Source organism: Mytilus galloprovincialis, chromosome 1, assembly GCF_965363235.1.
Source record: "Mytilus galloprovincialis chromosome 1, xbMytGall1.hap1.1, whole genome shotgun sequence".
Classification (NCBI taxonomy): Eukaryota; Metazoa; Mollusca; class Bivalvia; order Mytilida; family Mytilidae; genus Mytilus; species Mytilus galloprovincialis.
In genome coordinates this window covers 122,679,920-122,793,841 of record NC_134838.1, presented here as the reverse complement: position 1 = coordinate 122,793,841, position 113,922 = coordinate 122,679,920, and the positions used below count along the sequence as shown (strand labels likewise).

The 113,922-nt window shown below is 32.7% G+C and overlaps 1 protein-coding gene across 2 annotated transcripts; it reads right to left on the bottom strand.

Moving 5' to 3' along the window:
• Nucleotides 1–5,917: 5,917 nt before the first annotated feature.
• Nucleotides 5,918–108,596, bottom strand: LOC143056448 (uncharacterized). Of its 2 annotated transcripts, none has more exons than XM_076229537.1 (40): nt 108,535–108,596; nt 104,741–104,874; nt 103,844–103,978; nt 102,750–102,845; nt 101,755–101,779; nt 97,645–97,733; nt 96,373–96,461; nt 95,943–95,977; nt 95,233–95,375; nt 93,054–93,106; nt 92,579–92,624; nt 90,816–90,917; nt 73,917–73,986; nt 73,540–73,697; nt 71,342–71,404; nt 69,355–69,556; nt 68,803–69,000; nt 66,394–66,490; nt 64,833–64,890; nt 60,393–64,124; nt 59,157–59,203; nt 54,459–54,528; nt 53,903–53,961; nt 52,868–52,910; nt 52,283–52,427; nt 50,152–50,207; nt 45,046–45,080; nt 44,474–44,543; nt 44,105–44,183; nt 42,863–42,903; nt 41,629–41,704; nt 41,262–41,314; nt 38,536–38,617; nt 36,752–36,897; nt 36,024–36,118; nt 14,971–15,070; nt 12,044–12,102; nt 8,942–9,020; nt 8,250–8,315; nt 5,918–6,601 (listed from the first exon to the last, which is right to left on the bottom strand). In XM_076229537.1, the coding sequence occupies exons 2-40, from the start codon at nt 104,828–104,830 to the stop codon at nt 6,548–6,550; spliced, it is 6,936 nt and encodes a 2,311-aa protein (XP_076085652.1). In that variant the 5' UTR covers nt 104,831–104,874; nt 108,535–108,596; the 3' UTR covers nt 5,918–6,547. The 2 variants fall into 2 exon arrangements, with proteins under 2 accessions (XP_076085652.1, XP_076085646.1); XM_076229531.1 differs by lacking the exon at nt 108,535–108,596 and adding an exon at nt 108,078–108,192.
• Nucleotides 108,597–113,922: the final 5,326 nt, after the last annotated feature.

Below are 113,922 nucleotides of genomic sequence, written 5' to 3'. Positions count from 1 at the left end.
TTCCTGTTTACTGTCAAGTATTTGGGTGGGGTATCATCAGTGAGCAGTAGCTCACAGTTTCACTTGTTATCACAAACTCTATGTTTTGTAATGGAAAATCCAATGTGAAACAAATGAGTATAATGATGATACAAAGATTAAGGTTTCATATAAAAGTCACCAGGTAATAAGCTGTTTAGATAAGAAGTGTAGACCCAGAACAGCAGACCATTCATTAGGAGGCGCTACTGCAGTACTTTTACCTTTCTATTCTACTGATTAGTACCACCTGAATTGATTTATATTGAAAGATACCATTTACAAATGGAAAAGTAAGTCAAAATGTAATATAATGACATCCTTGTAACAGGTATCAACAGAAAAAGGGAGGAGTTTGTAATTGTTATAGCTAAACACATTTTATTTGCACCAGTTTGGTTGCCTTTGAATATTTTAATGAAACTTTAAAACTTTTTTGAAGAAAATAGATTACCAAATTGCAGTTGTATCTGCCATTTTAGAAATGGCTATAATTACATTGGTGCAGATGTCTTTCCCTTATCATGATCTATGTTAGCAAATTGTAAAAAGAAACAATGAAAGGTCAAGGTCATACTAGACACTTAACTTGCAGTCAGCAGAATTGTTAGGTTTGTGAACTTTTGAACCTCTAAGAAACCCTCCACCAGTATGTGTATCATATAACTCACTTTGTAGAAATCTGGCGATTGCAGTATATGAAAAAAAAAATGTTTTCATATTTATTTGTCATGCAAATATAAGTGGCAATTACAAGTTTTTATATGACCGCAAACAAATATTGGTATGACCTTGTCGTTGTCCGAAGACACATTGGTTTCGCACTATAACTTTAGTTTAAGTAAATAGAAATCTATGAAATTTAAACACAAGGTTTATGACCACAAAAGGAAGGTTGGGATTGATTTTGGGAGTTTTGGTCACAACAGTTTAGGAATTAGGGGCCAAAAAAGGGCCCAAATAAGCATTTTTCTTGGTTTTTGCACAATAACTTTAGTATAAGTAAATAGAAATCTATATAATTTAAACACAAGGTTTATGACCATAAAAGGAAGGTTGGAATTGATTTTGGGAGTTTTGGTCACAACAGTTTAGGAATTAGGGGCCAAAAAAGGGTCCAAATAAGCATTTTTCTTGGTTTTTACACAGTAACTTTAGTATAAGTAAATAGAAATCTATATAATTTAAACACAAGGTTTATGACCATAAAAGGAAGGTTGGAATTGATTTTGGGAGTTTTAGTCACAACAGTTTAGGAATTTGGGGCCAAAAAAGGGCCCAAATAAGCATTTTTCTTGGTTCTTGCACAATAACTTTAGTATAAGTAAATAGAAATCTATATAATTTAAACACAAGGTTTATGACCATAAAAGGAAGGTTGGAATTGATTTTGGGAGTTTTAGTCACAACAGTTTAGGAATTAGGGGCCAAAAAAGGGCCCAAATAAGCATTTTTCTTGGTTCTTGCACAATAACTTTAGTATAAGTAAATAGAAATCTATATAATTTAAACACAAAGTTTATGACCATAAAAGGAAGGTTGGAATTGATCACAACAGTTTAGGAATTATGGGCCAAAAAGGGCCCAAATAAGCATTATTCTTGGTTTTCGCACAATATCTTTAGTATAAGTAAATAGAAATCAAAGAAATTTAAACACAAGGTTTATGACCACAAAAGGAAGGTTGGAATTGATTTTGGGAGTTGAGGTCCCAACAGTTTAGGAATTAGGGGCCCAAATAAGCATTTTTCTTGGTTCTTGCACAATAACTTTAGTATAAGTAAATAGAAATCTATATAATTTAAACACAAAGTTTATGACCATAAAAGGAAGGTTGGAATTGATTTTGGGAGTTTTGGTCCCAACAGTTTAGGAATTAGGGGCCCGAAGGGTCCAAAATTAAACTTTGTTAGATTTCATCAAAAATTGAATAATTGGGGTTCTTTGATATGCCGTATCTAACTGTGTATGTAGATTCTTAATTTTTGGTCCCATTTTCAAATTGGTCTACATTAAGGTCCAAAGGGTCCAAAATTAAACTTAGTTTGATTTTAACAAAAAATGAATTCTTTGGGTTCTTTGATATGCTTGAATCTAAACATGTACTTAGATTTTTGATTATGGGCCCAGTTTTCAAGTTTTTAAAAATTAAACTTTGTTTGATTTCAACAAAAATTGAATTCTTGGTCCAAATTTAAACTTTGTTTGATTTCAACAAAAATTGAATCCTTGGGGTTCTTTGTTATGCTGAATCTAAACATGTATTAAGATTTTTGCTTACGGGGCCAGTTTTCAAGTTGGTCCAAATCGTGGTCCAAAATTAAACTTTGTTTGATATCAACAAAAATTGAATCCTTGGGGTTCTTTGATATGTTGAATCTAATTTCAACATAAGGTTTATGACCATAAAAGGAAAGTTGGGAGTGATTTTGGGGGTTTTGGTCGCAACAGTTTAGGAATTAGGGGCCAAAATTAAACTTTCTTTGATTTCATCTAAAAATGAATTATTGGGGTTCTTTGATATGCCGAATCTAACCGTGTATTAAGATTCTTAATTAAGGGTCCAAAATTAAACTTAGTTTGATTTTAACAAAAATTGAATTCTTTGGGTTCTTTGATATGCTGAATCTAAAGATGTACTTAGATTTTTGATTATGGGCCAAGTTTTCAAGTTGGTTCAACTTTATTTGATTTCATCAAAAATTGAATTCTTGGGGTTCTTTGATATGCTGAATCTAACCATGTATTTAGATTTTGAATATTGGTCATTCTGTGTCAGAAACCTATGTTGTGTCAACTATTTAAGCACAATCCAAATTCAGAGTTGTATCAAGCTTGAATGTTGTGTCCATACTTGCCCCAACTGTTCAGGGTTTGAACTCTGCGGTTGTATAAAGCTGCGCCCTGCGGAGCATCTGGTAGATTTATGATATGGAATTCCCTACTCATCTGACAAAATAGACATACAAAAATAAAATGACAAACTACACGATGGTTAGAAAGTCAGACTTGACACACACATAAAATGAGATGGAAAGGTATTTTTAGTTTTGTGTGTCCCTATGCTCAGCCTAGTCCCTTTTACTTTCTAAATCTATACAGATAGACCCCTTTTTCTGCAATAATTTCTATATACATGATTATGGTAGTTGATGTCTTGACTTCTAAAGCAGATTATTTCTTTCTATCAAGTCAATTTTTATGTCCATAGCACCTGAAAACGATATTTTACAGTTCCTTCAACCCTAAGGGGGAAGATTTTGATCTTGTCTGTCAGACAATCAATCATTTCTGTAAAGGATTCTGAACTCCAACACTATATCCAGTTGCAGGCATATTGCTGAACACCCTACACTGGTCTTTAATTGTTGACATCCACTTCATTTGAACTAGATGGTTGATAATTCTCATTCTAATGCAACGTTTGTAACGTTCATTTTGATTGGATAATGTCACTTTTTTTACATGGCATCAATTGACAATTGATGCTATGGGACTTACACGCAAGCGCAGACGGCATATGACAGATTTTAAATACATGTTTTAACGTTGTTTTCTGTCAGTTTCATTAGAATGGAGATAACAATATTGTATTTTAAGCTCCAACGGCATCAATTGGGGATTTGATGGTCGCAAAAACCCGTTTACTGTCTCCACTAACTCATCGCCAGTAAACTTAATTTGCGACCATCAATTCCCAATTGATGCCATCGGAGCTTCAAATACAATACAGTTATCTCCTAATTGGCAATCATACCACATCTCATTTTTATATACAAAGATATTTGGTCACATATATTGATTTTGAGTCCACTATGTCCAAGATCAAGGTCACAGTAACTAAAAGGTCTTTCTAAATTCTTTGGAAGTTGCACTTGTATCGCTTGATATTTTTTTTTAGATAAATGATTTTTGGTCAATCATATTTGTTTTTTACATAAATAAACCTCTTCATTTTCTTGTTTGAATTCTATAATTTATTTTTGCTCTTTGTTGAGGCCATTATGTTGACCTATAGTTGTCAACCTTCTACATCATTTGGTCTCTGGTGGAGAGTTGTCTCGTAGGCGCAACCACATCTTTTTATTCAATAACAATAGAATGAAATTTCTGGATGTTTATTTGAATACTAAAAATGAATTGCAACCTTACATGGATGTAGACCTGTCTAGAAACTCATTCTTAATGTCAAAAATTCAAATGAATTAAATCCTTTTTTGGGAAGTATAATGCTATAAATACTGGTTTGCTTCAGTGCAGAGCAATGGTGAGAAGTAAAATAGATAAAAAGTGTGTAACTTTTAATTTACAAACATTTCCAGCTTTACAATTGAGCATGATTAAGAGTATTTTGGAAAACAAAATACTAATTTAATTTTTATCAACAAAATATTATCTTTAAATCAACAGGGGACAACCTGACAATTGTTGACCGTTGAACTTCTCCAGGCTGTATTACTTTCCAAAAAGGATGATAACCACCAACAAATGATATTCTTAGAATACGGTGTAATCATCAGTGCTACAAAATCAGTACATACACAGCTAAATACACACACAAAGCAAAAGGGCCAGTGCTTTTATTACTGTTTCTTCATTAGAAAGTCACTGTAGCCTTCAACAGGGAGCAAAAAAAAAAAATCACCTCACTGCATGTTTAAGACAACTCCTAGCATCAGTTTGAGTGGAATTCTTTGCAAACTAAAATAATTTGGGTACACTTTGTAAGATGCAACACCAGAAAATCAGGGACAGGTAAAAAAAAAAAACATACTGGAAAGCAGTACATATTTAAAACAAAATAGTTCCCACACTTTAGCGTTCCTCATGACGGTAAATCAAGAAAAGGGCTTCGGACGCAAGAAACGTGTAGTTTTCAATTTTTTGAGTATTACTATCAAACTATGCAGAATATATTTTGGTTAATTAGAATTAATACATTCTCAAATTGAGGGCAAAATACCCGTTTCTCAAATTTGAAGAACTGGTTAGGTGTAACCAAAGTTCTGGAAACCAGTATGGTCTGTGTAAATTAAGCCATGCATCGTATTCAAATTCCAACACACATAATTGCCTAAAACTGTGAGAATGATGTGGCATGCACACATAAGAGAAATCATATCACAATTAACTACACCTCAACTTTAAAAATGAAGAAGAGCATACACCTCAAGCACGAGGAAACTTTCAGCAGCCTCCACACAGCAAGAGAGCACATGGTTACATATATAATGATAGGAATATTCAAATTGATTTTGAGAGCAATGAATCAAAGATCAAGATGAAAGTTACTTTAAATAGTTCAAAAAGAGGTTTCTGGGTGTTAAAATTAAATACTGCATATGGTATTGCAACTGTTCTTGGATATATGGTTAAATATAATGATAGTAAGATCCTTATTGATTTTTAAATCAGGACAATACTAGACAATGTATGTAAAGCGATGGCAATAAATCACATGGACCTTCAACCCAGGTGAGCTTATAAATCAGATATGAACAACAGACTTCAGAGATGATTTATAATGTTAAAAGACAATGGAAGATTTTCTCACTGGTCAATGTATAAAAAACACAACACAAAATACTGGTACTTAAACTGAATTCAACAATTTATTATTCAACATAGTTTCAGAAACATAACAAATATAGATAAAACTTGGTAAGTAAAACTCAACGGCAGTAAACCTTTCTTAGGTTCTAAAAATCTTTATCACATGTCATGAAAAAACAAAACAGACAATATACATCTTAACATTTTACACAATTCAAATTTTTCTTCTACAGATATTTCGTTTTGGTTTTCTCACTTCCAACAATGACAAGCAAAGTGATGTTTCCCTTCATTCTCTGAAAATTGCTTTTTTGCAAGCAAGATTTTCCATGTTACAAAATGGATTCAAGTCTTCAAAAATAAAAAGGTACATGTTATGGAAGAGTATATAGTCATGGTCATATACAATCTAAACAAAATCAATAGTTGCTTATTTTAATTAAAATTGTGTTGCTATCAACTGTTCCAGGACAGGGTGTCTGAATGTGGTAATTTACTGTTATTACTTATTTTGCTACTTGTATGACCAGAAAAAAGGTGTCATGTTAAAATAAGAACCAATGTGATTTTTATAAATACATATTATTCATCACATTGTGAATTCTTAAACTTTTAAAAATCCACATTTGATAAAAAAAAACAAACTTGCTCTTCTTTAGTGAACTTTCATTTCTTTGTAGATTGAAAACCTTTTCTTAAAAAACTTTTTTTTAAATCTTAGAAAGGTCCCAAATTAGGTCAAACTGATTTTTTTTACAGTCAGCTACATTACGTAGCACAGTTCCTAAGATATATATTTCATTATTCAAAAAGTATATACAAATGAATCTGACCAACATATTTAAAGCATAATCTGAAATACTATTACAACATAACTATGACCTTATCTTTAACTTCCTACAGACAGATATCCCTTTATTCATGGGAGAATATTCAACAAGTTAATTGTGAAAGTAAATATCCATGATAACTGTCATCAACAGAATATTGTCTGTAAATTTCTCTTCATATGATACAATTCTTCTTTTTGCTGAAATAAAGATTGGATATAATTAAGTTTAGCAATGACATAAATAAAATGTGCCTCTTTTTTAAAAATTTTTTTAAAACAAAAGAATTGAAAGAAATAAAAACAAGAGTGCACACGCTGAAATGTCTCGCCTTCTATACTAATCATTGATATTATGTTGATAGTCTTAAGTATAAAGATAAGCTTTATTACAACTATCACATAAACTTAACATTAACCAAGATAACTAAACAAAGACCAATGAACCTTGAAAATGAGGTCAAGGTAAGATGAACCATGCCAGGCAGACATGTACAGCTAAAAATGCTTCAATACAACATATATAGTTGACCCATTACTTATAGTTTAAGAAAAATAGACCAAAACACAAAAACTTAACACTGTGCAATGAACCGTGAAAATGAGGTCACGGTCAAATAAAACCTGCGCGACTGACATAAAGATCATAAAATATTTCCATACACCAAATATAGTTGACCTATGGCATATAGCATTAGAGAAAAAGACCGAAACTCAAAAACTTAACTCTGACCACTGAACCATGAAAATGAAGTCAAGGTCACATGACATCTGCTCGCTAGACATGTACACCTTACAATCATTCCATACAACAAATATAGTAGACCTATTGCATATAGTATGAGAAAAACAGACCAAAACACAAAAATTTAACTATAACCACTGAACCATGAAAATGAGGTTAAGGTCAGATGACACCTGCCAGTTGGACATGTACACCTTACAGTCCTTCCATACGCCGAATATACTAGCCCTATTGCTTATAGTATCTGTGATATGGACTTGACCACCAAAACTTAACCTTGTTCACTGATCCATGAAATGAGGTCGAGGTCAAGTGAAAACTGTCTGACAGACATAAAGACCTTGCAAGGTACGCACATATCAAATATAGTTATCCTATTACTTATAATAAGAGAGAATTCAACATTACAAAAAATTTGAATTTTTTTTTCAAGTGGTCACTGAACCATGAAAATGAGGTCAAGGACATTGGATATGTGACTGATGGAAACTTCGTAACATGAAGCATCTATATGCAAAGTATGAAGCATCCAGGTTTTCCACCTTTTAAAATATAAAGCTTTTAAGAAGTGAGCTAACACCGCCGCCGCCGGATCACTATCCCTATGTCGAGCTTTCTGCAACAAAAGTTGCAGGCTCGACAAAAAACTCACCCTTAAAAACAAGATGTATAATTTTTTTTTCTTGTTAATCAGAATCATGTTATAATCTCAGATCAGAATCTTTGGATCAGAATTAATTTCTTCTTGGATATCATCAGTTTGTGTTCTCCAAATTTGTAAAAGTTTCATTAGTATCTTTCTAGCCATTTAGGAGTTGTGCTCAAAAGGAACATGGTTTGAGCACATGGACAAACAGGATAATTCCTGTATAACTCTGAACTTTGTTGGGTGGAAATAAAACACAACTGATTACAGTCATTCAAAGTTTGTTTATCAATTGAAACAAATTTTGTTTCCTTTTTTTTTTTAAATATGTAATTTATATAACTTAAAATGTATACTTGAAACATCAACTACCACATATTCATAAGACACAACAATGTTATCTAAAAGTTTGTAGACTATTCTCATTCTATCAATTTTGTAAATTAAATATAACATACCGATTCTAATAAAAGCTTCTTCTGCAATGAAGACAGGTCTTCTCTTAATTTTGATTTTACCATCACCTAAAATACAAGAAATAATTTGACATGTGAATTTCATTTTTTTTTTTAATTCAAACATTTACAATGGGAAAAAAAACCAATGAACAGAAAGCACATGGCGTGTCCTTTCCCTGTTTGTAAAGATATAGTACGGCCAGTTTAGTAACTGGCAAACCAAACAACATTTAATATTTACCATATTAAAGAAGATCATTCCCATGTCTATTCTGATCCACATATTTATCTGATCAGAGGTAAAAACTGCAAAAAATTGTTCTTTTTCATTAATATCCTACAAGAATGTACACTCGAGATAACTAACATATTTTTTCCTGATAATTTGTATTTGTAACAGGCATATCTCCTATGTAAATAGTTGATCGACACAGATCTATGAATTTGGTTTTTCTATCGGCAGATTCTCCCAATACAAGATTTTGACCATAAGAGAATATTGCTTGATATAAGCTTTTTTATTTTAGTCTTGTTCATCGTATTGACATTAAATAACACAAGTTGACAGAAGAGATATCCACTTCTCACTCTACCAAACCTAAAATTATAAATAATTTGCAATATTTAGCAGTTTAATCTTTCAACATTGTACAAACAATACACATGAAACTGACTGTCAAGATACAACTTACATGTTGATGGGTTGACTGATTCTCTACTTCCTTCATTTCTTCTTCAAGATCTTGTTGTGCCTCACATAGATTAGACAACCTGTAGAAGACACAAGATTAAACAAGAGGCTCTAAAGAGCCTGAATCGCTCACATGGTATACAATGCCTTCGGCCATGTTATTTGACGAAATAGAAAATAAAACACAAACTTTATTTTATACACCCTACTGATCATTCAAATGAAGTTTGGTTGAATTTGGTTGAGTAGTTTTAGAGGAGAAGATTTTTTAAAGTTAGCAAATATGATGAACAAATTGTGAAAAATTGTCATTAAAGGACAATAACCCCTTAAGGGGTCAATTGACAATTTTGGTCATATTAACTTATTTGTAGATCTTACTTTGCTGATCATTTTTGCTGTTTACAGTTTATCTTTATCTATAATAATATTCAAGATAATGACCAAAATCTGCAAAATTTCCTTAACATTACCAATTAAGTGCAGCAACCGAACAATGGGTTGTTTGATTCATCTGAAAATTTCAGGGCTGATAGATCTTGACCTAATGAACATTTTTACCCCATGTCAGATTTGCTTTAAATGCTTTAGTTTTTGAGATATAAGCCAAAAACTGCACTTGACCCCTATGTTCTATTTTAAGTAACGGTGGCCATGTTTTTTGACGGATCAAAAATCGAAGCACAAACTTTGTGCAGGATAATCTAAGGAACAATCATGCTAAGTTTCATCCAAATCCATTCAGTAGTTTCAGAGGAGAAGATGTTTGAAAAATTATTAACGACGACAGACGACGACGGACGCCAAGTGATGAGAAAAGCTCACATTTCCTTTTAGGAAAGGTGAGCTAAAAACTGCAAAATTTCCTTAAAATTACCAATTCAGGGGCAGCAACCTAGCAACGTGTCGTCCGATCCATCTGAATATTTCAGGGCAGATAGATTTTGACCTGATAAACAATTCAACCACAGTCAGATTTGATCTTAATGCTTTGGTTTTTGACATTTTATCCCTATGTTCTACTTTTAGCCGTGGCAGCCATCTTGTTTGGATGGCCGGGTCACTGGACACATTTTTTATACTAGATACCCAAAAGGTAATTGTGGCCAAGTTTGGATTAATTTGGCCCAGCAGTTTCAGAGGAGAAGATTTTTGTAAAAGATTACTAAGATTTACGAAAAATGGTTAAAAATTGACTATAAAGGGCAATAACTCCTAAAGGGGTCAACTGACCATTTCGGTCATGTTGACTTATTTGTAAATCTAACTTTGCTGAACATTATTGCTGTTTACAGTTTATCTCTATCTATAATAATATTCAAGATAATAACCAAAACAGCAAAATTTCCTTAAAATTACAAATTCAGGGGCAGCAACCCAACAATGGGTTGTCCAATTCATCTGAAAATTTCAGGGCAGATAGATCTTGACCTGATAAACAATTTTACCCCATGTCAGATTTGCTCTAAATGCTTTGGTTTTTGAGTTATAAGCCAAAAAAACTGCATTTTACCCCTATGTTCTATATTTTGCCATGGCGGCCATTTTGGTTGGTTGGCCGGATCACCGGACACAATTTTCAAACTAGATACCCCAATGATGGTTGTGGCCAAGTTTAGTTCAATTTGGCCCAGTAGTTTCAGAGGAGAAGATTTTTGTAAAAGATAACTAAGATTTATGAAAAATGGTTAAAAATTGACTATAAAGGGCAATAACTCCTAAAGGGGTCAACTGACCATTTCAGTCATGTTGACTTATTTTTAGGTCTTACTTTGCTGAACATTTTTGCTGTTTACAGTTTATCTCTACTTATAATAATATTCATGATAATAACCCAAAACAGCAAAATTTCCTTAAAATTTCCAATGCAGGGGCAGCAACCCAACAACAGGTTGTCCGATTCATCTGAAAATTTCAGGGCAGATAGCTCTTGACCTGATAATCAATTTTACCCCATGTCAGATTTGCTCTAAATGCTTCGGTTTTTGAGTTATAAGCCAAAAACTGCATTTGACCCCTATGTTCTATTTTTAGCAATGGCGACCATGTTTGTTGATAGATCAAAACTTCGGATATAATTTATAAACTAGATACCCTAAGGAACATTCAGTTAAAGTTTGGAAGTATTTGGCCTAGTAGTTTCAGAGGAGAAGATTCTTGAAATAGTTTACAACGACAGACGACGACAGACGACGGACGCCAAGTGATGGCATAAGCTCACTTGGCCCTTCGGGCCATGTGAGCTAAAAATAGGTACAATACAGGTTAGTTAATCAATGAATGACAAAGTGTCTGGGTGATGGTTGAATGTTACAAAGTGTCTAGGTGATGGTTGAATGTTACAAAATAAGTCATCACTTAATTACCAGGGAACTTATTTTGATAATAATAAAACAAGTCCAAAGCCCCAACACAGGCTCTATTCCAAAGACAGCTTACATTATCACCATAAAACAATCAATTACAAGATATCCAAGATCATAACTCCAGAAATCTAATTGCTACACCAGCAAAAACTAAACTTGTGCATTCCATGGCAGCAGTAAGATTGGAAAGTTGTATGATCAAATCTGCAAACTGTAAGTCACCATCCAGTATCCATGATTGAAACATTTTGAGACTTTGTAAGGACTGAAGTACCATGTAGGGAACGGAAGTTGTAACAGTGGAAATCAAACTACAGCGGTGTTTTCAAGCATGTAGTATCAATGCATGGGCCTTCACAAGTGAAAATTATTTATCACCAATAAACTTTCTCAAAGGAATACAGAGAGTAACTATATCATATATGCTCCAACAAATATTTCATGATACATAAAAGTTGAATATTTCTGTTAAAGTTTCCGGTACTTAAAGATTATAACCGAACCAAAACAATTTGTGTATGTAAATAATTTCCTCAGAAGGTTAATATTCACATTTCTGTTAAAGTTTCCGGTACTTAAAGATTATAACCGAACAAAAACAATTTGTGTATGTAAATAATTTCCCCAGAAGGTTAATATTCACAGAATTTTTTTAACTTATACTATATCATTTTTTTAGCTGTAACATGTTTCAATGGTAAAAATATATAAAATTTGGTAATATAGTTATGAAATACCTTTTTTCTTGTTCTGTTCTAAACTGGTGAAGATGCTTCATTTGTTGTTTGAACAATGTCTGAAATGAGTAATTTAAAAAAAATCAAAGTTCTCCCACATGTAAAATTAAGATAAATAATTTACAAATTTATGAAAAAAATAATAACTAAAACAAGAGCTGCCCCCATGGAAAATCTAATACAGGCTTTAAAATTGCTGCTGTGAAATTTAGTACTGAGACAATGATAATTAATAAAATGATAGTTAAATCAAATAAATTCCAGAAAAAAGTAGGGTTAGAAAAAGACAATTATAGTCGCCGTCAGCTGAAATTCATAGCGGTTATCGGTAAAAATAATCTAAACTATCAATCACGTTCACTCGAGATATAGTTTTTCACATTCCATTTATAAATCGCAAAAAGAAAAACCACTACTGACCTACCTTTTAAGTGATTGCACTGTAATAATCCTGACCTTCACATTTTCCATTGTAATTCCGCCATCTTCGTTTCTATGAGGATCATTTGTTTACATAGGACATTCATCACTTACGTAGTTTCCTGAAATGTTCTTTTCATTGATGTGATAAGGTTTCCCGCGCTTTATGCAAATTTTATGAAATTGAACTCTACGGAAACACTTCCGGTATAAACAATGGCGGATTCCACTATTCAAAATCGTCTAGGAAAATGTGAAGGTCAGGATTATCACAGTGCAATCACTTAAAAGGTAGGTCAGTAGTGGTTTTTCTTTTTGCGATTTATGAATGGAATGTGAAAAACTATATCTCGAGTGAATGCGATTGATAGTTTTAATTATTTTTACCGATAACCGGTACGAATTTCAACTGACGGCGACTATAAATTTAAATATTTCAGGGTCACAACACTAATATATTCTATAAATATACTTTGAATTAAAATTTATTATTTCTAATGTTCCTTGCAAGTAATCTTATCCCTTTTTCATTAATATCCTCTGATTGCTTTAAAATTATTTTTCCCAATTGCAACTAGAGGCTCTAAAGAGCCTGTGTCGCTCACCTTGGTCTATGTGAATATTAAACAAAGGAAGCAGATGGATTCATGACAAAATTGTGTTTTGGTGATGGTGATGTGTTTGTACATCTTACTTTACTGAACATTCTTGCTACTTACAATTATCTCTATCTATAATGAACTTGGCCCAGTAGTTTCAGTGGAAAATGTTAGTTAAAATTTACAAATTTTATGAAAATTGTTAAAAATTGACTATAAAGGACAATAACTCCTTAGGGGTCAATTGACCATTTCCGTCATGTTGACTTATTTGTAAATCTTACTTTGCTTAACATTATTGATGTTTACAGTTTATCTCTATCTATAATAATATTCAAGATAATAACCAAAAACAGCAAAATTTTTAAGCCAAAATCTACATTTCACCCCTATGTTCTATTTTTAGCAATGGCGGCCATCTTGGTTGGTTAGCCAGGTCACGGGACACAATTTTTAAACTAGATACCCCAATGATGATTGAGGCTAAGTTTGGTTTAATTTGGCCCAGTAGTTTCAGAGAAGATTTTTGTAAAAGATAACTAAGATTTACGAAAAATGGTTAAAAATTGACTATAAAGGGCAATAACTCCTAAAGAAATCAACAGACCATTTTGGTCTTGTTGACTTGTTTGTAGATCTTACTTTGCTGAACATTTTTGCTGTTTACAGTTTATCTCTATCTATAATAATATTAAAGATAATAACCAAAAACAGCAAAATGTCCTTAAAATTACCAATTCAGGGGCAGCAACCTATCAACGGGTTGTCCAATTCATCTCAAAATTTCAGGGCAGATAGATCTTGACCTGATAAACAATTTTACCCGATGTCAGATTTGCTCTGAATGCTTTGGTTTTTGAGTGATAAGCCAAAAACTGCATTTTACCCCTATGTTCTATTTTTAGCCATGGCGGCCATCTTGGTTGGTTGACCAGGTCACCGGACACAATTTTTTAACTAGATACCCCAATGATGATTGTGGTCAAGTTTGGTTTAATTTGGCCAAGTAGTTTCAGAGGAGAAGATTTTTGTAAAAGATGACTAAGATTTACGTAAAATGGTTAAAAATTGACTATAAAGGGCAATAACTCCTAAAGGGGTCAACAGACCATTTTGGTCATGTTGACTTATTTGTAGATCTTACTTTACTGAACATTTTTGCTGTGTACAGTTTATCTCTATCTATGATAATATTCAAGATAATAACCAAAAACAGCAAAATTTCCTTAAAATTACCAATTCAGGGGCAGCAACCTATCAACGGGTTGTCCGATTCATCTCAAAATTTCAGGGCAGATAGATCTTGACCTGATTAACAATTTTACCCCATGTCAGATTTGCTCTAAATGCTTTGGTTTTTGAGTTATAAGCCAAAAACTGCATTTTACCCCTATGTTCTATTTTTAGCCATTGCGGCCATCTTGGTTGGTTGGCCGGGTCACCGGACACAATTTTTAAACTAGATACCCTAATAATGATTGTGGCCAAGTTTGGTAAAAATTGGCCCAGTAGTTTCAGAGGAGAAGATTTTTGTAAAAGTTAACGACGGACGACGACGACGACGGACGCCGGACGCCGGACGCCGGACGCCGGACGCCGGACGCCAAGTGTTGAGAAAAGCTCACTTGGCCCTTTGGGCCAGGTGAGCTAAAAATAGTTTATCAATTTTTTTTTTAGTAGTAATGCCCCATGGTAATTTGATTGTATGCTTCTCAAGCTGACATTTCTAGGTCAATGTTTGTCTCCCCTGTACCTTTGGTGGAATTGATTATTTCTGAGAGGGAGATAAATAATAATAAAGATTTTTCTTAATACAAACACTGATGAGGTTTCTGGCTTAGGACTGATTTACACTTTTGGTTAGATGCAAGGATGGGTAGAAACTAAAATGAACAGGTTTTTCCTTACCAAGGCATTGTCCTCTGCTTCCTTTAAGACTGCTACATCTTTTTCTAGTGCCATGAGCTCCTTCATCATGTTACCCTGATATTTATTCAAAATGGATGACCTATAAGATAGTTTATTCAATTAATTTTTCAATGTATTAAGTACAGCTCTTTGTAAGAACCAGGCAGAGTGCGATACATGATGGTTTCAGATTTTATCTATAATTGGCCTAGTAGAAGCAGTAAATGAATACTGCTCAAAAAATAATTTTGAGTGCCAAAATATGAGTGGTTGCCATGGTAACGGACACACTATTTTTTGGTAGTTAAGCATGGTAAAATCTTTCAAAAATCAGCTAAATCACCACAATTCAGAGCCTGATTATGATATAATCATACATTTTGCATTAATGTTCATATGTAACATTGATATAATGTGGTTTAAGGCGAAGTGTACGTAATTGCACGCCTCTAGCGGAATACGGGATTAAAAACGTTCGTCGTTAGTTACGCAAGTTATCTCCCTTACTCCAAGAAAGGACACACTAAAGAGAAACTACTTTCTGCAGTCTATAATGAATCCAACAAGCACGTCTGTGCTGTCTTAAACCTCATAGAAATTATCTCAATAACTCAAATTAGAAATCACAGCATTCTGTACGTTGTTCTGTGTGCAGCCTGACTTAAAAACACTGTTGTTTTTTTGTTTTTTTTGTTGTTTTAGACACGTAGGAGAAGGCATTTCGTGTTTATGAAATCAACAGAAAGAAAAAACGCCTCACAACAACATTATAAACAAATAAACAAATAAACATGTAACAATTTTTCTTCTAATGATATCAAATTAATTAAAATGAAACCTGAATTGACCCAACAATATCGTTTTAAAAAGGGTAGTCTTGAATGAAAAACACAGTACTCAACATAAAGTTTTATAATAGGTTACAAATAATTAATGAAAGACGTGTGAATTTAATTGTTTTATTAAAAAGACGTTGAAATGTTCGTATTTTGTGCAATTGAAAATTTAAGGACATGATTTATATTCATATAAGATATCAGACTATACCAAGAGAATAATTTGATCACTAGTGCAACACTTACAAGATCTTACAAGTCGGAAGAACAAAGACGGAAAACAAACAAAAAATAAACAAATTAGGCCCCAAAAATTACTCAGTAACTTAAAAGTTGTCTAATTCTAACATTTATCTAAAAATAAGTAAAAATTGTGTCATTCAACTCCCAGTTTTCAACTTTTTCTACATGTGCAGAAAATAGGTGTCTTCTATTCCGTCCGCAATTTATGGGAAAACTAAATCTAAATTTAGAACCATATTGAAATTGAAAGTACACATGTAAAATAAAATATAACATGTCATTTCTTCTTTCACAAATTCCAATTTCAAAGAGATATATAGCGAAATCTGTTTTCTTTTATTGTGGGCTGTGTGCATCATTCAAAATTAGAGAATGTAAGTATCAAGTCTCAATTCAAGATTATGAATGAAAAAAATATAGAATTACGGGGGGGATAGGACCTTTATCGGAACTCCGGGATCGGGTGATTTTAATCTCGGGATTTCGGGATTGACCCTTTCGGGATACAGGAATTCTATTTCCGAATTTCGGGTAGTCGGGATTTAATTTTTTTTTAATTCGGAACCTCGGGATTTCGGGATCTGGATCCCTCCTCCCCCCCCCCCCCCCCCCCCCAAATTGATTGGATAAAATGAATGGATTACCGCCCCTAATTCAAATTGAAGTCCTATAAACTGACTGGTATTCGAGTTTATTAAAAGAAATAATTGGTATCTCTGACTCATATTGATTCAATACCGTAATGCCGAAAAACAATCATTTGTTTCCTCGAATTTCGAACAGCTAGAAATATATTCCCCAGTTTCAATTTGAGTAACTTGAATAATTCAAGCCCTTTCCATGTCCGATTTTCTCCCACACGAGAAATGTAGCATTCGTACACCAGCTGAATAATACGACTGAATTATTCGGGTTACAATTTGTGTAAATCCCGAATGCACATAAAAGGAAAGGTCCAGCCTGACTTTCGGAAAAGGACTTTTGTAGATTTCAGATTGATTTCCAGAAATAAAAATCATACAAAAATGTTTCACGCAAATATTCGTCTTCAGACGTGTAAAGTTATACAACGGTTACTAGCCGGTCTGGATTGTAATAAAAAGAAGCGCATGCAATGCATAAAATATATAATGTCGTGGCTCAGGGATGTGTTGAATTATAGAGATGCGTATGCGGCACAGGATAACAAATCAATATTTAAGTAAATTTTGAGTTGTGTGGTAATTCTTAGTACATTTGGGTAAATTAATCTTATCTATGTGCCGCATACGCATCTCTATAATTCAATAAAGAAAGGCAACAGTAGTATACCGCTGTTCAAGAAAGGCAACAGTAGTATACCGTTTTTCTGTGTCTAATATGTTCTCCTATTTATTTGTATTGTAGTCCTGTAATATTATGTTGTCATTTCAATGTTATATTTAACTTTGCCATTAAAGTGCGAGGTTTGGCATGCCTTAAAACCAGGTTCAACCCACCACTTTTATTCCCCTTTAAAAGTGTCCTGTACCAAGTCAGGAAGATGGTCATTGTTATATATTGTTCGTTTCTCTTTGTGTTGCATTTTAACGTTGAGTCGTTTGTGTTTTCTCTTATTTTTGAGATATTGAGATAAGACGTGGCACGGTACTTGTCTATCCCAAATTCATGTATTTGGTTTTCATGTTACATTTGTTATTCTCGTGGTGTTTTGTCTGATGATTGGTCTGTTTCTGTGTGTGTTGCGTTTCGATGTTGTGTCGTTGTTCTCCTCTTATATTTAATGCGTTTCGCTCGGTTTTGGTTTGTTACCCCGATTTTGTTTTTTGTCCATGGATTTATGAGTTTTGAACAGCGGTATACTACTGTTGCCTTTCTTTATTGAATTATAGAGATGCGTATGCGGCACATAGATAAGATTAATTTACCCAAATGTACTAAGAATTACCACACAACTCAAAATTTACTTAAATATTGATTTGTTATCCTGTGCCAGACAGATGGCTGATATTCTGAGAAGAGACCTTGATGAAATGAAGATTTATGGGAACAGATATTTTGAAAACACGTCGCAGTGTTTAGATTTTAACAAAAATAAGGCAACAAGGTCGAAAATAGTTCTAGTTCATAATGAAGAAAATGTCAACCGTTTTCTAGCTTGGCGATCTCCGCACGCACCCGAATATTAGACAAACACAATACAATAGTACGCAAAACGTAAGAGAAAAAACTAAAGACCGAGCAACACGAACTCTCAACAAAACGGTATATATTTCATACAAGTATAGAACTATATGAAGCGTCGTAACTGTTGCGGCGACGTCAATAACGTTGTCGTTGTTTTTTTGTTTTTTTACACTCAAGATTCAACTTTAACAGAGTATAGCTTGAAAAGTAGCACGGTTGCTAAGGACTTTCTTTGCACCAATCGATTCCTCAGACATTTTAGAATCGTCTTATAATTTAAAAAAAAAAATCGATTGTCAAATATAATAGAAAATCTTGGAATTGTAACAATTCCTGCCGAATTTCACGATTTTCCCTATATATCCTTTGTAATTTTGGTGTATGATGCTGTTAACTTCAACAGCTCGTATCTCAAAAACGAAAACGGTTACCCCCTTTTTTTATTTTATTTTCCGATTTATTTTTACAAGCAGAATCTACATGTAAAATTTTTAAAATATCCATTGTGTAGTTTAATTACGTACACTTCGCCTTAAGCTTCAATTTAGTGAAGATTGCATGTCAACCTAATTTGTATATTTTTTGAAAAATTTAGCGAAAAAATGCATATTTTAAACTTTTCTGAAATTGGGATTTTTGCGAAATTATCAAATTTTCTCTGGTGTTTTTCAGAAAAGTGCAAATGTGTATAGAATAGTTAGCACTGTAATTATGAAGTTTGGATACTACTTTACCAAATTTGATAGAAAAATGCGTGGGATTTTTTTTTTGTTTTGTCACCATAGCAACCAATTTTTTCCTTGGAAACGGAGTTTTTATATGCAGAATATTGCAGTTTAAGAGCTTAAGGCGAAGTGTACGTAATTGCACGCCTCTAGCGGAAAACGGGATTAAAAACGTTCGTCGTTAGTTACGCAAGTTATCTCCCTTACTCCAAGAAAGGACACACGAAAGAGAAACTACTTTCTTCGGTCTATAATGAATCCAACAAGCACGCCTGTGCTGTCTTTAACCTCATAGAAATTATCTAAATAACTCCAATTAGAAATCACAGCATTCTGTACGTTGTTCTGTGTGCAGCCTGACTTAAAAACATTGTTTTAGACGCGTAGGAGAAGGCATTTCGTGTTTATGATATCAACAGAAAGAAAAAACGCCTCACAACAAAATTATAAACAAATAAACAAATAAACATGTAATAATTTTTCTTCTATTGATATCAAATTAATTAAAATGAAACCTGAATTGACCCAACAATATCGTTTTAAAAAGCCATAGTCTTGAACGAAAAACACAGTACTCAACATGCTCAACGTAAAGTTTTATAATAGGTTTATACACATAATTAATGAAAGACGTGTGAATTTAATTGTTTAATTAAAAAGACGTTGAAATGTTCGTATTTTGTGCAATTGAAAATTTAAGGACAGGATTTATATTCATATAAGAAATCAGACGATACCAAGAGAATAATTTGACCACTTGTGCAAAACTTACCAGTCGGAAGAACAAAGACGGAAAACAAACAAAAAATAAACAAATTATGCCCCAAAAATTACTCATTAACTTAAAAATTTTCTTACTCTAACATTTATCTTAAAATAAGTAAAATTTATGTCATTCAACTCCCAGTTTTCAACTTTTCTACATGTGCAGAAAATAAACAGGTGTCTTCTATTCCGTCCGCAATTTATGGGAAAACTAAATCTAAATTTAGAACCATATTGAAATTGAAAGTACACATGTAAGATAAAATATAACATGTCATTTCTTCTTTCACAAATTCCAATTTCGAAGAGATATATAGCGAAATCTGTTTTCTTTTATTGTGCCTGTGTGCATCATTCAAAATTAGAGAATGTAATTTTGAAGTATCAAGTCTCAATCCAAGATTATGAATGAATAAAATATAGAATTACGGTGGAAAGGGGGGGGGGGGCATGACCTTTATCGGAACTCCGGGATCGGGTGTTTTTAAGCTCTGGATTTCGGGATTGACCCTTTCGGGATCCGGGAATTCTACTTCCGAATTTCGGGTAGTTGGGATTTAAATTTTTTTTTAATTCGGGACCTCGCCGGATTTCGTGTTTTTAAGGCCGGGATTTCGGGATCTGGATCCTTCCTTCCCTCCTCCCTCTATTATGGTTAAAGAAAAAAGGTCAGGGAAGTTTTGTGATACTTGTAACTGCAATTTAATATTTAGTGGAATGAGAGGTGAAATGTGTTCAGACTATTACATTTCGATTTTTTTTTTTAAATTTAACCAAAGTTTACTGCAAGGGGTGTTTAACGACCTCGATGATTATCCATGAGGATCTCGCACTCGGTCAGCTCTAGGTTTTCACCTAGTTCATGATCATACAAGAATTGAGAAGCCTGTGGTTTACTAGTCTTATAATATGAGACGTTGGAGTTCATATAATTTACATTCAACGTTTTTATCGAATGTTTCAAGGCTTTTTTACTATCAATGTTGATCCCCTCTTCCAATTGATTGGATAAAAATGAATGGATTGCCGCCCCTATTTCAAACTGAAGACCTATAAACTGACTGGTATTCCAATTTGTTAAAAGAAATAATTGGTATCTCTATTGATTCAATACCGTAATGCCGAAAAACAATCATTTGTTTCCACGAATTCTGAACAGCTAGAAATATATTCCCCAGTTTCAATTTGAGTAACTCGAATAATTCAAGCCCTTTCCATGTCCGATTTTCTCCCACACGAGAAATGTAGCATTCGTACATCAGCTGAATAAAACGACTGAATTATTCGGGTTACAATTTGTGTAGATCCCGAATGCACATAAAAGTAAAGGTCCAGTCCGACTTTCGGAATGGACTGTTGTAGATTTCAGGTTGATTTCTAGAAATAAAAATCATACAAAAATGTTTCACGCAAATATTCGTCTTCAGACGTGTAAAGTTATACAACGGTTACTAGCCGGTTTGGATTGTGATAAAAAGAAGCGCATGCAATGCATAAAATATATAATGTCGTGGCTCAGGGATGTGTTGAATTATAGAAATGCTTGTGCGGCACAAAGATTAGATTAATTTACCCAAATGTACTAAGAATTACCACACAACTTAAATTTACTTAAATATTGATTTGTTGTCCTGTGCCAGACAGATGGCTGATATTCTGAGAAGAGACGTTGATGAAATGAAGTTTTATGGGAACAAAGATTTTGAAAACCCGTTGCAGTGTTTAGATTTTAACAAAAAATAAGGCACCAAAGTCGAAAATAGTTCTAGTTCATAATGAAGAAAATGTCAACCGTTTTCTAGCTTGGCGATCTCCGCACGCACCCGAATATAATAGACAAATACAATACAATAGTACACAAAACGTAGCATAAAGAACTAAAGACCGAGCAACACGAACTCCAACAAAACAGTATATATTTCATACAAGTATAGGACTATATATGAAGCGTCGTAACTGTTGCGGCGACGTCAATAACGCTGTCGTTGTTTTTTGTTTTTTTACACTCAAGATTCAACTTTAACAGGGTATAGCTTGAAAAGTAGTACGGTTGCTAAGGACTTTCTTTGCACCAATCGATTCCTCAGACATTTTAGAATCGTCTCATAAATTTAAAAAAAAATCGATTGTCTAATATAATAGAAAATCTTGGAAATGTAACAATTCCTGCCGAATTTCACGATTTTCCCTATATATCCTTTGTAATTTTGGTGTATGATGCTGGTAACTTCAACAGCTCGTATCTCAAAAACGAAAACGGTTACCCCCTTTTTTTATTTTATTTTCCGATTTATTTTTACAAGCAGAATCTACATGTTAAATTTAAAAAGAATCCATTGTGTAGTTTAATTACGTACACTTCGCCTTAAATGTCCTGAATTGTTTTATAACCAAAAAGAAAATACATAAAAGCTAACGCAAACTTTAAATTACTATCGTCAAGTGTTGTTGACTTCAATTGTTACCACGGAAACACATATTATCCATAGCAACATCCACTCAAAAACTGCAAAAATAGAAATTTATGTTAAAAATACATAAAAAGAAGGTGTTTATTTCAAATTGGAATATGACTTCATTTTTTGCTTCACTCACAATCTTTTCTATGTTCTTTTCTTCAGATTGTTCAATACATGTTATATATAATGTAACATTGGTGTTGGGGGGGGGGGGGGGGGGGGGGGGGTGGAAAAAAGGGGGAGGGGGTATGTTTATTTTTTAAAGATATCATACATGTAGATTATTGAAAAGATAACGTTTGGTCAGAGAGCCTGATTATAAATAGAATCAATTTTTTTTCTTCAGAAATTTAATATATAACATCGATTTAACTTAGTTTTAGTGTCAGAGCTAAGTAAAGGTACATTTTATTTCGCTTGTCAAGTTTTGGGACTTTTGTCAGATTTTGGGAAACCTCAGGTTGTATTCATTTGAATGCCTTAAAAAAAATTGGCATTGACCCCCATTAATCTTTTTATAAATCTTGTACATGTATAATGATAAGCCATCTGTAAAAGTCTTATAAAATTTCAATTATTCTTTGATAGTTTTTGAGAATGTAAACTTCTCAATGATAAAGCTAGGAAAAGTCAAGAGAGAATATTTTCCTGCCAAAATTTCAATGGCTAATTTCTCTAAAACAAGTACATTGACCTGTATATTTTTTTTACTCTTTGATTTCTTTTTTGATCCCCTATCGATACTAACTAGTTAGTTAGTTTGAAACTGAGAAACGTACTTCCTTCAGATTGCAGTTCAACCCGACCTTTAGATTTTTTGTTAAAATATAAAAAAAATATACACAAAAATTTTTCTGAATACTGGAGTTTTGTGAAATTATCAAATTTTTTCATGTATTTTTTTTATATTGAAAAATGTAAAAAAATAAAGCATAGCTAGTATTGTAGTAACAAAGTTTGAATACTACTTGACCAAAATAAATAGAATATTGTGTGGGGTTCTCTTGAATTTTATAACCTTATTAACGTATTTTCCCCTTGAAAACAGAGTTATTATTTGTTGAATTCTGCACTTATAGGGAATTCCATGTTCCCAATTCTTTCCAAACCTGTGTTGTGAAACTGAAATGGTATTTGGTTAAACCTCGATATTTAATAATGATTTCTCATGAAATCTCATCCCTTAAGTATTATTTCTGTTTGCCCAATTTGTGTAAAGGTATGACAGACCTGGTAAAGCACATTTTAGTCTTGTTTAATTTATTAATCAACGTTTTTTGTAGAGTTTACTGTGTTGACACATTTCCCGCCAAACCGTAGTTCCATGTTTAGTGCAAGAGTTGTCGTTCTTTTCACAACAAAGAAGTTATTTCTGAAATACGGGATTTAATTCCGGGTGTGCTTATTGAAATATTGTTATTATGGAATAAAACTATTTATTGTATATAATTAATGGCCATGCATATTTGTCAGTGTAACGATCGCGTATACGAGATCCGCGAAATGTAAGTAATTACGGGAAATAGTCCGTGATAATGACATCTTGGTTACAAACGTAAACAACTTGGTAAGTTGAAATTTAACTGTCCCAGAGATCGGATGTTTTTCGTTCTCCTAACCTATTTATTTCACGTTTGGCATTGTGAATTTATATAAGAAGTAAAGTTAAGCTATTTTAGCATTTATTTACACATCTTCAGGTATTAATTGTGTAAAGAGACGGTGAATTCCGTTACACATTGTATTTGACGGTGGCGTTTTTGCCGTGAAACTATTTTAGCCCAACCCTGGCCTAAGTTTGGAATTGTTCATTTTATTATTGAAACGTATATTTATTGCTATAGTTATTTTTGTCTAAACACTGACATTATGCAGGTTCTTTGACTTGGTTTAAATTGTGTGAATTATATATTAACTTTGAAGAATTGAAATTAATATTCCTGCATAATAAATTATTTTATTTAGAACTCTTTGTTAATTTGCAGCCTTGTCTACTATTCCGCTCGGTAGTTACATTTTTACAACACCTGTATGAAAATACATAGAAGCTTATATATACTCTAGATCTAAACTACAACGGTTAAGTATTATTACAACATTTGTCATAGTAACAAATATCACCCATAACAACATCCAATCTTAAGATATATAATATGATTTTGTGTTAAAAAATGCTGATAATTATGTTAATATTTTCATTTTTCTTATGAACTCTTACTGCATGCTTTAATCTGTTTAACTCTCAGTCCTGTCTTTGCTCCTTGAGAAGACTCTACAAATTTGAATATATACACTGGGGCATTTTTGGTGAGGAGTGGAGGTTGGGTATATTTTGTTTGAATATTTCATAAATCCTTATAATGAAAAATCAGAGGTTTAGCTATAAAACCAGGTTTAATATACCATATTCTACATAAGAAAATGCCTGTACCCAGTCAATAATATATGACATTTTTTATCCATTAGTTTGATGTGTTTTAGCTTTTGATTTTGTTATTTGCTTAGAGACTTATCCTCAGTGTTCCATATTTGTTATATTACTTTTCCTACAACATTTGGTTTCAATCTGGTAATCTATAATTATTCATGAAATGTTACTAACAGATGATGGACTTCATGGAGATTGCAATAGCACATTCTAGCTTTTGTCAAGGTCCGTATAATATTTGAAAATATTGCTCCGACAATATAATGTCCTTTACAAATTGGAAAAAATTATAATGTCTTGGTCTTTTAACAGAACACTTCACACATAACAAAGGTAAATCTCTTTGCTATTACTGTGCTACAATCAGGATAATGCAATGCTAAGGTGTACATTAACTACCACAGATATACTGCACAGTTCAAATGTACTACCTTTAGGGGCTGATCCTAGACTTTGAAAGTGGTGTAATTCCATAAAATAAAAATAAACAGCTGCACCATAAGCGCATGTTACGCCCGTCGCTTTTTCAAAGAATAAATTTCAATAACTTCTCTATGTCATATCACAAATTCATGAAATCTTATGAGGAAAGGGGGGGGGGGGGTATGTTAATAGATATAAACCCAACACCAAAGTTCGGCCGTTAGGTTTTCTTGTTTGAATTGTTTTCAATCGTCATTTTGGGACCTTTTACAGCTGACTATGCGGCATGGCTTTGCTCATTGTTGAAGGACGTATGATAACCTATAGCTGTTAATTTCTGTGTCTTGTGGTCTCTTGTAGAGATTTGTCTCATTAACAATTATACCACATCTTCTTTTTTAAATTAACAGAAAAGATAAAAAAAAAAAAAATCTACATGAAAGTCAAAAAATATAATATTGTATGTATGAACAACTAGAGGCTCTAAAGAGCCTGTGTCGCTCACCTTGGTCTATGTGCATATTAAACAAAGGACACAGATGGATTCATGACAAAATTGTGTTTTGCTGATAGTGATGTGTTTGTAGATCTTACTTTACTGAACATTCTTGGTACTTAGAATTTTCTCTATCTATAATAAACTTGGACCTTTAGATACAGTGAAAAATATTTTGTAAAAATTTACAAAAATTTACCAAATTAGTGAAAATTGTTAAAAATTGAATAAAATGGGCAACAACTCCTTAAGGGGTCAACTGACGATTTTGGTCATGTTGACTTATTTCTAGATCTTACTTAGCTGAACATTATTGCTGTTTGCAAGTTATCTCTATCTATAACAATATTCAAGATAATAACCAAAAACAGCAAAATTTCCTTAAAATTACTAATTCAGGGGCAGCAACCCAACAACAGGTTATCCGATTTATCTGAAAATTTCAAGGCAGATAGATCTTGACCTGTTACACAATTTTACCCCTGTCAGATTTGCTCTAAATGCTTTGGTTTTTGAGTTATAAGCCAAAAACTGCATTTTACCCCTATGTTCTATTTTTAGCCATGGCGGCCATCTTGGATGGTTGGCCGGGTCACCGGACACATTTTTTAAACAAGATACCCCAATGATGATTTTGGCCAAGTTTGGTGTAATTTGGCCAAGTAGTTTCAGAGGAGAAGATTTTTGTAAAAGATTACTAAGATTTACGAACTAGAGGCTCTAAAGAGCCTGTGTCGCTCACCTTGGTCTATGTGAATATTAAATAAAGGAAGCAGATTGAAAATTGACTACAAAGGTCAATAACTCCTACAGGGGTCAATTGACCATTTCGTTCATGTTTACTTATTTGTAGATCTTACTTTGCTGAAAATTATTGCTGTTTATAGTTTACCTATATCTATAATAATATTCGATATAATAACCAAAAACAGCAAAATGTCCTTAAAATTACCAATTCAGGGGCCGCAACCCAAAAACAGGTTGTCCAATTCATCTGAAAATTTCAGGGCAGATAGATCTTGACCTGATTGACAATTTTACTTCATGTCAGATTTTCTCTAAATTATTTGGTTTTTGAGTTATAAGCCAAAAACTGCATTTTACCCCTATGTTCTATTTTTAGCTGTGGCGGCCATCTTGGTTTGATGGCCAGGTCACCGGACACATTTTTTAAACAAGAAACCCTAAAGATGATTGTGGCCAAGTTTGGATCAATTTGGCACAGCAGTTTCAGAGAAGAAGATTTTAGTAAAAGATATATAAAATTTACGAAAAATGGTTAAAAATTGACTTTAAAGGGCAATAACTCCTAAAGAGGTCAACTGACCATTTTGGTCATGTTGACTTATTTGTAACTCTGACCTTGCTGAACATTATTGCTGTTTACAGTTTACCTATATCTATAATAATATTCAATATAATAACCAAAAACAGCAAAATTTCCTTAAAATTAACAATTTAGGGGCCGCAACCCAAAAACAGGTTGTCCAATTCATCTGAAAATTTCAGGGCAGATAGATCTTCACCTGATTAACAATTTTATCCATGTCAGATTTGCTCTAAATGCTTTGGTTTTTGAGTTATAAGCCAAAAACTGCATTTTACCCCTATGTTCTATTTATAGCCATGGCGGTCATCTTAGTTAGTTGGCGGGGTCACCAGACACAATTTTTAAACTAGATACCCCAATGATGATTGTGGCCAAGTTTCAAATAATTTGGTCCAGCAGTTTCAGAGGAGAAGATTTTTGTAAAAGATGACTAAGATTTACGAAAAATGGTTAAAAATTGACTATAAAGGGCAATAACTCCTAAAGTGGTCAACTGATCATTTTGGTCATGTTGACTTATTTGTAGATCTTACTTTGCTGAACATTATTGCTTTTTACAGTTTATCTCTATCTAAAATAATATTCAAGATAATAACCAAAAACATCAAAATTTCCTTAAAATTACCAATTCAGGGGCAGCAACCTAACAACGGAATGTCAGATTCATCTGAAAATTTCAGAGCAGATAGATCTTAACCTGATTAACAATATTACCCCATGTCAGATTTGCCCTAAATGCTTTGGTTTTTGAGTTATAAGCCAAAAACTGCATTTTACCCCTATGTTCTATTTATAGCCATGGCGGCCATCTTGGTTAGTTGGCAGGGTCACCGGACACAATTTTTAAACTAGATACCCCAATGATGATTGTGGCCAAGTTTGGTTAAATTTGGCCTAGTAGTTTCAGAGGAGAAGATTTTTGTAAAAGTTAACGCCGGACGCAGGACGACGACGGACGACGACGACGACGGACGGCGGACGCCAAGTGATGAGAAAAGCTCACTTGGCCCTTCGGGCCAGGTGAGCTAAAAATGGTTAAAAATTGACTATAAAGGGCAATAACTCCTAAAGGGGTCAACTGACCATTTCGGTCATGTTGACTTATTTGTAAATATTACTTTGCTGAACATTATTGCTGTTTACAGTTTATCTCTATCTATAATAATATTCAAGATAATAACCAAAAACAGCAAAATTTCCTTAAAATTACTAATTCAGGGGCAGCAACCCAACAACAGGTTATCCGATTTATCTGAAAATTTCAGGGCAGATAGATCTTGACCTGTTACACAAGTTTACCCCATGTCAGATTTGCTCTAAATGCTTTGGTTTTTGAGTTATAAGCCAAAAACTGCATTTTACCCCTATGTTCTATTTTTAGCCATGGCGGCCATCTTGGATGGTTGGCCGGGTCACCGGACACATTTTTTAAACAACATACCCCAATGATGATTTTGGCCAAGTTTGGTGTAATTTGGCCAAGTAGTTTCAGAGGAGAAGATTTTTGTAAAAGATTACTAAGATTTACGAAAAATGGTTAAAAATTGACTATAAAGGGCAATAACTCCTAAAGGGGTCAACTGACCATTTCGGTCATGTTGACTTATTTGTAAATATTACTTTGCTGAACATTATTGCTGTTTACAGTTTATCTCTATCTATAATAATATTCAAGATAATAACCAAAAACAGCAAAATTTCCTTAAAATTACTAATTCAGGGGCAGCAACCCAACAACAGATTATCCGATTTATCTGAAAATTTCAGGGCAGATAGATCTTGACCTGTTACACAAGTTTACCCCATGTCAGATTTGCTCTAAATGCTTTGGTTTTTGAGTTATAAGCCAAAAACTGCATTTTACCCCTATGTTCTATTTTTAGCCATGGCGGCCATCTTGGATGGTTGGCCGGGTCACCGGACACATTTTTTAAACAACATACCCCAATGATGATTTTGGCCAAGTTTGGTGTAATTTGGCCAAGTAGTTTCAGAGGAGAAGATTTTTGTAAAAGATTACTAAGATTTACGAAAAATGGTTAAAAATTGACTATAAAGGGCAATAACTCCTAAAGGGGTCAACTGACCATTTCGGTCATGTTGACTTATTTGTAAATATTACTTTGCTGAACATTATTGCTGTTTACAGTTTATCTCTATCTATAATAATATTCAAGATAATAACCAAAAACAGCAAAATTTCCTTAAAATTACTAATTCAGGGGCAGCAACCCAACAACAGATTATCCGATTTATCTGAAAATTTCAGGGCAGATAGATCTTGACCTGTTACACAAGTTTACCCCATGTCAGATTTGCTCTAAATGCTTTGGTTTTTGAGTTATAAGCCAAAAACTGCATTTTACCCCTATGTTCTATTTTTAGCCATGGCGGCCATCTTGGATGATTGGCCGGGTCACCGGACACATTTTTTAAACTAGATACCCCAATGATGATTTTGGCCAAGTTTGGTGTAATTTGGCCCAGTAGTTTCAGAGGAGAAGATTTTTGTAAAAGTTAACGACGCCGGACGACGGACGACGGACGACAGACGACGGACGACGGACGACGGACGCCAAGTGATGGGAAAAGCTCACTTGGCCCTTTGGGCCAGGTGAGCTAAAAAAAGGGGCTCCATAAAGGTTCTCCTACATTTTTTGTCCTATGGTCAAATGGTCACTTTTAGAAATTTCTTTATAGTTAACCATCTTGAATCGATCAAATGTGTGCACAATGCGTGGGACATTGGAAATTTATTCTTGCATTTCACATGGGACACCAAAGTCTTGTATTCATGAATGATTACAACTTGTTGGGACTAGAAAGCATTGATAATTCAGAGTGGCTATTTGTCCTGCTAGCCGAAGGAATAGTGCTAGGGATATTTGTCTGGCCATTGCAATACGCATGTCATATAATGTGCGTTTGGAAGTGCGTTTAATATTATCTTCAGTAGCACCAAGGGGTCGCGTGTAATCCGATCACTGATTTCCAATTTTAAGATCATGGCTGAAAACGGCGATATCAATATTTGTGATAAATTTTGCAGTTTTCAGAATTTGACAATAGAACACGATAGTATGAACTTCAAGAATGATATAATCTTATAACAGGGGATAAAAAAACTAGAGGCTCTAAAGAGCCTGTGTCGCTCACCTTGGTGTATGTGAATATTAAACAAAGGACACATGACAAAATTGTGTTTTGGTGATGGTGATGTGTTTGTAATTCTTACTTTACTAAACATTCTTGCTGCTTACAATTATTTCTATCTTTAATGAACTTGGCTCAGTCGTTTCAGTGAAAATGCTAGTGAAAATTTACAAATTTTATGAAAATTGTTAAAAATTGACTATAAAGGGCAATAACTCCTTAGGGGGTCAATTGACCATTTTGGTCATTTTAACTTATTTTTAGGTCTTACTTTCCTGTACATTATTGCTGTTTACAGTTTATCTCTAACTATAATAATATTCAAAATAATAACAAAAAAACGGCAAAATTTCCTTAAAATTACCAATTCAGGGGCAGCAACCTAACAATCAATTATCCGATTCATCTTAAAATTTTAGGGAAGACAGATCTTCACCTAATAAACAATTTCATATCCTGTCAAATTTGCCCTAAATGCTTTGGTTTTTGAGTTATAAGCCAAAAACTGCATTTTACCCCTATGTTCTATTTTTAGCCATGGCAGCCATCTTGGTTGGTTGGCCGAGTCAAGCCACACATTTTAATACTAGATACCCCAATGATGAGTGTGGCCAAGTTTGGTTTAATTTGGCCCAGTAGTTTCAGAGGAGAAGATTTTTCTAAAAGATAACTAAGCTTTACGAAAAATGGTTAAAAATTGACTATCAAGGGCAATAACTCCTAAAGGGGTCAACTGACCATTTTGGTCATGTTGACTTATTTGTAAATCTTTTTTTGCTGAACATTATTGCTATTTACAATTTATCTCTATCCATAATAATATTCAAGATAATAACTAAAAACAGCAAAATTTCCTTAAAATTACCAATTCAGGGGCAGCAACCTAACAATCAATTATTTGATTCATCTTAAAATTTTAGGGCAGACAGATCTTCACCTAATAAACAATTTCATATCCTGTCAAATTTGCTCTAAATGCTTTGGTTTTTGAGTTATAAGCCAAAAACTGCATTTTACCCCTATGTTCTATTTTTAGCCATGGCAGCCATCTTGGTTGGTTGGCCGAGTCAAGCCACACATTTTTAAACTAGATACCCCAATGATGATTGTGGCCAAGTTTGGTTTAATTTGGCCCAGTAGTTTCAGAGGAGAAGATTTTTCTAAAAGATATTAAGATTTACGAACTAGAGGCTCTAAAGAGCCTGTGTTGCTCACCTTGGTCTAAGTGAATATTAAAACAATGGACACAGATGGATTCATGAAAAAATTGTGTTTTGGTGATGGTGATGTGTTTGTAGATCTTACTTTAATAAACATTCTTGCTGCTTACAATTATCTCTATCTATAACAGTTCTTTCTGTGGAAAATGTTATTGAAAATTTTCAAATTTTAAGAAAATTGTTAAAAGTTGATTATGAAGGGCAATAACTCCTTAGGGGGTCAATTGACTATTTTGGTCGTACTGACTTATTTTTACTTCTTACTTTGTTGTACATTATTGCTGTTTACAGTTTATCTCTATCTATAATAATATTCAAGATAATAACAAAAAAACAGCAAAATTTCCTCACAATTACCAATTCAGGGGCAGCAACCTAACAACCGATTATTTGATTCATCTGAAAATTCCAGGGCAGATAGATCGTGACCTGATCAACAATTTTACTTCCTGTCAGATTTGCTCTTAATGCTTTGGTTTTTGAGTTATAAGCCAAAAACTGCAATTTACCCCCATGTTCTATTTTTAGCCATGGTGGCCATCTTGGTTTGTTGGCCGATTTACCTGACACATTTTTTTAACTAGATACCCCAATGATGATTATGGCTAAGTTTGGTTTAATTTGGCCCAGTAGTTTCAGAGGAGAAGATTCTTCTAAAAGATTACTAAGATTTACGAAAAATGGTTAAAAATTAACTATAAAGGGCAATAACTCCTAAAGTGGTCAACTGACCATTTTGGTCATGTTGACTTATTTGTAGATCTTACTTTGCTGAACATTATTGCTGTTTACAGTTTATCTCTATCTATAATAATATTCAAGATAATAACCAAAAACAGCAAAATTTCCTTAAAATTACCATTTCAGGGGCAGCAACCCAACAACAAATTGTCCGATTCATCTGAAAATTTCAGGGCAGATGGAACTTGACCTGATGAACAATATTACCCCACGTCAGATTTGCTCTAAATGCTTTGGTTTTTGAGTTATAAGCCAAAAACTGCATTTTACCCCTATGTTCTATTTTTAGCCATGGCGGCCATCTTGGTTGGTTGGCCAGGTCACCGGACACATTTTTTAAACTAGATACCCCAATGATGATTATGGCCAAGTTTGGTTAAATTTGGCCCAGTAGTTTCAGAGGAGAAGATTTTTCTAAAAGATTACTAAGATTTACGAAAAATGGTTAAAAATTGACTATTAAGGGCAATAACACCTAAAGTGGTCAACTGACCATTTTGGTCATGTTGACTTATTTGTAGATCTTACTTTGCTGACCATTATTGCTGTTTACAGTTTATCTCTATCTATAATAATATTCAAGATAATAACCCAAAACAGCAAAATTTCCTTAAAATTACCATTTCAGGGGCAGCAACCCAACAACGGAATGTCCGATTCATCTGAAAATTTCAGGGCAGATAGATCTTGACCTGATGAACAATTTTACCCCCATGTCAGATTTGCTCTAAATGCTTTGTTTTTGAGTTATAAGCCAAAAACTGCATTTTACCCCTATGTTCTATTTTTAGCCATGGCGGCCATCTTGCTTGGTTGGCCGGGTCACCGGACACATTTTTTAAACTAGATACCCCAATGATGATTATGGCCAAGTTTGGTTAAATTTGGCCCAGTAGTTTCAGAGGAGAAGATTTTTGTAAAAGTTAACGCCGGACGACGGACGCAGGACGACGACGGACGACGGACGCCAAGTGATGAGAAAAGCTCACTTGGCCCTTCGGGCCAGGTGAGCTAAAAATGAAATCACACAGAATGGGAAAAAAAGATTTTTTTTTTTTCCACCCCCCACCCCAATGTTACATTATATTACGGATTACAAATGTATCGAGGTTTGTGATTGGATAACAACACAGAGATGTCAGTATATATTCAGGAAACTGCCGGGGTATATACGACGTTTTAATCCCCAATTGGAACCTCAAAAACGTCATCATAACACCGGTTACTATGAAGAATCTGAAGAGAAGAATATAGACAAGATTGTGAGTGAAGCAAAAATGAAGTCATATTGCAATTTGAAAATAAAATCTTCTATTTCTGTATTTTTTACATAAATTTCTATTTTTGCAGTTATTGAGTGGATGTTGCTATGGATAATATGTGTTTCCGTGGTAATAATTGAAGTCAACAACACTTGACGATAGTAATTTAAAGTTTGCGTTAGCTTTTATGTATTTTCTTATTGGTTATACAACAATTCAGGACATTTAAGCTCTTAAACTGCAATATTCTGCAAATAAAAACTCCGTTTCCAAGGAAAAAATCGGTTGCTATGGTGACAAAACTAAACTAGAGGCTCTAAAGAGCCTGTGTCGCTCACCTTGGTCTATGTGCATATTAAACAAAGGACACAAATGGATTCATGACAAAATTGTATTTTGGTGATGGTGATGTGTTTGAAGTTCTTACTTTACTGAACGATTTTGCTTCTTACAATTATATCTATCATGAACTTTGCCCATTAGTAACAGAGAACTATATTTGGTAAAAATTTACATAAATTTACCAAATTAATGAAAATTGTTAAAAATTGACTATAAAGGGCAATAACTCCTTAAGGGGTCAATTGACCATTTAGGTCATGTTGACTTATTTGTAGATCTTACTTTGCTGAACATTATTGCTGTTTACAGTTTATCTCTAACTATAATAATATTCAAGATAATAACCAAAAACAGCAAAATTTCTTCAAAATTACCAATTCAGGGGCAGCAACCCAACAACCGATTGACCGATTCATCTGAAAATTTCAGGGCAGATAGTTCTTGACCTGATAAACATTTTTATCCCCTGTCAGATTTCCTCAAAATGCTTTGGTTTTTGAGTTATAAGCCAAAAACTGCATTTTACCCCTATGTTCTATTTTTAGCGGTGGTGGCCATCTTGGTTGGTTGACCAGGTCACGCCACACATTTTTTAAACTAGATACCCCAAAGATGATTGTGGCCAAGTTTGGATTAATTTGGCCAAGTAGTTTCAGAGGAGAAGATTTTTGTAAAAGATTACTTTAATTTACGAAAAATGGTTAAAAATTGACTATAAAGGGCAATAACTCCTAAACGGGTCAACTGACCATTTTGGTCATGTTGACTTATTTGTAGATCTTACTTTGCTGAACATTATTGCTGTTTACAGTTTATCTCTATCTATAATAATATTCAAGATAACAACCAAAAACAGCAAAATTTCCTCAAAATTACCAATTCAGGGGCAGCAACCCAACAACCGATTGACCGATTCATCTGAAAATTTTAGGGCAGATAGATCTTGACCTGATAAACATTTTTATCCCATGTCAGATTTCCTCAAAATGCTTTGGTTTTTGAGTTATAAGCCAAAAACTGCATTTTACCCCTTTGTTCTATTTTTAGCCGTGGCGGCCATCTTGGTTGGTTGACCAGGTCACGCCACACATTTTTTAAACTAGATACCCCAAAGATGATTGTGGCCAAGTTTGGATTAATTTGGCCAAGTAGTTTCAGAGGAGAAGATTTTTGTAAAAGATTACTTTAATTAACGAAAAATGGTTAAAAATTGACTATAAAGGGCAATAACTCCTAAACGGGTCAACTGACCATTTTGGTCATGTTGACTTATTTGTAGATCTTACTTTGCTGAACATTATTGCTGTTTACAGTTTATCTCTAACTATAATAATATTCAAGATAATAACCAAAAACAGCAAAATTTCTTCAAAATTACCAATTCAGGGGCAGCAACCCAACAACCGATTGACCGATTCATCTGAAAATTTCAGGGCAGATAGATCTTGACCTGATAAACATTTTTACCCCATGTCAGATTTGCTCTAAATGCTTTGGTTTTTGAGTTATAAGCCAAAAACTGTATTTTACCCCTATGTTCTATTTTTAGCCGTGGCGGCCATCTTGGTTGGTTGACCGGGTCACGCCACACATTTTTTAAACTAGATACCCCAATGATGATTGTGGCCAAGTTTGGTTTGATTTGGCCCAGTAGTTTCAGAGGAGAAGATTTTTGTAAAAGTTAACGACGACGGACGACGACGACGGACGACGGACGACGGACGACGACGGACGACGGACGCCAAGTGATGAGAAAAGCTCACTTGGCCCTTCGGGCCAGGTGAGCTAAAAAGATCCCATTATTATTCGTTAAATACCAATTTTCGTGGATTTCGTGGGTAAAGGTGAACCACGAAATTAAGTGTTCAACGAATGACAAATTTCCTATAGGCCTGTATGCAATCTTCTGCAAAACCACGAAATTAAATATCCACGAACATGCGAGTTTTCCTTAATCCACGAAAATTGGTACCCACGAAAATAAGTGAACCCACAATAGCAGAGCAGAACAAAACTTAAACTTGATCTGTAACTCATTGTGGTTAACTCACATACCAAAAATCAGCCCAATATCTGAAAGACTTTAGAAAAAAAGTCCATATAACTGTGATTTTCATCAATTTATCAAAGTCCAAAGCCCGTAATTTCAGCAAAAATTAGCAGAGCAGAACGAAACTTAAACTTGATCTGTAACTCATCATGGTTAACTCACATACCAAAAATCAGCCCTATATCTGAAGGCGTTTAGAAAAACACTCTGTATAATGGTTTGTTGCAGAATGACAGACAAGTGTAAAACTATATGGCCCCAACAACTTCATTGATTGGCCATAAAAAGAATTCAGGATTAAAACAAATCCAGGCAAGTCAATTGGGGAGGTGGTGCCTTGCCAATAATGGGGGTTAAAATTTAGAAAAGAAGGGTAAGATATTAATATCTTATTAATCAGGAATTTGATTATACCTTTTCCTTTGCTGCATTGTCCAAACTGTATTCATTTGGTTTTGTGTTGACTTCAAAACAGATTTTGTAAGCGAATCCAATTGATGTCTTTTTTCCTGTCAAAGTAACAATACAGTTAAATAAAAATCCAATCTTTGTAGGATTAAAAAGAAGAGACGAGTCTATAGAACAGCAATACTACACAACCAAAAGACATAAAGAGGTTAAACTACAAAGTCCAGGATTAATGCAAATTTTATAAACAAAATGAAGCTCATCCTCAAAAATATTGAAGAGCATAAGTTAAGGAACAAAATAGTATAAAAATATTTTTTGGTAGGTTATAGAACTCCTTTTTCCGATATGATTTTGACTTTTACCTTATATTTAGCATTGGCATTGTTTGGGTCTCAAATATCAAGAATCTGCTTAAATTTTGGTAAATGTCATGAAACGAAAAGTGGGTAATATGTGGCAAACTATTTTACCCTGTTTTGAAAGGAAAACCCAAGGAGTCTGAACATCTGACAAAAAAGCTGACTTAAGTTAACTTTGAAAGGATAAGTTATGTCTATCTCTAATTATCACAAGATATGATTTAGACCAACAGATAGACAATAGTATACCATAATACTTCTAGTCTTTAATGAATGTGAGAACCCAGTTAAATTCAACTCTATGAGAGATGCTTTGGATGATACACATTGAAACAACTATGCAATAATTTGTTATGAAAATGAAATTCTTACACCAATATGTCTCTGAACATCTATGCCAAACGCTTTGAGTAAAGTGGAGACCTCTGTTGTAGGATCTACATCTGACAATATCTCACTACTTCTATCTGATACCATATCACTTGAATACATTTGTTCTTCCACCATATATTTCTGCTCTGGAATAATAGAAAGACCCACATGACTTTGACATTTATTAAAGCAAGCTTTGATATAACTGTGTTTGAAAAAGTTATATTAAATCAAGGTAGTCAAAAAGTAATGTTTTTTTCCCCAAAAAAAGCTAAGCCTTTCCTCGTCTTAATCCAATAAGACACAACTAGAGGCTCTAAAGAGCCTGTGTCGCTCACCTTGGTACATTTGTATATGTGAATATTCAACAAAGGACACAGATGGATTCGTGACAAAATTGTGTTTTGGTGATGGTGATATATTTGTAGATCTAACTTTACTGAACATTCTTGCTGCGTACATATATCCCCATCTATAATGATTGGCCCAGTAGTTTCAGTTGAAAGTGTTAGTAAAAATTTACAAATTTATGAAAATTGTTAAAAATTGACTATCGATTCGTCTGAAATTTTCAGGGCAGATAGATCTTGACCTGATAAACAATTTAACCCATGCCAGTTTTGCTCTTAATGCTTTCGTTTTTGAGTTATAAGCCAAAAACTGCATTTTATCCCATGTTCTATTTTTAGCCATGGCAGCCATCTTGGTAGGTTGACCAGGTCAACGGACACAATTTTTAAACTAGATACCCCAATGATGATTGTGGCCAAGTTTGGTTTAATATGGCGCAGTAGTTTCAGAGGAGAAGATTTTTGTAAAAGATAACTAAGATTTACGAAAAATGGTTATAAATTGACTATAAAGGGCAATAACTCCTAAAGGGGTCATTTGACCATTTCGGTCATGTTGACTTATTTGTAAATCTTATTTTGCTGAACATTATTGCTGTTTACAGTTTATCTCTATCTATAATATTTTTCAAGATAATAACCAAAAACAGCAAAATTTTCTTAAAATTACCAATTTAGGGGTAGCAACCCAACAACAGGTTGTTCGATTCATCTGAAATTTTCAGGGCAGATAGATCTTGACCTGATAAACAATTTTACCCCATGTCAGAATTGCTCTAAATGCTTTGGTTTTTGAGTTATAAGCCAAAAACTGCATTTTACCCCTATGTTCTATTTTTAGCCATGGCGGCCATCTTGGTTGGTTGACCGGGTCACCGGACACAATTTTTAAACTAGATACCCCAATGATGATTGTGGCCAAGTTTGGTTTAATTTGGCGTAGTAGTTTCAGAGGAGAAGATTTTTGTAAAAGTTAACGCCGGACGCAGGACGACGACGGACGACGACGACGGACGACGACAGACGCCGGACGCAAAGTGATGAGAAAAGCTCACTTGGCCCTTTGGGCCAGGTGAGCTAAAAAAGTTTAAAAACTGAAATAAAATTATTTGTCTGAATATAATGAATAGTAGTACACTATATTTAAGGAATGTGCCTGTATATTGCATGAAAGGTAAAATGACAGTAACAGGTCATTAACCAATTCATTTAAACTCATACATATTATGCAATGTACTTGTCCGACATATATTGGTTTTGTGTTACCTGACAAATTTTTTTTTATTATTCTAAAGAAGTTAAGACAATATTTGCCTTTCCAAAATGAAGTATTTGTTGTGTGTTCAAGTTTCAATGTTTTACTCTTTAGTTCACTAACCATTTGGACCCTCAATTTTCATAATCTTAACTTTATTACTAAAATAATTAACAAACCTCTGAATAACTTTCTTGGAATGTAGGCTTTATCTAGATCATCATCATCCTGAGAACTTTCTAGATCTGAGGTCATTATAGCCTGTTACTAGTTAAGGAAGTAATTCATAAAGCTCTTGAAACAAGATTACAGACCCTCATATGAGAGCATTCTTCATAAACACATCAGTCAAACCTATTTTTTCTTAAAATTTGGATAGTCAAATTACTATTTGTTCAATGCCTTCTTTTTAACCGGGATGAGTCAAACTCAGTTGATTATGAAAAAGGGATACAACACTTTTAATATGATACTTTATAAGTTCTCAACCATGAATAAAACAAGCAACAGACAGACAAGATGTTTCTAAATTTGAATATTTGAATATTTTAGATTGTCAATCATTGTTATCAGGTATAGTACAATCTCCATTTTAGAAGAAATTTCAGCCTTACTCATTTATTGATTTGTTCTGCATAGTGAGAACACAACATTAAGGACTGACAATTGGACTGCCACTTGGGAACCAGGGTCCGAAGGATGGAGGCAGGCATTAAACCTTGCAACAGGCCATCTTAACTAGAGGCTCTAAAGAGCCTGTGTCGCTCACCTTGGTCTATGTGCATATTACACAAAGGACACAGATGGATTCATGACAAAATTGTGTTTTGCTGATAGTGATGTGTTTGTAGATCTTACTTTACTGAACATTCTTGGTACTTACAATGTTCTCTATCTATAATAAACTTGGACCTTTAGATACAGTGAAAAATATTTTGTAAAAATTTACAAAAATTTACCAAATTAGTGAAAATTGTTAAAAATTGAATAAAATGGGCAACAACTCCTTAAGGGGTCAACTGACGATTTTGGTCATGTTGACTTATTTCTAGATCTTACTTAGCTGAACATTATTGCTGTTTACAGTTTATCTCTATCTATAACAATATTCAAGATAGTAACCAAAAACAGCAAAATTTCCTTAAAATTACTAATTCAGGTGCAGCAACCCAACAACAGGTTATCCGATTTATCTGAAAATTTCAGGGCAGATAGATCTTGACCTGTTACACAATTTTACCCCTTGTCAGATTTGCTCTAAATGCTTTGGTTTTTGAGTTATAAGCCGAAAACTGCATTTTACCCCTATGTTCTATTTTTAGCCATGGCGGCCATCTGGTTGGCAGGGTCACCGGACACATTTTTTAAACAAGATACCCCAATGATGATTTTGGCCAAGTTTGGTGTAATTTAGCCAAGTAGTTTCAGAGGAGAAGATGTAAAAGATTACTAAGATTTACGAAAAATGGTTAAAAATTGACTATTAAGGGCAATAACTCCTAAAGGGGTCAACTGACCATTTCGGTCATGTTGACTTATTTGTAAATCTTTTTTTGCTGAACATTATTGCTGTTTACAGTTTATCTCTATCTATAATAATATTCAAGATAATAACCAAAAACAGCAAAATTTCATTAAAATTACTTATTCTGGGGCAGCAACCCAAAACCGGGTTGTCCAATTCATCTGAAAATTTCAGGGCAGGTAGATCTTGACCTGATAAACAAATTTACCTCATGTCAGATTTACTCTAAATGCTTTGGTTTTTGAGTTATAAGCCAAAAACTGCATTTTACCCAAGGTTCTATTTTTAGCCATGGCGGCCATCTTGATTGGATGGCTGGGTCACTGGACACATTTTTCAAACTACATACCCCAAAGATGGTTGTGGCCAAGTTTGGATTGATTTGGTCAAGTAGTTTCAGAGGAGAAGATTTTTGTAAAAGATTACTAAGATTTACGAAAAATGGTTAAAAATTGACTATAAAGGGCAATAACTCCTAAAGGGGTCAACTGACCATTTCGGTCATGTTGACTTATTTGTAAATATTACTTTGCTGAACATTATTGCAATTTACAGTTTATCTCTATCTATAATAATATTCAAGATAATAACCAAAAACAGCAAAATTTCCTTAAAATTACTAATTCAGGGGCAGCAACCCAACAACAGGTTATCCGATTTATCTGAAAATTTCAGGGCAGATAGATCTTGACCTGATAAACATTTTTACCCCATGTCAGATTTGCTCTAAATGCTTTGGTTTTTGAGTTATAAGCCAAAAACTGCATTTTACCCCTATGTTCTATTTTTAGCCATGGCGGCCATCTTGGATGGTTGGCCGGGTCACCGGACACATTTTTTAAACTAGATACCCCAATGATGATTTTGGCCAAGTTTGGTGTAATTTGGCCCAGTAGTTTCAGAGGAGAAGATTTTTGTAAAAGTTAACGACGCCGGACGACGGACGACAGACGACGGACGACGGACGACGGACGCCAAGTGATGGGAAAAGCTCACTTGGCCCTTTGGGCCAGGTGAGCTAAAAATAGCAGTCCAAAAGAAGATTTTTTTCATATTTCAAGCAAACCAGAACTCTTAATCCTAAATTCAAGATGTTTTGTGCAGATTAAGCTAATACCAATGTTTGATACACTAGGCTAAAGATTAAGTCAATCCTGCACACACATTTGTAGAAATTAAATTGATAAATAATATGAAAACACAAGGACGTTTATAATGAGTCAGAAAGTATTTTCTCATGTTGTTACAATGATCTACAAAATCAAATCAATAGGATGTCCCTTCACAATAAAAAGTATAAAAAAGAAACAAAATTCAGAGATAAGGGACCTTCAATGTTTTTTTTCTTTTTCTTTTAACATAAAACGTGTAAAAGGATACGCTATATTTTCTTTTCAATGATGATTTTGACGGCCTGATAGTAGTGGATGGACCTGCAAACATAATATTGAATAACATATCTAATCTAACTATCATTTCAGCTTTCCTGATAATTGGCCGTGATGCATTTAATATCTTTTGGTCAAGTGTTGTCATAAATCAAAAATAGGTAAATATATAAATAGAAATAACTAGTTAAAAGCAGCCTTTTGTTATAACTATTACTGTTTTTCTCTTGTAATTATGGTGAATTGTACATTAAGAATAGTCTCCGGATAATTATTCTGAATTTGTTTTTTTATAAAAAATCAGACAACAGCCAGTCACATAAATATTTGCTTAAACCATGCTTACAAACAATACTAACCTGAAATTAATCCACCTGATTTTAGTATTTTCTTCTTGTTCCTGTTTATCTCCTCTGTCTGGAATTCCTGAGAATCCTGTAATATGTGTAATTACAAAAATACTGCATCATTGTAAATTAATTTATTGTGTACTTTACATCTAGTATTGGTGTGCAACATTTTCTACCGATCAATATATACATGTACAAACTGAAATGAACAACATAGATATAGGGTCACACTTACTCAATAAAATTATTACCAGTCATGTCCAGCTGATTTTTTTGCCCAGAATGAAAAATATTTATATATACATATATACACAATATATCTTTAAAAAAAGAATTCTGAATAAATCAATTTTATACCTTTAAACTTGCTTTTTTTTTTATCTGACAAGGATTTCATTTAAGCCTTTGAAAAAATCCTTATCACAACTGAGCTAAATCTTCAGAAGTATCAATTAAAACTAATATGGTTACTGTATACATGTTCCTGTTTCACAATTACATCAGAAAAGACAATAAAATTGAGGCCAAAGAACTGTTAGCAATAAGTTAGTTCTCATTTTTAGCTCACCTGGCCCAAAGGGCCAAGTGAGCTTTTCCCATCACTTTGCGTCCGTCGTCGTTAACTTTTACAAAAATCTTCTCCTCTGAAACTACTGGCCACAATCATCATTGGGGTATCTAAAAAAATGTGTCCGGTGACCCGGCCAACCAACCAAGATGGCCGCCATGGCTAAATATAGAACATAGGGGTAAAATGCAGTTTTTGGCTTATAACTCAAAAACCAAAGCATTTAGAGCAAATCTGACATTGGGTATAATTGTTTATCAGGTCAAAATCTATCTGCCCCGAAATTTTCAGATGAATCGGACAACCCGTTGTTGGGTTGCTGCCCCTAAATTGGTAATTTTAAGGAAATTTTACTGTTTTGGGTTATTCTCTTGAATATAATTATAGATAGAGATAAACTTTAAACAGCAATAATGTTCAGCAAAGTAAGATTTACAAATAAGTCAACATGACTGAAATGGTCAATTGACCCCCTAAGGAGTTATTGTCCTTTATAGTCAATTTCATTATAGATAGAGATAACTGTAAGCAGCAAGAATTTTCAGTAAAGTAAGACATACAAACACATCACCATCACCAAAACACAATTTTGTCATGAATCCATCTGCTTCCTTTGTTTAATATTCACATAGACCAAGGTGAGCTTAAAGATCACTTAAAATACAATAACTGTACCTCTAGAGACAATGTTGGATTTTCATCTGCTGTGTCTAATGCTGAAAAATTTATAACACAATTAGTTTCCTGTTATTGGATATTTTAAAAAGCCTTAAAGCAAAAGAAAATAGCTATTCATTCATAAAAAAAATATTCACCCTTTTCTCAAACAAAAATGCACCACATTCAAGTTACAAAAAACAAAATCTGTCAACAACAGAAAATACATAAATATAAACAATACTCCCCCCACTTACAGAACAAGATGGTACCTTTATGTAAATATAGGAAAACAGAGAGTCAATGAAGGACGGATTTGAAACACATCCCAAAGTATAACATGCTAACATGAAGCTTTAAGACCAAATTTCCAGTCCACTGATCCACAGGCAACCAGCTTGTTAAATTGCTTTCAGGCTTATAAAAAATTTGAAATCCATTAATTATCATTCATCAATCTAACTTAATTGTTTTACAATATTTATGTTTTGTTTTTCAAATAAATTATTTAAATGCTTGAAAAGGCAAATATGTCATTAAACACCCCCTTGTAGTATGGGCTATGTATTCAAAAATTATTGTGGAGACAGAATTTCAGAAAGCTGAAATATGCAGTTCTTGAGGAAAATGTAACAAAAAATTAATGCATGACCATAATATGTTTAAATATACAAGTATTTGGTAAACAGGATGTTTAGGAACAATGAATGTGAATGTATAGTATGGTATCATATTTTCACAAGAAGCTTAATGCCATATTTCAGAAAGCTGAGAACAGCTCCTAATAAAAAAGATTAAAATTCTCAAATGTAAAATTAAGGTGGTACCTAACACCTTAACTAAAATTAATTTGGCTCGTTTAATTTTCATAAAATTTTGACCCTTTGACAACAATATAAAAAATTCAAAAAATTTGAACCAACCGTTTAATCAAAAAAAATACACTGGTTATATAGCAGTTTGACAAACACTTATTTTGATCATTGAGAAGCTTAATATTCTCATGAGAACACAACGTCATTAAAACGTTCTGTTGATTTTTAAGAGTTATCTCCCTGTAGTGTTAGGTACCACCTTAAGCATGCAAATAAGGCTTACAAAAACATCATAAAAAATTTAAGAAAGCTCTGATTTTGAAGTTACTGAAAAAATGCAACAGAAAATATGAAGGACATAACAGGAATCACCTTACATGGGATTTCTTTTTAATTTGAGTTGTAAAAGCTATTCAACAGTAACCAATTCATTATAAAAACTCACCTTCCTTTTCATCCAAGTCAAAGGAGGACAGACTTCTGGATAATATTTTACTTATAGCTGAAGAAGGGCTATATGTTACCTAAAAAGAAGAAGTGATTGTCAAAATCTTTTACTTTTTATCCTAACATTTATGTTAACCATTTTCTCCCAATAGATCAATTTATTTGAATTTTGTTTGGAGTTCAACAGCTCTGTTATTGTTTGCAAGAATGTAGGCTTGTTTTGGCACAGCTACAATGACTTGATATACTACTCCAAATTTTGATAATGTAAAATGCAACAGTATTAATTTCACCAACTGGATATCTCCAATTAATCTGAGAATTTATTATATTTCTTGATTCTTACAAAGGCTAGCCTTTATTATACCTCATGCTTTTCAATTTCATTCCTCTTATCCTTTTTCTTTGTATGACCCTTTATGTTGACTTCCTTGTTTCTAAAAGACAAATGATAGTACAAAATGTATGTTGATTTTTCAGATATGTGAAAATTCTATCATAGAAAGAACAAATGGGGAATGTGTTCAGGGGACAAAGATGATGCCCCCGCTTGCATATTATATGAATCTATACAGGGACATAACTGAAGAATGGTAAATATGACGATACCCAAATTTGTACTTGATCAGAATTTTGTTCTAATGATTATTGTGTATAGGTTTTATAATATTTGGTTGAGGCAAACTAAAGTTAGAGAACAGAAACAAAAAAATTCAGCAATTTTTCCATTTGTAAAGGGGCATTACTCTAGAATAGTTGAAGTGATGCAACCAAAATTCAAACTTGATCTGTATTTTGTGTACTCGAGTATCCCATAACAAAATGATACTGAACTAGTTGGTTTCCTGTTAGAATGTTGCTGCCTTCTAAAAGAAATAACAGTTGATTAAAAGTGCCTCAAGGGAAAATAAATATTAATCAAAAAAATAAAAAACATACATTTTCAATTCTTCTTCCTTTTCATTGCCAGAATCCTAAAAAAAAAAAAGCAAATTTCTCATGTATAAATAGCTGATTTGATAAGGGTTATGTAGCTGTTTTTCCCATACATATCAAGAAAAAGTTACCTTAATCAATGTCAAATGGTATCTTTCAGAAATGGCATTAATCTCTTGACACATATGTGCTAAATTTAAATGGTAAACTTGTATACAGTAAGAATGCATTTACTCCTGCAAAAATCTGCAAATTAAAGATACATAATAACATGAACTTAACAAGATGGTCAAATGCCCATTAAAATGTGAGTTGCCTGACAAATGAAATTGTAAGGGGAGTTCTCAAGGTATCATACTCTGTAGCAAGCACTTGAAGAGTTTTAGGACCATAATTGTTGTGCTAAAAGGTCTTTAATTATTTTCATAGTATCAAAAAACATTACTCAGTAAATTTGTGTTAAGAATAATTTCTCTTTGATAGATTTATTACTTTTCTTATTTAATTTATGTTAAAAATATAAGTGAACCAACACCTGAAGTGGTGATTGTGTGGTAGGGTAAAAACGAGTGGATACCGCTAGGTATTCATAGTCATCTTGAAAAAAATGAATATGTCGACAATAAAGACAACAACACTCATGTTTTTACCGCATAGTATCTGTTTATTGGGTCTACATGTTTCGCCTAGTAGGTAGGCATCATCAGGACAATTGTACAAAGAAATATGACAGTGAAGTATCAATATTGTGGTTAGCGGTTTTAACCGGAAGTACAAGTTAAACAATGGTAGTTATGGTGACGTTGTGAAGTGAAAGTAAAAGTAATTTTAAAAATAGAATTGAATATATAAATAGAATAAAATGTTAGTGTAAGTATGAATAAAAATTAAAATAGAGGCTCTAAAGAGCCTGTGTCGCTCACCTTGGTCTATGTGACTATTAAACAAAGGAAGCAGATGGATTCATGACAAAATTGTATTTTGGTGATGGTGATGTGTTTGTACATCTTACTTTACTGAACATCCTTGCAGCTTACAATTATCTCTATCTATAATGAACTTGTCCCAGTAGTTTCAGTGGAAAATTTTAGTAAAAATTTACAAATTTTATAAAAATTGTTGAAAATTGACTATAAAGGACAATAACTCCTTAGAGGGTCAATTGACCATTTCGGTCATATTGACTTATTTGTTAATCTTACTTTGCTGAACATTATTGCTGTTTACAGTTTATCTCTATCTATAATAATATTCAAGACAATAACCAAAAACAGTAAAATTTCCTTAAAATTACCAATTCAGGGGCAGCAACCCAACAACGGGTTGTCCGATTCATCTGAAAATTTCGGGGCAGATAGATCTTGACCTGATAAACAATTTAACCCCATGTCAGATTTGCTCTAAACGCTTTGGTTTTTGAGTTATAAGCCAAAAACTGCATTTTACCCCTATGTTCTATTTTTAGCCATTGCGGCCATCTTGGTTGGATGGCCGGGTCATCAGACACATTTTTTAAACTAAATACCCCAAAGATGATTGTGGATAAGTTTGGATTAATTTGGCCCATCAGTTTCAGAGGAGAAGATTTTTGTAAAAGATTACTAAGATTTACGAAAAATGGTTAAAAATTGACTATAAAGGGCAATAACTCCTATATGGGTCAACTGACCATTTCGGTCATGTTGACTTATTTGTAAATCTTACTTTGCTGAACATTATTGCTGTTTACAGTTTATTTCTATCTATAATAATTTTCAAGATAATAACCAAAAACAGTTAAATTTCCTTAAAATTACCAATTCAGGGGCAGGAACCCAACAACGGGTTGTCCGATTTATCTGAAAATTTCAGGGCAGATAGATCTTGACCTGATAAACAATTTAACCCCCGTGTCAGATTTGCTCTAAAGGCTTTGGTTTTTGAGTTATAAGCCAAAACCTGCATTTTACCCCTATGTTCTATTTTTAGCCATGGCGGCCATCTTGGTTGGATGGCCGGGTCACCAGACACATTTTTTAAACTAGATACCCAAAAGATGATTGTGGATAAGTTTGGATTAATTTGGCCCAGTAGTTTCAGAGAAGATTTTTGTAAAAGATTACTAAGATTTACGAAAAATGGTTAAAAATTGACTATAAAGGACAATAACTCCTATATGGGTCAACTGACCATTTCGGTCATGTTGACTTATTTGTAACTCTTACTTTGCTGAACATTATTGCTGTTTACAGTTTATTTCTATCTATAATAATTTTCAAGATAATAACCAAAAACAGTAAAATTTCCTTAAAATTACCAATTCAGGGGCAGCAACCCAACAACAGGTTGTCAGATTCATCTGAAAATTTCAGGGTAAATAGACCTTGACCTGATAAACAATTTTACCAATTGTCAGATTTGCTCTAAATGCTTTGGTTTTTAAGTTATAAGCCAAAAACTGCATTTTACCCCTATGTTCTATTTTTAGCCGTGGCGGCCATCTTGGTTGGTTGGCCAGGTCACCGGACACATTTTTTAAACTAAATACCCCAAAGATAATTGTGGCCAAGTTTGGATAAATTTGGCCTAGTAGTTTCAGAGGAGAAGATTTTTGTAAAAGATTACTAAGATTTACGAAAAATGGTTAAAAATTGACTATAAAGGGCAATAACTCCTATATGGGTCAACTGACCATTTCGGTCATGTTGACTTATTTGTAAATCTTACTTTGCTGAACATTATTGCTGTTTACAGTTTATTTCTATCTATAATAATTTTCAAGATAATAACCAAAAACAGTTAAATTTCCTTAAAATTACCAATTCAGGGGCAGGAACCCAACAACGGGTTGTCCGATTTATCTGAAAATTTCAGGGCAGATAGATCTTGACCTGATAAACAATTTAACCCCCGTGTCAGATTTGCTCTAAAGGCTTTGGTTTTTGAGTTATAAGCCAAAACCTGCATTTTACCCCTATGTTCTATTTTTAGCCATGGCAGCCATCTTGGTTGGATGGCCGGGTCACCAGACACATTTTTTAAACTAGATACCCAAAAGATGATTGTGGATAAGTTTGGATTAATTTGGCCTAGTAGTTTCAGAGGAGAAGATTTTTGTAAAAGATTACTAAGATTTACGAAAAATGGTTAAAAATTGACTATAAAGGACAATAACTCCTATATGGGTCAACTGACCATTTCGGTCATGTTGACTTATTTGTAAATCTTACTTTGCTGAACATTATTGCTGTTTACAGTTTATTTCTATCTATAATAATTTTCAAGATAATAACCAAAAACAGTAAAATTTCCTTAAAATTACCAATTCAGGGGCAGTAACCCAACAACAGGTTGTCAGATTCATCTGAAAATTTCAGGGTAAATAGACCTTGACCTGATAAACAATTTTACCAATTGTCAGATTTGCTCTAAATGCTTTGGTTTTTAAGTTATAAGCCAAAAACTGCATTTTACCCCTATGTTCTATTTTTAGCCGTGGCGGCCATCTTGGTTGGTTGGCCGGGTCACCGGACACATTTTTTAAACTAGATACCCCAATGATGATTGTGGCCAAGTTTGGATAAATTTGGCCTAGTAGTTTCAGAGGAGAAGATTTTTGTAAAAGATTACTAAGATTTTACGAAAAATGGTTAAAAATTGACTATAAAGGGCAATAACTCCTATATGGGTCAACTGACCATTTCAGTCATGTTGACTTATTTGTAGATCTTACTTTGCTGAACATTATTGCTGTTTACAGTTTATCTATAATAATGTTCAAGATAATAACCATATAACGGCAAAATTTCCTTAAAATTGCCAATTCAGGGGCAGCAACCCAACAACCGGTTGTCCGATTCGTCTGAAAATTTCAGGGCAGATAGATCTTGACTTAATAAACAATTTAACCCCCATGTCAGATTTGCTCTAAATGCTTCGGTTTCAGAGTTATAAGCCAAAAACTGCATTTGACCCCTATGTTCTATTTTTAGCCATGGTGGCCATCTTGGTTGGTTGGCCGGGTAACCAAACACATTTTTTAGACTAGATACCCCAATGATGATTGTGGCCAAGTTTGGTTAAATTTGGCCCAGTTGTTTCAGAGGAGATGATTTTTGTAAAAGTTAACGACGACGGACGACGCCGGACGCCAAGTGATGAGAAAAGCTCACTTGGCCCTTCGGGCCAGGTGAGCTAAAAAGTTAGTAATTTAGTTCTTTCTTGTTCTGTAGCACTGGATGTTGAAATTAGTGTCTATTCCGTAGATTTCTGTATTTTGTAGATATATTCCTGGTGTATATCGGTATTCTTCTAGGCCTTGGTAGTGTGAATATTTATTGAGTTTCACTGCTGTGTCCCAATTTGTGGCGGTGTATATGTGATTGGTGGGTTCTTCTTCCATTTCTTCTTCATCACTGCTTATGTAGAGGTCGGCGGCTAGGTCAATTTCTTCATGTTTTATATCCGCTTGGGCGATTACGCGGAAGACTGGCGTTTTTTTCTAGTCGATTTTTCTGGTCGCTTCCATCGGGGGCTCCCATTCTTTAATTTTTTCTGCTAGTTCTCGTGGAGTTTTTTCTTCTATTATTATGCCATTTGAGTTGCTCATTTTGTGTTCCATTTGGATGTGTCTCTTTGCAGAGTCAAGCCTGATGAATCGTTTCTCACACCAAGTGCAAATGTTGTGACTGTAGGGCTGTGCATTGAGGCGAAATGCCTACGGAGGCTTCCTATATTGCTGTATTTTCTTGTACATTTAGTACAGTCCAGTGAGATATGGTTGCTCTGTTTCCGTGGTGTGGTTTTCATCTTTGCCATGTTAATTTCTTAAATTCATTCCCCACGGTGATTGTGTATTGAGTAGGTAAATGTACGCTTCCTCTGTTCGTAGTCGAATGTTTACGTTGGATACCGTTGTTCTTATGCCGGTGATTGTCACGTCACCGGCATTGTGGTTTTCGGCGGTGAAATGTTTTGATACCGGTTTATATTGATTATTATTTTTTATATCGATCATGTGTCCATAAAATCATTCGCATATGGTGTTTCCTGTCTGGCCTATGTACTGTTTTTTACATTTATTACAGGTGATTTATGTTAATAAAGTAGTTTTTTTTCTTTTATACTTACCATTAAAAATGACTTCTGAGAAGAAAATATTCCTGATAAATCTAGAGGGACTTGATCTGAAAAGTCAATAACTCCTTATCAATAGTAATGAAATTTTTAACAACTTAAAAACTAGAGGCTCTAAAGAGCCTGTGTCGCTCACCTTGGTCTTGTGCATATTAAACAATGGACACAGATAAATTCATGACATAATTGTGTTTTGGTGATAGTGATGTGTTTGTAGATCTTACTTTACTGAACATTCTTGTTGCTACAATTATCTCTATCTATAATGAACTTGCCAATTACAGTGGAAAATATTTTCAAAAAATTTACAAAAATTTATGAAAAATGTTAAAAATTAACTATAAAGGGCAATAACTCCTTAAGGGGTCAATTGACTATTTTGGTCATGTAAACTTATTTGTAGATCTTATTTTGCTGAACGTTATTGCTGTATACAGTTTATCTCTATCTATAATAATATTCAAGATAATAACAAAAAACGGCAAAATTTCCTTAAAATTACCAATTCAGGACAATAACCTACCAACGGGTTGTCCAATCCATGTGAAAACATCAGGGCAGATAGATCTTGACCTGATAAACAATTAAACCCTGTCAGATTTTCTCTTAATGCTTCAGTTTTTGAGTTATAAGCCAAAAACTGCATTTTACCCCTATGTTCTATTATTAGCCGTGGCAGCCATTTTGGTTGATTGGCCAGGTCACGCCACACATTTTTTAAACAAGTTACCCCAATGATGATTGTGGCCAAGTTTAGTTTAATTTGGCCCAGTAGTTTCAGAGAAGATTTTTGTAAAAGATTACTAAGATTTACGAAAAAATGGTTAAAAATTGACTATAAAGGGCAATAACTCCTTCAGGGGTCAACTGACCATTTTGGTCATGCTGACTTATTTGTAAATCTTACTTTGCTGAACATTATTGCTGTTTACAGTTTATCTCTATCTATAATAATATTCAAGATAATAACCAAAAACAGCAAAATTTCCTTAAAATTACCAATTCAGGGGCAGCAACCCAACAATAGGTTGTCCGATTCATCTGAAAATTTCAGGACATATAGATCTTGACCTGATAAACACTTTTACCGCATGTCAGATTTGCTCTAAATGCTTTGGTTTTTGAGTTATAAGCCAAAAACTGCATTTTACCCCTTTCTTCTATTTTAAGCCATGGCGGCCATCTTGGTTGGTTGGGCGGGTCACGCCACACATTTTTTAAACTAGATATCCCAAAGATGATTGTGGCCAAGTTTGGATTAATTTGGTCCAGTAGTTTCAGAGGAGAAGATTTTTGTAAAAGATTACTAAGATTTACGAAAAATGGTTAAAAAATGACTATAAAGGTCAATAACTCCTAAAGGGGTCAACTGACCATTTTGGTCATGTTGACTTATTTGTAAATCTTACTTTGCTGAACATTATTGCGGTTTACAGTTTATCTCTATCTATAATAATATTCAAGATAATATCCAAAAACAGCAAAAATTCCCTAAAATTACCAATTCAGGGGCAGCAACCCAATAACGGGTTGTCGGATTCATCTGAAAATTTGAGGGCAGATAGATCTTGACCTGATAAACAATTTTACCCCATGTCAGATTTGCTCTAAATGCTTTGGTTTTTGAGTTATAAGCCAAAAACTGCATTTTACCCCTATGTTCTATTTTTAGCCATGGCAGCCATCTTGGTTGGTTGGGCCGGTCACGCCACACATTTTTTAAACTAGATATCCCAAAGATGATTGTGGCCAAGTTTGGATTAATTTGGTCCAGTAGTTTCAGAGGAGAAGATTTTTGTAAAAGTTAACGACGACGGACGACGGACGACGACGGACGACGGACGCCAAGTGATGGGAAAAGCTCACTTGGCCCTTCGGGCCAGGTGAGCTAAAAATCTGTTAACATTAACAAATACAACTTTTATCAGTATCAACCACTTACTATAAAAAATGCATCTAAAAGAAGAATATACTGCAATGAGAAAGAAAACAGCAGTTGAATGCGCAGAATACAACCATGGCAAGCAATTAAAAATGTAAAAAAGACTTGTAAAATTGATTAAACATGAGACAAGTAGTTGCCATCAAGAAAATATCAGCATTCAGATATAGGTTAAATTAATACCCATGTCACTGCAGACAGAAGCAGGAGTCTTTGGAGTTTGTATAACTGAGATATCCAAAGATCTGTACAACTTTCTAATATTTCCAGGAGTGGTTGGTGTTTTCTGAGATTTTCTTGTCAAAACATATGGAGTTTCCCTCCCAATCTAAAAAAAAAATAATTATAACAGATGGTATTACAATTCATTAAATTAAAAAAAAAGAGAAAAAAAAGATTGAATATATCAATTTTTAATGGAAGGACCCCTCCCCCTTTTCCCACTAAAATTACAACAACAGTTACAGCCAGTATTTCAATATGAATACAAATATAGCTATAAATGACTTTTTTTAAACAGAATACAATGTTTGAAAGACATTAGATAAAAGACAAGGTGCTTCAAAGCTTACTATATTAAAACCAAAAGCCTTAACCAAGTTTAATTTGATTATAAGATAAACTCTTCTCTACTACAAATAAATCACATAAGAATGAAATTGGATGATTGTATACTCTCTAATTGACTTCACAAGTCTACATTCTCAGTCTTAACAGGCTTCATAAAATGGAAAATAAAAAGCTAGCAACTGACATTGTAAAAGATACCTTAGTAGCAAGATTACTCTTCTTTAGCACTTCATCTTCTTTACTGTAAATTCAAAAGGGATTTTAATCAATAAGCTATATAAATGATTGTCAGTACAAAGAAACTACATTGAAAGTTATTGAAAATTAATATCCTTTAATTGTCATCATTTGTTCATATTCATAGAATGCTCTTTTGTTCAAGACATATTAGGATCCTCAGGTTTTGACATGATATAACACACCATAAGAAATTTGTAGGCAGTATTTTAATCAGCTGATGTGATGTTTCAGAACAAACTAGAACCAGATCCTTGTAAGCATAGCATGGAATTTAGATCCGTGTTTTCATTAGATTGTGTCATTATCATCATCATAAGCAGTACAGTTACACACATGAAATATTGTATTTATCACAGTAAAAAACAAGAATGTGTCCATAGTACACTGATGTCCCACTCACACTAGTTTTCTATGTTCCGTGGACCATGAAATTGGGGCAAAATATCTAATGTGGCATTGACATTAAAAAGATCATATAATAGGGAACATGTGTACTAAGTTTCAAGTTGATTAAACTTCAACTTCATCAATATCTTTAACCTGAAGTGGGACAGACGGATGGATAGACCAGAAAAAATTATGCTCATAAAAGGGACATAAAATTTTGATTATAGTAACAAACAGAAACAAACAAGCTGATTGAGGACAGAGGAAGATTTAAAGCTGTTAAATATGTTATAGACATCTTTCTATTGTTTATTTTTTCTTATATGCCTCCCACTTCCTTTCTTTAACAGATTTTATTAATTCCCAATACCTATAATACAATCATATTACTTGACAATTCTATATTTCTTGCATAGACTATATAACACCTTTTAAAAAAGTAAAAGAAAGTGTTTATACAATACAGGAAAACAAATTAACATTTCAGAAGCAGCAATAATCATGATTTCAGATATGACAAAATATTTTCCTAATTTAGGAATAACTATATTTCATCAACACTAAGAGGAACCTAAGACTATATTAATTGCATAAAAAGATACATGCCTATTGTAACAGTTGTCTTCTTTTTCTTCCACTTGATCTTTGTTGCTCTCAACTATTTTCTGGAAAGATAGTGGAAAAATAAAATTAATCATTATCTAAATAGCAAGAAACTACATTTGTGAAGGTTTTTTTGCTCAAGGAAAATTCAAGAAGCCATATCTTCATAATCTAAAATGTGATGTACCAAAATGAAGTTATTTTGTATTAATATTTTCCCTACAACTACTATGGATTTATAATTATTCGTTGGATACCAATTTTTATAGTTTTCGTGGATACAGGTGAACCACAAAATTAAATATTCAACAAATTATAAATTTACTATCACTTTGTATGCAGAATATGGCAAAACCATGAAATCAAGTATCCACAAAAAGACAACTTTTCGGCAATCCACAAAAATTGGAACCCACAAAAATAATTGAATCCAGTATTTTGTTTTAAAATGTATAGTTGGCCAGATTGAGAAAAAAAATAATCTTTGGCCAATTTGACCCATCATGAACATACTACTTCATCAGCAATTATTAATAAATAATAATAATAGAATAATTACCTTACAAATACTGCTAAAATTCTCAAGAATAGAATTTGTTTCCTTTGTTGGTCCACTTGTCAAAACCGCACTGAAAAAAACGCAATATGATTCACACATAAAAAATGTAATGAAAAAAAACCTGATAGTTGTGTTGTTCAATTTTAGGTATTCACAAATTTGTTCATGAATATTCTGAGCAAGGAGAATTGTTCACCTTATAATCTTTAGTTCATAGTTTTCTGAGACTTTAATGCTCATCATTGACATCAGATAACATTTTTTTATCATTAAATCTCATATCCCATTTTGCTAATGATTCAAGGTCTCTTTGTAATAGATTTATTATTCAACCTTAGAGATTTAATATAACATTATTTGCTTCCATAAAAGAGGAATAAATTGTGCAAAATTTACCATGTTCAATGAGAGTTGCAAAATATGAAACTATCTGCAAACAGGAATTGGCTGCAGAAATTGCTTACCTGCTACCCATACAAAATTCAGAAAAAGACAAACTGATGGACAGCAACATTGCTTATATATTTTAAGTCACTGGACCCTGCTTTTATGGGCAGGGCCTAGAAATGTTCAACAATCTGAGATGTATTGATAGTAATCACTGTAATGCAACTTTACACAAAATATCATTGATCTGTCACAAGTAGTTCTTATCACAAACTTACTCAAACAGAAAACTTAACATTGATAATTGCTTATCAATCGAAAGTCAATGGACAATTTCAGAGAGATCCATACACTGTTCCACAAGTTATTGTCTGGAAACTAGAAACATGCTTATTTGGGTCCCTTTTTGGCCCCTGATTTATAAGGCAAGGGTTTTTTAATTTGTTGGGTTACGGATCCGCCGACCCTATTTTTCCAATTTTCAGAATAAAAATAAAATTGACATTTCATGATTTCTTTTTATTTCCGCCGACTTTAACACATATATTAACCTAGAAAAATAAATAAAACATTCTTTTTTATGAAATGAAATGCATTAAACACGAAAAGAATTGATAAAACTTTGTGTTGTGAAAAATGAAAAAAATAAACTTCGAAAATAATTCGTATTCTGTATGTTTACGTACCTAAAAATAGACAAATCAATCATAAACTGACCTTGAAATGTCGTTTGTGCAAATAATTTTGAGGAATGAAACTTGTGTTAAACCCCATTACACAACAAGTTCGTTTCCCGTATTTGTCATCATTCTGTAAGATGCATTGTCTCATAGCAAATGGAAAATGGACTTGGCCAAACGTGGAAGATGTCAAGTTAAAATACTAAATAAAAACAAATCATTTGGAATTTTCTTGTTTCATAGATAACAAGAAGTAATTGTAACAGGATGCTGTTACGAAGTCTCCCAAACAAAGCTCCCATAACTCGCCATTCATATGGTCCCATGTTCATTTGATTTGATTTTTTGTCCCATACAAGAATATATATGGCTTAGAGTAGGGATCTCCACCATTTACAAGTATTCAAACAGAGGGGGGGGGGGGGGGGGGGGGTGTGTGGTGGTGACTCAAGGGAAGTTACCTACATTTCATTTGATTTGTTTTATTGTCCCCTACAAGAATATATATGGTTTAAGGGTGGGGATCTGGACCGTTTACAAGATAATAGCACATTCTCAAATTGAACGGGGTGGGGCGACCCCCAGAAACATCCCTTTAATTTCATTAGATTAGCTTTATTGTCCCATACAAGAATATGTATGGTTTAGGGGTGGGGATGTTGACCGTTTACAAGTTTTCAAACAAGAGGGGGTGGGGTGACCTCCTAGGGACTTCCCTCTTATTTCATTTCATTTGTTTTTTTGTACCCTACAAGAATATATATGGTTTAGGGGTGGGGATGTTGACCGTTCACAAGTTTTCAAACAAGAGGGGGTGGGGTGACCCCCTCCAGACTTCCCTTTTATTTCATTTCATTTGTTTTATTGTCCCCTACAAGAATATATATGGTTTAGGGGTGGGGATGTTGACCATTTACAAGTTTTCAAACAAGAAGGGGTGGGGTGATCCCCTAGGGACTTCCCTCTTATTTCATTTTATTTGTTTTATTGTCCCCTACAAGAATATATATGGTTTAGGGTAGGGGATCTGGACCGCTTAAAAGATAATAGTACATTCTCAAATTGAACGGAGTGGGGGTGACCCCAAGGAACTTCCATTTAATTTCATGTGATTTGTTTTATTGTCCCATACAAGAATATGTATGGTTTAGGGGTGGGGATGTTGACCGTTTACAAGTTTTCAAACAAGAGGGGGTGGGGTGACTCCCTCCAGACTTCCCTTTTATTTCATTTCATTTGTTTTATTGTCCCATACAAGAATATGTATGGTTTAGGGGTGGGGATGTTGACCGTTTACAAGTTTTCAAACAAGAGGGGATGGGGTGACACCCTAGGGACTTCCCTCTTATTTCATTTCATTTGTTTTATTGTCCCCTACAAGAATATATATGGTTTAGGGGTTGGGATGTTGACCGTTCACAAGTTTTCAAACAAGAGGGGGTGGGGTGACTCCCTCCAGACTTCCCTTTTATTTCATTTCATTTGTTTTATTGTCCCCTACAAGAATATATATGGTTTAGGGGTGGGGATCTGGACCACTTAAAAGATAATAGTACATTCTCATATTGAACGGGGTGGGGGTGACCCCAAGGAACTTCCATTTAATTTCATGTGATTTGTTTTATTGTCCCATACAAGAATATATATGGTTTAGGGGTGGGGATGTTGATCGTTTACAAGTTTTCAAACAAGAGGGGGTGGGGTGACCCCCTCCAGACTTCCCTTTTATTTCATTTCATTTGTTTTATTGTCCCCTACAAGAACATATATGGTTTAGGGGTGGGGATCTGGACCGCTTAAAAGATAATAGTACATTCTCATATTGAATGGGGTGGGGGTGACCCCAAGGAACTTCCATTTAATTTCATGTGATTTGTTTTATTGTCCCATACAAGAATATATATGGTTTAGGGGTGGGGATGTTGACCAATACAAGTTTTCAAACAAGAGGGGGTGGGGTGACCCCCTAGGGACTTCCCTTTAATTTCATTTCATTTGTTTTATTGTCCCCTACAAGAATATATATGGTTTAGGGATGGGGATCTGGATCGTTTACAAGATAATAGCACATTTTCAAATTGAACGGGGTTGAGATGACCCTCGGGGACCTCCCTTTAATTTCATTTGATTTGTTTTATCGTCCCAATCAGGAATATATATGGTTTAGGGGTGGGGATCTTGATCGTTTACAAGATATAAGCATATTCTCAAATTGAAGGGGTGGGGATGAACTCCCAGGGACTCCCCCTATATTTCATGTGATTTCTTTTATTGTCCTATAATCATTTCTGAAGACTGCATGTATCTATCACTTACAGTTTTCAAGTTATATTCATTTGAAAATTTTAGAAAATAAAATCCCATAGGGTTCTATAGTAAACCCCTCCCTTCTTTCTACCCCCCAAAATACCCCTTAATAGACCCCAATGCACAAACGAAAGATTGATGGCTCACCTAGACATATTAGTCTACCATTTTATGAAATCCTAAGTCAATCTGACAAGCGGTTTTGGAGAACGCTGCGGACAAGTTCATTTTTTAAAATGTGGCAGAAGAGGAAGAAGAAGAATAATAAAAATAATAAGAACTGACCAAAAACAATAAGTCTCCAAACTTTGTTTGGGAGACTTAATTAATTAAAAAAAATCTTCCAATTGGATATAAAAACAAGAATGTGTCCATAGTACATGGATGCTCCATCCGCACTATCATTTTCTATGTTCAATGGGCCGTGAAAATGGTGGAAAATCTCTAATTTGGCATTAAAATTAGAAAGATCATCATCAGGAACATGTATACTAAGTTTCAACTTGATTGGACTTCAACTTCATCAAAAACTACCTAGACCAAAAACTTTAACCTGAAGTGGGACGGACGAATGAATGAACAAACAGACGGACACACAGACCAGAAAACATAAAACCCATAAATGGGACATAAAAACAGGAAATGCATGACAACTGAAGAACCTGATATCCTTGTTTTTCCAGTGGACAAGTCTATTACGTTTTTGACATGAATGTTGAAACTTATTTTCGTATGACGTTTCTTTATTAGTTTTCGTGCTTGAAGACCATTATTCACCAAGTTTACTGAAATTGAGAAAGAGCTACGTGGATCTTGTTTTTTTTCTTGTTTGTGAAATGACGATCTTATTTGGTCTTTGTCTGAGGACACAACCCCCCTTTTTGGAAATTACTAGACGATTTCATGCGATGTTTTAAATGACAGCTGAGCAATGATATTTCATCGAACTAAATTTTAAGAAATGATACCAAAATAGCATACCAAACATATTGTTTATAGAAAGGTTAAATATATTTTTATTAAGGATATTTTCTGTCTTGAAAGATTTTTTTTTCTTTTCTTTTTGCCCCAACCAACCTGACTTTTTCATGGTGAAAATCTGTAAACCAACAAATTAAAAAACCCTGGCCTAAACTGTTGGGACCATTACCCCCAAAATCAATCCAAACCTTCCTTTATAGTTTGAAACTGCATGTTTAAATTTGAAAGATTTCTATTAACTTATATTAAAGTTATTGTCAGGAAACCAAATGTCTTCAGATGACGTTGACGTGATACCAATATACAACTGCAATTTTTTTTGCGGTCATATAAAAACACTAACTTGTCAATTTCTTCATCAGAACAAACTTCTACTTTCTTTTTTCTACTCTGAAATAGAAAAAAACAAATGGGAAATGTGTCAATGGGACACAAATAATGCCCTCACTCGCATATCATATAAAGTTATAAAGGACATTAAAAGTGTTGCTACCACAATTTGTACTTGGTATTATTTTTGTGGTAATAAGTATTGTGTATAAGTTAGACTTTCATAATACTTGGTCGAGGCAAACTAGAGTAAGGGAACGAAAACAAAAAAATCAGCAATTTTTATGTTCATAAAAGGCATTACTCAAGAACAGTAAATGTGACCACCAAAATACAATCTTATTAATCTGTTTTTTGTGGTAATGCACATTAGTTTCAATGTTTCATAACATTTGTTGAGGCAAACTAAGGTTAAAAAGCAGAAACGAAAAATTCAGTAATTTTTATATTTAAAAAGGGGCATAACTCAAAAACAGTAAAAGTGTCAACCCAATTTTGAACTTGATTTGTAGTATTTGGTAATAAGCATTGTGTACAAATTTCTTTATATTTGGTTGAAGCAACCTAAAGTTAGAGACTAGAAACAAAAAATCAATAATTTTGTAAATGGGGCATTACTCTAGAACGGTTAAAGTGATGCCACCAAAATTCAACCTAGATCTGTGTTTTGTGGTGATAAGCATTTATATGTATAAGTTTCATAACATTTAGTTGTGGCACCAACAGACACCAACTTAGGGACATTTAGACAAACAGACGTACATGGGTAAAACTTTTTATTTAAATCAAATTGCATTACTATGTACTTTTTGTTACAACTTTTAATCTTAAATTTGTTTTAAATTTGTATTTGCAACCTTCAGCATCATGTAGTGATAAATGTTTTGTTAAAACCAATACTGAAATGTATGTATTCATATGTTTGGTCAACATAGATGTATATTACTTCTGCATCAAGTAATTGAATCAATGTAATTTAAGTAAGAACTAAACATTTTCTGTTTTTTCATCAGGAGGGTGGATAATAAAAAAAATAGTGTAGCAACATCTTAAGTGTCTCAGTTCCAAAACTATTATTCCTATCTTAAATTTATAATCACTTGAACAAAACATACTACTGAAAATTTAGTGAAATTCATTAGAGCATTTAAATCATTTGTTTAGAAAGGGTTTCTTTTCAAATAATAATGTGGTCATAAAGTTGGGTATTTTTTCAGAAGAGACTCATTCACATTTTACTTGGACTTACCTCCTTTTTTTTCTTTCTGCGGGAGTCTTTCAATTGGATATGCACAGGTGATTGTGAATCTAATGAGCCAGCTGGTTCTACACCTATGTCTATATCTATTGGCATACTTGTACAATTTGACTTCAGTTTTGATTGATTTAAAATATTTCCAATTCTGACTTCTTGTGAATCAGAGGAATTCTCATTATCTAATTCCTTGGTTGCTTTACTCTTGTCATCTGATGTCATGTTTGACAGACGTTTGGATATTTTTTTGAGACTGACTTCATCAAAAACTACAGACTGCAAATTTGTAGGGTCTAACTGATCAGAATCAATAGTCTCTTCAATATCTCCTGGATAAAATTCAACTTCTTTTTGCATCTTTCGTTGCTTCTTATCATCACATTCATCTTTGAATGAAACTGAGTTGTTGAGTTTACATATCTTTGAATCTTTTTTTTCTTTGTATAATTTTTGTTTATTATTATGACATTTTGATCTCTTTTTCGGTGCTTTTGTGGCTTTCATTTGGTATGTATCAATCTCATTATTAAATAATGGAAAATCGGGTGACAGCCCTTCCTCGTTATAAACAAGACTAGATTTGTTGTTGTCTCTTTCTTTTTTTGTTTTTTTGTTTATCATACTTGCATCATTAAATAAGGTCAAGGTTGTTAGTTCTTCATGCTCATACAAATTGGCAATTTTCTTTTTTGTCTTTTTACCAATATCATCCTTAACTTTTGTTTTTGACATTACTGGTTGTTGTTTTGATTTTGCACTCCCTTTTTTCTGCAAAACTTTGCTTGTTTTAAAACCTTTCTGTCTGTTGCATTCAGCTTCAAAGTCATAAGGATCAGAACCAGCATCTCCTTTTTCACAAGGTAACAAAGTATCTGATTGGGAGTAAGACATCAACAACAAACTTCTTTTGGAATTCTGGGACTTGTCAGTTCTATGGTCATCTCGGGGACTTTCAAATCCAAAACAAGAGGAAGAATCTATTTTCTGGACTGTAGTTGTAGTGTAGTGTCGACTGTTCTTTGTCTGTGACAATGAATTTGAATGGAAAAACTTTCGATTTTGTGTTATTGCACAATCACTTTTTCTTTTGTTTGGCCCATACTGCTTAGGTTTATCAGACAAACTGACAGTCTTATCTTTATTTTCCAGAATTTCAAAGGTTGTACTTTGGTCTTTATTGTTTGGAGTATAACTTGTTATATCATCAGGAGTATAACTTGTTATATTGTCAGGAGTTAACTGTAATTGTTCATTAACTCTATCAATATTTGAACTTTGTGTACTTAATATTTCATCTTCCGTATCCGAGACTTTGAATGCTTCCTTTAATTTCTCCTTGTTTCTTTTTCTAAGTGCATACTTTCCTATTTTACTCATTCTGTCAGTTCTTACCTTACCAGATATTGGCACTTTTCTATTGTTTACTGTATCTCGTACTTTTGTTACCTCATTAGTATTTTCTATCAAAATGTGACTAGGAACGGGGCTATCATCCTTTTCAACATCTTCATGTAATTTTTCAGCAACATAAAGCTTTGACACAGATGGTGTTATTTTGCTTTTGTGTCTTTCATCATCATCACTGATCTCTACATTTAATTCCTGCCTTTCACAGATGTTGAAATCACATTCCTCTATGTTGATTGGTTTTCCCTTTGCTCTTTTCTTTGCTTTACCTTTTTCACTGACACTTTTTGCTTCAACTTCATTATTTGATGGAAGACCTACTGTTAAACTGTCAGGAATGGTTACTTCTAGAGTTTCATCATCCACATTTATTCCACTATCTTCAAAAACAGTACATTTTGGAAGTTTTCTACAAGTGAATTTGTATGATGAATTAGCTTGCAGGTCATTATCAGACTCTTCATCTTCAACTATAATTTCAGGATCAATACTTTTTTTCCTATTCAGTTTTTCCTTCTGAATGCCTTTCTTTTTCTGTTTACTTTGTTCCCTTTTTATTGTATCCTTCGTACCAATATCAGAACTATCATGACTATCTTTACCACTTTTTTCCCTATTTTTGTTTCCCTTTGGTTCTTTCACAGTCTTATCTACACTTGTTAATTTTGGTTTATCTTGTTCTATTTTATTTACTAAACATGGAACTGCATCATCTTGATCACTGAACTCAAAGTCTGGACTTTCTACTTTCTCTATTTGTTTACATTTTTTATTGCTATTACATACTACTTTGTATTTTTCAGGCATTACAAATTCAACTTGTTTTGGGAACTTGTTGTCATCTTCAATCACAAGTTCATAGTCATCATATTCTTCAAATTTGTTTAATAAGGTATTATTTTTCACTACTGTAGTACTGTCATTTATTTCTATACGCACCATATTATCATCATCAAACTCTTCCATTTCTTGAAGGTTAAATGTTTCTTCTTTGTTATATTTTGCCTGCTTTTTAATGTCTGGGGCAGAAAAAGGAAGTTCCTCATTCCAAGAGGAATGAAGCTGTTCTGCAGTAAATGAATTATCTTTAGATGTAAAACATGTTAGGTTATCTCTAGATTCATTGTGTCTCAATTTTGATGAACTTGTTTCAAGATCTTTATTTAGATCTGGGTCTTTTTCAAGCAAACTTTTGATTCTTTTTTTATTGCTTGAAGCTTTCTCTCTAATTTTGCTCCCAATTCTTTCTTCAAAATGCTTATTATTTTTCTTTTCCAGACAATCTTCTAAATCAACACTTACAAAAGAGTTTGTTGCATGCTCGAAAGCTTCACTAAGTCCATCTTTTGATTCAACCTTTCTTGCCTTTTTATTTAGTTTAGAAGATGTTTTTGGTACTTTTCCGCCTTTTTTAGTGCCTTTGGTTTTAGAAGTTACATTTTCTATAACATTAACATCAATGTTCTCTTTTCCAGAATTTGAATAAAAGTCACAATCTGATTCATCTCTTTGTTCATGCTTATCTTTCAACAACTTATACTCATTACTCTTTTTTTGTTTTTTCTGGCATTTTCCATTATTTTTTGTAGATTTCTTATTTGGTTCTGGAAAAGATTCTTGGACTTGAATGTCATCATTAAAGTCAAAATTACGCTCTGCATCATCAATATCAATGTTTAAAATAACAGGATTTGGTGATACAAGATTATATCCATTTTCTTCAGTAACAGCATTTTTAGTGATTTTGGGTTTTCCGTTTTTTGTATCATAGTTATTATCAGTCATTTCTAATTTCGTTTGATTTTCAGCAGCTCTACATTTTCCATTGATTTTACTTTTTTTATCCTGTCCTATAGAAATATTTGTTTCTATATTGGACAACTTCTTTTCACTCTGTTCAAGTTTAAGTATTTTCTCTTTATCTTTATTTGTAATTATTTTTCGACTTTCTTCTTTTTGAAGAACAGAAATTTTTGTGTTACTTTTTGTGGATTTTTTCTGTGCTTCATGAAAAGATTCTAGAACTTGGAAATCATCTGTATCATTTATATGTAGTTCTTCATTATTCATAACTTGGTAAATGGTGTCATACTCTTGTGAAAGCAGATTACAATATTCTTCTTTTGAGTTGGATGTTTTCGGAGGTTTACTTTTTTCTGTCTTTTCTGGTTTAGATACAGAAAGATTAAAACCTTGTTTCAATTCCTTTTGTGTTTCTTTCTTGGTATTTTGTTTATTAATATGTTCATCAGAATTAAGACTTGTTTCTTCATCATGTGCAGTGTGTATTTCAACTACTTCATTTGAGGAGAGTGGATACTGAAAAGAGAATTACTTACATAAGATGAATAATGGCATAAAGTGACAAAATAATATTCTAACTTTTTTCTACACTGTCAATCAATAATATATAGAAAATAAAAAAAAATAAAATGTTTATTCAATTAGTATGCAAAAATGCTCAAATCAGGAGTAGTTCAGTGGTTGTTGGTTAATGTTTGTCTTATTCATTTTTTGGGAAATTGTTTCATTATCAATAAGCTGTTAAATTTATCAATTAATCAAATGTTTTTTTTTCTTTATGTCAGGCCTTTCATAGCCAACTATATAGTATGCACATTTTACATTGTTGAACGCTCTACGGTTGCCTATAATTGCTTACATCCATTTCATTTGAACTTTGGTGGATAGTTGTCTCATAGGCAATCATACCTCATCTCCTTATTTCTATATCAACTATCTTAAATGTAATATAGTACATTTTTCATTTATCTTCCAAATGAAATGGTTACATTCAATTTTCCACTTACTGGGTTTCATGTTTATAGGACCACAACATCATGGAGTAACTACCTTAACCAACACTTTTAATGCTAATGCTTTACAGACCAACAGTCAGACAGATGCTCAATTCAGAAAACAAAATGCTATCTAGTCATCGTAGTAAGCACAAAATTAAGTATTTATTCCATTTTATTGTGTTTTTTTTTTAATAAAAATATATTACACTAAAAAACTTTCAAATACCTTTTCTTTATCTTTTTCTTCTACTGATTGAACAGACATTCCTATCCTGGCATCAACACTACAGTAAATAAGTAATTATTAAAAAATTCTTTTCAAATCCATGAACAATAACAATAAATTAATTTTATTGTAAGTAAAAGGATTTTTGGCAGTAAATTTGAGTTCTCTTGTTAATCTTATCATCACAGTGGGTAACCCCTTATCAATATCGTAATATGAAACTGGGAACTTTCCATAGCCACTGTCTATGTATTATGCAATTCTTAATCAAATGAAGTCAAGGTCAACATGGTCATCTCATGATCATGCTATATATAAGTTGCAATTGGTCAATTATAATTAGAGTGACCAATCAGGAAACCGCACATGATAGCACCATTGCATGTGAGGGGACGCTTGGTCTTTTACGATTTTGTTTTGAAAGCTGCTAGACGCCATTTTGTGATTTCAAGAGAAAAAGCCAATTCTGTTAACCCACCCTCCCACACCTTTAAAATATTGTTTTAGCATATGTTTATGTTTTGGGTTTATTTGTTGTTGTTTTTTTTTTTTTTTTTTTTTTTTTTTTTTTTCTTATTGTGTAACATATTGTATTCTTTATACTGGCGGTTTTTATTCGCCACCTTTGCTAATTTTTTGTCATTTATTCAGATTTGGATTTATTGCATAAATTCCATATTTGATTATATAATAAAGAATATTATGATTTTATGGTATGTTTGAATAAATGACCTTTATCGCAAATAGTTATTTAATTCACTGCAAATGAACTCAAAATCCTTGGAAATTAAGGTATGGTTTATTAATAAGACTGGAACTTGGTATTATGCCTGTCTGTTATTTTCGGAGGTTGGATTTGCCCTCTTTTAGTTTACTTGACTCTTATTCCTTTCCCTATGTTTGGTATGAAAATTTAGGTGTCAAAAAAATAAATATGAACTATCTTGAAATAAGAAAAATTCTGCAAATATATATTGCATAGTTAGGATGAAATCTTCTAATTTAACTAGGTTTAAGGGGTACTGTGTATAATTGGGTCAATGCAACCAGCATTTGAAAGAATTTACAAACACAAAATTTTAAATTATAATAAATACAAGATCTTAACATTGTACCGGTCCACATAATAATTCACCCTTAAAAATCTTTTAAAATCATTCATACAAATACAGTTTAAACATAAGAGGTGTTTAGATATGGTAAATATGACAAGACCCTCAAATAAATTAAAAATAACCCAAAAATTAAGGCTTGTTTACCTACAACTGTATTCTATGTTGTTTAGATTATAAAAGGGTAGTGATGGAAATATCATTGAATCAAACACCGTCTTCAGTAGAGTCAAAGTAATTTTAAATATATTGTAACAGCTAGCTAGTATCAATTTTTTGATCCTATGTTTGAAAATTAATATGAGCAGATGACTCTAAAAAGACTTTTTCAGCATGGAAATATGGTGAGTATATTCAAATTTCAAATTAAAGATTTCTTATTAAAGGTACATTAAAATTCAGACACCAACAAACACACTAGTTTAACGCAAATATAATGTCTTACTTACTCCTGAGATGTCTCTAAGCTTACAGATTTCCCATCTTCCACAGGACAAGAATCTGGAATACTTTCAACATCAACATTGTAAGACTGGATAGGAAGTTCTGAAATTTGATCATAGATTGTTATACAGTTAAACATAATAATAATAATAGTAATAATTAAAAACCAATTGTTCAAAGAACAACTGAAAGTCTTTCCACATCAAAGAAATTTTGACAAGATAGTTTCTTCTTACTGATGCTATAAATAAAGGTGTAATTATAATTTTGAGTGAAATAAGGGAGATAATATGCTACTTCCGGTGAAATGAATGTCACTTCCGGTCTCATATGATAGCTTCTTTCACACTGTTTCAAAAATATATAGTTTCTATATACTTTTGCATGTAGAATGGGAGATAATTGGCCACTTCCGGTTTGTTGGAAGTCATTTTTAGTCTTCAGTAATCAGTTTATGTTTCTATATGACAAAATATATGGATTCTGAGTACCTTTATATGAAAAATTTCAGACATTTAAAGCAGACATTTTGCACTTGTTCTTTTATATGTATCTTTCAAAGTGTCTGAGAAAATGCAAAAACAAGCAAAAGTCACAATTGAGAACTTGACCTTGACCTTTGACCTTGACCTCATTTTCTAAGTTAGGACCTAGGGCCTAAAATAAAAATATCCCAGGCTTATGCCGTTAACGGTTGATGAGTTGAAAACACATACCGACAAATTTATTGTGTAGGGGTAGATAACTCCTATAAAATATCATCGAATCGCTTCGATCCAAAGTAGCCAAAAATTCCTGAGGATGTAACGAACAATTTGTAAAAGGAATTTTGTCGCTATCTTTTTTTGTTACGCAGGAGATGCACACACATGATAAACAGTGAATAGGGAGATAACTCTGACAAAGAAAATGGTTCGCCTTAGCAGGGTGAAATTTAAAAGCGCATAAACTATACGATACCATATGAGAAATATCTAAGCGACATATTGCAAAACAAACATTTATCGCAAGAACAAAATTTGGCGGAAGAAAAAAAAAATAATCAGAAGAAAAACAATAAGTTTTTCCACAGAAAAGTGGAAAGACTTAATAAATTCTTTATTTAAAGAGGGTAAACACAGTTAGTTACAATTACTAATCTTCCCTGAGGCCCTCATATACAATACAAGTACAAAAAATAATATATGAGAAAAAAAAGCTAACATACAACATATTAATACAATCGTATAGACATCATAGTTCAATGTATATGTACCATAATTAAAACATATAAAACAGTTACAGATTGCAACACCCCTTAAAGCATAAGGATTATTAACAGATAAAAGTTGAAACTTTTGAAGTAGGTACAGTGGTGCTTCTCTCCGCAAACATTTTATAGCAATAAATATTTGTGGTATTTGATTCTGTTTTCTACTGTCATCCATCCAAGTTCTTTAAATAAGGGGGCTGATGGGGATAATGGGTCTGCATCAAGAATTAATCTTGCTGCTCTTTTTTGAAGTTATAATATTCTTACTATCCCTTCATTTTTACATTCTCCCCAAACTATACAGCAGTAATCGATGAGAGGCAGAATATACCCATTATAATATGCTTTCCTGGCATTAATATCTAAAAATTTCTTTAATTTAGAAAGAAGATATATTCTTGATGAAATGCTAGCACAAATTTGATCAATTTGATTTTTCCAGCTAAGTGTGCTGTCAATTTTAACACCTAATAATTTCTCACATAATGAATTTTGTAGAGTTTCTGAATTTATTACTAAATTTGGTTGAAAAGATTGGGTTGATAACTTCTGACTTGTTCCAGTAACCAAACATTTTGTTTTTTTTGGGTATTGATGAACATATTATTCATTTTGCACCATTCTTCAACTTTGCATCAGATACAAAATAACACCTTCCATCAGGCACATCTTAATCCAAAATGTTTGGAAGTCAAGACAAAATTAAATTATTTGTGAACATCAAATATATGTATTTTGTATCATAAAAGTAGGTGTCCAACAAATCACTTATTCTATATTTAACAACTATAATTACCAATATGTGAGGTTTAATGATCTGGGTTGAAAATAACAGGTATTAATACAAAATTGGTACAGCCTTTTAAAAGTTTTAGGAGACAAAAATAATATTCCATATTCTCAGTTGCAAACTTATTTCACAAAATTGATACTCACATTCCATGCCCACCTAGCATCACCCTACTTAACTTTAACCAAGGTTTACACTTTGTACATACTTGCCATTGAGATTTAAATTTCATCTTAATTTCACCTCTAATTGGAGCTCATCTGATGTCATTAACATTTTTACATTTCAATAAGAGTTTTCCCTTATTTACAGTTTATCTACACTATGCATTTAAAACACACTCTTTGAATCTGTTTGTCATTCCTTATGTACCTGGAAGAGAAGCCTTTCTGTTATTTGATGCTTGAGTTTTGTCATCTTTCAATCCAACGTTCATTCTTTTTCCAACAACCTCTGCTGTTTGTACTGTTGATGTTTTCTTTTTAGACTTTGATGGGGGTGTAACAGTTACTACTGGTGTCTTAACTCTTTGCTTTGGTTTGTTAGCAGGAACTGTAGGAGTCTGGAATACTAGATTATATATAAATGTAGTAATAAAAGAAATATTAAAATGACCCATGATTCTAAAAAAAAAATCATGTTTTCCTTGAAAACAAGTTATATGAGTTCAACTCAGACAAGATTTAGTAAAAAGGTGAGACAAAATAACTTTCATCAGTATCAATCACTTACTGCATAAACAACAGGCATATATTGCAATGAGACAGAAAACAACAATTCAATGTGCAGAATACAACCATACCAAACAATTTAAAGTGTAATAAAATACTTTAATGTTTAAGGTTATATCCACATAACTCGGGGAAAAAAAATATTCATTACTTTGGCTTTGTTTTGAATTTGGTGCCTAAAATCTATATTTACCTTTCTCTGCTTTAGATTTACTGGTATATGCAGATGGAGTTTTAGAAAAGTTAATTCTTATGGCAGATACTGGTTCTGATATTTTAGAAGAAATGGAACCAGTAGGAGATAGCAAGATAGGCATAGAAACATCAGGAACAGATACTTTTCTTCTGTAGACTGAAGAAACTGGTGTACAAGGTATCTCTTCATCTTGTAACTCCTGTAAATAAAGATTATAATTAAATCGGATTAGCCCAAATATTGCCCAATTGTTTATTAGAAACTATAATGTCTCTTATGTTCATACTTATTGTATGAAAACAATAAAAACAAGCTAAACATTGAAATTTACATCATTTGCTCCAGTAAAATGACTTGAGATATGAAGACATGTGTGCAAACTTGTAATGACCAATCAAAAAAAGTAGCGGCTCTCAAGAGCCTGTATAGCTCACCTGACTCTACTTGCATTTTTGAAATCATATAAAAAAGATAAAATTTGGCTACAAAGTAACAACACTAGGCCAGACCCTCCCAAGGAAAGGAAATTCATGCTATGTTTGGTTTCATTCAATTCAGTGGTTCTCTAAAAGAAGTCATTTGTATGCATTTCCCATAAGGTCCTATGTTAAACTAAGTTCCCAGCTGGCAGCCATCTTGGATGATGGATCCACTACAAAGTAACAACACTTGGTCAGCACCTCATAAGGAACATTCATGCTATGTTTGGTTTCATTCAATTCAGTGGTTCTCTAAAAGAAGTAATTTGTATGCATTTCCCATTGGGTCCCTCTGCTGGCAGCCAATTTAGATGATGGATGGGCTACAAAGTAACAACACTTGGTCAGCCCCTCATAAGGAACATTCATGCTATGTTTGGTTTCATTCAATTCAGTGGTTCATTAAAAGAAGTCATTTGTATGCATTTCCCATAGGGTCCTATGTTAAACTAAGTCCCCGGTTGGTGGCCATCTTGGATGATGGATTGGCTACAAAGTAACAACACTTGGTCAGCACCTCATAAGGAACATTCATGCTATGTTAAGTTTCATTCAATTCAGTGGTTTTCTAAAAGAGGTCATTTGCATGCATTTCCCATAGGGTCCTATGTTAAACTAAGTCCCCCGCTGGCGGCCATCTTGGATGATGGATCCGATACAAAGTAACAACACTTGGTCAGCACCTCATAAGGAACATTCATGCTATGTTTGGTTACATTCAATTCAGTGGTTCTCTAAAAGAAGTAATTTGTATGCATTTCCCATTGGGTCCCTCTGCTGGCAGCCAATTTGGATGATGGATGGGCTACAAAGTAACAACACTTGGTCAGCCCCTCATAAGGAACATTCATGCTATGTTTGATTTCATTCCATTCAGTGGATCTCTAAAAGAAGTCATTTGTATGCATTTCCCATAAGGGTCCAATGTTAAACCAAGTCCCTCGCTGGCGGTAATCTTGGATGATGGATCGGCTACAAAGTAACAACACTTGGTCAGCCCCTCATAAGGAACATTCATGCTATGTTTGATTTCATTCCATTCAGTGGATCTCTAAAAGAAGTCATTTGTATGCATTTCCCATAGGGTCCAATGTTAAACCAAGTCCCTCGCTGGCGGCAATCTTGGATGATGGATCGACTACAAAGTAACAACACTTGGTCAGCACCTCATAAGGAACATTTATGCTATGTTTGGTTTCATTCCATTCAGTGGTTCTCTAGAAGAAGTTCAAAATCTTAAAAGTTAACGACGACAATGGATGCCAAGTGGTGAGCTAAAAAGCAGTAAACTAAATCCCTGGTGAAAAGATTTCAAGGGTTGCGTTCATATTTGAAAACATATTTTTGTATTGCATTGAGGTATGAATAAAACTACATACCAGATTTTCCCATTAGTTGAAGCTAACATAGATGAAATAATCTCTTAATATATATTTCATATGAATGAATAAGCCCCCCTCTCATCTTATCTATCATTTCTAAATATATCTCCAAAAATAATATACCTGACTACTTTCATCTTTGTTTATAACAAGTGGTGTAGAAGCAGACGAAACTTTCTGTGTAATCTGAAAATGAAAATAATTGATGGAATTTTTTTTTATACACAATAAGCATACAAGTTTATTAGTTCGAATGTTTAGAATAAACTCTCAATATGCATAGCCACCCTGATAAATGTGCATAAAACTATGACTCAAATTCATTTGCGGTTACCAAGTTTTTAATTAACAATAGTAAATTCTGCTAAAAACAATTTCACCAAATTATTCTTTTATATATACAGTCGACTCTCGTTATCTCGAAGTCAGCCGGACCAGAGAAATATTTCGAGATACACGTAGTTCGACTCAAACGAAAACCGGAAGTTTGACAGAACAAGGGACACAACTCTTGCTTAACTTGGTAAAGCTAAAATAAATCCGCGTGAATATGGGAAGGGGATCGATTATCTGGTATCAGATTGATGTACTTGTATGTCAAGGTCTTTCATTATTATAATAACATTATTTTTACTTATTCAATTGTTTCAGTTACAACCTTTTCCTATGGCTTTTATCAGAGAAAATAATTTCCAATCGATAGTTCCGTTATTCAGGTCGTTTATAGTTGACAAAATTGTTTATTCTCGGATACAAGAGACTTAAGAAAATTTAGATTCCTCTTCATTTTGTTTTATCTCACTCTTTCTTTTCAAAAGAAAATACAACAAGATTAAAGACGCCGATTGAGTAGTTTTTAGGTGATCATCAACGGAAGTCATAATCCTTACTTTATACACACCCAAGCTCATTAGTGTAAATTACTATTAATTGTTTTGTAAACATTTTAAATACTTTTTCATGAACATTAACAATGCATCACTAATTATTTATAAACAAGAATGTGTCCTCAGTACACGAATGCCCCACTCGCACTATCATTTTCCATGTTCAGTGGACCGTGAAATTGGGGTAAAAACTCTAATTTGGCATTAAAATTAGAAATATCATATCATAGGGAACATGTGTACTAAGTTTGAAGTGGATTGGACTTCAACTTCATCAAAAACTACCTTGACCAAAAACTTTAACCTGGAGCGGGACAGACGGACGAGCAGACAGACAGACAGACGGACGGACGAACGGACGCACAGACCAGAAAACATAATGCCCCTCTACTATCGTAGGTGGGGCATAAAAATCTTAGGTAAACACTCGTGGAAATAGCATGTCATAAATCAATACAGTGGTCAGTGACTGGAAATTTAATTACACGTGTATTGTCAGATTAACTCTTCAATCCAATTAAATGCCGGAGGTCATGTTTTGACATATGTCAAGGAAACCTCATACTCCCTAAACCAAAAACAGAATTGTTCAAAAAATCTTTTATGTATTCTGGACCATTCTTGTGGAATAATTTGCCAATACCGTTAAGAAATATTACAAATGTTAATTCTTTCAAATACAAAATAACAGATCATTTATTGAAATCAACCTAGCTATATCAATAATATTAAAAACTGATCATGTCATCATGTTTATTTTTTTTCATCACATTTTATCAAGTTGTATTAAACATTATTATCATACTTGACTTTTTATACTAATGTATGCAATGTATATGTTTGCATTTTGTTTGATTTCTCATGATGAGGGCCTCAGGGAAGATTAGTTATATAGCTAACTGTGTAACCCTCTTAAAATAAAGTATTGTTGTTGTTGTTGTTGTTGTTGTTATGTCTATTAGTTCGAGATAAATAATGAATTTTTAATGCTTTTGTTAACCTTGGGATCGTAAATTTCGACTCATCCAATTTCGAGTCATCAGGAGTCGAATTACATACATTTATATGGAACAAAGTTCGGGACCTAGTGCAAACTTCGACTCATCCGAAATTTCGAGTCAACCGAGTTCGAGACAACGAGAGTTAACTGTAGTTATAAATCTTGAAGTTAGTTCTATCAACAGATGGTAGCTGAATGCATGGAATAATCTAACAACTTTAAATAATTAACTCATTAAGAAATTTATTAACAAATTGTTTGTTTGAGAATCAAGACTTTTTTTGCAAAAGTACAATACAAATCTTTTATGACAAACTATGACTAACTGCAATTATGCAAAACCTTAACAGGTAGATGCAGCTGCATTACGAAGTTTAAAGAAGTTATATTGTGCTCAAGACTTAAAATACTTTGTCATCTTTGAATATAATTACCCCTTCTAACCCAAATGTTGATTCCAAGGCGTTTTCTACATGACAATCAGCATCAAACTGTAATCTAACACTCCGTCCACTCACATCCTGTTGACTAGGATATATATCAGATACCATCTTGGAGAACAAAATGTTCACAACTTTCACTTCCTTTATTTCTAAAAAAAAGTAATTTAGTATATTTAAATTTAAGGTTAATTTTGAAAATTAGAAAAAAGTTTTTATGTAACTCTGTGTCTCTCCTATCTCTTATGCTGTGAATATCAAAGTCTTATGGTGACTTCCAAATTAATAGACTATTATTTTGGTCCCCCAAACTTTTTGTGATATTGTATAAAGGAATCCTGATGTTCATGTTTTCAATTTAATTAACTTACTTTTTACATTGAATGAATGTACATCATCCTTCCAAACAGTTAAAGTCTCCCACATATCCTCACTTGACATCTGAAGTGAAATATATTAATAATAAATAAAAGATACATGTTTTGCCAGCACTAACTTCAATTACATATAAATATAAAAAAGAAGATGTGGTATGATTGTCAATGAGACAACTATCCACAAAAGACCAAAATGACACAGACATTAACAACTATAGGTCACCGTACAGCCTTCAACAATGAGCAAAGCCCATACCGCATAGTCAGCTATAAAAGGCCCTGATAAGACAATGTAAAACAATTCAAACGAGAAAACTAACGGTCTTATTTATGTAAAAAAATGAACGAAAAACAAATACGTAACACATAAACAAACGACAACCACTGAATTACAGGCTCCCGACTTGGGACAGGCACATACATAAATAATGTGGCGGGGTTAAACATGTTAGCGGGATCCCAACCCTCCCCCTAACCTAGGACAGTGGTATAACAGTACAACATAAGAACGAACTATAATCAAAGCACCAAAGGGTGCTATAGGCAGTTAAGTACCGGTCTTTGTAAGAATCATGCAGGTTCCTGTTGATAGGCGATTCATGACCCCTCTTCAAATGTCTTTATATTTTGTTTATGAAGAAGGTAAGGTATGAAAATAAGTTTTATGTATTATTTTTTTTCTTTTGAACCTTGGTTGCCATGGAAACCATCCTTGTAAAATTTTGCCTAAATACGTAAATAAGTAGCCTTTGAAAAATGAAATATAAGGGATTTTAAAGAACTATAGAAATAAAGTTAATCAATACAAACAATATGTATATTTACAGTATTGACAAACTAAACCCCAAACTATACAAAAACGTTAAAATTTTGAATTAACTAAATAGTTTGTTTCCATAGCAACCATTTAAAAATGTGTAAAAATTCGAAAATGAAAATTTTTAAAAACTCTTAAATTTTAAATCTGTTTATCTCCCAAGACCAACAATACTATGACATGTCATTGACAAATTTTGAAAGACCACATTCTATATATTGATAAAATAAAAAGAAAGTCGTGTGTTTTTTTTCTTTAAAAAAATAATTTTAGTCAAAAATTGTCAATTTTCACCAAAATTCAGATTACCAAACAGATGAATACCGAAACATTTTGAACTTAAAAAGCTAAATCATTCCATTTATACGTGCATTTCTGACACAGAATCATTTTTTTCAAAATCATTTTTTTCAAAATTAAAAAAAAATATTAAAAATTTAAAACATGAAATTTCTTCAAAGAGTGAGGGCAACAATAGAACCCCCTACACCATTTTTATATATTAAGATTTTTTTTTTGAAATTGGGAATGTGTCAAAGAGACAACAACCCAAACAAACAACAGAAAAAAGCTGAAAAGCTGATGACTGAATGAAGGATACTGTGTCCCTAAATACACTTGTTTTGTGCAAATTGAAATTGAAAACTTTTATATGCTATTTCATGGTTTTTAAAATTAGACCCTGTCCAAGTTTCATTTCAATCTATGTAAAAAAAAACTTAAGTCTCAGGCTGTCTTTAAATTTTTATTCTAAACAACAGGCTTTAAAGAGCCTGAATCGATCACCTGTAATTTTTTGGTTAAATCTTGTATCAATGATTATCTGTGCTTTTCAATATATATCAATGAGTGGCTTAAAAATTCCATTTAAATGTTCTTTGTATCTGTCGTTTTTTCTTCAAAAACAAAAAATGCATTTTACCCCAATGTTCCATTTTAGCCATAGTGGCCAAGTTTCTTAAAGTACAAGGAAATAAAATACAAAATTTATACAAGATACTCCCAAGTTGGGCTGACATTGATTTAGCATATTCAGATTAAGAAAATTTTTTTTAAAGTAAGCAAACTAGAACAAATTGTGAAAAACTTCTTTAAAGGGCAATAACTCCATATGGATTCAATTGACAATTTTGGTCATATAAACTTATACAAATAAGTATGCCAAGATATTACTTTGGCACATATTTGGCACAACTTTTTGGAATTTTGGATCCTCAATGCTCTTCAACTTTGTACTTGTTTGGCTTTATAAATATTTTGATATGAGCGTCACTGATGAGTCTTATGTAGACGAAACGCGCGTCTGGCGTACTAAATTATAATCCTGGTACCTTTGATAACTATTTACTTTGCTGAATAATAAAGGCAACAGTAGTATACCGCTGTTCAAAATTCATAAATTGATACAGAAAAAACAAATATATCAAATATAAGAGAACTACAATATAACAGAGACACAATACCGAAATGTAACACACACAGAAGAAACAAACTATAATAATGTAACAATGGCCATTATCCTGACTTGGTACAGGGCATTTTATGAAAAAATGGTGGGTTGAACCTGGTTTTGTGGCATGCCAAACCTCCCGCTTAAATGGCAGAGGATGAATTGTTTGCTGTTTACAGTTTATCTTTGTCATTAATAATATTCAAGATAATAACCAAAAACTGCTAAATATCTGTACACTTAACAATTTAGTGACAGCAACCCAACAATGGGTTGTTAGATTCATCTGAAAATTTGCTCTTAAGGCTTTAGTGTTTGAGATATAAGCCACACACTGCATTTTACCCCTATGTTCTATTTTTACCCATAGCGGCCATGTTTTTTTAACAAAATAGAAAATAAAACACACACTTTATTCTAGATATCCTAAGGATCATTCAGTTTAAGTTTCATTGGAATTGGTAAAGTAGTTTCAGAGGAAATGTTTCAAATATTTAACACCGTACAGACGATGGACGCCAAGTGATGGCAAAATTCACAGTTCCTTTGAAACGGTGATCTAAAAAAAAATGTCCGTTCTATCAGAAATAAACTGAAAATAAAAAATAAAAAACTTGTACCATTGAGAGCGCTAACGAGGCCACTTTCCATAAATTTAAATATTTTTAAGGATCATAACTCTTTTAAAAAAGTCCATTGTCCATCATTATAGAACTTATCCGCGATATTGTTGATGTTAAACTAGTTTATAAGTTTTATTAAAAATCTGGCAAGAATTGTACCTGTGGGAGCGCTAGGGGCTATTTTCCATAAATTTATTATTTTCAAGGGTTATAACTGCTTTTATAAAAGTCGATTGGCCACCAATGTATAACTTGTTTGAGATATTGCTTATACCTGAAGTATTAGTTTCGTAAAAATCTGACAGGATTTGTACATGTGCGAGCGCTGCAAGGACCAGACAGACAAACACACGGACAGCCCGGTGGACGCAAGGACAGATGGCAATCAAAATGTTAAGCAGACCATGTTTAAATTTAAAAAATTTTGTTCTAATTTAGAAATTTTTGATATAACAAAAATTAAAAAAAATCAAATATTTTTTTGGGGTCTTAAATAAGTGGTTTTGATAAGAAAATAACACTCTGTAAAGATTAGACCAATGGGACAGTTTAAGTTTAGTACAGTGTATCCAATTTCATTATCTATGGAAAATGCATTGCCTTGTATCATTTCTTTTGTTTACTAGTATACTTACTCTTTCGCAGAGTCAGATTATGTACCCATAATGGCTGTTACTATAATTTACCTCCCATGTAAATCAACATGTATCGAAACCTTTATGCAAACACTTATTTGTCACTATGTCGATTTAACTGTGTTAAAATAGAAATTGAAGAAGAACTACAAACCCTTTCTTTCTATTATAATATATAATAATCTTAACTTATGCAAAAGATTTGAAATTAATGCGGAATGTGTCCATTGGACACAGATGATGCTCCCCTTGCATATCATAAAAGTTATAAACGGACATAACTGAAGTACGGTAAAAGTGACACTCACCAATTGTGTACTAACGTTTATGGTGATCAGTATTGTATAAAAGTTTCATAACATTTGGTTGAGGCAAACTAAAGAAATAAATACAAAACAAGAAATTCAGCAACTTTTTCCCTCTATAAAGAGGCATGGCATAGAACAGTAAAAGTGACACCACCAAAATTCAAACTTGATCTGTATTTGGTGGTTTTAAGCATTGTGTATAATTTTAATAGCATTTGGTAAAGACAAACTAAAGTTAGAGAACAGAAACGGGAAATTCAGTAATATTTCTATTTGTCAAGGGGCATAACTCTTGGACGGTTTAAGTGACACCACCAAAATTCAACCTCAGTCTGTGTTTTATGGTAATAAGCAATGTGATCAAGTTTCATAACATTTGGTTGAGGCACGGTGACCTATAGTTGTTAATGTCTGTGTAAATTTGGTCTCTTGTGGACAGTTGTCTCATTTGCAATCATACCACATCTTCTTTTTTTATAAAGATAGAGAACAGAAACCAACTTTGAGACATACTGACGGACGGACAAGGATAAACCTTAATACCCCCTCCGCCACGACGGGGCATAAAAATGTGTAAATATAACAATTGATTAAATTAGGCAAAATTCAATGAATGGTCATTGCACATGGTTGTCATGAAGGTGTTAGAATCAAAACAGTATATAATAGTTAGGACCATAAAAGATGCGATTATTCTGCCGCATACCAATAATAATTCAGTTAGGTTATTAAAAAAAATAATAGACAAGCTGTCCTTTTCCACCATATACAATAGAAACATTGACAAATTCTTGCACAATTTAATGTAAATCGTTGGTGTATATTTCCTCAGATAGAACATATAGAATGTGTAATAATAATAATAATAATAATATTAATAAATTCTTTATTTAAAGAGCACGGTGGGTATGGTTGTCCTGCGAGAGAACGTTCTGTGCTGGTGATTTGGTCCTGTCAGGTGCTGGTGGGTCCTGATTCTGTGCTGGTGGGTTTGTTTACATTGTATCAGAACGGCAATAAAACGACTGTTTTGTTGCTTAATTTTTCTCTGATACGTCATAAGTACCATGCAAAGTATATTACAACAATATTATATTGCAGAAGTCGTGCAAGTTCGTTAAACGGATTTGTCCTGACGCTGTGCTGGTGATAAGAAAAACGGTCCTGGTTCTGTGCTCCTATGTCCTGGTTCTGTGCCTTTATATTTTAGTTAAATGTGGCATATATTCAAGATCATTGATGCTGTACTGTTATTGACTAATTAACTGTTGTCAGCTTTCTTGAAATTGACATTGTTGTGAATCTGTTTACTGTTATTATGAGAGAAAAAAATACCCCTATTTTTTATTTTTTTTTAAATTAACTGTCATCTTATTTATTGGCCTGTTAAAGGAACCCTTCTTGCCCCCTTTTAAGATAAGAAAATATGTTTACGATTTTCGGGATTACGATCATTTTGCAAGATCACCAAAATATGTTGTAATTTATACAAAACTTATATAAAGTAGATGATGTGGTATGTTTGTTGTCAATGGACAAATTTCCATAAGAAACCAAAGGAAGTATGTGTTAACAACCATACGTCATCGTACGACTTTCAACAATAACCCATAAAATAAAAATGTAAAAGGTTTTGCATAAAAATGGAGAGCAAATATATAGAACAAAGGACTTTCTGAGCGTTTGAATCATATGTCTTTAGCAGCTTAAAACACATTTGTTTGTGAACAATTAATTGCTGACTATAAAAATGACAATAGTATTGCGAGTTTGTTTGTTTGGTTTTTTTTTTTGGGGGGGGGGGGGGGGGGGATGGGGGATAAGTTAGAGCGAGGTTAAAGTGAAAGTTTTAAGCTTGGAATAGTTTCCCGTAAGATTTAAAAGTTGTATTTTAAAAGAAAAATTCGTAAGGGTTCCGCGGAACCCAGTGTCTCGCCTACTTTTGCTGTTAATCGCAGACTCAACAAAATGAGGAAAAACATCAATAAAAATTTCCCTCTCGATACTGTCTTTTGATTAAAAGAAGCTTCCAAGTTTGGTAAAAAATCCAGGATAGTTTATGAATCTAATAAATGTTGTATAAACTTTAACTGCAGACTGTATGTAATGTTAACTGGAAGAAAAACTAAGTCCATTGATAAGTAAAATACGGAAAAAGTGAATTTTTTTTTTACAAAATTTACTTCTGAATAATATCTTATGATCAGAAACAAGCTTCTGTCTAAGTTTGGTAGAAATCCAGGATAGTTTAAGAACATTATAAAAATTTTAAAAACTTAAACCACAGAGTGAATGTTTTGTTTCTGGCAAAAAAAACTAAGTCCATTTATAAGTAAAATACGGAAAAGTGGAAATTTATTTTTACAAAATTTTCTTCTTGATACTATCTTATGATTATAAACAAGCTTCTGTCCAAGTTTGGTACAAATCAAGGATAGTTTATGAAAGTTATTAAAATTTATAAAACTTTAACCACAGAGTGAATGTAATGTTTCCTCGCAGAAAAACAAAGTCCATTTATAAGTAAAATACGGAAAAAATGGAATTTTATTTTTACAAAATTTACTTCTAGATACTTTCTTATGATCATAAACAAGCTTCTGTCCAAGTTTGGTAGAAATTCAGTATAGTTTAAGAAAGTTATTAAAATTTCAAAAACTTTAACCACAGAGTGAATATTTGTGGACGCCGCCGACGACGCCGACGCCGACGGAATGTAGGATCGCTTAGTCTCGCTTTTTCGACTAAAGTCGAAGGCTCGACAAAAATGTATCTTATAGCTATTAAGAATCACTTGCTATATCTGTAAGATTTTTTCAACATAATTTTTTTGTCTGAACGGTTATCAGGTATTTTTTTCGTAGCTTCATACAACCAATTGAGTATAAAACAAGTATATAAGTTTAAAAAAGAAATTCTTAGATTAAAGACCTGCATTTAACTTTAAAAGGTCATAACAGTTTAAAACAATACAAATCTACACACACACAAAACTGGCCTAGTTTCAACTGGTTATAAATCCGAATCGCTATAAGATCATATATAAGCTCACCTGTGTCGAGGGGTCGTGTGAGGTTCATGTATTGTCTTGGCGTCCGCAATTACAAAAAGATCTTTTCTGAAATTACTTGACCAAATGTTACCAAAGTGAATCTAGGAAAAACAATATTCATCAACAAACATGACCACTGTCTGTTAAAATGTATTCGAGTTTTTAGTTACAGCCGATTCCATTGAGTATGTAGGCAAAGGTAATATTTTTGGTCAGCTTACTTGTTAGCTAAACCGTGAAGTCATTGTTAGGTAAGGTATACTACCCTCCTTTCGAAGTAGCCTGGTCCTACAGACAGAAAGATGTGTCATTTGTCGGACTAGTCTACTCTTAAAGTAGGGTAGTTTACATAATCTAACAATGACTTTTCTGTTCAGCAAGCAAGATAACCAAAGATATTCCCTTTGTCTACACACTCATTGAAATCGGCTTTAATATTGCAAAAGTTCAAGCAATTAGGGCAAAACTTACCGAGTAAAAAAAAATCAAAAGGCCAATTTCTATCTACCTTGCACATTTCAGAAAATTCAGATCAGATAACGAAACTTGGTCCAGCAACATTTATAAGCAATTTAAGATTTTGACACTCACAGTTTCCATTCACCACAAATATTCTCGTTACAACGAATCATTTTAAATACAAAAATACCAGTTGCAGCCTTTTGTTTATCTATTAATATATGTATACGGATAAAGTTATGAAAGGCAGCAGGATCACCAGGATGAGGAGTCCATGTCATCTGAAACAAATGCTAAGCATATATCTAGAAAGAGACAGATAATCATTACATTAAAAAAACTCTCTTCTTTTCGACTTTTTTCGAACAAATTGACACATAAAATGGATTATATAGTATTGTGGAATTTTTAATTTGTGTTCAATTCATTGGTTACACCTTTTACTAGGATAACAATCCTGTTATTTCAGAAAAGAAGATGGAAATGTGAAAGTTTCCGTGTGTCAGGTGCAACAGCATACGAACAGCTAACATGCCTCGTCAGGGTGGAAGCTAAAAAGTCAACGAAAATTTGATTTAAAACCTTTATTCGTTCCAACAAAGTTATTGAGATTTTGTTGAGGATTTAACCATCTACGACAACAAGAATTTTTTTTTAGAATTTACAGCTCTTCTATTAATATATGCAAAGCAAACCATTGATCAAATTGCTTGCTATGATTGTTTGGATGTTTGTAAACGACAGGTAAGTAGTCTGTTTACTATATACTAGAATTTGTTTGGACAATAAACATTAACTTCAATTCCTGTCAGTTTGTATTTGTCCAATCAAATCCCAGTATGTATTGAAACTCCGCCTACCTATTGTTTGAAAACATCCAAGCAAACATAGCAAGCAAGTCAATCAAAGTTTTTTTCTGCATGCTTTTATAGAAGAAGCGTTTAAGTCTTTCGCCAAAAAATACTATCAATTTCTTTTTGTCCTATGTAAACTTCCGTACCATTTCCTTCCATTCATGATCATTAAATTGAACTGTAAAATATTTCTTGGTACCTTCTTAATTCCTTTAGAAGTCTTATGTAAACATAATAATGACAATAACTGTTGTGAGCACAAGATTCACTGCACACTTTTAAAGTTCTGCTTCATCATACATTAAAATGTGAACTTAAGTTTTAAGACTTTTTTAATCGACACGATTAGGATTTTTGTATATGAGAACATGGTTTATCTATTAGTTGAAAATTCGGCTTTGAACTAACTTTCAGTATCTGCGAGCATTTGTTGTTCAATAATGTGTGTCTTTGTGTTATTATTTTATGTGATAAATTGTTGTGTTGGTACACCACTGTAACAATGAAGGAGGAAATGAGGAGGGTTGGTTGGGTGGAAGTGGGGAGGGGTATGCGGAGCGCTAACAAACATGTCTATGCGGCATGGGCTTTGATCATTGTTGAAGCATCAATGTAAGGGGCATTTAATATCTTAATAAAACTATTCTTATTTTAGATACTATATATTGTTATCTTATATTGGACGAAAGATGTTGCCCTTTTATGTAATTATGTAATACAAGTTACGATCATTTGAAAACACATATTAAACAGCCAAATGGATGCACAAGAGCTAAAATAGGAGTCATAGATCCTATTGACAACAATTATCTGCCCAATTTTATTGATTTTGTAACATTTGTTTCAAATATGACCAACTTCTTATCCAAAATCACCAGCACCGTATCAGGACCCACCAGCACAATGACAGGACCCACCAGCACAGTATCAGGACATGAATAAATTGAGAAAATGCTAAATTTTAATAAATTGCAATGTTTTTTCACAAAATAGTTTTGTCGTGTGGATTGCGGTGTAGAAAGCGGACTATATGAGCATTTTTGTTTTATTTTTTCAGTTCTAGATTTTCTGAAAATGAGCATTTTTGTGTTACGCTTACTGAAACAGTTTAGAGAGTCAACTTTTCAATGGTTTACATATGAACCCATAAGAAACAAAATTGAAAAATCTCAACTGTTTTCTTCCATTTTTTTATGAGTGAAAACGTCAAAAATCATCATTTTCGTCTTTGTTTACATTTTTTCATTGATCACCAGCACCCGTCAGGACCGAATCACCAGCACAGAACGTTCTCTCGCAGGACAACCATACCCACTGTGAAGAGGGTAAACTCAGTTAGTTACAATAAACTAATCTTCCCTGAGGCCCTCAGAACAGTATATGGTATGGTGTATGCCCCCACCGTTGTAAAGGGAGCATTACGTTGTACCTTTGTCCATAAGTACGTCCGTTCCAGAGTTATACCCTTATAAAAATGGAAAAAAATCCTGATTCTTTTGTTTCCATTCTCTAACTTAAGTTTGCCACAACCAAATGTTTTGAAACTTATACACAATGCTTATTTCCATAAAATGCAGAAGAGTAAGAATGTTATTGGTGTTATTTGTACTGTCAATAAGTTATGCCCCTTTAAAAATGGAAAAGGTGCTGAATTTTCCGTTTCCGTTCTCTCTTTTTCATCTGTCAATCTTACCCTGACCTCATTTTCTTAGAACATTGATAATGTCAAGTTATTATGATAATTGTATTATAACCCTTACCAAAAAGTGCTAACAAGTTGCACATAAGTTGCACATAAGATGCTCACATTAGAAACTAACATGATTGCACACGAGTTTTTTAACATGCAAATTAGGTGAGCATTTTGTGAGCAAAAAAATTGCACATATGAAACTAACCTAATTTGCATGTTAAAAACCTCACGTGCAACTGCTCATATGAGCTTTTGTTTCACATGTGCATTTTATTAGATTGCTCATATGAGCAGCTGCTCACATGTTGCACACATCAATCTTATCGTTGACCAAAACAAAATGGCTGCTTTAAAAAAAGGAATATTTTTTCAAATTTAAATGAAAATCTTAAATAATTCAGTTGAAAATGAAATAACTGATACATCATGTTAAAAGAGTTCTTCTTTAATTATTGTGAGTTAATTATGATTTTCATATCATTTTTTTTTTTTTTTATTTAAACAATAATCATGATCATGACTAAAATCATAACATTACATTATAAAACTAATAGTGGGACTTGCAAGTTTAGTACACAATAAATGTCTTTGATTAATAAGTACTGTATTTCAAAAAGTTTAAAAAGGAAAAATCTTTATACATGTAGTATTTATTTTGAAGCAACCTGTATATATATTCCCATAATGGACTTAAAATTGTAATATACATTTGTATTTCAAAATCTGACACAAAAATGAAAATAATGAAATAGAAATGATAACTTACAAATAATTAACCACAGCCACACTGGTTTTATCAGATTTCAACAATGCCTTTCTTCAAATAGCACAATATAGGACTTAACATTTTCCATATCCATCTACCTCCATTTATTGCATGCTTTTCATGAATTTGAATTTACAGGAAGTACATGACTGGGCATGTCATTTTGAAAAAGCTCATATGAGCAATGATGTAGGTTAGTTTTGAATGGTTAGAAGAATGGAAAAACTTTTCAAAGTACAAAACTAACATAAAACTAACATGGATGATAAAAGCTCACCTGAGGTTTGAATTGCACATGTGAGCATTATGGTAGATTTTTGTGGGCACATATGAACTACCAAACTGCACATATGAGCAACCTGATTTGCATACAATTCTTACTTGCATCTCATGTGCTTCACATGTGAAACTTATGTGCTTTTGTTAGCAATTTCTGTACAGGAATCTTTACATAACACTTACAGAGTTGTAAAAGTAATTCAATGATAAATAAAACCAACCAGACATTTCAGGGTGAGCCTTCTTGTTTAGCAGATCTTAGCCTAGGGTTAAAGTTTTTAAAGAATCAATCTGTTTCAAAAACCAACAATGAGTTGCATTAAATTGTTACTTTTACTTCTTTATAACCATTTTGAAAGAGAAAGTATCCTGAGCTATTTTTTTTTAAATGTTCATTAAGATTTGTTTTATAGATAATCATGCTATGCTCATTGTTGAAGGCTATACAGTGACCTGTGGTTGCTTATTTCTATGTCTTTGCTCTCTGGTGAAGAGTTAATTGTTTCATTGACAATTAAAACACATCCTCTTATTTTTATACATAGACTTACCAGTAATTAAGTTTTGGATTCTGACAACATTATTCTTTTTCACTGACAGCATCAGTCTAAGGCAAGATAACGGGTTTTGCGTATTACCATTTTTAAAAAATTTATGACAAATCTTACATATAAGATTGAAGGGAGGGGTACATATGCTGCCCTCAACTTTAGAAGTTGTGTTATGCTTAAATTCTTAAAATACTTAGTTCACAAGTAAATACTATGAGATACCACAATTTTTTCAACAAAATTTATAATTTTGAAAAAAAAAAAAAAAAAACGAAAAAAAGGGGGGGTGCACCATACCCAGAGTAATGATTTTTCATTTTGTACAAGTATGTCTTCATTTATCATATATTTTCGTTTAAAATTACCATATTTGTGTCAGAAATGCACGTATTAATGGAAAGTTTTAGCTTTTTAAGTTCAAAATGTTTCAGTATTCATCTGTTTTGTAATCTAAATTTTGGTGAAATTGACAATTTTTGACTAAAATTACTTTTTTAAAGAAAAAAAACACACGACTTTCTTTTTATTTTATTAATATATAGAATGTGGTCTTTCAAAATTTGTCAATGACATGTCATAATATTGTTGGTCTTGGGAGATAAACAGATTTAAAATTTAGGTGTTTTTGAAATTTTTCATTTTCGAATTTTAACACATTTTTAAATGGTTGCTATGGAAACAAACTATTTAGTAAATTCAAAATTTTAACGTTTTTTGTATAGTTTGGGGTTTAGTTTGTCAATACTGTAAATATTCATACTGTTTGAATTGATTAACTTTATTTCTATTGGACTTTAAATTCCCTTATTTTATATTTTCAAAAGGGTCTTTTTTCACATATTCAGGCAAAATGTTGATTTGATGGTTACCATGGCAACGGGCATAATACAGGGAAAATAAAGACAGAATTTTACTCATCTACCAAAGTCCTTATGATATAGGGCAAAAAAAATCATGCAGAAGGTGATTCATGACAGGTCACAGAAGTAATTATTACTTCTGTGACATGTCATGAATCACCTTCTGCATGATTTTTACAAAGACCGGTACTTAATCAAAAACCCAAAGGCAAACTTGGTCAAGTTCAGATGAATAGTGTAAAGAATTAGTCAAAATATTTATCTCAGGCATTGTTCTCAGCTATTTCTAAAGTATCAAATAACATGAATAATGCTTGTACAGTAATGTTTATGTTATGCAATCCTACCACTTTCAAAAGTTATTTCCAATTTATATTTATAAAGATTCAATGTTGAAATAGTCTACATTTTCGTTATTATGTAAAGGGGCCAGCAAAAGCAATCCTTTGGGTGTAGGAGTTTCTCCCTGCATTAAAGATCCATTGGTAACCTTCGACTGTTGTCTGCTCTTAGATCAGGTTATTGTCTATATGACACATTCCCCATTTTCATTCTCAATTTTATTAGACACTGGCTACGGTTACATGGAAATGTAACAACAATAAAAATATTATTGTTACACTGGAGACTAATTGCCGGAATGCAAAGTTGGGCGAGGAACTGATTTATTACGAATGTAACAATAATAACTGAGGCTATGGTTACATTACGCTGAGATTAATAGTAATCTCAGCATTACGTTATTGTCACAGGGGGGGGGGGGGGGGGGGTACATGAAAAACAGCAATGTACGCTAGATTTATTAAACTTAAATCTTCTATAGTTGTATTGCTTAATTCTTTCATACATTTTGTATATACTTGTATAATACTCACTGGCGGATCCAGGGGGGGTCGGGGTGGTTTGCCGATCAATGCATTTGAATGGGAGCATATAGTTGGATCCACCCCTGATACTGATAAAAAATAAATATTATTATTCAACAAATGCTGCATAACTTGAATAGTTTTACGTATTAATGGTTTTGTGTTCCTAAAGATACTACTCAAGATTAGGAGTGCCAAAGGCGAAAAATATAGTTCAATGGTTTCACTTTTTTAAAGTCTTAAACTGCACACCTTCTCTTATTACCGTCTTTATAACCAATTTGTTTAGATTGAGAAACGTTAAAACTTGGGATGCGTTTTAAAGGAAACTAATACAATATCAAGACATAAATTTCATACAGCTATACAATTTGACCCAAATTGATACATCAAAAGCAAAGTTTGCTAACTGTCACTTAAATACTAAGAACTTCTGTATGTACACGTATCAGTGGAGGACTTTATTTCGTTCATCAAAAATGTGTCGGACTTTAAAAAACACTTACTGGATTTGTAGAAATTGTCATTGTAAATAAAAAATTACAGTAAATAAATTGTATGTAATAAATGTATGTATTGTAAATATAAAATAAATGTCTTCAACTTTTATTATTAGTACATATTTCTAGTCACATCGTATATTACTGTTTTTCATGTAACAATAACGCAAATGTATAGCCTCCATAATTATTGTTATATTTGTAATTAAACAGGTCCTGACCCAACCATGCATTCCGGCATTTAGTATCCAATGTAACAATAATATTTTTATTATTGTTACATTTCCATGTAACCGTAGCCAGTTCCATACACCTTATCGCTATTAGTCCGCCATTACTGAAAATCACACAGGTTCCCGTAAAATTTTGACGTCATTAAACAAAATATCTGACGCCACAATGGAAAAGTGATTGTTGTATGCGTCAAAAGTTTAGGCGGCCGGGTCAGCCGGGATTAGTGATAAGGTGTATTTTATTAAAGTCTCAAGTTATAACTGAATTAAAATATCTTGATTACGGTTTAACTGTCTTCCATTACTAATATCATAATAAAAAAAAAAAAAAAAAAAACATTTATTTAAACTTTAAATAACTGTAATAGTAGGAATTAAGAAAAACTTGTTTGTAACTTCAACTTGTTGAAAACAAACGTTTCTCGAGCCTCGTTAGTCGTTACCTTTTTATCGTATCATGCGATTTCTTTTCACATTATTTTCATGGGGAAATCGTTAACCAGCATAAAGTTGCTGAAGGAACCGCATAGAATTGATTCAAGAACACTTAACGAGTGTTTAAATGTGAAAATTTTTAAAAAGAAACATTATAACAAAAAAGTCGTATTTTATTTTTCTGTACCGGAAATCGAAAAGTCTTTGTAAATCAAAAACAATTACGGTGTGATACGCGTCACAGATTCGGACTTAATATTTTACAGAATATGTGACTTTGGAAGTTGAATAATGCCGTCCTTTAGAAAACAGTTGTCAAAGTTTTAATCTCAATATTCATTGAAGCACATTGAGCTAAATCAAAGCAAGTGTAGCATTATGTTACATTGTAACACCAAAGCGAAACAATCTTAAAATGACCTTGACATCGACCAATCAGAAAACTACAATAACAACAACTTTATTTGACAAGCATGAAGGAAGTCATTTGCGAGATAACGGAATAATATTAACAAGAATACAAATGAGCATACATTTAAGATTACTGAATTTAGATGATTTAAATAATCTCAATCATTTCAGACAAAAAAATGAATAAAATGATTAATAATAAAGTACCTATGAATCATCAGAATCCTCCCAATTTAAAAGGTACGTAAATTTCGTTTTCTACAGTACACACAGAGAGGATGTAATCTCATACTCCCAACACTGATTCTGGTGTAACACAGTGTCACACTGTGAAACACTGATTTCCCCTCCCAAAAAACACCAAGTAATTACTCCCATCTGGGAGTGTTTTATGACCTGTTAATTGCAGGTAAAAGTAATAAAAATCAACAAAGCACGACTGCATGGTCTGACAGTGACATATAATTACATGTCAACTTCTTCCCATTTCAATCATTTCCTATTTAGTTTCTTTTTCTAAAAGCTATAAAAAAGGTTAATGAAATTATTTTAAAAATTATATACAAAAAGTATTTTTAGATTGGAAAATTATTTACATTCTTTCATAATCTCATAATTAAGAATGGCAACTTGACATTTACAATAAATTGTATTTATAGTCAGTTTAAACATATAGATATTAATATATACATGGTTTGAAAAATAATAGTAATGATACCAAAAAAAATGAATAAAATAAAATAATGTAGATAAATTTCATACATATTATATTTAAATAATCTTCATTTATTATTCAAATTTATATAAAAAAAAATATGAATAAATTCAATTAAAATATATGTCTTTATTTTCTATTAAGTATACTCCACTTACAGGTGATGTTTCGTTTGTTTTAATAATGTTTCTTAGGTATGAAAAACCAACACTGTCAGAACAAATGCTGAATATATTTTTAATAAATAAAGTTGTGCAGGATTCTTTAATAAAATCAGATTATAATATATCTCTGATCAAATTTAACAAATCTCACACTTTTCATCATTTTTGTGACTGTCATTTAATGGCAGGAAACACAGGAAATGTGTATTGTAGTCATCAACTACTGGCACACTTCAAAGGTAAACATAGCAATAAAAATCATGGTGTTGGGAGAAACCACACCAAGGTAATAAACAATTAAGGAGTTTTAGGGAGGAATTACTCCCAAGTTTCTCCCAATTTCCTCCCAAGATTTGGAGAGTGTTGCTGGAGTTTCCTGGTGTGACACCAAGTTTTTACACAGTGTAGGGAGTGTGAGATTACATCCTCTCTGTGTGTACTGTATGTAATTTGAAATTGCCGCCAACTTATATCAGCTGATTAATAGACTACTGACGTATGTAATACGTATCGATGACTTTTGCCATTTGGGAAATGTAAACGACTCATCTTTATAGATTTTCGGCGATCAAATATTTCATACAATTGTTCTTTGACATCTTAACCAACAGCACAGGGAATAATAAACTATAGAAGGATTTCTATCGAGCACTACTTCCTATGTGCAACTTCAAAACTTTTGGGAAAATCGACGTCCATTTAACATTTTTGTGGTAATATTTTTTTTATTCCAGAATAAAAAGTATGAAAAAAGTATCCAATTAGTTATAAATAACATGATAGCCAGCCAGATAATAAAAGTGGCACATATTTCAGCATTTATTGGGTTGAACATAAATCTAGGGTGCTCGCATAAAGCAGCTTAACTGCTTAAAAATCAGTTGAAAAAGGCTTAACTCATCAGATGAATAAAAACCCAGAATGTGATGTTATAAAAATACAATTCAGAAATGCACTAATTTTTAATCCAGATGTTTTGATGAATTTCAAGTATGGGATAGGATTATTTGCTGATTACAAAATGGGTTTCCACTATCAATTCATATAAAACTGTTCCTTTATAAAGAAATTTAGGTGTTAATCTTAATTACAGTGTCTGAGCAAACAACTAAACAAAGTTTTTGCAAAGACATTTAAGCTCTTGATTTGCATGCTATATTATTTCAACTTCTACAAATCTCTTTTTCAACATTATCATCACTTGTTTTACAATATTTCTTACCTCTGAACTATTGTAAGATCCACAGAAGACAGTCAGCCTCTCACTGCCAGCATTAAAGTCTACCCAGAATGTCTCATAATTTGGATCATCAGGCTTGTGCAACTACAACAACAATTTGCTCAAAAAATTAGGTCTCAGCAATGTTTTATACGAAGAATGACAACAGGTAATTGATAGACAGAGAAATAGTCCCTAATGTATATACATTATTTATCAACAGATTACCTCCACATCAGTAAAGTTTGAGAACGGAAATGACAGAGTTAGCATTTTTTTCTTTTATAAAGGGGCATAACTCCAGAACGGTAAAACTGATGTCAAAATTGTTCCAGATATTTGGGATATAAACCTTTAATATATATTTCATAAAAATCTTGCAAGAATTGTACACATGTGAATGCTTATTAGATCAAACAGACCTATCCTTGTTTATATGTTAAAAATATGTTATTCTTGATGCTACATATATACAGGTTCATGTTTAGAACTTAGTTGGATTGTTTCCCCTAAATAAAAAACTGATTAATTGTCTGAAAATAATCATTTGATTCATTTCTGAACTTTTTCCCTTCTTAATTGACCAAAACTTAATAATATGATTAACAAATTTTGTTCCTGCAGTCATTAACTTTATCAGAAACATCCTTAATTTTAGTGTTACAAAGGAGGTTTAAGAGCCTGAGTTGTTCAACTGGTATTTCATGCAAAAATACATGCAATGTAATATGAATAATTCTGTTCTTTTTCCATAGGGAATCACTGTATAAGTTTTGATTAACATTAAATGTAACAGGTAAGGCTAAGTATTTTCTATATCATCATCAAATGACCTTGACCAATAATCTCTGATATAATAACTAGAGGCTCTTAAAAGCCTGTGTCGCTCACCTTGGTCTATGTCCATATTAACCAAATTACACAAGTGGATTCATGACAAAATTGTGTTTTGGTGATGGTGATGTGTTTGTAGATCTTTATGTACTGAAATTCTTGCTCCTTACAATTTTCTCTATCTATAATAAACTTGGCCCTTTCATTACAGAGGAAAATATTTTATAAAAATTTACCAAATTAATGAAAATTGTTAAAAATTGACTATAAAGGGCAATAACTCCTTATTTGTAGATCTTACTTTGTTAAACATTATTGCTGTTTACAGTTTATCTCTATCTATAATAGTATTCAAGATAATAACCAAAAATGACAAAATTTCTTTAAAAATTATCAATTGGGGGACGGCAACCCAACAACCGGTTGTCAGATTCATCTGAAAATTTCAAGGCAGATAGATCTTTACCTGATAAACAATTTTACCCCCATGTCAGATTTGCTCTAAATGCTTTGGTGTCAGAGTTATAAGCCAAAATCTACATTTTACCCCTATGTTCTATTTTTAGCCATGGTGGCCATCTTGGTTGGTTGGCTGGGTCACGCCACACATTTTTTAAACTAGCTACCCCAATGATGATTGTGGCCAAGTTTGGTTTAATTTGGCTCAGTAGTTTCAGAGGAGAAGATTTTTGTAAAAGCTAATGACGGACGACAACGGACGCAAAGTGATGAGAAAAGCTCACTTGGCCCTCCTGGCCAGGTGAGCTAAAAAGATATCTTCTTCATGGTGTCAACTTTTGTGACAGTTTAATGTATGAAGTTACCTTCATCATTCATTCATAATGTTAAAGATATACAAACTAATATTTTAAAAGATACAGGTGCTTGTTTCTTTTCAATCTTTTGTCTATGCCTTTTATCTAAATACATACCTCTTTATCTCCTAGCCAAGCTTTGTTACATGGTACTGAAAACACTCTTAAAAAGAAATATACAATAGTTGATTATACACCTTATCACTATTTGTCCACCATTACTGAACAACACACAGGTTTCCGTAAAATTTTAACGTTATAAATAATAACATAAAATATCTGCAGGAATCTCCATGACCTGTTTAATGATGGCTCCCAGCCATCGTCAAATGGTTGCCATCGTTCTAATTTATGTCGCCTGACACCATTTTTTCCCAAGCAATTAAAATCAAATGCACGTTATTGCATAACCCTTTATAGGCTTTTTGTATTATAATCCAATAAAGTTCTAACGCCACAGACTATGCTGCATGAGTTTTAATTATTGTTGCAGGCCGTATGGCTTATAGTTTTTACTCCCTGTGTCACATGTTTCTTGTGGAGAGTTTTCTCATTGCCAATCATACCAAATCATCTTATTTTTATGTCATACCTATTGCTTTTCTTCAATGAAGCATTCAACTTGTTTAAAAATATTCTGCAATCCTACAAAATTGAAATAAGAAATTATCATTATCTGCAGTGCACTATTAATAATAATAATAATAATAATTCTTTATTTAAAGAGGGTTACACAGTTAGCTATAAAGCTAATCTTCCCTGAGGCCCTCATGAAATACAATGAAATATAACAAACAATTACAAAATATACATGAATAATGAAATAAAAAATTGTTATGAAATATACAATTTTCAAACAGGTAAAAGTTACAAATTCATATATGACATGTATAGTATTGGCATCAACAATATCATAAGTTTGAGTAAGTGTGTGAAAATTATTATGCAAATAAAAAACGCACAGCTTCTTAATGTTCCATTAAATAATTTTTTAAATCTTTTTTGAATGAGCTTGTACTTGAGGTTGATTTTTTCAGGGATATTGGTAAGTTATTCCATAAAATAGATCCTGAATATATAAAAGATTTCTTATAAAGCTCTGTTTTGGCTTTTGGAACTTGTAAATTTTTGCAAGAGGCATTTCTCAAACGATATTGGTTTATTTCTGGCATTTCTTTAAATTTTTCAGTGAGATATACAGGGGCTTCATTCTTAAGGCATTTATGCATCAAAACTGATTTGTGGTATGACATTCTGTTCTCTACTGTCATCTATCCAAGCTGTTTAAACAGTGGAGCTGATGATGAAAGTGGATCAGCATCTAAAATAAGTCTTGCAGCCCTTTTCTGCAATTTTATTATTCTAACTAGCTCATTTTTAGCACAACCACTCCAAATAATACAACAATAATCTATCAGTGGGAGAATATAACCATTATAAAATAATTTTCTTAGATCAATATTTAGAAATTTCTTGATTTTAGAGAGTAAAAAGTCTAGATGAAATTGATGAACATAAGTAATTAACATGGCCTGTCCAGGACAGATTAGAGTCAATTCTAACACCTAAAAGTTTTTCAATTGATGATTTTTGAAGAATATTATTCTCAATAGTTAGAACTGGTTCTGCTTGATTTAAACGCAGCCTTTGTCTTGTACCTATAACCATACATTTTGTCTATCCGAATTTATGAACATGCTATTTTCATGACACCATTTTTCGACACATTGGAGGATCATCTTGTACTTTTAATTGCATATCACCAATAGTCTTTCCTGATGTATGCATAGTTGTGTCATCAGCATACAAGTCTGTATGGCAGTTGTTGATGTGTAATGGAAGGTCATTTATGAACAAAACAAACAAAATGGGACCAAGTATTGAGCCCTGTGTAGTCAAGGATACTCAGAAGCATTATACTTAATATAAAGGAAATCAATAATTAATAACTTTAGAATAAAACTTAAAGATGACAAACAAAATAAATTATCCCAAAAAACATGATTGCTATAAAACTGACATAATAAAGTATTTCTTTTCTTCTTATGTTGTCTTATGACATAATTATTGTGATTTTTATAAAAAAAAAAACTCCTTGCATGTTTTCATGAAATAGTAGTTCCCTCCTTATATAAGTTCCAAGTGATACAATTATTGTGTAATATTTCCACTGGAACATATATAACAGTATTTGTTCCTTACAGAATTAAGATTATAAAATATTTGTTCTATTTATTTAAGTTGTTCCACCAGAAGCAGGTATTATAATATGGTTTATAACAAAGTTTTTAGTGGAACTTCTGTTAGGCAGAACAAATATACTTTTACAATGTTAATGTTTGTTTGGTATCTGAATTAATTCAATATATCCTACTCACAAGTATGTCAAAATATGCAGTAGCTTCTGGCCTTTGTTAGATCATGTATGATTTTCAATTTTAGTTCATTATTTTGTTTTGGAAATTTCACTGAACAAGTACACATTTTTGTTTAGGGGCCATTGGAAGCATACCTCCAGGAGTGGGATTTTTTTGCTGTGTTGAACACCCGTTGGTGGCCTTCTGCTGCATTCTGCTGTTTGGTCAGGTTGGTGTCTCTTTGACACACCCCTGATTTCCATTCTCAATTATAGTGTTGTCATTTTTAGTAGAAAACTCATTTATTCTTTCTTTGGACCACAAAATCTTGGTAAAGTTTCATATTTTTTGGTGTGTAGATTCAGATGGTTGACAATTTTAAAAATTTGTAACACAAAATGTATCAGAACTTACAGTTTCAAATTCATTGTCTCTAATGGCAAGAAAGTCTTTTCTTCTTGCTTGGTTCTTGAAAACAGTAGATATTGTCTGGTCTCGTACCTTTTTTGGTATAATTCTAAATAGGCACTCAGAAATACAAACTTGAAATTCATAATCTAAAATGAAAGAAAAAGCACAAGTCAATACAAAATTTGAATTCATGTCCGACATTTCAGTTATAAATTTAGGAGCAAAAATCAGGTCATTGGTTTTCTAATCTATTTTGGATTGTTTTACTTTTGTTAAGCTGGGACCTTTTATACCTTACTATACTTTTACAGTCTGACCACATCTCCTTTCAATCCAATTTGATTACAACATCATGCTGTGATAAATTACCTTCAACAAAATTTTAACCTGACCTGTGAATTGCTAAATCTGGGTTAAAAACAATTATTTTGAAGAAAAAAATTTAAGATTATTCATTGAAAATTTCAAGTTAATCACCCCTACTTCATGGCAAACTATATTAAACCAGAAAAGTAATTGACTTACTACAATTGTAAGTGGGACATAACAATCTTAACTTAAATACCATTCTAGGTCAATTTATGAAAACACATTTTTTCCTACATTTCTATTTCAATACTATAATTATCAAAATTATGTTTACAAAATTATGATTATAAATTTATACTGAAACCCTTTAAAACAGTTTCAATCAATTAACATATAACATGTACCTCCAATTTCATTCAGCAAGGTTGATAACTTCTTGCTGAAAGTCAAGAAAACAATAGCATAAATTTAAAGCATCACAAGAAGAAGTTGAAAATGTTGTGTTAAGCATACCTCTAATCATAGTTCAAAGTATAAAAAAAAACCTGGAAGTTAGTTCTGACAGAATCATTCATTAGATACATATAATCCTTGGAGATTAACATTACAGAACATACCTATTTTGTTTATTGTGATTTTTTATTGTTCTTTTCCAAATTTTGATGAAATAATTGCCTCTGTATAAATTTTAATTAGTAACCACAAATGAAAGAGTTCTACTATATTGATAGTGACATTTTTTATTTATCTATTTGTTTATTTGTTTGCCTTCCACTTTTTCTGAATCTCTAGTAGTAATAAGATATTTCTATTGAATAATCAAAACAAACTTACAGACTAGGTTTAATAAACTGACTAGACAGTAGAGCTTCTTTAATACTGCATGGTGCATCTTCCAATAAAACATTCATTGACCTGAGAATCTAGATGAAGTAGAAGAAATGACATGCTTTAATATAAAGGAAGAATTACACTTAAAATGTTTGTAGTACAAGCTGGAAACCAAGCAGAAAAACAATTATTTAATTTGTTCAAGTCACAATTTTTGTTGCTGTTGAAAAACCTGAATGAAAGATGAAGATGTGAATAAATGTACACAAAATACATTTTCATTCTATTTGATAAAGAACACTTAGTAAATATATTGATATGCTGGTTGTAATATTAACCATACTAGAATTGTACAACAGAACTAGAAACAAATGTTCATATAAACATTTCTCAATACTGACATAATGACAAAAGAAACTAAATATGTCAACATGAAAGGTCAAGACTTACAAAAAAGCTTGAAATCCATTTTGAGTAGTGAATTATTTTCGAAGTCATAAGCCCTTAACTCAATCTATAACTTATCATAGTAAACTTGCATATTAAAATTCAGCTCAATATGTGAAGACAGTTACACGTATGTACAACTGTTACTGTCAAAGTTCAAGGCCTGTAAATTTGACAAAAGCTGACCCAAACTTTAAAGCGATCTGTAATTCATCATAGAAGACTTACATACTAAATATCAGCTCAATACGGGAAGACATTTTAATGAATACAAGAATGTATCCATTGTACACGGATACCCAAATCGCATCATCATTTGCTATGTTCATTGGACCGGGAAATTAGGGTAAAAACTCTAAATTGGCATTAAAATTATAAAGATCATATTATAAGGAAAATGTGTACTAAATTTCAAGTTGATTGGACTTCAACTTCATCAAAAAATACCTTGACCAAAAACTCTAACCTTAGGCAGGACGGACGATCGGACAGACGGACCAGAAACCATTATGCCTATAAATGGGGCATAAAAAGTTTGTTAAACTGTTAGTTGCAGAATGACAGAATGGGGTTAATATAATTTCAAGATTTTTTTCTTGGTATTGAATAATTTTGTTTTTAAATCTTTCTTTTTTCATGACAAGTTACAACAAAACATATTTAGAAACACACAGTAAATCATTGATCACATTGAAATACTAAGGCTATTCTCTATTCATGCATTCCTTACACAATAAAATTGATTATTCTTTGAATTCTTAATTTTGTGGTTTGCTGTGACCCATAAATTGATCCACCATGAATATAAACGAAACATATTGTACTTACTTCTAATCTATGTCTAAAATCTGCTGCTTCATTTTGTAGAAGTGAATCTAAATAAAGTTGACAAAATTTCTGCACAAGTGAAGCTTTGGCTACAAATAAACATATAAAATAAACTGTAATAATTATTATAATTCCTACCCCTGTACTCTTTAAATATAACACTTTAAGGTAGTTTAATTGTATACCACTATTAAATATTTTGTATTGTAATATAGCAGCACACAACCAGTCTAGTTCTTAGCTTAAATCTGCAAACTTTAAGACAAAATGCCAATTCAAGAACAAGACAGTTTCTATAAAGACAAGAGTGCACACGCTGAAATGTCTTGCCTGTTTTACTGACATTTATTTATGTTGAAGGTCTAAAAGATGAAAGTTTTATTAAAAGCATTACAGAAACATAGCATTTTAAAGCTCTATGAAAATGATGTTTAAGTAAAATTATACCTGCCAGACAGAGATATACAACTCACAATTATTTATACACCAAATACTGTAAATTCAGAAATTAATGCAAGGTTTTTATTATTGCGAAAAATGCAACAGAGATGTAAACACAATAATTTAAACTCGCATTTAGAAATATTTTATATGAAGTAAATAGGATATTTCTCACAATCGTAAAAATTAAAATCGCATTCAAGTCTAAAATGGCAAAATTGCAATAATAAATGCACGCATTAATTTATGAATTTACAGTATAGTTATAGATAAATAGACTTATTGCTATTATTTATATTTGAATAAACAGACAAAAACACATTAACTTAACATTGACCAATGAACCATGAAAGTGATGTCAAGGTCAGATGATACCTACCTGCCCACCATACAATAATTTCATCCACCAAATATAGTTGACCTATTTCTAATAGGTACTTGAACTAGAGGCTCTAAAGAGCCTGTGTCGCTCACCTTGGTCTATGTGACTATTAAACAAAGGAAGCAGATGGATTCAAGACAAAATTGTATTTTGGTGATGGTGATGTGTTTGTACATCTTACTTATGAACTTGGCCCAGTAGTTTCAGTGGAAAATGTTAGTAAAAATTTACAAATTTTATAAAAATTGTTGAAAATTGACTATAAAGGACAATAACTCCTTAGGGGTCAATTGACCATTTCGGTCATGTTGACTTATTTGTAAATCTTACTTTGCTGAACATTATTGCTGTTTGCAGTTTATCTCTATCTATAATAATATTCAAGACAATAACCAAAAACAGCAAAATTTCCTTAAAATTACCAATTCAGGGGCAGCAACCCAACAACGGGTTGTCAGATTCATCTGAAAATTTCGTGGCAGATAGATCTTGACCTGATAAACAATTTAACCCCATGTAAGATTTGCTCTAAACGCTTTGGTTTTTGAGTTATAAGCCAAAAACTGCATTTTACTCCTATGTTCAATTTATAGCCATGGCGGCCATCTTGGTTGGTTGGCCGGGTCATCGGACACACTTTTTAAACTAGATACCCCAAAGATGATTGTGGATAAGTTTGGATTAATTTGGCCCAGTAGTTTCAGAGGAGAAGATTTTTGTAAAAGATTACTAAGATTTATGAGAAAATGGTTAAAGATTGACTATAAAGGGCAATAACTCCTAAAGGCGTCAACTGACCATTTTGGTCATGTTGACTTATTTGTAGATCTTACTTTGCTGAACATTATTGCTGTTTACAATTTATCTCTATCTATAATAATATTCAAGATAATAACCAAAAACAGCAAAATTTCCTAAAAATTACCAACTCAGGGGCAGCAACCCAACAACTGATTGACCGATTCATCTGAAAATTTCAGGGCAGATAGATCTTGACCTGATAAACATTTTTATCCCTGTCTTATTTCCTCAAAATGCTTTGGTTTTTGAGTTATAAGCCAAAAACTGCATTTTACCCCTATGTTCTATTTTTAGCGGTGGCGGCCATCTTGGTTGGTTGACCAGGTCACTCCACACATTTTTTAAACTAGATACCCCAAAGATGATTGTGGCCAAGTTTGGATTAATTTGGCCCAGTAGTTTCAGAGGAGAAGATTTTTGTAAAAGATTACTTTAATTAACGAAAAATGGTTAAAAATTGACTATAAAGGGCAATAACTCCTAAACGGGTCAACTGACCATTTTGGTCATGTTGACTTATTTGTAGATCTTACTTTGCTGAACATTATTGCCGTTTACAGTTTATCTCTATCTATAATAATATTCAAGATAATAACCAAAAACAGCAAAATTTCCTCAAAATTACCAATTCAGGGGCAGCAACCCAAAAACAGATTGACCGATTCATCTGAAAATTTCAGGGCAGATAGATCTTGACCTGATAAACATTTTTATCCCAGTCAGATTTCCTCAAAATGCTTTGGTTTTTGAGTTATAAGCCAAAAACTGCATTTTACCCCTTTGTTTTATTTTTAGCCGTGGCGGCCATCTTGGTTGGTTGACCAGGTCATGCCACACATTTATTAAACTAGATACCCCAAAGATGATTGTGGCCAAGTTTGGATTAATTTGGCCCAGTAGTTTCAGAGGAGAAGATTTTTGTAAAAGATTACTTTAATTAACGAAAAATGGTTAAAAATTGACTATAAAGGGCAATAACTCCTAAACAGGTCAACTGACCATTTTGGTCATGTTGACTTATTTGTAAATCTTACTTTGCTGAACATTATTGCTGTTTACAGTTTATCTCTATCTATAATAATATTCAAGATAATAACCAAAAACAGCAAAATTTCCTCAAAATTACCAACTCAGGGGCAGCAACCCAACAACCGATTCATCTGAAAATTTCAGGGCAGATAGATCTTGACCTGATAAACATTTTTACCCCATGTCAGATTTGCTCTAAATGCTTTGGTTTTTGAGTTATAAGCCAAAAACTGCATTTTACCCCTATGTTCTGTTTTTAGCCGTGGCGGCCATCTTGGTTGGTTGACCGGGTCATGCCACACATTTTTTAAACTAGATACCCCAATGATGATTGTGGCCAAGTTTGGTTTGATTTGGCCCAGTAGTTTCAGAGGAGAAGATTTTTGTAAAAGCTAACGCCGGACGACGCCGGACGCCGGACGCAAAGTGATGAGAAAAACTCACTTGGGCCTTTGGGCCAGGTGAGCTAAAAAATAATATATATAAACTGTTTTTGTTTAATTCAATTTACATAAATATGGGTTAAGTTGTCCCTTATCAGAACTTTCGATTTCAAATGCTTTCCAACTACATATTATGTCATTATTGATTTGGCCTTTAACTTTTTCCAACTGATTTTGTTTTTGATGTGTTAATCGTTCTAGCAATGTTCTTGTTAAGGTACACAAACACGCGTGCGTGTTCAGCTATCAATAAGAAGCCGAAAACATGCTTCTATTCAACATTTTTACCAAACATTTACTTTGGTTTTAATTCATTGTATGTTATGATAAATTCCGAGTAATTTGAAAAAATATGACAGCATGTCACACCCTTATTGGATAAACACCAAGAAGATCGAAATGTTTTCCTAAACACGTGTACCTTTTGAGCAACGGAAAATTCCAACAAGGACCCATTACATCTACTTGATGCTTTTAATATTTTAATTTTATTTTCGAATGTTTTTCCACCATATTATCTAACATTACAAATTAGGTCATACTTTCAAAAAGATGAAGGACCAACAAAATTTTGTGTTTGACAGAAAATTCAAAGTTTCAAAAACACTTAAATAAAATTCTTGTTAATCATGAAACTGGAGTTAATTCTAAATTAACAGTATTGTTCAGTAATATTCTTATTTTACCTCAACCTTTTATCTTAAGGTGGTACCTAACACTACAGGGAGATAACTCTGTAATATCAGCTAAACGTTTTAATTTCGTTGAGTTGTGAAGGCAATATAAAGCTTCTCAATGATGAAAATTAGTGTTTGTGAAACTACTATATAACCAGTGTAATTTTTCTGATGAAACGCTTGGTTCAAATTTTTTGAATTTTTAATATTTTTGTTAAAGGGTCAAAGTAAATACTTTGGTCAAAATTTTATGAAAATTAAACGAGACAAATAAATTTTAGTGAAAGTGTTGGGTACCACCTTAATCAGTTATTTGTTACACTTTGTATACAATTACCTTCAGCTGAAGATTCACTTAATATCTAAAATAATACAAAATGTAATTTTAAACAGCTAGTAAGAAAAAAAATCTAAATGTTTATATTTTCTAAAAAATTAGCAAAGTCAACTAAAAATTCTCAGACATGGGCAAAGTTCTTACAACTTAAAAATCATTGAAAGAATATGACAGTGCAAATTGGTTAGACTTAAAAGAGTAAAGTGTGTTATAATGTTGCTATTTTGTCTTTTGTGTCCTTTTTATTTTTATACTGACATTACTGTTTTGTTTTGAACAAAAAGATTTACCTACCGATAATATAATAGGATCTGATGAGTCAAGCCATTTCCAACTGTTTTTTTTTTTTGTTTTTATGTTATGCTGTGCTGTTACTTGACTGTCTGAGGATATGTTGAGGGTTGGGCACTCGTTCATCAACATGTTCAACCACACAACACTACATTAGTCAGGAGCCTGTAACTCAGTGTTTGTCATTGGCTGCAGTCAGTTATATCTGTTTTTTTTCGATTATAGTTTCGTCATAAATCCTACCTTTGTTTATTTGTTTGAATTTTTCATATTTTGTTGTGTTGTTGTTGCCCTTCATAGGGGAGTATACAATGTGGGTTTCGATTATTCTTAATTACTGTCTGTAAAGTGACCTCTAGTTGCTTAAATCCATGACATTGGGGTAAATAAACCCAAAAAACAAAAATCAATTGCATATTAACATTGAAGCACAACAATCATCAATGTGCAAATTTGATTGGCCTGATATCTATTCTGTTGATTCAATTGCTTTGAAAAAGATCAAAATGTAATTACAAGAAAAAAAAAGAACTTTAAAAAAGCACAAATTATAATCCAGGCAAGAATGAATTTCCTACTATTATCAGCCAAAGGAAAGTAACTAGAACAAATTTAGAAAATTCAGCATCTTAATTACTAAATTTGGTGAAAAAAACATACCTTATACTTGAAAATAAGAATGTGATTGTGTTTCAGTTACTCACATTTATGGCATCAAAAAACTGTTCCATTAACACATACATTTCATCACTTTTCTCTGTTTTACATTCTTGCTTCAAGTATTGAACTGCTTCCTGGACTTAAACAGAAATTTTGTATAATAAATACATTTGAAGCTATAATTTGTAAAAAAATATCTGCTTATATATATTTATAAGATGAAAATATATTACCTAATCTGCATTTCATTTAGAATTAAGATTTTATCTATTGAAAATTTTGTCAATTTATACATGTGTGACATCTATTAATCTATTGAATGAATTTTCTTTTTAAGCCTAGGATCCTGGCTAACTACTTGACTGAAGAATCAGGTATTGATGACAAGCACCAAAATCTCAAAATCAAATTAATACAACACAGTTGCAGCATTAAGATGACAAATAACTAGTCTGCAAAATATTTCACAGCAAACTATTTTCTCAGGAACAACCCAATTTAAAAGCATAAAGGAGGTTGGTAAGTTGTTTTCTATTTAACTAATGAGGTTTGTGACATATAAACAACATATAAAACCACCTGAATGCTATGCTGAATTTCAAAAATAAAATGTATCCAGAAATACAAAGTTCAACGAATCCAGTATCTGATCAAAATCATAACCTTCTTTGATATCTTGAAGACTAAAAGTTATATAATCCAACTTCATGTAAAAGTCTGATGTTTGGTCATTCCAACATATGTTTTACTATGTTTCACTAGTTTTGTTCATGTTGAATCTAGAATTTCTCTCAAGCAATCCTAGTTTGCAATTACATTGCATCAGTCTATAGTTATGTCATTGGTAAGTTTAGTTTAATGATCATTGAAGGAAAGAAGCATTTTCACATGTTGCAAACTCTCATAATAGTTATCCTATTGGCAATCATACCATAAATGAGAGCAATAACTTGGTTTTAAAGACAATATACATGTATAAATATATAAGCAAATGATGGCAATATTCAAACATATTATCTTTTTTTTTCAATTACAAATTTAGTAATCTTTGCAGTTAATGCCATATTTACTAAATATAATTGTTTATGCACAAATGAAGGTGTATGAATGAAAAGATTAATATGTCATAAAAACTTATCATCTGCAGAAATTCTTCACTGATTATGAATTCAGTGAAAGCTACACCAGCTCTACCAATATCTTGAAGTATGAGAAGTAAGTCCTGTAAATCTTCATGCTGAAATGGTCCTTCAAGAATGTGCAAGCTTACAGCCTATGGAAATACATTAAACAAGAGTACAAAGATCAACATAATAAAATTATTCATTAATGTTCATCAACTTCAAGAATCATAAACCTTGAAATATACATAAAATTGTGTTTGGCTAATGATATTACAGGCCAATTCAACAAACCAAAACTATTATTGCATATTTCATAAGTTTTTAACAGCTAACAATAATGTAGATTCATTATTATTTGTTGGATACCGATTTTCGCCCATTTCCTTGGTAAAGGGAAAAGCCAACCAGTATTAAATTACTATAGAAAAAAAAATCAAATTTTAGCCAAAAAAAACAAGCAATAAAAATCATATAACCTAGAAATAATTATAAGAACACATTATTTATAAAATGTCATTAGGATGGAAGGTTTCATATCCAAATCAAACCTTTTTAAACCAGTGTTCCTTTATATAATAGTACATGCTCATTTTATTTCAATTGCAAGACACAGTCATCAAATAACTGGATTTGGATGGTAAGCATTATCATTATTTCACTGCACTCACTGCATACTAACAACCTTGCCTGTAGCAATAGGCTAAATACTTTACCAGTAGATCACCAACAGATCAGTTTGTTTTAAGGTGTTTCAAACTGTAATTTCGTAAAACCATTTTAGTAATTGGTATTGTAAAACATGGCAAAGCCTTCTAAATATCCACATTAAAAGAATCTATAAAGGCAAGGTGATGAATGAGAGTAATAATTTTTTAAAAACATGTACATGTTTATATGGTTGTAATTATTACCTTACAAACAGTTGTCTTTGTATTCAAGTCACTGCAAGAAACATCTCCTGAATTTACCCAACTCTTCAAGTCAACTATTTCTTTCAACATTTTGTTGTTCTACCTTTTTGTCTGTTTATGACTTGTATTTAGGCCTATTTAAATAAAAATACATGTTGTTGTTTAGATTACATATACATTGTGCAATGAAATTACATAGAAAAATACAAACTTAAAATTGAAGATCTGAACATGTTTGCTGAAATTAGGTAGTGCAATTGTGTAAAAATAAAGCTAAAAAAAGCATGGTCTTGCAAGACTGGGGTTTGAAATTAGTGCTCTCTAGCTTGCCAGAGGAAAGTTCAGTAACTGTATTGTATGACAGGTTTATGGTTTTCAAACAACAGTATACTACTGTTGCCTTTATTTACGACCCAAAGCTTATCAAAGGCCACAACAGGTGTCACAATTTGTTGTTATTGGTAACATGCCTATTAAATTAAAAAAAATTCCCGCAAAATTCAGTAAATCTTCACTACAAAATGTACTTAATTTTTTGATGATGACTATCTTTGTCACCATCTTACGGTGTTTATATATCTCAATTTGTACGATTCGATCGTATATGTAACAAGTTTTAGATTTTAAAGAGAGCAATTTATGTATTACTAATAAATTATTAAACAAGGGTTTTCGATATCACAAACTAGTCAAAACATTTACTAAATTTTATCATCAGGCCAAATAAAAATATATGTGTGGTTCCAGTTACATAGTTTTAAAAAATAGGGTCGGTAGGTCGGCAATTTTTTTTTTGAATGTCAAAATCCGGAAAAAAATCATGTGTTTACTAAAATTGTTTCTTGTATTATACACACCCCAACCGGAAGTCTGCCATTTTTACATGTATTTGGTTGTATAATAAAGTCATGATACGTTTTTAGTTAATTTTGTTGCATTCTGTTATGAATTCTTGCATTTTAGCCATAATAGATACTTGTGATGGAAATTTAGATGACAGAAATCTATGAATTTAATTATTTTAATTCATAATCCTCAAAATTTGATCGTTTGAAAATTTAAAAAAAAGTTCTAGGGTCGGGGGTTTTAACTAGGGTTGGTCGGGTTACTGGAACCACACATATATTTTTATTTTGGCCTCAGTACAAGGACATCATTTGTAAATATAACTCAACATGCAGACTTCTTATACTTTCAGGTATTTAACATCCAATCTTTTATGGTAATATTCTTTACAAAGCACAAAAATGTCAGTATTCAACTCAGACACTAACAAAACCTTTAAACAGACTTATTAAGAAAGGATATAGTTACAATACTGTTGTCAGGTCATTAGAGATTGCATATTTTGGCTTCACTTATCATGCTTATAGGGTCTTTCCATCGGAATTACACACATTTCTTTACAAACCAGTTGTTGGCATGACACAGGTTATGTTCCTTTCATATAATTTATGATGGTATAATATGAAACTCCCAACGGGAGGGATTGTGCCTGATATTCATATGATGAAGACATAATCTTTCAATCAGTTTAATTGAGGTCTGAAGCTGGCATGTCAATAAATGCTAGTAGTCTGTTGTTATTAATGTATTATTGTCATTTTCTTTATTTTTTTTTGTTACCTCTTCTGACATCCGACTTCTCTTGAACTGAATTTTACTATTGTTATGTGTTTACTTTTCTATATTGGCTAGAGGTATAGGGAAGGATTGAGATCTCAAAAAACATGTTTAACCATGCCTCATTTTTGCGCCTGTCCCAAGTCAGGAGTCTCTGTAAGACTTGTATGATTTTTAATTTTAGTTTCTTGTGTATAATTTGGAGTTTAGCATTATCACTGAACTAGAATATTTATTTGTTTAGGGGCCAGCTGAAGAATGCCTCCGGGCACGGGAGTTTCTCCCTGCATTGAATACCTTTAAGTGACCTTCTGCTGTTGTCTGTTCTATGGTCCCATTAAAAGAGGGATATCCCTTAAACAATACATATTGTCTCTCAGACAATATGTTTTTGGATTTTTTTGCTGTTGAAGCCTTTTAAGGTTCATGTGGACCCTGTGACTAAAATGGTTGCGTTTTTACCTCAAAATTACAGACAAACCTGTGCATCTGGAAAAGTTTTAAAGCATAGCATGCCTTAAATAAAAAAAAAATCAAATATGTTTTATGTTTTAGAAAAATAAAAACTGAACAGGATTTTGCAGTGCACTTTTTTTCATTTCTCCAGAAGGTGCTAAAACTAAGTTAGGTTTGAGATCTTCCCCACAGGTTATAATTGAAGTGAGCTGTATTGATAATCAGATTGACATGGAAAATAGATACATGACAACATTTTGTGATTTAAACTGTGTACCTGAGTGGACCATAAGAGAGCCGTGGTTAGTACATCCAACTACTAACACAAAGGTTCCTGATTTCGATTCCCGTCCGGTATGAAAATTTCAGTCTGAATTTTGACTGACTTGCAAAGTGGAAAGGGATTAATATAAGTTACAAAACTTGTTTCCCAATCCACTATAAATAAATATGTTTAAACTAGTGGACCATATTAGGTGAAACTCAAATGTCTAGGGCATGCTATGCCTTAATTAAAATTTTTTCAGATGCACAAGTTTGTCTGTACTCTTTTTCAAGGTGAAAACGCAGCAATTTTAGCCAAAGGCAAAAGGTCTACATGAACCTTAACTTCAAAGACAAAGAAGGGAATCATTAAATATATATAATTCATATTTGAAATAAGTATTTTAAAAGAGGTGTTCTCTTATCTTCAATAACAAAGATTGAATTCATAGTTGTGTTTTGTCAATATAATATTAATACCAGGCAGATAGACATTCTTTTCTGGGAAGAGTTTCTGCAAATAATGTAAACATATATGACATGTCATGCGTGTCATTTTAACATTTAACCATAGGCTGATACAGGGTCCCACCTTAAATGGGAAAAATTTGGTTGATTATATAGGGATTCACTAAAGCAATACTATAACTGGAGCAGCACTCCCCCCTTTATTAGTGAAAAGTTTGTTTTACCCCAACGGGAATCATTACTTTGAAATGTTATATCTCTCATCATATTATACAGAGGTTGTTCACAACTTGTTGAAAAGATGACGAGCTTATACATCTACATTTTTTTTGTTATGGTTTGGTGGCCAGACAGACACTAGGAGTGAATGTTCTTGAATCGCCCTTTTTACTATAATACTATTTTTTTTAGAATGGAGCTCGATCTGTTCTGTAGCAAACAATTTTTATCAGGTCCGGAGAACATTGCCATGCTTTGTTTGAAAACTTTTAACAATTGTATAATGTTTCATCAAACAATCCCATACATCTCCCTTGACGTTCTTTCGTATCAATAACACGTTTTCCCAACGGCATATCGCATTGTTTTCATTCAGCAGACGACTTCTTTATTCCACTAGGTGGCGACCTCTAACCTTTGTGACGTCATATGGCGGGAACCTGTCATCTGTCAACAAAAGCATGTGCTCGCCAGATGTAAACACGACAATGAACGATACTGTTGTGCATTTACATCCATTATACATGCGATTTTTTTTAATTTTATAGATATTTTATTAATTTATTGTTTTATTTTACCTTGATTTATACATGCATATAATTTTAAAGAGATAAAATTAGTTCATTTTGATAAGAATTACATTGACAGCAAACTGCAGAAATTGCACATGCTTTGTTTAATATATTTATAAATTTTTATTTTAAAGTAACTTTTTTGTATATCTTACAATGATATATTACTATTTTGTAATGATAAAACGTTACCTTAATTTGTTTTTTTAATCTTATTTAGCGAAATGTGCCACGTCCTTGGATGAAAATAAGTAGTTGGTATGCACACATTACAAGTTTCTTTTTCCCGCTTGCAAATTGAACATTAAATAGGACGCGTTGCTATTGTTACAATTCACCAGCGCCACCAGGTGTCAATAGTGTGCAGAAGTGCATGCAAAGGCGGGTTACTCTAATCATTTTGCATGGCAAATTTCATGCAACTATATAGATGGTATGTGAACCGGCGTTATGAGCTAAATATTAATAAAATAAATTTGTGTGAATATTTAATCCAATAAACTTGCTTTATATCACACTTTTATGGCTAATTATTTGAAATGCAGTCGTTTGTGCATCAAAAAACTGCGTAGGAGATTTTCTAAGATAGTTTACTTCACCTGGTATTTTGAGGGATTTGTATTATTATGTCGACAGATTGCTCATTTTGATTTGATTTCTGTTCTTTATATTTTAATTTCAAGCTAGCTTAATTATTTTGAAGCTGAATAATCTGCATATTGTGCCTCATAACTTATAAGATGATTGCAGCTGTGTAACATGTTAGTACAAAATTTTACTTCTTCAAGTTTTTCGTGTTCATGTATTTCTTTTGTTATATCTTTTCGAAAATTTCTTGCGTAAAATGTCGATTATCTTTGGTAATTATTATAGAATAATAGGCAAAAATCTAGGCAGACTGTTGTTTTATTGTCAGAAGGTGACGCCATGCACATTGATGTAGAAAAGAGCCTGTTTGGCAGGTGAGATGAATAAACAAAGACATAACGGGATCGAATTAAAAGAGCTGTACACAGAAGAAACGCTACATGTTCACCCTATCAGATGATTTATTACTTCTTAAGAGTCCATACAATATGAAGATGTATTGCCAATGAAAAAGACATCGTAAATTTTAACAAAATGCTGCATGTAAATGGAGGGGTGTCATTCAAATGATGGCGTAGAGTTGAGTTACAAGAAAGATCGTTTGCAAAGTATTACGAAACCAATGATATCATTTGCATCATAGACTATCCGAAATCTCGTTCGTTGCCTGCAGCTGTCGGCACCTGGACTCTTTAAGCATCAGATATGTTGAAGAAATTGCAACCCGCATCCAAGTTTCTCCATCTTCAAAAAAATAAGTTGACGTGTGTAATACATGCGTCTAACCCGCAGGAGACGAATTGCTTCCATGTAATTCAAGAGACTACTAGAAATGGTACTTGTTATTATTACAAAGGGACCAGCAAGAGGGAAATAAACCTCTAATTAATACTAATCTTATTGAGATGCAAGGACACAGTTCCAAACTTTACAAAGACTTCTTTAGTCATGACGGATTCTCATCTTCACGCTCCTTTTCAATTAATTGTAAAAACAAACTGATTACGTATTAATATGAGCTAATTTTGAATAATTTGAAATTAAATCACAGCTACTTATTAAAACGAATGCGTTTTCGTTCTTCTCTTACGCAAAAATCAACATACGGAGTGTGGCTTAATACCATATGTTAGAATATATGGACCAAAACAGACGATGGAAGCATATTGTCAGGACGACTTGATACTGTCTGACATGCGGTCAACACTTTATGTCAAGAAAACACAATAAGATAGCAACTGACAGATTATAATATCACCTCCTCAATATGCTAATAAGGAGACAATATCAAGAATACAGTTTATATTTTTCCTTGCAAATTTGCAAGCATGTCTAATGCAACAGTGTCATGCAACCAGGCAAAATATATTTAAACCCTCAAAAGTCTATCATTGTTTAACAGAGTGGAAAACAATCCGTAAAGATTACATGACAATTTCTCATTACAAAATTAATAAATTGTCATCCCATTCAGTGAAAATTACTATTCAGAAATAATGACAGGCACTCTTAAACTTCACGTAAAATATTTTGACCATCTTTAATGAGGTTAAAATCTCGTTATAGGCTATCATAACTCAAGATCTGTTGACTGGTCTATTATACAGACATGTCAGTGACCCTCTTCGGGACAAATTGTCATATAAATTAGTTCCTTACTGAAAAACTCTCTTTTCATAGAGCTCAGTCACTGTATATCACCTTCAACTTCTTGTTTTGGATATGTTTTCGTGTAATGAATGGTTTCATGATAAGTATCAAACATTTATTTTATGTCATATGTTTTATTGGAACTAAAGTCTTGTTCATCTTACAGATTTCTGGCATCATCTGCATCTTTAACATAATAAACATATTAAAATTACGAATTTACATCACTATCAATAATGTAACAGAAACAGATAAAACAGGGGATGGAATTCATTGATGTAACAAAACCTGATCTGTATTCAAATTTCTGCTCTCTGTTTATTTTTTAACACACCAGTATGAATGAAAAACTAAGTTAACCTTCGTTTTAAAACATCTGCTTTGATTACAAAATAACTAATATCTTTTAAAAAGTCAGTAAAAAGAGCACATGTTACTAGAAAAAGTTACAAGGCGATTAGGTTTCAAACTCCGAGAAATGCATTAAGTCTGCTTAACTTTGAAACGCAAATAAATTTCCTCTAGTTTTTCTCCAAGGACATAATATTCAACGGGAATTTATAATATATAATTGGCATTACATTTGCATATGTAATGCTCATTTTTAATCATGTGTGAGAGGTTTAAAAAATGCATTGAAATATAAAACACTTTATTAGTTAAATGTTAATGGAGATACATAATCATAAATTCACTGTACACTATCAATCCAATTCTACAATTTCCATTAAAATAATAAAACCTTTTCAAATAAGAGAACACAAATAAACCACAATGAAAATAACAGTGCATGTGCAAACAACTATGAGATATAGTCAAGAACAACAAAAATAAAACCAATCATCATAGAGGTAGTTTTAAATATACAACTCGGTAGTCACACATTACAATGTGTTATCAACATAGTTCATTAATTCAACAGAAAAATAAATAGTAGTGATTTCCCGTCTTTCTTAAATACAAAATGAAACTAATCAAAAGAGAACAAATTATGACAGTGACTTTTATAACACTCTAAAATCATCAGTAACAATCGAACGAAATTTAAACTAATATTTACAGCAATTTGTCTCGCATTTTTCAAGAATATCCCCAATTCTTCTCTTTTCAATAGGATTAGTGTCTTTATATTTACAGTTTCATTAGCTGTTGTAAATTAGCGTAAACCTCTCAGAGACCATTGTATACCAAATTACTATAGATGTCAACTCTTGGATATATAGAATTGCCGAAAGTAGAATTTTATATGTAGAAACAGCTGGTTTTATTGATGAAAGAAAAGATGACACCGTTATTATAATTATTTATCTTCTTTTTAAATAATGATGACGGTGTTATTGTAACTGTCTATCGCCGGATTTGAATATATTACTGTTAAATCTATTATATATTTTTATCTGACAGCTAATCAGCTATTGTTTGCCCTAAACTCACTTTTATAAAAGGTTGACAATTTTTATTGAAAAATAAAGTAAAAATTTCACAATACAATACTAAGTCCATTGGAATTCTCACAGGTAGATAATTCCAGTTTGATCCCAGTGTTGACATGGTCACCTGGACTTCTCCATCAGGCAATACAACCAATGCTGAAAAGGAGTGAACATGTTTGGTTCTGCATTATTTTAAGTCGCGTCCGGTCGGAATAGAAGAGTGAACGTTTTCCTCACGTTTAACTATATAAAAAAAAACTCATTTCAGGGTCCGTTGGTCTGCTGCAAAGCTAATTCCAACATACCATCATTTTACTGTATCAGTCAATATTCTGAAGTATTCGTTAACTCGGTCTACCAACGTATTGCTCCACTGGTTTGTATTCTGTCGAGTAGCTGATCACAAGTAACAACCTGATGATAAATCGCACTGGCAGTTTCCTAACCCGGGGAACGAAATTTTGTCTACTGTAAGTGGGATATATGTGTCACCATTTACGACATACATATATTCTGTCACAAATGACCAACCAAATTATAATGGCGTATGTCAACTTTTTCGTAGAGATGACTTCCACTGTGCCAGTTTGAACAGTAACGTGTGCGACATTGTATAAACGAATTTCTTTAAAATAAAATCAATCCAAATCAATATCTATTTAATTTTGAAATGCTACCAAGACAAACAACAATATTTACGAATATACAAAATTCAAAGTAAACAAACATTTATATTTGACTCAGTTGGAAAAAAATAATAGAGGGTTAACATTTATAAACTACTATAAGAGATGGAACATTTAAACAAGATAGAATATCATTTGATATTAATTAATAACAAATAAACACAAAAACACAAATTAAGAAATAAAGGGGATTCATTTCATAAGCGCCTGCATATGATTTTTTCCTCACCAGGCATTTTGTTGAAATATTGGAGTATATAGTTTTTGTCTACGTTTTTTAGCTCACCTGGCTCGAAGGGCCAAGTGTTTTCCCATCACTAAATTGCGTCCGTCGTCCGTCGTCGTTAACTTTAACAAAGATCTTCCCCTCTAAAACTACTGGGCCAAATTAAACCAAACTTGGCCACAATCATCATTGGGGTATCTAGTTTAAAAAATGTGTCCGGTGACCCGGCCAACCATCCAAGATGGCCGCCATGGCTAAAAATAGAACATAGGGGTAAAATGCAGTTTTTGGCTTATAACTCAAAAACCAAAGCATTTAGAGGAAATCTGACATGGGGGTCAAATTGTTTTTCAGATGAATCGGACAACCCATTGTTGGGTTGCTGCCCCATAATTGATAATTTATGGAAATTTTGCTGTTTTTAGTTATCTTGAATATTATTATAGATAGAGATAAACTGTAAACTGCAATAATGTTCAGCAAAGTAAGAATTACAAATAAGTCAAGGTGACCGAAATCGTCAGTTGACCCCTTTAGGAGTTATTACCCTTTATAGTCAATTTTTAAACATTGTTCGTAAATCTTAGTTATCTTTTACAAAAATCTCCTCTGAAACTACTGGGCCAAATTAAACCAAACTTAGCCACAATCATCTTTGGGGTATTTAGTTTAAAAAATGTGTCCGGTGACCAGGCCATCAAATTAAGATGGCCACCATGGCTAAAAATAGAACATAGGGGTAAAATGCAGTTTTTGGCTTATAACTCAAAAACCAAAGCATTTAGAGCAAATCTGACATCGGGGTAAAATTGTTTATCAGGTCAAGGTCTATCTGCCTTGAAATATTTTCAAATGAATCGGACAACCCGTTGTTGGATTGCTGCTCATGAATCAGTACTTTTAAGGAAATTTTGCTGTTTTTGGTTATTATCTTGAATATTATTATAGATAGAGATAAACTGTTAAAAGCAATAATGTTCAGCAAAGTAAGATTTAC

Excerpts from the sequence above, each read along its gene's own strand:
- LOC143056448 (XM_076229537.1), bottom strand. The coding sequence starts at position 104,830 with ATGTTGAAAGAAATAGTTGACTTGAAGAGTTGGGTAAATTCAGGAGAT. Across the intron at positions 54,529-59,156 it reads TCTGATGAAGAAATTGACAA|TGCGGTTTTGACAAGTGGAC; the intron begins GTTAGTGTTTTT and ends CGTTTTTTTCAG. Across the intron at positions 42,904-44,104 it reads TGACTTGGATGAAAAGGAAG|CATTAGACACAGCAGATGAA; the intron begins GTGAGTTTTTAT and ends TAAATTTTTCAG.